General features: G+C 42.6%; 3 protein-coding genes across 3 annotated transcripts; all 3 read right to left on the reverse strand.

The window, feature by feature from the left end:
- Positions 1-5205: 5205 nt before the first annotated feature.
- On the reverse strand, positions 5206-30807 carry LOC115076062 (cell death-inducing p53-target protein 1-like). Its single transcript, XM_029577174.1, has 5 exons — positions 30721-30807; positions 23947-24050; positions 23383-23469; positions 14180-14330; positions 5206-5779 (listed from the first exon to the last, which is right to left on the reverse strand). The coding sequence occupies exons 2-5, from the start codon at positions 24032-24034 to the stop codon at positions 5671-5673; spliced, it is 435 nt and encodes a 144-aa protein (XP_029433034.1). The 5' UTR covers positions 24035-24050; positions 30721-30807; the 3' UTR covers positions 5206-5670.
- Positions 30808-39294: 8487 nt separating this feature from the next.
- Positions 39295-75019, reverse strand: LOC115075657 (lipopolysaccharide-induced tumor necrosis factor-alpha factor homolog). The gene is made up of 8 exons (XM_029576232.1): positions 74810-75019; positions 53459-53570; positions 52644-52709; positions 51630-51716; positions 49900-49986; positions 47679-47747; positions 45073-45238; positions 39295-40527 (listed from the first exon to the last, which is right to left on the reverse strand). Exons 2-8 carry the CDS (start codon positions 53553-53555, stop codon positions 40419-40421), a joined length of 681 nt encoding a protein of 226 aa, XP_029432092.1. The 5' UTR covers positions 53556-53570; positions 74810-75019; the 3' UTR covers positions 39295-40418.
- Positions 75020-93044: 18025 nt separating this feature from the next.
- On the reverse strand, positions 93045-103082 carry LOC115075658 (lipopolysaccharide-induced tumor necrosis factor-alpha factor homolog). Its single transcript, XM_029576234.1, has 3 exons — positions 103004-103082; positions 99844-100006; positions 93045-94839 (listed from the first exon to the last, which is right to left on the reverse strand). Exons 1-3 carry the CDS (start codon positions 103074-103076, stop codon positions 94731-94733), a joined length of 345 nt encoding a protein of 114 aa, XP_029432094.1. The 5' UTR covers positions 103077-103082; the 3' UTR covers positions 93045-94730.
- Positions 103083-133696: the final 30614 nt, after the last annotated feature.

A 133696-nucleotide genomic window follows, 5' to 3' on the forward strand; every position in this document is an offset into this window, starting at 1 on the left:
AATACATATTTTGTTTCTGTTCCTTTGCAGAAAAAAAAAATACATTAAAAATAAAAAATTGTTCATTCATCACCTGCTTCTGTGTCATCAGCTCTGAAACCGCCACCATAGTGATATCAAAATGATTTGGTCACTGCTGGCTGATGGCGTTTTTATATACGGTCGTAGAAATATACGTCATACAAAAAAAAATGGCACTGGCTGGTCCTAAGACCAGCGTCTTTTTGAAGTTATGGCGCTGGTTTTGGGAGTGAAGTGCACACCCCCGGGGCAGGTGGTGCGTGGGCATCCCTCCTGCCCTTCAGGACCCCATGGACAAGGTAAGTGAGGGCTGAGGCTATTCCTGGTCCCCAGCACCTTTTGCGGGGGGGTTGGACCAATGTGATCTTTCACTGTAAACTTTTAATGGCGTTTATCAGTTTCCCTCTGTTCACCTGAAATTGAAATGAAGTTTAATCTGAAGTATTAAGCCTACTCACCTCAGGTTTGTCAGAAAAGTGCAAATGATTTATTCCCCACTATGTGGAACTGGTTTTAGGATTAACTGTATTGAGCAAGGAAAATTTGCTCAATAGGGATTTGCTCAGTTAACTGTCGCAAATTTTTTAAGCATTTTATTTAAGCAACAATCCCTAATGATCAAGGTATTTATTTTATTTGCTTGATTTATATTATGCCTTTCAGACACTTGATTATATTCAGGTACTGTAAGTATTTCCCATTTACTGGAAGTAACTTTCCTGTCTAGAGGAACTGTGGATCTTTATTCCAGACACGGAATTTACTAATAGTTAATGCCTTTTCCTTTGAGGATTATTTCTTTTATAACATTTGTTTAGAGGGTTTTGTTAATATAGCAAATATTCCTATTTCTATTCCTCTTCATCCATTCACATCAGTCCAAACAATTGGTTTATGTTCACCGACCAGCAGGTTCATTTATTTTTGCGTGTATTCTACAAATCTGACTGTCTATGCAGATTTCAACTAACATGAATAAATATAAAATACACCAGATGTAAACATATAAAAAAACATGCTGCCACAGAGAGCAACCGGTCACTCCTTCCTTATGCATCTCTGCTTTGACACTGGCCTGCCAATATTCTCTGTCTCCAGCAGATGGTATGCAAACACCCTATGCTGTGGATTATGGTTTGGTAGACTGAATTGGAAAGCTGGTTGAAGGCTCCTGAAGTGAAAATGATAGCTAAGCAGCTGAGCAGGTCCTTCCGAGATTTCTGGCTGTGAAAAGAGGAGAGATTGAGAGGTAAAAGCCTAGCTCCCTCCATCGAGCAGGTTCAGTTCCAGGGAACTTCCAGAAGAGCAAGAGTGAATTTTTTCCTTCCCCTTATTCTCTCTCTCCTATCCCCTTAGAATTTTTGCACCCTCTTAATTCCTCCCCTCTGATTTGGGCTGCCATATCTTTAAGGGTGATGGAAAGCAAGTGGCTCTTAAGTGGGATTGAGCACTGGGAAGAGTAAGAAAAGTAATTAAGGATGTGAAGTGACTTATTGGAAAGGCTTTTGATTAGTCCCAAGCTTTTTTATATGCCCTTCTGAAATTAGATGAGAATATATCTACATCCACAGATAAAATATCTTGCTCTTCTTTGTGCTATGTTGAAACACCTTGGCAGGGAAACTTTTTGTAGGCCAGACTGGGTAAACAAGCGTGGGAGTAGCTTGCTTATTACGGCGGTTACTATCCCAAACCAAATAGCTAGATACTACACTTAGATGCAGCTCCAGCACTGCTATCTACATCGAGGGCGGGGGTGGAAGGGAAATAGAACCAAAAAGTTACTTAAACGGGACAAGAGCAACGGTTAAGTATGAAAAATAAGCGTGAAAGCTTACTGGGCAGACTGGATGGACCGTTGGTCTTCTGCCGTAGTTTCTATGTTAGACCACTGTTATAAATGAGTTTATCAGGATACTTCTAAATTAATTGATACTTAAAACTGATCATAAAACAGACTTCAAAAGGACATGGATTTCCTCACCCATTACTAGACATTATCCCAAGTCAAGCAGGATGCTAGTCCTCACATATGGGTGATGTCACTGGACGGAGCCCTATCATGGAAAGCTTTCTGTCAATGTTTCTAGAAACTTTTGACTGGCACACTGAGCCCACTGAGCATGCCCAGCATGCCATGATCCCTCGAGCCACAGGGATCTCCCTTCAGTCTTCATTTTTCCGCACTGCAGTTAGCATCGCGGTGAAGGAGCCCTGTGTGAATTCTTCACACACCTACTCAGAGAAAAAAAGTTAAATATCTCTTATTTCATCCCCTACATAGGGGTCTCCCTACTCCACTGGCCGGTGAGTACAATTTTTCCCGTTTCGATCCGGGTTAAAATAATTTTTTGTCAGAAGGCTGTTGACGGCTGTCCAGCCTTCACCATGACCACGGGCTTCAAAAAAATGCCCGACATGCCCTCGCACAATGTCGATAACCGACCCACATGTCGAGTGTGTTCTGTGCCTGGGAGAGTCGCATGATATTTATTCCTGCCCTCACCAATGCCGGTGCCTTCGCTGATGCCTGTTCCAATGCCGGCCCCGATACCAATACCTGCTCCGATGCCGGTACCGGACTTCTCAATATTCCAGTCACTGATGTCAAAGCTCGATGCCCTAATCAGAGCTCTGCCAGTGCAGCCTATTCCTTCGATTCCAGTCAGTGAAAATGATGCCTCAGGGGCTTCTCTACCTCCTGAACCTCAGCCAGGACCCTCCGGTCTTTCTCAACTGAGAATCCCAGTCTCTCCGTTGATACCATTCTTTTCTCCACAAAAGCCACAAATACCATTGATGCCTCCTCATGTTTCTCCTCCAAGATGCCCTCCATTGGACTCTTGGGAAGACAGGGAAACTGACACATCTTCAGAGGACATCCTATCTGAGCCGTCCCCAGATGAAGACAGAAAAAAGCTGAATCACAAAGTGGACAGGTTCTGCTCTCTGCACAAACAAACCAGTTAGCCAGGGACGCCTTTGCTCGCCCCTGGAACTCAGGTCTTCTATACGCGTATCCCCCAATACAGCTAATAACCAAAGTCTCTAGTGAAGCTACAACAAGACAAGGGGTCCATGATAATCATAGCCCCATATTGGCCTCAACAAATGTGGTTCCCCATGCTTCTCAATCAGGAACCCGATTCGCCTGGGTACAGCTCCCACTCTCATAACTCAGGATCAGGGCAGGTTGTGCCATCCCAACCTTCAATCCCTATCTCTCACAGCCTGGATGTTGAAAGCTTGATCCTACAACCACTCAGTCTTTCAACTAATGTCTCTCAAGTGCTTGTAGCTTCACGTAAGCCTTCCACATGAAAAAACTATAGTTCAAAGTGGAAAAGTTTCACCATGTGGTGTGCGCAGAAAAGTATTGACCCTTTTTCCTGCCCCATAAAATCTTTGTTGGACTATCTCTGGCACTTTTCAGACTCTGGTCTCCAGACCTCATCAGTAAGGGTACACCTAAGTGCTATCTCAGCTTACCATCATACAATAGGGGATGCACTGATATCAATGCAACCCCATTGTTAGTAGGTTTATGAGAGGTTTAATTATTCTAAAACCCTCTATACGGCCACCAGTCACAGAATGGGACCTTAATGTGGTACTAACAAGGCTCATGCGTTCTCCTTTTGAACCCATGAATTCCTTTGATATTAAATTTGTTACGTGGAAGTCTATATTCCTAATCGCCATTGCATCTGCTAGAAGGGTTAGTGAGTTACAAGCACTTGTCACATACTCACCCTATACAAAATTCCTACATGATCGAGTGGTACTCCGTACACACCCAAAATTCCTTCCCAAGGTAGTTACGGAATTCCATTTGAATCAATCCATAGTCTTGCCAACATTCTTCCCAAGACCTCACTCTCACCAAGGTGAGAGGGTTTTGCACACCTTGGGCTATAAACGTGCACTTGCATATTACCTAGATCGCACTGCAGTCCATAGGAAATCCACTCAACTCTTTGTTTCTTTTGATCCAAACAAACTGGGTAAAGCAGTGGGCAAGCAAACTCTCTCCAACTGGCTTGCAGATTGTATAGATTCTGCTATGAAAAAGAAGGCCTTCCTCTCCAAGGGCGAGTAAAGGCACACTCAGTAAGAGCAATGTCAACCTCAGTAGCACACTATCGTTCAGTGCCTATAGCTGATACATGTAAAGCTGCAACATGGAGTTCTCTTCACACCTTTGCAGCTCATTACTGTTTGGACAAAGAAGGACGACATGATTCAGCCTACGGACAATCTGTCTTAAAGATCTTATTTCCAGCATAATCCCAACTCTTTCTACATCCAACCTGCTGTGATTTTTAGGCTGCCTCAATTTTTCCAACAGTACTCCAGTTCTTGTGCCCGTTGCACAAGTTGTTGCTGTTGGACCACTACAAAGTGACTCAGCCTGTAGCTTGCTAATCACCCATATGTGAGGACTATCATCCTGCTTGTCCTGGGATAAAGCAAAATTGCTTACCTTGTAATAGGTGTTATCCCAGGACAGCAGGATGTAGTCTTCACGAAACCCACCTGCCACCCTGTGGAATTGGGTCCGATACGTTTTATTATTTTATTTTTGCTAATGCTTATTGCTATACACGAGACTGAAGGGAGATCCCTGTGGCTTGAGGGATCATGGCATGCTGGGCATGCTCAGTGGGCTCTGTGTACCAGTCAAAAGTTTCTAGAAACTGACAAAGTTTTCAGTGACAGGGCTCCATCCAGTGACATCACCCATATGTGAGGACTAAATCCTGCTGTCCTGGGATAACACCTATTACAAGGTAAGCAATGTTGCTTAATCCTATCATCAGTCATCTTACCATTTAGATACTCTTCCCTTCCCCCAACCCACACCCATTTACATCAGCATTGTAATGGAACCTGTAATATACTTGCATATTTTGGAAAACTCATGCTTTGTACTAACCTGTTCAGTTTGCTTTCATTAATGAAGAGAGTGTAGTTCTCAAAAGCCAGTTAGAAATGCATTGTTAGTCCAGTAAAAAGATATTTCCTAAAACTTTTTTGTTGACTTTTGTAACTACCGATTCAAGTGGACTAACAGCATCCACACTATTTTGTCTAAATTAGAACTACAGTACTATATTTTTATTGAATTTAATTCAGTACATTGTTTTACAATGAAAAAATACAGTATATCATTTTTTAGGTTGTAAGGCATAACATTTATTCATACCTACCAGTTTGTGACAAATCTTGACACCTAAAGACCAGAAGTGTACCACCAGTGAAGATCTTAATAAATTTCACTGTGATTTTTGTGGGTAAAGAACACTGGTGCTCTAAACCATTTTTTTTTCTATATCATAATTCATATACTTTCCTTTAAAATAATTATGCATGCAAATTGAATCCCATTAATTTCAGAGTTAGTTCTTTACCAGTTTAATTAAACCTCACTCATACTGAATTGTTGAATCTACATAAAATATTTCTTAAAAATTTGTTTCCCCTCTTCTCTTTGCTATGGAAGTAATGATCTAGCAAGGGTAATCTGAAATAATTCCATTACACCATTATCTAGGCATGAGGCTACATTTCATTTCATAAAAATGTATTTCTGCAAAGCTCTGCATCTACACCAACAAAGGTATTTTACAATTGTGACGATATATTTTTTTAAACTCGCTTATATTTGTAAATATGATGATTACAGTTTGGACAATAATGATCAACATCCTTGCAGGACTTGACAAAAAAGGGAATGAGGCAGCAGCCCAGCCAACATCTGAAACAGAATGAGAGAATCAAAAATAAAATATGAAGGTGAAATCAATTTATTTTAAACTTGAAAGGTGGTTGAATTATTTAAGCCTTTGATTTTTTTTTTTCAAAAGATTTTTCAGAATAGAATCTAGTTGTTGGTCAGTTCACTTTGAGTGGATCTGTGAGCTATTTTATATCTCCCCACACACAATTTGTCTTGCTTCTGATGCTTTAATAATAATTGGGGATGGACAAGTATATCCTCATCCTAAACCCTACCCAAAATCCTGGTATTTGTCAGGGGATGGGTTTTGCTGAATATGATTTAATATTGCAAAAAAAAAAAAAAAAGCAAATGTGATCTCTGTGAATATCTGTTTTGTGATTGTGGATCATAGCAACATCCTGATTGCGAACAAATGCTTGGAAATAGAGATTTAGGATTACATGTCAGAAATTCACTTTTAAGTCTAATTTTCCTTTACACCATATAATTTATATTTTTATGCTGTACAAAATGTCAATGTTTTTATTTTTAAAAATTCTTTAGATGGCTTAATCTCGGTTCAACTCCTTGGCTTCCTTTGGAGCAGTTATTTTTGCATAAGTGTCAGATTGTTTCACTTTTATGAACCAATTCGATACAAGTATGTAATGTAATTTGACACTACAAATTCATGATTCTAAATAATTGCTGGGGATCATTATAAAAAATGTATCGAACATGAAAACAAAATTTTTATTTGAAAGGGTGAGTTTTACTATCCCTTCTGCTTACTTCTCAAATATTATGCAGTAGAGTGGATATAGATTTTTATTTTAATATGCATATCTCTGGAGTGGATAGCCTAGCAGTAGAATTTGAGGACACTTTTGAAAGGAATTCCATTGTATCACTAAGTACCCAGCTAGATTGCCCTGTAGGAAAACTGTCCCACAGCAGATGAGTGTGCACAGGCTTCCACATTTCACAGTATGTGTCCCTATAGCTGAATTAAAGAGGCATCACATGGTGTGGTTCAATATTAGGATGTAGAGGCTTTCACACTTCACAGCATGTGTACCTATAGCTGAATTAAAGAGGCACCACATGGTATGATTCAATATTAGGATGTAGGTAGTGAAGGTTCATTCAAAGATGAGATTCCTAAACTTCAGGAAAACTAACTTTGTTATAATGTGGGAGTACCTCAAGGAGGAGTTGTATCTGGATGGGAAAATCTAGGAGAAGTGGAAGAGCAGAAGGCAAAACTGTAAGGAGATATTGTAAGGGCAGCTAACCTTTTTACTAGGAATGTAAATAAATGTAAGATGAAAATGAAATCACTAAAGTTTTCTAAATAACTGAAAGGTTAAGGAAAAAAAGATTTGCATTCATAAACTACAAGAGATCGCAGAAAGAGTAAGGCAGGTGACAATACCCGGAAAAACTAAGAAGCTGGGAAAGGAAACATGCAAATGAAAGAAAATAGTAAAAATGGTAAAATGGGGGAACAAGACTGTTTTTTGGTTTGTTTTTTTTAAGATAGGTTACTGATAAGTGACATTGCGAGATTCAAAAGTGTTGGGGAGACTGACAAAAAGAATTGGTTAACAAATTTGTTTGGTGTTCACAAAGGAAGGGCTAGGAGTAGGAGCACAGAAAACGAATACAAATATGGTTAGAAGTGCGGTAAACCTGAAATGATTTTCAGAAGATTGTGAGAAGTTAGCTGAACTAAAAGTAGGTAAAGCACTGGGGCTAGATGAGATACATTCAAGGGTATTAAGAAAACTTTGAAATTCTTGACAGCTTTACTGGCTAATTTTTTCACTGCTGCTTTAGAGTTGGGAGGAGTTTCAGGGGACTGGAGATGGGTGGATGTGCCTTGGGTGCGAGCATGATGTCCTGACTTGCACCAAATGTGCCTTAATGACACCAATAGGTCGCAAAGCCAGAATAGAGAAAATGGAACTTCTCTTTCATTCCCAAACTCCGACAATTGCATCGACGTCATCCGAACAGACGCTGTCCACTTCGTGCCAGCATCGGGCACCGGATGGTGTCCGGCGTCGATGACTTCCTGACCATCGAGGGGATTGTAGAGAGAAACATCAGCATTGACACCGAAAGCCTCGGACCATCGATGGAGGAAAATCATAGACTTCACCATCGTCCGAGCCGCTATCGAAGAAACCCCATCCAGAAAGGGCATCAACCCTTTTTGGGACCAGGTCACTGAGGCAACCCTCAACCTGACGGGTATCGGGAACCGCAACTCCACCTTTAACAGTGGTCCCTCCGGCTATGCCTCTGCCTTCTTCTTCCCTTCCGGAGCCGGGGCTGCTTGCTCCAGGTCTCCGTGAAGAGCTGGACCGGATGGTTCAGGAGGCCATTGATAAGGCGATGCACAGGTTCCAAGTTCCTCCGCCGACACCGGTGCAGATTGTGGAACCGACCACCGATCCCATTCCAGCAGCATTGGCACCACTGCTCTCGAAGATGGAAGCGCTTATAGCCGCTTTTCCACCGATAGATCCTGGGTCACCGGTGGCTCCGGTGCTTTCTCCACTAACTCTTTCATCGGGAGGAGAAACACCGTTCCATATTCCTCCATCGGGAGTCCTGCTGATGCCTCAGCCTTCGATGCCAATCCGGCCATCGGCACCACCGATCCATCCATCGATGCCCTCGATGCCTGCACCGGTGCCTCCAGTACTTCCCTCGATGCCTTCAGAGCCTAGACCAGGACCTTCAGGAATACCATGGTCTCGTCCTTCTCAGGTTCCTAGAGGGACAGGTGCTGATCCTTATGATACCTGGACTGATGATTCATCTCAAGACACCGATGATTTACCATCTCCTACGGAAAACAGGAAGCGTTCTCCTCCAGAGGACTTGTCCTTCATAAATTTTGTGAAGGAAATGTCTGAGTTGGTTCCCTTCCAATTACAGACTGAACAAGATGATAGGCACCAAATGATGGAGCTGTTACAATTCCTGGATGCTCCCAAGGAAATAACCTCCATCCCTATTCATCAGGTTCTTTTGGATCTTCTCAAAAAGAACTGGGAGCACCCTGGTTCGGTAGCTCCAGTCAACCAAAAGGCAGATACCACTTACTTGGTCCAGTCAGCCCCAGGGTTCCAGAAACCTCAGCTGGATTACCAATCCGTGGTAGTAGAGTCTGACCGAAAGAGGGCACGACGCTCAAAACCCCACTCTTCCTCCCCCCCCCCCCCCCCCCCCCCCAGGTAAGGAACAGAAATTCCTGGATGCCATTGGCCGGCGTGTCTTCCAGGGATCAATGCTCATCTCTCGGATCGCCTCTTACCAGCTGTATATGACCCAGTATAATAGGGTCTTATTCAAACAGATACAAGACTTTGCAGAGTCCCTGCCTCAGCAATTCCAGGAACAGCTTCAAACCCTGGTACAAAAGGGTTTTGAAGCAGGAAAGCATGAAATAAGATCCTCTTACAATATCTTCCACACCGCTTCCAGGGTATCTGCTGCTGCCATTTCTGCAAGAAGATGGGCTTGGCTTAAGTCTTCAGACTTGTGTCCTGAAGTACAAGACATTGTCTGATCTGCCTTGCATAACAGACAGTTTGGCGAACAGATCCAGCGGATGGTGGCTGAACTGAAAGAGCATCATGAGACCCTTCACCAACTCTCTCTGATGCCTTCTGAGTATTCCTCCAAACAGCCATTCAGGAAGGATACTAAAAAGTCATTCTTCCATCCAAAGAAGTCCTATCCACCACCACCTAGATATTGTTCCATGCGACCTTTCCGGAAGACCCAGCCACGTCAACCTTGGAAACAAAAGCCACAACCAGCTCCTCAGCCGGGCCCTGCTTCCGGCTTTTGACTCCTGAGCCAGCTTCCACTGCCTCAGAAACCAGTGGGGGGGTCAATTGTGCTATTTCAACAACAGATGGCACTCAAACACCTCAGACCAGTGGTCCTTGCCATAATCTCTCAGGGTTATCACTTGAACTTTCTCTCCATCCCACCGGATTCCCCACCTCGGCTGACGTGGGGAACATCTGACCACTCACCACTCCTAGAACAGGAGGTTTCCCTCCTCCTCCAGTCCAGAGCAATAGAACCAGTGCCCCACTCCCAACAAGGCCTAGGATTCTATTGCCGGTACTTTCTAATCCCCAAAAAGTCAGGCGGCATTCATCCAATTCTGGACCTACGTGCCCTCAACAAGTACCTCCAGCGAGAAAAGTTCAAGATGGTAACCTTGGGTTCCCTCCTTCTTCTTCTGCAAAAAGGAGACTGGCTCTGCTCTCTAGACCTCTAGGACGCGTACACACACATTGCGATAACTCCATGTCATCGCAGATTTCTGAGATTTCTGGTAGGCCTCAAGCACTATCAGTACAGAGTGCTACCGTTCAGCCTGGCATCTGCACCACAAGTCTTCACCAAGTGTCTCGTAATAGTAGCAGCCTTCCTCAGGACTCAAGGTGTTCACGTCTACCCCTATCTCGATGATTGGTTGATCAGGGCTCCCACTCAGCAGGCTGCTCTGTTGTCCCTACGTCTCACCTTACACACTCTGATTTCGCTAGGATTTCTCATCAACTACGTGAAATCCTGCTTAGTCCCATCTCAAACTTTGTCCTTCATAGGGGCAGACTTGGACACCTTTCAAGCAAAGGCATTTCTGCCTCAACAGTGAGCTCTCACTCTCATTTCTCTCACACACCAGCTTCAGTCTCAGCACTGCTCGACGGCACACCACTTTCTCATCTGCTGGGACACATGGCTTCCTCAGTACAGGTTATTCCAATGGCCCGCTTGGCCATGAGTCATGCAGTGGACTCTAAGATCACAGTGGACTCAATCCGTCCAACCAGTATCGACCATTGTCCACTTCACTGACCCACTGCGTCAGTCTCTAGCCTGGTGGAAAAATCAGATCAATCTCCTCCAAGGTCTACCCTTCCAGGCTCCAGACCCTCAAATAATTCTCACCACTGATGCTTCCAACCTCGGCTGGGGAACTCATGTCACCAATCTGCAGTCCCAAGGAGCTTGGTCTCCAGAGGAAGCCAAACACCAAATCAATTTCCTGGAGCTACGAGCAATCAGATATGCTCTCAGGGTATTTCAGGATCACCTTTCCAACCAGGTCATCCTGATTCAGACAGACAACCAGGTGGCCATGTGGTACATCAACAAACAGGGAGGGACGGGCTCCTACCTACTGTGTCAGGAGGTGGCACAGATATGGACAGCCCTCTCCCACTTGATGTACCTCAGGGCCACCTACTTGCCGGGAGTGGACAATGTGTTGGCAGACAAGCTGAGTCACACCTTTCAACCGCATGAATGGTCCCTCAACCCCACTGTTGCGGACTCGATATTCCGACGTTGGGGTTACCCTTGCATAGACCTCTTTGTGTCACCTCAAAACCGCAAAGTAGAGAACTTTTGCTCTCTCATTCGCAGCCAACACTCACACCCAAAAGAAGCATTATCCCTCTCATGGGCAACCGGTCTCTTTATATGCCTTCTCTCCACTTCCGCTTCTCTCAGACTCTTGTGAAGCTACGTCAGGAGAAGGGGAACCATGATCCTGATAGCACCTCACTGGCCACGCCAAGTGTGGTTTCCGATTCTTCAGGATCTCTCCATTCGCAGGCACATTCCCTTGGAAACAGACCTGCTTCTGATCACTCAGAACGACGGGTGCTTGCACCACCCCAATCTTCAGGCCTTATCCTGGACAGCCTGGATGTTGAAAGGTTGATTCTTCAGCCACTCAACTTTTCGGAGCCAGTTTCCCATGTCCTCATTGCTTCACGAAAGCCTTCCACGAGAAAATCTTACCTTTACAAATGGAACAGATTTAAATCATGGTGTTCTGTTCAATCACTTGATCCCTTTACCTGTTCCACCATGAAGTTTTTGGACTATCTCTGGAACTTGTCAGAATCAGGTCTTAAAACTTCTTCCATAAGAATGCTTGTCATTGCGGTAGCTGCCTTCCATAAAAGTGTTGAGGATGTTCCTATTTCAGTAGAACCCCTTGTAACACGATTTCTAAAGGGCTTGCTCCACCTCAAGCCTCCTCTGCGCCCTCCGGCCCCTTCTTGGGACCTCAATCTGGGTTTGTCGGCTCATGAAACCACCATTCAAGCCTCTCCAATCCTGTGATCTACGTTCTCACCTGGAAAGTGATTTTTCTTTTGGCGATCACATCCGCACGCAGACTTAGTGCCCTCTACCAAATTCCACCCCAGTTGTTTTGCCTGTTGCATGTCTTTGGGTACATTTGGTGCATACTCGGACATCCTCAGCTCTGTACTCACCCATACATGAGGACTACCATCCTGCTTGTCCTGTGAGAAAGCAAATGTTGCTTACCTGTAACAGGTATTCTCACAGGACAGCAGGATGTTAGTCCTCACAAAACCTGCCCACCACCCCCATGGTGTTGGGTTCGTTATGTTTTCTTATTTTATTTTTTGGCACTTACTATAGCTTTTAAACAAGACTGAAGGGGACCCCTGCTGGTTGCAGGTTAGTGCCATCCTGGGCATGCCCAGTAAGTGCCAGTCAAAGTTCTAGAAACTTTAACAAAAGTGTTCCGTGATTGGGCTCCATCCTGTGATGTCACCCATATGTGAGGACTAACATCTTGCTGACCTGTGAGAATACCTGTTACAGGTAAGCAACATTTGCTTTCTTTGAAAATCAGTCGCAAGGTCCGCAGATACAAGCTTTGTAGCAATATGAGCTATTGAAAATTTCACCTTTGTGACTAAACTACATGGATATTTAAAAAATGGGGGAGGAGGTAGTAAAATTGGGTAAAAAGCATAGGAAAATAAATTTCACATTTGCATCAAAGGAGGTCTCCTATTTGTTCAGTGTTTTTAAAGTACTAAATTACACCTCACTGTAAAAGGCTTTATAAAATGGTATAAAATATGGTTCTATCATTTGAATTTTTTATGGGCTGCTAGGAGCTTATAAAATCCATTGCTCATTTTTAGTCCTCCAGTGTTTTCTGTCAGTCATTGTTAATCTTCAGGCCTTCATAAATATTGATAAAAATTGTATGAATAAGAAGTGTGAACATTTAATGATGCTTATTTTCTTTCCTTTGGTATAGAAATATCTATATGATATGTTTTACATATTTCTATGTAATATATATTATTTAAAAATTACTTATAGTCCGCTTCCTCCAAAATTTGGGGTGGGTTACAGTTGAACACATATACAAGGCATTAAAACAATGAACAAATAACATTAAAATACAAGAAAACATTTAGAAGGTCATTACAATCTGCTGTTTGTTAGAACTTTTCATAATGCACTGGTCAAAGAGGTAGGAAGGAACTTGATAAGGCTGGCTGGTCCTGGAGTAGTTCCTTAAAGGCAATATTAGGTTAGAGATTACTTTTTCCCTATTGGCAGCTAGACAAAAAATGGAGTCCACTGATGACCATAGGCACTAACCAATGGCAGGCTACCTTTAAAAATGTTCAGTTACATCACAGTGCACTCAGAGCTCTCGGAGAAGTCAACTGAACTGAATTGGCCTATTTCCCTACAGAAAAGAAAAAGGGATTCTGTGTCAAAGATGTTATTGGTTCATGCAACGTGTGATCTGGGGATCTTTGTGACAGAAATTTGAATGAAATTGAATGAGGTGCAAAAGGGTTTTTTTTGGGTGTTTTTTTCTTTTATCGGGAGGGGCAGATATATGCTATTTATTGAGTATTTTAGCTTGCTAATTTGAAAATTAATGCTTTTACTGAATAACAAAAAAAAAAAGCTCACAGCATAAGATGCACAATAGAAGCATAATATAAATGAGCCTAAAGAAATAACCCTAAAAATAATCAGGTACAAAATCTTTAGGGGCACACAAATAGGAATTCTAGTTCTTTTCTCATAACATATGATCATCCAAAAGACTGATCAGGCCTTATTACTCGGCTATGAGGCCTAACAAATCATATCTCATGTTACAGTCACCCCTATGGGCATGTTTCCCAAAGGCTTTTCTCCCATGATTATGGAGAAAAGACCGTGATGCATCAGTCTATGTACTGATATCAATGCATTCTCATGTATTCTTTATAAATGTGAAATAATTAATGACAACATTTTGTGATCCAAACCAATATTTGTTTTACCAGTATAGTCTAGTAATTGTTTTTACTTGATGTTCAACTACTGTTTTTTGAGTTTATTGCTGTGATCCATGCAGTCAAATTGCAATAAGATATTGAACATTTTTTAAACTTTTCCGGTGATCTGGTTTATCAAGTGTAATTTAGATATGCAACTCTTAAGGGTGTTCTTCAGCTAATCAGAGAAAAGGCTTTTCTGTTTTACATTATATGTATCATGAAATTAGATTTTTGTTTTGTTTTTTAAATCTCGTGTAAAAACTTGAAGGCTTACCCAATCAGGCACAGGATCAAGAATATAATCCAGGTGAGCATGCCTGTAGCATGGTTGATCTTTGTTGTGACATTCTGTTGGCAGGCAGGACATACTGTTACTGCAGGTGTGTCAGTAAGGTTGGTTCCTACAATAACAGTTGTCATGTTTGCTGCATGTCCCCCAAGGAAGAGAAGAAAAATTGTTAAATATCTTGCTAGTTTTACTCAACACCTAAATAACTAACTGGTTTAAAAAAAATCAGAAATACTGTGCCTTTGGCTGTAATCTATACAACTGTTTTAATTTTGGGTAGGACTATTTTATTATGAGTCTGAGAATTTTATTATAGCACTGATATAAGCAAATAAGTGTTACATTTATGCAAAGTAACTAGTTTCGGGAGCAAACCTCTTTGCTGTTGCCTTTTCCTGAGGCTGCAGTAAGGGGAGAGAGAGGCTAGGACTTGCATGCTAATCACACATTCAAGCCATTGTTTTTCTTTCATTTTTTAAACTGAAAAGGATTTTAAAAAATTTTGTTTTTAAAAAGTATAACATGAACAAGTATTTGGAAAATTTCAGGCAAATACATTTAAAATGATCAGGTTCTCACACTCCAACATTATTGAGGGAAAGCATCATTGTCATCGGAATCCATCAGACATCTAGCAATATTTATCGAGACTGCAAGAAAACCTGAGCCATTCCCATTTTTGCTTGTGAAATGTTGACACAGGATGACTTGTTCAGCTCGCAGTCCATGATAAGCCAGGGCTTAAAGTCCTGTACACGAAAGATACTCCTAATCATGTTTTCTACCTATTATAAAAAAAAATATCTTATTTCAAGCTTGGAGTTTATAAATGGGATTCTTTGATTCACAAAATGAGTGGCTGGAATGTTGCGGCTTTATTATTTTTTGTTGTGGGTTTTTATGATTGGACTTCTTTGTGATCTTGTTCTATTTCAACACCGTCGTTCAACATTACAACGGTTTATAGTATTAACATTCATTTCCGTGATTAACGGACATATGTTTTGTGTTGAATTTGAAGAGTGATCATCATCACAGAGAATACATATTCTGGTTCATAATTATACATCTATCTAATTTAGTTCTAATTCATTCTAAGACTACATAACAGTAAAAATATTCTAATCATACTAGGAAAACCTTTACAATACAAATTGCATGGACTCTTATTAAGCGGATGCAGAAATTACATTTTCTTCTTACAGCTGTCAGTTTGTGTTATCATAAGCATTTATAATTACTAATTTGAGAAGGGGAAAGCAAAAACCAAGGAGCAGAAAGGCAGACCGCTGGTCTTTATAAATCTACATTGTTGAGCCATGCTAACCAATATGACATGCTCAACAGTATGCCTTTAAGGAAATAACATATTAGGCAGCAAAACTTTAGCATTCAGATCACAAGTAAAATAATACTGTCAAGCCATGGGTGGGTAGCACAGGTCGTGGAGTACCACAAACAAGTCTGGTGTTCAGGCTCTTTACAATGAGTATGCATGAGAGAGATTTGCACACAGTGGAGGCAATACATGCAATTATACTTCATGTATATTAATTGTTGATATCCTGAAAACTTGACTGGTTCCTAGCACTCCAGGCTATTCTAAGCTGTGGTAGATGTATGTGCAGATAAACTACACTACCACACACAGTTGTGTCCTCTATTCAAGTTCTGTCCTGAAAGAACATGGATGCATAGGTTAAGGACTGAGTATCTGTAAAATGCAGTAATGAAAAATAGAATGACTGACTAAGGCTGTACTGGAGGCTAGATGCAGTCATAAATGGGGATGTGAAAATTAGGTTGGATGTATGAAAGAGGCTGAAAATGGGATGATAGAGGGGCAGATAAGGTACACTGAGTTTAAGGAGTGGTATGATAACAGAATGACTGAAGGCAGCAGGAACAGTTTCAGTAGAAAGTAAAATTAGTTTTTATTTCTATCTTTTAGTGTTCTATTGTATTTTCTTTCTGTATTCAGTTCATTTTTTCTTTGTTTTATCTATTTAATATTTTTAATGTTCATTTATTGTATTAAATTATGTATGTTTTATTTGTAAACTGCTTAGAAATTCTGATAGGTGGTATAAAAATGTTTTAAATAAAAACATTTTTAATTTGAGGCATATCCAAAGCTGGGGTTGGGATAGGGAGTGATTAAGATATAATGGATTTAAATCTGAGTTGACTTGCCCAGATTCAGTAAGACCCAGGCCATTCTTGACTCAGCAGTGATCATCATTAGGGTAATGTAGACAGACTACTGTGTGGCATGTTCATTTTACGTTTAACTGATACAAAGGGTCATAGGTGACTTCTACACTAACAAAATAAACAAATACCAACAAAAACCCTAAAATGCTCTTCAACATAGTAAGAAGCCTAACCAAATCATCTTAAGATGATCAGCCACAATCAACACCAAAGATCACTAGTAACAACTTTGCAGACTTCTTTAATGAAAAAATCAAAATCCTCATAAAAAACAACCTAAAAAATGACTCACAAGACCAGAAAATACCGAACATTCAAACAAAAAGCTGGCCCAACTTTGAGACAGCATCTTCTTTGGAAGTCCAAATGATCATTAAAAAAAAAATGAACCCAGCCAAACACCCTACTGATGCCATACCCATTACAACGATAAAAAATCTCAAACCATCAATAACTAAGACAATAACTGAAATCGTAAACCTTTCCCTCACAGAAGGATACTACCCGGAATGCCTAAAATCGGCAATCATCAAACCCATTTTGATAAAGAATAATCTTGATCCAGAAAACCCACTGAACTACCGACCCATATCAAACCTCCCATTCATTGCCAAAATCATTGAGAAAGTCATCCACGCACAGCTTACTGACCACCTAGAAGAAAACATCCTGCTACCCGCTCAATTTGGCTTCAGAATGCAACTTAACACTGAGACACTACTACAATGAACGACTTCGTACTCAAAGGTTTTGAAAAAGGCCACAGCTACCTTCTAATCCTACTCAACCTATCAGCAGCCTTTGATAGTGTAAACCACTCTATCATGATTGACAGTCTATCTGAAATTGGAGCAAAGGAAACAACCCTACAATGGTTTCTCCTCTTATCTATCACAAAGATCCTACCAAGTGCTACTCAATGATACCCTCTCAAAGAAAATTAATCTAAACACTGGAGTTCCCCCAAGGATCCGCTCTATTAGCAACACTCTTCAACATCTATCTGCTTCCATTATACCACTTCCTATCAAATCTCAATCTGACCCACTTCATTTATGCTGATGATATTCAATTATTAATCCCAATAAAAAACAATCACTAGAAGAAACATACAAATTAACAACCACTTACCTAAGCAGTATAAAGGAAATACTAACCAACTTAAAACTCATCCTCAACTTCAACAAGACTGAAATGATCATATTAGACAGAAGGAACAACTCTCCTCAAATACCACCACTCAACCTAATGAACCAAAATAGTTATATCTCCGATCAATCATGCTCGCTACCTTGGAGTAATAATTGACAGAGAACTTTCTTTCAAAAACCATATCACAACAAAAATCAAAGACTGATATCATAAACTACTTGCACTCCGACATTTAAAACCTTTTCTTTCCACCAGCGACTTCAGATCAGTCTTTCAATTTCTCATTTTCTCCAACATAGATTACTGAGACATAGATAGACGTCTTATCTCTTTGAGAGGAGCCAGAGATAGACAGTCTCTGTCATTGCACTCCAAAATGGGATCTTCAGCTTTCTCTGTGCCGGGGAAAGACCGGGCCGAGTACAGCCGCAAGCATGCTTGTTGTCGATACTTGGGCCCGGGACCAGTGCAGCATCGGCAGGCGCTGTGCCACCACTGAAGTAACCCCATGGGAAAGAGGCATTGTCCTCTATTAGACCTGGGAGTCCCAGGTATTCCCCCACCAATGATGGTGCCAGGCACTTAGCCACCTCGGGGCTCTGAGGAAGCTCTGGTGATGCCGCCGCCTCCTTCTTCTGTCCCTAACTTCACCAGACTTTCTGGAGAAGTTGGACCTCAGGGTTCAGATAGCGGTGCTCCAAGCCCTGCAGGGTATCGAACCGGCACCGGTCCCCATGCCGGTGCTAGAGCCCATACTGTCTCTTTTGGTGACCCTGCTAGATCGTCTGGACATCCTTTTAGGCGTCCTTCTGATGCAACCGGTGCCTGGAGGACCATCGATTCCTCAGAGGCCTCCGATTGCCCCCCCCCCCCCCAAAGCGATACGCATTATTGGGTCCTCCAAGGAGGAAGACTTGCAACGGCAGTCAATGCCTTTGGGGCCACTGGGCCTACTGCCGGAGTTTCACGATCCCGTCCCTGGGCCGTCGAGGCTTTCAGTGCCCTCTGTGCCATTAATACCCTAGGTGGTGTCAGTGCCCGTGGTGCCCTCCAGAGATCTTCTTTCGGAGCCTTCTCTGCCAGATGAGAGGCATAGATCTCCCCTGAGTTTTGTCCGGCCCATGGCTGAAGCCATCCTGTTTCAGCTCCTCACGGAACAGGATGCCCGACATAAGATGCTGGAGGTTCTCCAGTTCGTAGATGCTCAAAAGGAAATAGTGGCTGTCTCAGTCCATGATATTTTTAAGGAACTTCTCCTTAGGATCTGGGAACACCCCAGGTCCATCCCTCCAGATAATCAGAAGGCAGATGCCATCTACCTAGTCCAACAGGCATTGGGGTTTGAGAGGCGCCATCTCCCACACCAATCTGTTGTGGTGGAGTCCACTCTTAAGAAAACCAAGTGTTCCCACACCCACGCTTCTCTCCCTCCAGGTTGAGATCACAGGGCGTTAGATGCCCTGGGTAGGAAGCTGTATCAGGGCACTATGCTCATCGCCCGTATCTCCTCCTATGACCCAGTACAACCGAAACCTGTGGAAGCAGATCCAAGAGCTGTCAGAGTGCCTGCCTCAATAGTAATAGGATGTGCCGTCAGCAGTAGTACAGCAGGGTCTGGAGGCAGGAAAACACGAGGTGAGGTCCACTTATGATGTTTTCAAAACGACAGCGAGAGTCGCTGCAGTGGGCATTGGCGCCCGCAAGATAACCTTGCTCCATGCCTCGGACCTTCAACTGGAGGTCCAAGAAAAGCTGGCAGATCTACCCTGTATAGGTGAGAATCTCTTTAGGGATAAGGTCAGGGATGCTGTGGCCCAGTTAAAGGACCACCATGAAGACCCTTCAATATCTGTCGGCTAGTGCTTCTGACCCGCCATCCTCGGTCAGGAAATCCTTGTGACAAAGCTCAAGGAAATCCTTATCACCAGGGGAAATGCTATCCTTCTGCCTTGTGGGCCCGCACCTCCCCCCCCCCCCCCCCCCCCCCGTGCTAGTTACAGGGGTCGTTCCCATCAGCAGCAGAGCCCTGCAATGGGGTTCACTGGGAGCAAGGGAGCATGAGTCACATAGCCGTACCCTCTGCATCGGCTATGTCATTTTGCATACTGCTGGCCCCACACTACATCAGACCAGTGGGTTCTCGCCATCATTTGCCGAGGGTACTGGCTGAACATCAGGGACATCCCTGCGGACTCTCCCGCACATCCATCGTGGGCTTTGTCTGCTCCTCAGGAAATACTTTTGACAGAGCTCTCCGTCCTAGTGGCCGGAGCAGTAGAATTCATTCCCCTCTGCCAGCAGGGCAGAGGGTTCTACTCATAGTATTTCCTGATACCAAAGAGAACTGGAGGCCTACACCCTATTTTCGACCTGAGCCTTGAACAGATTCCTTCAAAGAGAGAGGTTCAAGATGATCTCTTTGTGCACCCTGATCCCGCTCCTATGAAGAAGAGACTGGTTCTGCTCCCCCGACCTGAAAGATACCTATGCCCACATTGTGATCTTCCCGGGTCACAGGAAGTATCTTCACTTTGTGGTGGGAAAGGATCATTTCCAGTATTGAATGTTGCCATTCAGCCATGTGTCAGCCCCCGGGTCTTCACCAAGTGCCTGGCAGTGCTTGGGAGCACACCTCTGAAGGGAGGGGGAGGGGTGCACGTCTTCCCCTACTTGGACAACTGGCTGGTCAAAAGCAACAGCAGGGGGTACTTCACTCCTAACAGACCATCAAACCCCTGGATGACAAACCCCATCTCTGGGGCTTGTCATCAATTACCCCAAGTCCCACCTCAGCCCGTCGCCACACCTGGGCTTCATCGGTGCCTGACTGGACACTGTTCAGGCCAAGGCGTTTCTGCCCTGCAATCAAGCGCTTGCCCTGTCATCTCTTGGTCTGCAGTCGTCAACAGATATCTGCTCGTCTGCTGCTTTGTCTTTTTGGTCACATGGCTGTCTGTCCATGTCACCCCTTTGGCCTGCCTGTGCATGCCCAGGGCACAATGGAGCCTACTGTCACAGTGGCAGCAGGAATCCCAGGACCTCGGGGCACGTGTTTGTCACGCCACCTCTCCTGGTGGGAGGATCTATCCAACCTGGAGCCAGGGTGTCTCTTTTCAGGCTTCTCCACTTCAGGTGGTGCTTACCACCAATGCCTCCCCCTTGGGTTATTTATTTATTTATTTAGAAACTTTTATATACCGGTATTTGTGGGGACATCATACCGGTTCACATAATAACTGAAAGATTGGAAAATACATTTCAACAAGGAGAATGTAACTGGGCGGGGGTAGAACAGAAAGGCAGTGGGAAGGATAGGGAAAACAAGAAAGTCATAACCAAAACAATTTACAATGAAAAGTCTCCTTAATATAAGGAAAGGGTTGGGGGCACATGTGGACAAACTCCATATGCAAGGTAGCTGGACGACTCAGGAACCTGTCAGATCAACTTCCTGGAGCTTTGAGCGATTTGCTACGCCCTTTGGATGTTTCGAGACTGTTTGTCCCACAAGACAGTCCTGATCCGGACAACCAATTGGGTAGCTATGTGGTACATCGACAAACAGGGAGGCACTGGGTCGTTCCTCCTCTGTCCAGAGGCGGTACAGATTTGGTCCTGGGCTCTGTCATAGGTCATGCTCCTGAGAGTGATGTATCTAGCTGGAACAGAATGTGCTGGCGGGACCGTCTGAGCCGGGCATTCCGGCCACATGAGTAGTTGCTGGATCCAGCAGTGGCGGCCCGGATCTTGCGCAAGTGGGGAACTCCGGTGTGGCTTTCTTTGCCTCCTCCTACAACTGCCAAGTTGAGCAAATTCTGCTCCATGTTCAGGACAATTTATTTATTTATTTAACATTTTTCTATACCGATCTTCATGGTTAAAATACCATATCAGGACGGTTTACATCGAACAGGGGTAAAATAACTAGATAAAGGAAAAAAACAAAGTTACATTAAAACGAGGACTGTGAACTTGGAAGCTTAGGAAGCTAGAAGAAAAATATAAAGTTAAGTTAAAGGGAGAGAAACAAATTCCGGACTAGAGGTAGTCCAGACTAGAGATAGTCCACATGTTAGAGTCGGTATCCATGCTATCCAGGTATTCAGAGGAGGGGAGGATCCATTAATCATGAGTAGATAACGCCTAATGTGTATCCCAGGGTTCTGGGAAGGCTTGGCGGAACAGCCACGTTTTGAGTTTTTTCTTAAAAGTTAGCAGGCAAGGTTCCAGCCTAAGTTCTGCAGGGAGGTTGTTCCAGATGGCTGGGCCTGCTGTCGAAAATGCTCGGACCCTAGATGCGATGAGTCGCGTGGCTTTGGTTGGAGGGGCTTGTATATTGGCTTTGGATATTTCTCTCATTGGCCTGATAGAAGTATGGAGTTTTAACGGAATTTCAAGGTCGAGATAAAGGAGATTATAGATGAATTTGTGTATTAATGTTAAAGATTTGTGAAGGACTCTGTAGTTGACTGGTAACCAGTGTAGATTTCGGAGGATGGGTGTAATATGATCACTCCGGTTGGTGCTTGTCACGATTCTAGCTGCAGCATTCTGTATCATCTGGAGAGGCCTGATGGATGAGTTGGGTAATCATGTGAGGAGTGCGCTGCAGTAGTCTATTTTGGCAAAAATCAATGATTGAAGAACTGTCCTAAAGTCGTGGAAATATAAGAGAGGTTTGAGTCTTTTTAATACCTGTAGTCTGAAGAAGCAGTCTTTGGTTATAGTGTTAATCATACTCTTTAGGTTAAGTTGGTTATCAAGTATAACCCCAAGGTCTCTAACTTGAGTATGAGAGAGGGCGTGGTTATGTTGGGCCTGTGACTGGTAGTTGTCTTGGATGGCGGAAATGAGGAGGAGTTCGGTCTTTTTAGCATTGAGGACAAGACGGTCTTCTAGCCTCGGATGCCTTTGCCCAACATTGGGGCACGGGTCTCCTGTACACGTATCCTCCTCTTCCACTGGTCATGCATATTTATTTTCAAAAATACTTTAAAATGTTTTGTTTTATGAATATTGAAGCAACAGCATGTAATTCAGATAATCTAATCATGAGTGTTTGAATCTTTGTTTTTTAATGTGAAAACCCTTATGCAAAAAAGTCCACAGTCTGCATGGGACTGGGAGCAGAAGCACAGAATGCGAGGTCAGAGCCAGCCAACCACCTCCCAAAAGCTCACCTCTGTGTGGGAGGCTTCAACCTATATAGAGAAACTCATGCATCCAACTCTGCTGATTTTCTCACTACCATGTCATCAGTAAGGCTCGCACAGGTCATTAAATCCCTAACATATGAGACTGACCACATATTAGACCTTGTGTTCCTCATGGAAGTCACCGTGCAGGATTAAAAATGCATGTCACAATCATGCCTGATATGACAGATACTTTAAATCCTGTCCCCATATTAAATTCGCTTATCTTCCATTCCAGAATTAAATTCACTGTTCTTTCCTGCTGTTGCATTCCTACTAATAGTATAAATCATTTTCAAAGCCTGATTATATTCATGGTTCCCAAAAGAGACCTCGTGTGGTGGGTATACACAAGACCTGAGAGGGTTTCTGCTCATGTTCCTGATCCATGAAAAAAATGATGAAGAAATGTGTGCGGTGCGACAATCTCCCTAAAACAAAATACCATTATTTATATTTTTCTTTATGGAAATATTGATAGCTTATATTTACAATTAGTGCATTGATTAAATCAATTACGGAGTAATTTTTAGATCAGTAAGATTGTTCTGCTAATTGTAATGGTCTTGAATCAGTTTTGATTTTATTTTGATGGTAATCTCTAGGAATAAATACACTGTTGCTCACCGGCTGGTTGGATCTGTACTGCAGATACAGTAGTGGTTTGTTCTAGCTGATAAGGTGGTGGTGGTAGGTAAGCAGCTGACATCATTGCTGGAACAAGAAAATCTTAAATTAAATGAAAATGCTGTGCTGAGAAGAATGACTTTTGAGGTGGCAGCTAGACTGCCCTATGCAGCAAGGTCACCAAAGTGTACTGGAGCTGTCATGAGCGTTGGAAAGCCCATCTCATTAAATTCTGTTCCTCCCTGCCCGCTGTTAGTGGAAACAGAATAACATGGAACAGAGCGCACTAAAATGGGACTCAGAAAACTTGGACACAATCAGAATTATGTGGGTGGGGGGGAGGGGGAGGAATTAGTTTGGAAACATGGTTTTGAGGATCTAAAGTAATTTCTCCTTCTTGAATTCCTGTAGCTTTACTTTTCATGTATGCTTTGGACTCTTATCATCAGTATGGCCTAATTCATGAAGATCTTTTTTTCCCAAAGAGACAGAATTAAGGCAAAAGGGGGGGGGGGGGGAGAAAGCTTTAATGAACCCAGGACCCTAAATCAACATATACTGTACCTGCTGGCTGTGTTTTCTGCAGTAATGGTTGGACGTTTCCATCCGAGCTGGAAGGAGCTGGTCCAGATACCCTGGTTTCCTCGTTCATGATGTGAAATACTCACCTAGAAAAAAAAAAAAACGCTTTATTTTTTTAGTACATGCATTTATGGTCCCTTAACCAGCAATATCTTCTCATAAGCTCTGTATTGTCACAAGTATATTTCTGACTAGGATTCTAGGTATGCATCTAAGTTTTCAAACTTTCATGCCTTGGCAATTTTATTGCCTCAATATTCAAAATATTTTAACATATAGATTGTCCTAGTAGTTATATATAGGCAACACTGAACATATAGCCATTATTATGAAACTGTTACCGAGCTTATCAGGCACCTCCATTACTAATAATAGGAACAGATGCATGTACAATTTACTATATGTGCCTCTATGTAAACTGTTGTGATGGTAATCTACTGAACGACGGTATAGAAAAGATTTTAAATAAATAAATAGATTTTGGATAAATCCTTTTCTCCCTTATGGCAATGAACTTATTTATAGTTGAAAAGAGTAGGCTCTTCTCTCTTTATATTTTAGGCACACTTGGTGCTCTAATCTGACCCGTCTATAACTTCACTTCTAAACTATTAGATAACTAAAAGTTTTGTTTTCCATACTCCAGTACTGAGTGGGAAATGATGGATTGCAGTAGAGAGTTGCCTATAAATTAGCCTTTTATCTGTTCCTATGAAAGATGAGAGCTAAGAAGCAGGGTCTATTTGTGCATGTAACTTGCACTGTATTGGCAGGGTCTACAAGCATGTGAACTTGCATGGACTTTTTCACCCTTATGCTAAATTAGGAGCAGGTTTAGTGATTGGGCATAAAACTGTAGGCTCCTGCACGTTTCCCACAAAAACATTGTGTGCAAAACCTGCCCTGGCCATCACTCTGGTCAGCATTGCCCACACTTTGCTGTAAGTTATTGACACTTTTAAAGCACAAATGTCTCTGTTCAGGACTAGCATTGGCGTGCCCCATCAGAGCCAGCAGCTGCATGGATGATTGGATCAAGGAGAAAAAGGGAGGAACTATCTAAAGGGTCCGAGGATGCATGTGGTAGGAAGTTTCCTATGTAACTACTATTTAAAAAGTAAAAAAAAAAAGTCTGCAGACTTACAAACTACCTGTACTATTACTCAGGAGCATGTCTAGGGTTCCTGCCAAGGCATAACGCCTACTTCTCAGTCTAACACCAGGACTGCTTGCATACCTCTATTTGGTTTTGAGTTGGGAACGTGTGTCTCTTCTATGTAGCTTTCTTTCAAAAATCAGTACATTTTGCAGCTGTGGAAATTGTATTCCATTTTGGTTGTTTCTCATTGTCTGTTACGAGAATGGTGACCCTGTCAGACCTTCCCAAAATAATGAGCAATATTTCTGGGAATGGTGATTATTAGGGCTGTGTGCTTAAATTCTTTTGGTTTTCCTTTATTTCTTTTCATTTAGTTTATGGTTTGAAAGCAAATAAAACAAATGGGCGGATGGGGAGAATGAAAAAATGCAGGAAGTGGGGTCCTCTCAACAAAACAAAAGCACGTAACCCAAAATTTAAAAAAATTGAAGGCCGCCCACGGACCTCTGTCACGCTGTAGCCCCATCTTATCCCATCTGTAGAGTCCATAAGTCCAGATACGGTAGGGGCAAACCCTAGTTTCTCCTGTCCCAATGGAGCTGCATTTCCAAATGGAAGCAGTGGACTCTTGAATCCGGCATTATTTTGTACTATGGCAGTTCTAGGGATTGTTCCTGCCCCATCTGGACTTTCTGAGCCTCCATTAAGGATAAGATGAGTCCAGGGAGAGAGAGAGAAGGCCCAGAGGCCGGCTTCAGTTTTGTTTTTTAATTTTGGGGTGCAGGTGGCTGCTTTATTGAAAACAAAGTAAAGGTGAACACAATTTTGTGTGTTTATTTTTTCATTTTCCAAACAAAATTAGGTGCTACAACCCAAGAAAGAGATCTAGGTGTCATAGTGGATAACACATTGAAATAGTCGGTTCAGTGTGCTGCGGCAGTCAAAAAACAAACAGAATGTTGGGAATTATTAGGAAGGGAATGGTGAATAAAACGGAAAATGTTATAATGCTTCTGTATCGCTCCATGGTGAGACCGCACCTTGAATATGTGTACAATTCTGGTCGCCACATCTCAAAAAAGATATAATTGCGATGGAGAAGGTACAGAGAAGGGCGACCAAAATGATAAAGGGAATGGAACAGCTCCCCTATGAGGAAAGATTAAAGAAGTTAGGACTTTTCAGCTTGGAGAAGAGACGACTGAGGGGGGGATATGATAGAGATGTTTACAATTATGAGAGGTCTAGAACGGGTAGATGTGAATCGGTTATTTACTCTTTCGGATAATAGAAAGACTAGGGGGCACTCCATGAAGTTAGCATGGGGCACATTTACGGAGAAAGTTCTTTTTTACTCAACGCACAATTAAACTCTGGAATTTGTTGCCAGAGGATGTGGTTAGTGCAGTTAGTATAGCTGTGTTTAAAAAAGGATTGGATAAGTTCTTGGAGGAGAAGTCCATTACCTGCTATTAAGTTCACTTAGAGAATAGCCACTGCCATTAGCAATGGTTACATGGCATAGACTTAGTTTTTGGGTACTTGCCAGGTTCTTATGGCCTGGATTGGCCACTGTTGGAAACAGGATGCTGGGCTTGATGGACCCTTGGTCTGACCCAGTATGGCATTTTCTGATGTTCTTATGAGGCCAGCCCTCAGGCTTTAGGTACCAATAGATTATCCTCCTTAGATTGTGCATGTTAGCCTGTACCCAGCTGGTCACTTTCTCCCCTTCTGCTGCCATACTACTACTACTACTACTACCACCGCTTCTCCTCTCCTTGGGACTGATGTAATTGTCATTAACTGTGCACTGAATTTCAATACACAGTTTTAATGCATCAGCTAAAAATTAATTAACTCCTGATGCAGTAAGCTAATAGTATGGTAGTGCACTGGGCGTTTAAAAAAAAAAAAAGTGTGCTAACTCGAAAATGTACACAGAACACCTGCAAATGTGTTTTCTGCAAAGATAACTTTGTGTGCACAAATAGTTTCTTCTGTACAGTCAGTATGATTTAGTAGCAAAAAGCATGAATTTCTGTGCATAAAAGTTCTGCACCTGAAAGTTGTATGCTCAAAATACACATCCTGCCAAGAAAAGGACCTGACCCCAGGGTTTCCAGATTCATATCATAGACTAACACTAGTCCCTGAAACTTTACTCCACTTCTAACTAAGCATTACATTTCCAGCATTAAGAAACATGAGTTAAGTCTATACACCTTTTTGCATTTGAGTCGTAATAGCAAATTAATTCCTTGTTTAACATGGGATTTGCATGGAAGTGTGCTAAGCCATGCATATGTTTTTTTTTTTTTGTTTGCTTTTTTTTTTTAATGCACAAAACTCCTTGCTATATCAGGAGTTTAGTTCTATGTACAAAACTGTGTGCAGATTCCTGTGCTGATGCGTGTACAGCCTAGCATGACTTATTATATCAGGATCCATGTCAGAGAGTATGAGAGGTAGTGGGAGGGGAGTTGGGTGCTGTGAAGTTGAGAGATCATGAGCATGGGGCTTAGAAGGCAGTAAAAGGAGTAATAGAAGGCTGTGGTATGGCAAGAGGTAAAAATAAAGGTGCCAAGGGAGGGAATGAATGACCAGTAAGGAGTTGGGGTTGGTGATGAGATGAGGCAGAGGAAAGTAGATGAGGGTTGGAGAGGGTGTGAGTATACAGAGTGGAAAGGGGGGGGGGGGACTAGGGAGTGGTTGAACATGAGACTGGGGAAGCAGGAAAGACTGAGGGGGAATAGGAAGTTGTGAGAGTGGGAGGCTGCAAGCTGCTTGGGTGAAAACAAGGAGACTGAGGACTGGAGGATTAGAGAGGGAAGAAGAGAGGGGAAATTTAGCTATGATTGTGTAGAGGCAGAGAAATGGAGAAAAAAGATAAAGGAAGAATGTTGGAGACTGAAAGGAAAAAAAGGGAAGAAAACAGGAGGAGAGAGAAGAAATGGAAACTGGAAAAGGAAATCCTGAAAAATAATTTAGGAGAAGACCAAAAAAAAAGAAAAGAGATCAAAGGTAGAAAAGAAAACACATTTTATTTTCAGTTTTTAGAGCACTGTCCGCTTTGGGAATGTGCAATCCTTATATCTTTGTATGTTCCTTAGTGTAAGTGGAAATCTATTTCTGTTTCCCCTTGTTGCACTGCTCAGAGTCTGGTTTCTTGGGGTTTCCGTTTTAGTTTTTGTCTGCATGTTTTTGCTTTTAATTTGTGGTCTCTTATTCTGTATTTGGTAAGTGTTGGTCTACGTTCTACTTGTTTGACACTGGTGAGGGATTCCGCTAGTAGTGTCTGTGTAGCAATCTATAGCTTGTTCTGTTTTTCCAATAGAGGTGTATGGTGTTCTAGAGCGTGTAATAATAATTGTAATGCTGCCCTTTCATAGGTGGTAAGGTTGTTACTGTGTGAGCAACAATCTTTCCTATGAAAGGTTCTGAGTGTGTTTTTGGCAGGGGATCTCTGAGGGAGTGATGGGAATTGTAAAGCTAAATTAGTTGGGCAGAAGGGCCATATGTTCTTTTTCTTTTGTCACTTTTCTGTGTTTCTACGTGTTACCATGTATCCACTATATGCACATGTATTTTCTGAGTGTTTTAATGGATACATAATCTCTAGCTGTGAAGAAGGAAAAAGGCTACCTCAGCTATCATTAACAGAAGGATAACACAGCAGATCTGGCAGGCAGGTTCTAGAATTTAAACATCTAAATGTTGTACAACTGCAACCATAAGCATAGTTTTGCCCTAAAGGACTATCAGCAGATGTTTAATTGCTTTGATACATGTTCGTGTTTTTTTTTATCCTGTGTCAAGCTCAACTGTGGCTTTCTGCCTTGTTGCATGATGCCTGTTGTATATCCCTTTCTTGATAATTTAAGTCCTTTGTTTATAAAACATTTTTTTTCTTCAGGATGTGAAGATAAGTGAAGGCAATACGCTTTTATGTCAGTGAAGGACCAAGTGCCTATTGGAGGCCTCTGTATGCTCTCCATTCTGTTTATTGCAGAGTAGATAAAAATAATATATGGCATGCATATGGCTGCACATTTTGGGGGTCAATGTCCTACGCTGTGTCAAAACTCAGAAATTTGAAGGAGATAATGCGATGTTACCACATCCCAAATTGGGTACAGTATCCCTATGTACTCCAGTTCCAAAGTTGAGCCCTCTCTCCAAAAGGAGCGCTTCACCACCCTTCCCCCACCGTCTCCCCCCTTCCCCCAGCTGTGCCATCTCCAATCATAGGATGAAAGGTAAGAGCAGGAAGAAGCCTCCCTGAGCCCCACCAGTGCCAACATTCGAAATGACACCATCTGATCTTGAATGGTCTTGAACCCGCATGGAGGATTTGTGTTAACCTATTTTAAATATCATTGAGATACGTTGCATGAGTTTGTATGCAATGTAGCTCATTAATAAATGTTATCACATTAGCCCATGTTAAGTGTCAAAGCCCTTTAGTAGATTGACCTCTAGGTTTGTTAAATTAATTCAGGGGAATGTGGATCAGAGGCCGCATTGTAAAGTTGAACAAAGAGAGACATTGTTTTGCTGTCAGAAGTTTGTTTTTGTTTTGTTTTTTAAATACTAGTAATGGAGTATGCTTGCAAAGGAGACAGCACAATCAATCCCAATCAGCATTCAAAAAATAAACTGGAGGGTTTAGGTAAAAACAGTAAATACTGGTTGTTAAGGAAATGTATGTGCAGCATATTCAAATACAGATTAGACTGCTAAGGGTACCGGTGGTCCAAGTGCAAACTGCCCAGTGTTAAACTGGAATCGGGCAGGTTTCTGCTGGTTTGAGTTTAATAATAATTTCAGATTTTCAGCAGATACACTGGGGAAATCTGTTGGACTTTTTGTTACGGTTAATCTGATGGATCTCATCAAATTTCAGATTTTTATCAATTTGAATTGGATACAAACCCCCTCCATCTCTACTGACACAACTACATTGCTATCAATTTAAGAAGCTGTGTAACATGGTACAATGGGTATTCATTATAACTGATCTGTCTTATGGACATGTCATCTAGGTATGACCAACTCTGGCCTCGGGAACTAATATATACTTTCACTCTTGTGATACAAGGCTTCTCTTTGTTTTTGCCTTCCTCTGGGCTAAGAAAATTGGTAGACAGTCTTTCTAAAATTGTTCATGTTGCAGGCAAGGATTACTGGGCTTTATCCTGCAGACCTGTGGCTAGTAAGGGATACTGGGTCAGCCATGGGAAGAAGGAGGCAGCAGAGACTGCAGCAGGCATAAAAAGGGGGAATAAGAAAAAATAATTGAATAAAAATCCCAGCAGAATCTGAAACTATAACACTAAAACTACCTCTGCACGGTATCAGGGAAATTGCATTCATATAGCAGGATTTAGCTTTTTAAAGATATAAACCTATCTTTTAGTTTATATAAGAAGAAACATTATTCCAGAGTAAATATAGAAATATGCTATTAGTACATGTAACATGAGTAATTTCAATTGTTAGAAACAAAAGGACTTGGTGTGATGTAGAAAAAACATTTGCCTGGATTATTTGTTGAAGATAATTTGAAAATGCTATCTCGGGATGTTTTTCCTGATCTTGATTATTGAAGTAAATAGTAGAAATAGTTCACAATGTATGTTCATATGATTTCCTACCTGATAGAAAACAGTCCAGTCCTTTTAGAATAGTCTCCCAAGCCTCCTGTTTTTACGTCAAAGCTTCTGCGTTAAGACTGAGTAACTATCCCCAGCTTGTTATAAAAAGATAGAGCTAGGCAAACAGGACAAAGTTTACAGGTGTGTTACCTGATACCTTTATTGCTGTCAGTTCCCTCTGCATTAAATCCTGAGGCAGGCCTACAGTGCAGAGTTGCACAAATAAACATTACTGTATGGATAAATCCATTTCTATACTTTCTTTTACAGAAGTGGATGATTTTGCAGACCGGTCCATGAATAATAAGCAGGGCAATTTTGAGTAGCACGGACTTGATAGATAATAATATTCAAAAGGGAACTACCCCAGGTAGTTTTCCCTTTGAAAATTAACTATCTTAAGGTATTACGTGCATGGATGATGAGGCGTGTGTGTACTTTGCACCTGAGTGTCTAATCAGAAGCAAGCAGTTTGGCTATCGTGTAGTTCACTTGAAATAAAGGCTAAATAAAATATATATAGTTAATAACTTTTTAATGGTCTAAAGATACATTTCTTGACCAACTTGAGAGCAAATGCTCTTGTGCTTAATTTTGATGGGCTGCCCCAAAACTGGGGGGGGGGTTGGATTTTTTTTTTTGGAGGGAGGGGTTTATTTAGTTCATTAAATGATTTTTCAACTTGTTTACCAAACTGAAAAAAAAAAAATTAAAAAGGAACCTAAAAACAAAAACCAAACCACTTAAAAAAAAAAAAAAAAAAAAAAGCCTCCAGCTGCCTTGCCTGGCCTTCATAAGCCAAAAAAAAAAAAAGCCTGAAACTGGGAGAGGTGCCAAGACCTGGCTTTACATACAGCCGCCTGTGCAATAAAAGGGTGCAGATCACACTGGAAGAAGGAGCCAAAGTGCTGGGACTTCAGGCAGTCAGGGATGTTTTTCCAGTGCCAGGATGCAGGAGGAAGCTCCTGGACACTGCTCCTGCCCTCATCACTGGAGCCAGGAAGGGGGCAAGAAGTGGCTGAGATAGCAGCAACGTGGCCCCTCCACATGTCCATAGCATGGTTGGGCAGCCTAGGACAAGACATTGGTGCAGGGCTTGGTGTGGGCCTGGGCCTTCAGAGGCCCTTTAAAAACAAAAAAATGCAACAAATCAAAAATACCCCAAACTATTAGGTATTTTTGTCTGAGGCTATTTATGGTTTGCTCCATTCTAAATGAATTGAAAATGTCTGCATTTGCTAAAAATGAATGCACATCCCTAGTTCGTATCAATGTTCCCCCTCATTGATGTGGGAATGTTTGGGTATGCACTATTGTTGTGAACATAATTTCATCAGTGAGCAGGTTGGATCCTCCACACATCTAAATACAACATTAAAATATTCAATAACATTTTTCTTAAACCTTGAATTGACTTTTTTTTTTCCTCCTTGTACTATTGTTCTCATCTGTGCTCTGTTTTCTTGATCCATAGCCATCTCTTCTTCCTTCTCTCTTTCTGGCCTTGTCTTTAATTTCACTTTTCTTCATTTCTCTCTTGTCCCCATGTTTAATTTTTTTTCACCCATCTCATTTTTCCATTCCCCCTCCCATCTCTGCCCTAGTCTCCCTCTTCTTGCTCTTCCCAGCTGTGCCTCTATCTCTCCATCTGTTTTTCACCTTTCTATTTGACTTTCCCTCACCTCTCTGCTTGCTTATTGGGCTCAGTTCTTCTCTGTTTCATTCTAGTTTGATTCCTCCCATTTCTTTTTCCAACCTCTTCATCCTTTTTGTGTAACTCCCTCTCCGAGTTTAAGGCCAGATCGATATAAAGGGGGATTATATGAGAAAACGAATTAAACGAAATATTTGCTGCCTGTGTAACAGACACGACAGAGAGGAACAATAGGCCTTCTCAGAGCTGTCCCTCTATGCAGACTTGCAGGTTTTACCTTTCACATTGATTGTATCAGTCTTTTTTTTTTTTTACCAGGCACACTGGACATCAGTATATTTATTTAGGTTTTTCACTCTATTTCCAAACATAAAATACTAGTCTTGAAGGAAACTGAAAGTATGGAATAAACCCAACTGCAGTAACAGGAAGTGTTGGTTTTTTTTATATATAAAAAAAGATTTAAATAAATAGGTTACAATTGAAGGTACTAAAAGTAATTGTTAGGATTTGTGGCTCATGGGACGGCTCTGCAAACTGCTGGACTTACCCCCCCCCCCCCCCCCCCCCCAATATGCTGCTGCTGCCACCAGCTGGGCCTTGTGTTGTGGCAGGACAGTGCCAGTCTCCCCTCATGTGGCATGGGATGCTGCCATGACCATCACTCCTCGGTCTGCCTTAGGCATATGTGTGCCTGACTGCGCACTAGTTAAAGAGCCTGCGACACGAAAATATCCGCAGTGCTCACTGATGATGTCAGCTGTATCTAAGGGCTCCCTGGACTTCCCCGCTTTGCCTCAGCAAAGGGTCTCCTGCCTAGCACTGTGTTGCTATAGCGTTCCTGTGTTTCCAGCCTTGCCTTCCAGTGCAACCTTCTCTAGCTTCTCTTCCTTGTTGTTTCTTCCAGTGTCTTTTGTGTGTCTATGTCCATCCTTGGCTTATCACTCTGCATCTTGCCCTCTTGCTTGGACCTGACTACGATTCACTGCCACCTAAACCCTTGCCTGGTATTGTCTGCTGCCTGCCCTTGACCCTCTTTTAACCCTGCTGTCTAGTCTGAGTCTGGTTTGTCTCTGGCCTCTAAATACCACCTCTGCCCAGGGGTATGCCTAGGTCCTGCTGGCTGCCAGCATCCAAGAGCTCAACCTGCAGAGGAGGTGGCCGGTAAAGGTGAAGCTTCAGACTGTCCTGCTATAGGCCACATTTGCCTGTTGCCGCATAGGCCTCTGGAGTTTGTCTGTGAGGCTGTTTTGTCTACCCCATGACACTAAGGGGACACACACACACGCTCTCTCTCATGTGTGTGTCTGGGTGGGTGACATGCTGTGTTAGCCTCTGTCTATATCTGTGGCTGGAGCTAATGTTGGGCTTGTCATCTTCCTTACCATACCAGCGCGTGTACCCAATTAGCACAAACTCGCTTTGGACACAAGCAATCCTGTACTTCCACTTTTTACCATGGATTCTACAGCTAGGCTAATGTGTAGGCAGCGGGGAGAAAATGGCTTCACGTATTGTATCAAACATTCCTCCTTGGCCTGACACTGTTTATTCATTCAGTTGAAGGGGGGTGGTGGTGGTGGTGGTGGTATGTCAAAAAGTTCAGATATGCTGTGCCACTTTGCTGGATGAATAGATATCTGCCTGTAGCGTATACCCCCCCCCCCCCCACCCCCAGGCACCTGAGACTTTCCCACTTAGTAGCTGGAGTGGGTCTATTTGTTTTGCTATTTGGTGTGTGCCTGGTTGGAAGAGCTTCATCTGCTGGGGAGGCTGTGGTATTTGGGGGGATTTAGATGATATAAACTTATTTTGGGATTGCAAGGGTGAAGTAAAGATGGAGGGCAAAAGACACCCTCATGCCTGGGTACTTTCGGTTCACCTGATTAATGGGTTGGGGGGAAGGTGCTGGGCCAATGGGTTGATGATACCTAGGGGCAAGAGGGGCATGGCAGGAGGCCTGGCAGGACCCCTATTTTATGTAGTCTTTTTCTGGACAGCAGCTGTAGAAGATATCCTGGGAACTAGACATTGAGCCTGCCACCCATGACAGACTTACTCTGCCATATGCACACGCTGGTAGGGTAGGGCCTACAGAGGTTCCATCTTATGTAGCTGCATAGGTTTTGGGTGCATAGATTAGGTGACACTTTAATCCTGCTGATTATAGGGGACAGGTTCTGCCGCTAACTAGAGCTGCAATCACTTGTCCACTAGCCATGCTAATGATTAGGCACCTCTGACTACTTGCAGCCTTCTAGAACACCACGTCAGTTGCTGTGTGACCACTGCGGATGAGTCACGGGGGTGTGGAGGATACAGCTTCCCCACTGCCCAAGAGCAGACAGGGACGAGGCCTGCTGTTGCTTGGGACCAGGCAGCCTTGAACAGACTGGCTCTCAGCCCTGTACTGCCTTCACTTGTTAATCTGTACATAGCTCTTAGCTCAGGCTGATCTCACACAGAGATTGCGAGTTGTGCAACTTACATATGTGATGCGGTACATCAGAAATTTCTCTGTGTCTATTTTATTAGGGCGGATGCTAACGTGCAATATTTCTGCTTTATTTATAGCATTTTGATGACTGTAGACCTTAAATTGTAAGTCCTATGGGGATAGGAAAATACCCACAATACCTGAATGTAATCTGCTTTGAAGTGATTGAAAGGCAACATCTAAATAGAATAATAAGGTTTAGGGGAAGAGAGAGTGGGAACTTAATGAGGTTGCAGAGTTGTTGTTGGTGGAGTTGAGGAGGATGAGTTGGTGCAACTGCCTTTGCCATTACTTCTGGAGGGCTAGGAGGTACCATCGGTATGACAAGATGATCCCCACTCCTTAATCTCTGGACCAGGGGATGGAACAACTCCTCTGCTCTGCCCTGATCTTCAACCGTATGGCGAGAGGGGGGCCTGTTCCTGTCAATTCACCCTGGGTCCTGCATATTCTTAGGATCAGCCCTGAGGGCAACAGCGTTGCCCAATGTACCCACACTAGCTACTGCCCAAGATGGGAAGATGCTGGACTCACTCTCACAAAGCAGGACCACTGGAGCAGTTTAGGATGACAGGTGCAGCACCACTTGTCACATGATGTGGCTTCATATCCTTCCAGGCTCTCTGGCCCACAACAAAGTGTTCAGCATCAGGTCAAACATATGCTCCTGCCCTATTCCACTAGGGGCTAGAAGTGGATTATGGGCTTTGGACTGTTGTCCCATCAGTACCTCAGCTGTAGCACTAATTTGATGAGTTCAGCCATTGGCTTTAATGGGAAATAAATGAACAAATAAAGGGGTAGATTTTCAAACCGCGCGATTTGGCCTACTTTTGCTGGCGCATCAGGCGCAAGCAAAAGTACGCTGGATTTTAGTAGATACGCGCGGAGCCGCGCGTATCCGCTAAAATCCGGGATCGGCGCGCGCAAGGCTATGGATTCTGTATAGCCGGCGCGCGCCGAGCCGCGCAGCCTACCTCCATTCCCTCCGAGGCCGCTCCGAAATCGGAGCGGCCTCGGAGGGAACTTTCTTTTGCCTTCCCCTCCCTTCCCCTACCTAACCCACCCGCCCGGCTCTGTCTAAACCCCATCCTTACCTTTGTCGGGGGATTTACGCCTCCCTCTGGGAGGCGTAAATCCCCGCACGCCAGCGGGCCGCTAGCGCGCAGGGACGCAACCTGGGGGCAGGTACGGAGGGCGTGGCCACGCCCCCGGACCGCCCCGGGCCGTAACCACGCCCCCGTACCTGCCCCAAAACGCTGCCGACACGCCCCCGAAACACCGCGACGACCGGGCCCGCCCCCTTCGGAGAACCCCGGGACTTGCGCGAGTCCCGGGGCTCTGCGCGCGCCGGTAGGCCTATGTAAAATAGGCTCACCGGCGCGCAGGGCCCTGCTCGCCTAAATCCGCCCGGATTTGGGCGGATTTAGGCGAGCAGGGCTCTTAAAATCCGCCCCAAAATGAATAAACAAAAAACGTTTTAATCTGAAATGAACCAAACAACTGATTGTGACCCATGAAATGAATACATTAACCAAAACAACATTCTTGCCTCTGCACATCCCTTATACCCAGAATGCTGGCGTCAATTCTTGGCACTCCACTGATGGTCATACATTTTGTTCTGACTCAGTCTTTATCGCTAGCAAGAGCCTAAGTACATTAAGGTCTTTGATATGAGATTTTAGCAATAGCACTTTTTGTCCTCAGTGGGAGAAATTATTATTATTATTATTATTATTATTATTTTATTATACCGAGTTTCATGATGGAATCACATCAACCCGGTTTACAATTAACAATGTGAGTAAAGGCAGAGAGTAACATAGTAAAACATTTCCCAATTCAACGTCACATATAGAATGAAACTTAACAGATATAATAACAATATTTAGGATGTGAGAAAGTTACAAAAAACAGGGAAAAATAACTAGGATCTGAAAGGGGGAGGAAATTGAAATGAAACATATATGGCATAATGCTTTATCCTCAAAGTCTATTCATAACGTGTACAATTCATGCAAATTCAATACCTATTCAAAACCTATTCAGCTGTGAATACAAATATTCACTTCCTTTCTTGGACAGATATGATCCAACAGCCCTGCATAGCTCAGGAAAACAGCAGGCCCCAACTTAAAATGTGTCTTTTGGTTTACGGGAGACAGTTAAAAAGGGTATGTTTAAACTAGTAGTCCCATTTTTCCCCAAATGAAAACAAATTGCAAAGAGTTATCTGTTGTATAAAATGTGCATACCTATGTTGGAAGTGTAGCTGGTCCTAAAATTGACAAATATGAATCCATCTCAGGATTAGCCCTCCCTACCCCCACCTCCAATCTTTTTATGGGATCATACCACACCATCAGGTAAGCTGTTCTGGTGCTGGACTTACTTATGAATGGACAGACAGTCGGACCATTGAGAATGGATGCTCTTGCATTTATTTTATTTATTTAATTAGAAGGTTTTTATGTACCGCGCATACACACACAGTGGAACTAAGCGGTTTACAAAAGATGAAAATGTACATAATTGATAAAAAAAACAATAAGCAGACACTGAGGGGAATTACAAGTTGCAGTGAAAGGACTGAATTGTCGTTTAAGATCCTGGATCTGAGAGAGCTTTGACAAATGTGTCTTGAAAAAGATTTTACAGTATCAAAATCATTCTGCGGGAAATACTGGGAGTGCTGCAGGCCTGCTCCAGTGTGGTCTGCGTAGATGTGAATACACAGGGCCTGCCCAGTTGCAATGTTTCCGGGTCTGCCTGTCCGTGCCGTAGGGGTTGCTAATGGAGGGCTAGGGCAACTCCTCCTCCTGCACATCAAAAACATTATTTCTTTTCTAGTCTAACAGCTAGGGAATGATACCTCTTTTTAGAAAAAGTGCTATTCAGTAAACCCTAAATATTTCCTTCTGTTCGCCCTCTCCAGCAAAAAAAAAAAAAAAATTGGATTAAATTAAGCATGTCTGAGAGTGAGCCTACATGAAAGATGTTATGCTAGTGCGGTGGATATGGACTCCAAATAAGCACTGAAAACCTGAGGGGGGGGGAGGGAATAGGAGATAGGGGAAAGGCGCTTAGTTAAGAATAACTTTCAGTATGTTTCTGTATTTCTATGTTTCTAACCTTCGAGGATGGTGCTGTTTCAGAATATTGTCAATCACACTGCTTATTATTTTAAAACCGTGAAAATGTTTCTTAATGAGAAATCACAAATGCACACAATGCCTCATGGACAATACAGTAAATCACTTAATACATTTTATAAAATATTTAACAAGGTTCTGCTAGGTATAAGATGCACATCTGGCAAATATTGAGTCTCTAGATTGTCAGTGATGGGTAGGTTTCTACAGGAGTAAAATATAGTGGAATTTCATAATAAGTTTGTCAAATTGATTTTAAAGGCAATCACAAAGACACAAAATAGCAATGCCACAGACTAAAAAGTTCTATTTCTGTTTAGATCAACAATGTATTCAACACGATATCTGAAGAGTGGCATTGGTTTGATTGATTTATAAACGTTATCTTTGTAAACTGGAACGCCAAGATGGGCTTCATTGCCGGAGGTGCTCGTCTGAGAGTGCTGGCAGCGGAGGTTGGCTGGGTCCTTGATTTGCCATTATCCGGATGCAAATGGAAAACAGCAGGCAATGTCCCCAGTGCATACAATGCCCATGCGGAGAAGGAAAGGGCATGAGTACAGTGAAGAATTGCAGAAAATGAGAGAGGACATTGTTTGCAATGCCATAAGCCAGAGTTTAAGAATCAAGTAAAAAGTGCAAAACTCAGCTTCCTTTGTTCAGCTTTGAAATCATCTGTACCTTGTATCCAATGATTTAATTTCCTGCTACTTCTAGGAGGAAATAACTTCCACACCCAAAAAAAAAAAAGTAATGTATTGTGCCAGCCACGTCTTCTGCACAGTGTGCTGGAAGACTTTTGCCCCAGTCTCCGTTACATTTAGGGTTTTTTTGTCTTTTTCACACAAGATTTTGTTTGCACAATCTTTTCTATGGAATATGTTATTGTTGCTTTCATTTACAGAAGCTCCAATGAAAGCTGTAGGCTAAGGGAGGCCAACTCCAGTCAAGAGTCACAGCTGGGCCTGCTTTCAGGATATCTACACTAAATATGCATGAAATAGATTCTCATGCACTGCCGCCATAGGAGCAGATTTTAAAATCTGCGCACTCAGGGTATCGCATGTTATAAAATCCAGGGTTGGCGTGCGCAAGGGGGTGCAGACTTGTGCACCTTGCACGCGCCGAGCCCTAGGGGAGCCCCAATGTCTTTCCCCGTTCCCTCCAAGGCCGCTCTGAAATCGAAGCGGCCTCGAAGGGAACTTTTCTTCTGCTCCCCCCAACCTTCCCCTATCTAACCCATACCCCAGCACTACCTAAATCCCTCCCTACCTTGTTTTACTTATTTACGCCTGCCTCTGGCAGGTGTATTTTGCGCGCCAACCCCCGGCACAGCAGCTATGCCGGATGCCTCTGTCCCACCCCTGGACTGGTGCCATGCCCATGATCCCACCCCTTTTTCAAAGCCCCGGGACATACGCACTTCCCGGGGCTTGCGTGTACCGCCGAGCCTATGTAAAATAGGCTCGGCACATGCAGGAGCAGGTTTTTGGGGTTATGCATGTAACCCTTTGAAAATCTACCCCATAGTGTGCAAATATCTCTCATGCATATTCATTGGGGATAGCCTGAAAACCTGGCCTGTTTGTGGCTCTTGAGGACAAGAGCTGGCCATCCCTATTGTAGGCATTATCTTTTAATTCAACTAACAAGACATTTGTGACTAACTTTCAAGAGCTACACGTGAAATTGGGGTCAATGCATTTTGCTCTTGGTAGTGTTGACATTGCATTTTCATGTTACCGCACCTATTGAGTTATGCCGAAGTTTTACAGAAGATCTTAGGAAGCTCTTCAAGTGGATCAAATTAGAAATGAGGGGAAGGAAAAGCGGTTTGGAATAGGGATATGCACAAAAACATTTTCATTTCAGTGTTCTTTTTTTCTTTTCTTTTTCTTTTGGGTTTTGGTTCATTTGCAGTGCATTGAGACTGCTCAGCTTTGTGACTGGTGCTGTGTTTGATAGAGGCTGGTCCCAGTCTCAAAGCCAGCAAGTACCACTGTATGACCAGACCCAGCAGGGAAAGGAGTGACTGAGGCTTGCTCCTGACCCTTTCAATGTAGCAGACTCTAACTTAAAGGAGTAAGCAGGGTCTGGGTGGGGAGGCCACAGGGGAGTCAGGTGCATTGCTTAAATAGTTTTTGCTAGCAAATCGTGTACACTATTTACCAAACCGAAAAATCAAGACAACTTTTGGTTCATTCCACTCAAAATGATCCAAATATTGACTCATTCGTTGCATTTTACCCATTTGCATGAAACGAATGTACATCCTAACATACTAAACACCATATAGTTCATATTAGTCCAGCTTTCATTTCTGTCTTGCAGGTTGGCAATGCGCAGAGCATAGCAAGCAGGTTTTAACAGATGATGGTTCTGCAATCATTTTTTATAAATGTTTATGTTTGTGGATGAGAAAATTACAGTTTGGGCAGAAGTGATTCACATCGAGACAACTTTCAATACAGAAGGGAATAAGGCAACAACCCAGCCAGCACCTGAAAAAGAATGCAAAGTTTCAGAAACATTCTAGAAAGTATTTTAAAATTTGCCCCTGTTAGCCCAAAAATTTTATTAACTTGTTTTGCTTATTAACAGGAGCTTTAGTCCTACTTAAGCCCCACTCAATAGATTATCATGTCTCCAGTGGGGGTCAGGGGCCAGGCCAATACACTGCACCTTTGCTTTACCCCAAGCCAATTGTAGGTTCTTATTCTCCCATCTGATCATGACCCTGACCTAAAATTTGGGCTGATACTAAGTTCGCTGATTCTGTGAAAGATTCTTCCTGTTTAAACTGTTGCAATGTCTCTATAGGCTCCTACATTTAGAATATACATTTTTTTAAAAGTTTCTTTCTTTAAAATGTGTTGCAATCAGTTTCAGCACAACAAAATGCAAATGCAGTATACATTTTCCAGTAGCGTAACCATTAAACAATAAAATGGAAGGAAGACCTAATAAAACATGGCATGAGCACTGTTCCCTTTAAGCTGTGCGCACACAGGTTGCGAACCTTGCACATTCATAACATGGCATAATAGCATATATGTCTTTCTTTATAATTAATCTTAACTATACAAAAAAAATATGAAATCAAATTTATTTTGTTTTCTGTTTAAAGCAATATGCTGAAATAGCTTAATGCAGAATTATTTTCATTGAAACAATAACTTAAGTAACACTTCCAAAATATTTGCATTATAATTGCTCAGTGGAGACATTTGAACTTAGCTTATAAAAAGTTTGTGCACACAGCTTGTCAAAATTTCATTCACTAACTCAGAAATGACCTCAAAACTTTCCCAGTGTTGCAACTTGTCCAGTAGCCCATTTGTCATTATATCCATACACTTGTCTGTAATAATATTCCTCCCTTTCTCTACTCCCTTCACTTGCTCCCTATCCAGTGGTGAACTAAATACAAATCATCAATAACTGTTCCTAAATTTATTGTATTTTATCTCTCTGCCATGGATTAGCTCGATTTTGTGGATCTGTTCTCCGGCATGAACCTTGACATCCGCACCACCAGGGTCTTCGTGAGGTGCCCGCTCCACATTCCCTGCCTCTCTCAGAGGGCGGGCATTTTCAACCACCAGGCCAGTGTTGTCAAATTCTTACCATTTAGAAAGGGTTTTGAGCTTGCGGATCCTCCCTAGCTTATGGTCTTGGGCTCATCAAGGTTGAATTGTTTTCTAGTCTTTTCATCTGTTGGGTTGCTTGCTTGTTTTATATATGATACATTGTTATGTATGTGTTTTTGCATCTCTCCCCACCCCCCACCCCCTGTAGGGAGTTCTGCACCCTAAAGGGTAAATTTTCAAAGCGCTGTGCGTGCTAAACCGGAGGGATACGCACGTGGTCGGGCCATGCATGAGCCAAGCACATTTTTAAAACAGCCTGGCCACATGCATATCCTCCGATATGCGCAGAAGTGCCAACCTGTCTGAAAGGGGTGGGCCAAGGGGTGTGGTCTGGGCAGAGACAGCGGCCATTTGACCCTGTCCCAGGGAATCACACGCTGGTAGCTGGCCAACGCGCATAACTTACTTCTGCTCTGACGGAGCGGGTAAGTTTAAAAATAAAACAAAATAGGTGGGTAGGGACTAGGGGTGTGGAGACGTTCCCCTTAATTGGAGCGGACTGGGAGGGAAATGGGCAAAGGCCCAATCGTGTCACCGCGCGTACTTTAAAAAAAAATTCACTCACATCCCCGCGAGTTGTGACCTGGATGCACATGCCTATACAAAGTCAGGAACACGGGCCTTGTTTTATAACATGCGTGCAGCAAGGCTGCATTTTACCCCCATGCACTCGTTTCTTCATTCACATCCTCTAGCCTTAAAGGATCTACAGTGTTTATCCCATGCCCCTTTGAAATATTTTAGTGTTTTTGTCTTCACCACCAGGGCTTTTCAGGCATCCACCACCCTTTCTGTGAAGAAATATTTCCTGACATTCATTCTGAGTTGTCGTTCCAGGAGTTTCATTTTATGACCCCCTAGTTCTACTGATTTCTTTCCAATGGAAAAGGTTTGTTGTTGATTGTGCATCATTAAAACCTTTCAGGTATCTGACGGTTTGTATGCAAAGCCCTGAGTGCCCTGATGAAAGATTAGAAATTGGTTTTGTATAACATTGCTTTGCAGCTGATGTGAATAAAAGCTGCCGCATGGATGCAGGACGTGCAGGCTGTTTATCTTGTGCAGAAATGTGAGGGGAAGGAATCTTGAGTCGGGCATTGGTTTTGAAGCAATTTCCACATCACCTTCCCTCTCTGAACCAAGGGAACAAGTCCATGCTTGTATTTACAGTAGGACTGGTTTTGCTCTGTTGCACATCCGGCCATGTAGTCCTGCTTTTTTTTTTCTAGGAAAATAATTTAGAATGATAAAACTTTGGATGCAAGGAGTAAAACTAGGTCTACATCTGTCTTAGCCTATCTCAGATAACCTGAGGATAAAGGGTAAACGATTCAGATCAAAACAAGACTCCCATCTTTTACAGCACTGGTTCCAGTGGCTTTTTTAAATGCCTATTCATATTTTTGTGCTTCTAATCTGTTCTTTAACCATCAGTATATCAATCTCTAGAACTGATATTTTAAAAGGGGTCCATCTCTGGCCGCCGCAGCATGAATAACTGGGTACATTTTAGTGGGGGTGCAGGCTTGTTTTTTTGTGTGATAATCCCCTTCTACAGGTCCTTGGTGAGGCCTCACCTGGAGTACTGTGTTCAGTTCTGGAGACCATATCTCAAAAGGGACAGAGACAGGATGGAGGTGGTCCAGAGAAGGGTGACCAAAAAGGTGGAGGGTCTCCATCAAATGACTTATGAGGAGAGGTTAAAGATCCTAAATATGTATTTTCTGGAGGCGAGGAGGTGCAGGAGAGATAGGATACAAACCGTCAGATACCTGAAAGGTTTTAATGATGCACAATCAACGACAAACCTTTTCCATTGGAAAGAAATCAGTAGCACGATGTGCAAACGGTTGTCGGTATATAAAATCAAATAAATAAATAAATAAAATAAATAGCACTAGGGGGTCATAAAATGAAACTCCAGGAAAGACAACTCAGAATGAACGTCAGGAAATATTTCTTCACAGAAAGGGTGGTGGATGCCTGAAATGCCCTGGTGGTGAAGACAAAAACACAAAAAGGTTTCAAAGGGGCATGGGATAAACACTGTAGATCCCTTAAGGCTAGAGGATGTGAATGAAGAAAAGAGTGCATGGGGGTAAAATGCAGCCTTCCTGCATGCATGTTATAAAATAAGGCCCGTGTTCCTATCTAGCGGAGTGCACTGTTAACCCGCAATTGGACGCGTGTTTGACGCGCTAGCTTTACCCTTTATTCAGTAAGGGGTAATAGCGCTTCGAAAATGCGTGTCCAACCGCCCCGAACCTAATAGCACCCGCAACATGCAAATGCATGTTGATGGCCCTACTAGTTATTCCTGCGCGATACCAAAAGTAAAATGTGCAGCCAAGCCAGACGTTTTACTTTAAGAAATCAGTGCCTACCCAAAGGTAGGCATTAATTTCTGCCGGGGAAGTGCACAGAAAAGCAGTAAAAACTACTTTTCTGTGCACCCTCCGACTTAATATCATGGTGATATTAAGTCGGAGGCCCCAAAAATAAAAAAAAAAATAAAAATTTTAAATGGGCCCGCAGCTAGTGGGTTGAAAACCGGACGCTCAATTTTGCCGGCGTCCGGTTTCTGAACCCATGGCTGTCAGCGGGCTGGAGAACCGACGCCGGCAAAATTGAGCGTCGGCTGTCAAACCCGCTGACAGCCGCTGCTCCTGTCCAAAAAGAGGCGCTAGGGATGCGCTAGTGTCCCTAGCGCCTCTTTTTGCCGCAGACCCTAATTTAAATAAATTACTTTACTGTATCGCGCGCACAGGAGAGTGGCCACCTAGTTTGCCCAATGGAAACAGTGGCCCTGCTGATCTCCTCTTCCGCTCTTAGGCTAGGAGCTGTAGGACTGTGTCAGTCCTATTTTCGCGTGTGCTGGGAACGGGATAACCTTCCTGTGCAGCACCGCAAAAATGGATTACTGGGGCAAAAAAGTGCCACGCATCCTGTTAGCACAGCTGATACATCAGTCCCCCAACTGCTTCCCTTCCAGACTGTTATCCGAGGCAGAGAGTGCAGGGCAAAAAGAGAAACCGGTGTCACAGCTACTGCTCACTCTCTGCCACCTGCTCAGGCTGGGCTGCTTTTATCTCAGCCTCAATTCTTTCCTTCTCTCTTGTACCTGTTTACCTTTTGTTTCTGTTTTACTTGATCTCTCACATGAACTTTTTTTTCGCAAATATTTTTTGAAGTGCCTGAAAAAGCAGACTATAAATCAATAAAAAAAAATAAAATAAAATATATATATATATATAAAACCGCTCAGCCTTTGCTGTACAGAACCCCTCTGTGCATGTAAGTTTGTTCTGCGTAATTCTATCAACAGTGCAAGAGAATGCTCACATCCTACTCTGGAACAATTGTGCAATAATTAAAAAAATATATCTCAACACTCACCCAAACAAAATGAGGATAAGGCATATCAGCCAAGCCAGAAGACCTGCAGAGTGAGTAATCCTGGTTATGACTTGGCAATGGCAGCTCGGGCAGATTGTTGATGCAGGTGTGTTTAAACAGCCACTTCCCAGAACCACGGGTGTTGCAGGAACAGACGTCACAATCACTGCATTTACCAGGAAGAGAGAACAATGAGGTGAAGTCATAGATACGGTCCTTCTCTCTGGTCATATTCTCTCTCTCTAAGGTCCATCCAGTCTGCCCGACTTTATTCTTGGTGCAGACCCAGGTGATCTCTGGTTTTCTTCTCTCACTTCATATCTTTCCTGACACGTCACAGTGAAAGCAGCAGCATATGAACATTTAAATCATGGGCATTATAATAAAGAGTCTCTAGAATCCTCTGCATTGATGAAAAAGTGAATCACAAAGAATTATGGTGGCTTTGTGAAAGGCAGGCTGGGGATGATCCACTGTGACAGGCTGACTGGGTGAGCAAATAAAAGGACAAGTTCCATAAAGCAAACAGAGTTTGTGTCTCCTGGCACCTTTACGTAAAGAAAAATAACTCAACAGGCTAGGAAATCTCTGCCCTGGCTCAACAAGATTATAGCAAGAGCTATCAAAGTATTTATCTCTTACCTCGGGGAATTAAGAAAATAATAAGTGTCCTGCTAACTCAGACCCTCAAACCCAGCAGAATAATTTCCAACAGTGGCCAAGCCGCATCACTTAAGACTGTGCCCTGCAGCTCCTAATGGAAAGATTCATTCCAGGTTGCTCACTCCCAGAAGTAAGAGGTGGCATCTTCAGGTCTGTGTTGCTAATAATTGTTAATGGACCTGCACTCCAGAAACCTAGCTATACTACTAGCCTTGACTACGTCCACCAGCAACACATTCTCAGTTCAATTTTGTGTTGACTGAAAAAATTACTTTTTTAAATTTGTTTTTAAATCTAATGTGGGATCTAGCATTTGCACCGTGCGCTACGGCATTTTTCGCATGCGTTATGGCGTTAGTGCGTGCATTAGCGTCATAACGCATGTCGAAGAATGATGCGGTTAGGAAGTTATTTACCACACTGGCCCACCCTTGGGTCCTCCATGAACAAGGGCAGGAGCGATGCTCACTTATGCCCAGCTGGGTCCCAGTCCTTTTAAAAAGGTGCCATATGCCTGGAAGATGGCGCTGAAGTAACGTCACTTTGGTGCCTTCCTCTGGTGTGGCTGGTGCTATTATGATGTACAATCAGTGCAGACAGCGCCATTTTGAAAGGACCAAGCCCTGACGGGGCTCGTTTTTTGGGACAGGAGTGGGTGTCAGAAGGGCTATGGGAGGCTGAGCCGAGCAGGCCTGGGGCCCCAAGTTTACATTTCGCTGGGCAGGAGGAGCTTTCCAGGACTCCTGGAGGCCTATTGTTTTTTTAATGCTTGAATACAAAAATATCCGAAAATGTGGGGCTATTTACATATGAAGCTATTTTGATAAATAAGCTATCTTAGCATAGGTATTGCCGCAGAGTGCGATAACTTTCCAGTAAGTGCCACAATTGTTGTAATTCCGAGAGAGAGACTAGCTATAAGGCCCTTCTAGTAGTTAAGTATTTATACCTCTATATGAGGCCCACCTAGTAACTCAAGGTGAGGTTTAGGTATTAGTGTAGGGGTTAGGGGCCACTTTGACATTCAGAGTGAGACGTACGAACAGAACAGTAGTCCATCAAGCTAGGTTGAGAGAACATTGTACAAATCTCATCTTTGGCTGAGTTTCCTCACTCCAAAGTACATCAAATCTTCACAAGAGAGCACTGTTCTGTTCCTACGTCTCACTCAATGTCAAAGTGGCCCCTAACCCCTACGCTAATACCTAAACCTCACTTTGAGTAACTTTTCTTTTTTTCAAAACAGCAAAAAAAAAAAAAAAAAAAAAAGCATTTAGTAGACCGGGGGAAGAGTGATAATTTGTGTTTCCTTGATTTGGATAAGCCTCTTTAATACAATAGACAGTGCCCTACCTATTACACAGAAACCCAGAATATGAAAGCAGATAAGGAGTGGTCCATCTAGTCTGGCCAATTTCATTCCTGGTGCAATGCCACAGATACCAGCTATCTCTGTTTTTCTGCTCACTTCTTGCAACTTTCGTACATTGCCTTGAGGATTCAGTGTGAGGCAATTAATAAGGAATTTAATTAACCAGAGATCCCCTCTGCATTCCTGAACTCCATTACTGCTGTTGCTTTCACCATCTGCCCCGGGAGGCCATTCCACGCATCCAGCACCCTTTTCTGCGAGATGATAGTTTGATGTTGCTCCTGTCTACCCCCTTGGAGCTTCATGCTGTGACCTCTTGCTCAAGAGCACTTCTTTCCTCTGAAAAAGGTAGTTTCTTGCGCATTATGTATACCTTTGAGGAATTTAAATGTGTCTGTCTTAATCCACCCTCCTCTACTGTATTCATTTTTAAATTATTATTTATAACAGCTGATTGAACTCTTTATGAACCTGATTATTTCTTGTGCAGTAAGATTCTGGCCTTAAAGGCTGGTTTTCAATAAGGCTTTTCCCACTACCTTGAAAATCAGAACCCGAGTCTGATACTTACCTGATGTTGGTGTAATGTTTGGCCCATTTTGGCTGGTATAGGGAGGAGGAAGTGGATAAACTGCTCCTACTGAAGAAAGATAAAGGAAGGTGGTTTATTTCATGTTGTCCCTATTTCTTGTTTTTTTTGTTGAGTAAAGCAGTATGGCTGCCGTGATAATCCACTTGAATACATAAAGTTAAAGATTGCATTCATGAAGCACCTATATTGCACTCGCCCAATCCCGCTGTTGGACTGTATTTTTTGTACCGTGTCAGCCAGCAGTAGGGAAACAGCAATCTGACCATGCAAAAAACATAATATTGTCATAATATTGTCAGAAGTAAAATTCTTGAGGGTTTTACATGTTTTCTTTTTTCTCTTATTTTCAGTATATTGTACAATGGGTTTAAAAAAGAGACATGGAAAATTTGTAAATAAAACCAAAATAAGTAAAATTCTTTCCATGTGACTGATGACTTATGGTTTGTATATTTTCACATTTATAATCATTTTAAAGGTGTATGGTCAATTGCAAATGAAAATGGGTTTCCCGGCAGATATCATAGTGATTCTGTAGTCCATTTTATAGCCAGTAGTAGAATAGGGTTGTTTTTTTTTGCTTGGAAATAATTTTCTATTTTGATTTCTGCAAGCTGATGATGGCTGCTTTGTTTGTCTCATGCCAGTGAGCTATTACATGTGGCAGTGTCTGTCTCAATGCAGCGGGCTTTGGATTTTCCCCGGTTGTGAAGATGCTGGTGGGGGAAATTGATATAATATTTCCTATTTGAATGCTGACGTAGGGGGTCATTTTCAATAGCTTTCGCTTGTGATAGGGTGATCGGGGCGGAGTCGGGGCGGCACCGGGGCCGACGCTGCGGAGACATTGCTGGCGCGAAAGGTAAGGACCCTTATCGCCGCCAGTTTCGCGCCGAATAGCTACACCTTTTATGGTGTAGTTATTCGGTGCAAAAGCCGGCACCCAGCGCACCGCAGTGGTGCGATGGCTGCCGGCTTTCGCAGGCCCGCCCCCCAGTACCGCACAATTCACTATTCTCTGCGAGAATAGTGAATCCAGGCTTTAGTCCTGGACAACTTGATTGACATCTCTGATGAAGCCCTTATGGCTGAAACATATTTGTTTACCTTGAAGAGTAAATTCTTCATTTCTACCAACAGGCATCTGGAAGATTGATGAGGTATTATTATGAATGTTTATAATTCAGCTGAGTACTTTGTTTCCTTTTTAAATCTTTAGAAAAAAGTTGTTCCTACTCCTCGGTTTCTCAAAACAGGGCCACCGACCTGAGGCTAGCACTGTTTTATTGCACAGCAGAATCTGCAATACAGGAAAACGGTGCTGGCCGATACGAGGCTGGCGCCACTGTATAACATATGGCGGGGCAAAATGGTGCTGGTCTGTCCAAGGCCAGTGCCATTTTGAAAAGCAGCAGCCGTAAAAAGCAGGATTAACTGAGGATTGCTCCGGCCCCCTTCAAACCCAAAGCTGGAAGGAAGGGATTCACTGACAGAGATGCTGAGGGAGTCGAGAAGAGCTCGTTGGGGACAGCAGAGGCCTGTGGGACGGGGAGGGGGAATAAAGCCAGAGTTGCTGTCTCAGATTTATTTTTTTTTTTTACAGTGGCAGAGGAAAAAAAAAGGAAATGACATTTCATTAGCTTTTCTTTTAAAAACTATTCAGAATAGCAAATGTTGACATTTCCTTTTTTTTATTTCAAATGACAGCGCATCTTGTCTGCCATAATTTAAAATAGCCTACACATTTACTTATTGCAAACAAAACTTTTTTTTTTTTTTTTTTTTTTTTTTTTAATCTACGTAGAGTTGGGTTGATGACCTAATGGTTAATACTTAACCCTGCCTTTTGATCTAAGAGTGCTTTTATACTAGCACTTTCAGTAAGGATGGGCAAACCATCTTAGATGCTGGCTTGCAATGGACTTTAGCTGGGTTGCATCAAAAGCCACATTTCGGAGGCCAGTTTGGATTTGCCAAACTTGATTTGGAATTGGATTTTCTTGATTTGTGCTAGACACCTTTCATACAATAGACATTTCCTACTGATTAAACATATCTATAGTTTTTGATAAGAGCTGATTGACCACTTTTTGAATCTGAAGGTTCCTTCTGCACTGAAGAGTTTAGTCTGGGGGCCTTGTTTTCCATGAGGATTGGGCCACTAATTTGAAAATTGGGCTCAGAATGTTCTGACACTTACCTGCCGCCGGCTGCAGTTGTGGCCCCAATAAAACAGATGATCCATTTTGATTGGTATAGGGAGGAGGAGGTGGATAAATTGCTCCAGCTGCGAAGAAAGAGAAAGGAAGAAGGTTTATACAAGATCCTCTCAATTTCGTTTCTGATTATATTTATTAAGCAGCCATAGTGAGTTCAATTAATCCAGAGGTCCCTAAACTTTTCACAAGAAGGGCCACATAGAACATTTCAAATCATCGAGCGGGCTGAACAGGGAATGGGGAGTTTACCCCTCAGAGAGTTTGCTGAGTGGGCGGGAGGAGAAGATCCTGCCCAGCCTTCTCAGTGGTTTGAAATGCTGGGAAGGGAAGGAGATGGGGGGGGGGGGGGATAAGGCACACAGGGGCCGATGTAATATCATGCGCGTAAAAAAGGTGCGTCCAAAGCAGATGCACGTTTTTTGACCGTGCGTACAGCCACCTCTCCTGGGAGCTCAATGCAATACGCAAAGAGCTGTCGTAATAAAAGGTACATGCAATGGATAATTTGTGCATCCCTAGCGCTCTGCATTGTGTGCCCAGGAGAACTGGCTGTTCATCAACAACAGCCTGGACAGAGCTTCCTCCCCACTTCCTGTCAGGGCTGTTCCCGACTGGTCCTTTTCACTGACAGGTGTCAACGGAAGGACCATTCCCCTTTCAGGACTTCCTTCTGAAAGGGGGACTGGTCCTTTCCATGACACAATTCTTTTATGTCAAGACTTTTTTTTTTTTTTTTTTTTTGCATGGTGCTGCTTTCTGTGGTTCTGTCCAAGCGCTCATTAACCTGTGCCTCTGGCTGATGCTTTCCTCACAGCGAATCTTGAACGGCCTTTTTCCCGAGCTTGGCAGTCCTCCCAACTCTAGCTAAGACACGCCACTTTTGACATGGCGTAAACCAATCGTCCTGGACAGATGAGGAGTATGGGGGCTGATTCCCCTCTTCCTGAAGACCACCTCTAGTTCTTCAAAAAAAATCTCAGTGGTCCTCTTGGACTCCAAAAGAGGACAATCTCCCAAATCCTGAAGGACTGAGCACCCTAACCTTGGATCTCAGCCACCTGCCTAGGACAGGAGGCAGGACAGAAGAAATAGTCTCTCTAGGAAAGAGAGACCCCCAAGAAAAACTCTGAACCACGAAGGCTCAGCAGGGCCAGATTTAATAAGCCAGCACCCATAGGCAAGTTTGGGGAGTCCTTGGGGGGGGGGGGGCCAGCCTCAGAAATATTTCAAGGGTGTTCCCCCTCCCCTCCTTTGGGTCATCGGAGGTATGGAAGACCTGGACCTCCCCCACTCAGATCCTTAACTTGCCTTGCCAGCCCGCAGCAACAGCCACTTCAAAAAAAAAAAATTAAGTGTGGCGCCTTGGAGCCATTGCGTGCTAACAGGCCCCATCCCTTCCTTCTGCATGTGTTTCCTGTTACCATGGAAAGCCAGGCAGCTCTGGGCTTGTCAGACGATAAGAATCTAGCTTCGTTCAGAAGTCCATAAACTTCATGTTGACTTAGGGATTAGCCACTGCTTATTACTGGTGTCAGTAGCGTGGGATCTGTTTAACGTTTGGGATCCTGCCAGGTACTTGTGGCCTGGATTGGCCACTGTTTGAAACGGGATGCTGGGCTTGATGGACCCTCGGTCTGACCCAGCATGGGAACGTCTTCTGTTCTTCACCTGGTGTTCAGTAAGGTTAGGCCTTGAACGTTCTGACACTTGCCTGCTGCTGGCTGCAGTTGTGGCACTGGTTGAGCGTACTGTCCTTTTTGGTTGGTGTTAGGAGGAGGAGATGGATAAGCTGTTCCAGCTGCAGAAAAGAAGTAAGAGGTTTATTCAAATTCCTCTCAATTTCTTTTTTTTAATTGCATTTATCTAACTGCTGGACTGGTTGGCATATTCCCTACCTTGAGTGGAATATTTTCTTGTAATTGATTGCCTTTGTTCTGGTTTCTTTTTTTCATTTGGGTTACTTTAATGTTTAGTTTGGTTCATTTGCCAAGGCAAAATAATCATTAAAATTTTAAAAATCCTACAAAAATGAAAGAAAGAAATATGGTGTGTGTCCCCCTCCTCCTCCCCCATCATCCCTGTTGGGTGGGTCTCTGGGTCTCTTTAGGGAAAGGAGGGATCCCCAGTTGCTCCTGTCCCACCGGTTCCCAGTTAAAAAAAAAAAAATGGTGCCAGCTGGGGGTGAGACTGGCACCGAGTTGTTTTATGGTTTTAAAGTGAAGCACGTGGCCATTCAACAAAATGGCTCCGGTCTGAAACCCAGCTGGCGCCATTTTCTGACTGAGAGCCAGCAGGGCAGGAGCAGCTGAGGATTGCTCTTGCCTTTTCTTCAGAGGCCTCTGCAGAAGGGATAAGGGGGACCGTGGCAGGGCACTTTTTTTTCCTGTTGTTGCCGAATCGTGCAAGCTCTTTGATGAACCAAACATTTTCAGATTAGTGGATGTTTCAGTTCAATTGACACGAACCGAAAGCAAGAGTCCACTCGTTTGTCGCATTTTACCCATTCAGGTAAAACAAATGCACATTCTCTACTAGGTTCTGCAGTTTTGTTTTTTTTATTTTACTAACTGATAAGTGTACTTCAACAAAGAAAATATCACATTTATTCTTCACATTTCAGCCAAGGAGACAGAGAAGGAAAAAATGTCTCCCTTAAGATATTGCTGTGACCAGGCTGAATTTGTTTCTGGGAAAGATACATGCAAACAAAAATATTGTCACATACTTGAAGGCTCTGGTGCTATCATGAAAGGATGAGGTGGTGCAGTGGGATAATATGTTCCAGCTCCATCTGTGATTGGAAAAATATATACAAATTAGAAACTGGATCACAACGGGCCTACAGCCTGCAAGCTGGCATTCGTGGGGTTAATAGTTTCTCCTCTCAGGGGTCAGAGTGCAGACTGCCGGCATGCGCTTCCTCGGTACAGCGGCAAATAACTGCTGTACCAGCCGCCTCCAGCCCCGCCCCTCGGACCGCCTCTTTCTCTGGCCCCGCCCCTTCCCCGCCTCTTTCTCTGGGCCCGGCCAGGCGCGTAACTCCCGGGATTTACGCGCGCCGGGCAATTAAAATCTACCTGATAATATATACCTATGTTAGCAACATCGAAAACCACACAAAATGCTTTTCAGAGGAAAAATTTTAAGTGGCAACCCTGGGTGACTATTTACATAATGGTGGTTTGGTTAAAGTAAAATACTGGTCCATTTAATTTGTCCTCTTCAAACTACTCCAGAATTTGTGACAATCCAATGGAATAGAAGAACATTAAAAAAACAAAAAAAAAAACCCAACCTCTTTAGAACATCAATCAGTTGTGTTCTACAAGTGAAACATTCATGAAATAATGGTATAGAAAGATTTTAAAGAAACAAAAGCAATGTCCTTGCTCCTCGATTCTCTCATTCTTATCCAAAGCGCCTAAAATTCACCCAAACTGATTTGACACAGGATGTTGGGGGTTTATCTGTAGCTCCTCCTTGTATCTTTAGATCTGGGATTACCCAATGCCCACAATTAAACTGACATATGGTACCTACCTTGTGGTGGTGGGTGAACACTGATTATGGATGAAGGGTAAGGCGGAAACGATGATGCGTGTGTTTCAGTGGATTGAGTGGTGTTTCTATTCATCATGTCAAATATATTTACCTGCAAATGAAAGGAACTTTTTTTTAGCACAATTATTTTTTAGTGATTAAGCTGGTTACCAAGTCCGACCTCTCAATGCTCCCCAAGTTTTAATTAGTTCCAGCTTACTCAACAATGCAAGTGGCAGGAATCTGAAGCCGAACCTTATCTAGTACGCTGGGGCTTTTCATCTTGATACAGCTTGAGACAGGGAGTGAGTAGCATCCTCCTCAGTGAAAGGATCAGTAAGAACAGCAACTGAACAGCAAGACAACTAACACAGTAATTCAGCCCCTAGAATTGAACAGTGTCACAAGAGTCTGCATCTTTTATATAGTAGACTTTATTCAGTGGCCACGCCGTGGGACCTTCCTGCTGGTGGCAATGGCACCCCTCCCCTGTTGGCACCCGGGGTGGATCGCCCCCTCACTCCCCCCCTTAGTACGCCACTGACTTTAATGTATTACAGCAGAGAGCCATGCATTTGGAGCGCAGAAGTCCAAGGGATTTGGTGTTGGGTTGCAGCTAGGAATATGTATCCCTATCTACCCATTTTTTTGTTTTGTTTTGTGATTATTGATAGTTTTAATTGCTGGTGCCACAGAAGAATAAAATAAAGGTTAACAAAGTTGGAACAGTACTTTAGGGTGTGAGACTACCTTTGTTAATCCCAGGGCATGGTTTTGACAGTGGAGAGGAATTCTGAAGAAGATCTAAGAGAAGTATTGAAGTTCCATGGTAGGGAAAGCAGTTTAGATAGTCACGGAGGGAAGGTGGAGGAGGAAGATTTTGTGTGTGAGTGCGGGGGGGGGGGGGGGGGGGGGGGGTGAGTGTCCCTGTCCTGTAGAGAAATGCAACCAACTGCCTTCTGAGCCAAGTCCAATCCAACATCTTACCCAATCATTTTTTGGTGAATCTACCAGGACAGAAAACCTCAGCACCAGGATTCGTTTTGGTGTACGTGGCCCCTTACAGGGGTTACATTATATACTGGGAATGCCAAGACATTGTCCCATCTTTCTCAAACTTGTCTGGCAGTGATGGTGCATGCACAGCTTCAGTAGGGAGTAAACTTCATTATCTGAGCACATGAACAATAATAAGAGTTCTATTTACAGAGCAGATTAAAATCCTGCTTTGTTCCCCTAGAAGGCTGTGGGGGCTGTCTGATTCTCCATTTGGCTGAATTTCATTTTCAAAAAGTCTACCTTTTTTTCCCATCAGTCTTGAGGAGGAATCACAAAGGTAAGATGATCACAGTAATTAAGTAAAGGAAATTATGTGCTTATGAAAAAGTGTGTATTGTGTATATAAAATAAGTGTACTCGCTGCTGGGTTGTTTTTTTTTATGATGTGCAATCTGATCGGTTCCCAAGATAATAAAAGTTCTCTTCACATTGATTCTGGTGTGTGTCAATCCAGATATAATCCTTAGAGAGTAACTTTCAAAGAACTCTGCACGTCCCCATAGACGCACGTATATGGACATGTAAATATGTACTGTAGTATTTTTATATATATACGTTGTATCTGATCTGTTCAAATTATAAAAGACACGTACATCTGTCCTCCGACATATGCGTGTATGTGTCATGGCATGCAAATAGTTGCAAAGCAGTGAAAGTGCGTACTTTCTCTGTGAATTTTATGAACATGCCTGTGTATATTTTACACACCAAAAATAATATAACTCCTTCATGTAAAACCATGGTTTACAAGTGGAAGTCGGTAAACTTTAAAAAATACTCGCATACTTGAAATCCCCAGTTTGCTGATCCCGCCACAAATTCACCAATTCTCCTTCTCAACAATAGCAGAGAACAGATGAGCCCGAGATCAACTGCGCTAGATAATTAGCAGGCGTACAATTGCACAAATAACTTGCCTAATGTATTTGCTTAAATCTCTTATAAAACAGTAACTTGCATGCATACCCTGGAACGCTCCTAGACCACCCTTTTTTGTGCAGGTAGTGTGTACACAAAAGTGAAAATACGCGTGCACTCTGATTTTTATAAAACAGCACGTACACAAACACATGCTACTTGTGCACTAATTTTACACACCCAGCTCCTTTGAAAATGAACGTGTTAGTGTGCCTTCCTGAACCCTGAGTATAATTTTTGGAAAATCGTGTATCTCTGCAGAATGTCACAAAGCTGCTTCTAGAACATGAGAGGACTCCCTCAATTAAACATTGGTGCATTATTCCCAGGAAATTGTACAGTTCTAACAGAAGTTACCAAAACTTGTAAAAAAAAAATAAAAATCTAGTTTTCTCCATGGTCATTGCAGATATCAAAGAGCTGCCCAAAAGGAACGATTTAGAGGAATTTTAAATTGGGATAAGTTCCCGTCTGTAGGCAGGCGGCGTTGTATGCGTTCTGGAGAGTCAAGGGTATTAGGCGCCCTAGGCGAACCTTCTGCCTTGCGCCTGCCCCTCCCCCCGTCCAGGCCCCGGCTCCAGCCCCGCCCTCATTCCCTCAGACAGGCCCCCCTCTCTTATACACACTTAGGTTCCTTGTCTCAATCACACGCACAGCCTCACACAGGCTCCCTCCCTCTCTCTCACTAACACAATTGCTCTCTCTCGTACACACACACAATCCCCTCTCACTCACACCACACACACACACACACAGAGGCGCCGCTCGTGGCCCCGCCGAGACTCTGCTTCTCTCGGCCATGAGCAGGATGGGCGTTGCTCGCAGTCGGCTGAGTGTCTGCATTTCTCGGCCGCCAGCAGGATAGGCGCCACTCGTGGTCTGCCAAATCTCTACTCCTCTCGGCCTTAAGTGGGATGGGCTCTGCTTGCAGCCCCACATGACTGCTCTTTGCTGCCCCCCCCCCCCCCCAATGGCTGGCGCCATAGGCGACCGCTTAGTTCCCTTAATGGGACGCGCCGGCCCGGACCACAATTCAGCCGCACGAATTACCTTCCTCTGAATTCTGTTACAGCCATTTGACCCCCTCCAAGCTGATGCTGGGAGGAGCGCCTTGTAGACCTCATGTCTGTGAGGAAACTCGTGCTAAAGGGCTCAGATTGCAGGAAGCTCCCACATCATTTATGGTTGGAGAAATGCGTAGACAGAATCACTGAAAACCATTGCCAAAAACAGGCAAACCTATGAGCGTGGATTGAAAAATGGAGGTAAAATGAGGCATCTTAACTCTCGCAAATAATTTGCATGGGGGTAAGTAGTCCATGTCTCCTCATTTGTTTCTCTTTTGAGGTAAGATTTTTCACATCTTTGCCCCAAAACAAGGCCCCCCCCCCCCCCCAAATAGAGCTCATTTTTAGTTAAATGAAGACTGAACTGCGTACACTCCTATATAAAACATCTGTCTGCTGTATCGGCTGCGTCTCGCTGTTCTGTGGCACAAGGTGCTCTCTTTACAGATGTCGCAACCATGCTTACAGTAAGCAGGACATTGACTTAAAAGGCCCTGCATGTTGTTTAGAACTAGGTCATTCTTTCATACTTCTTTCGAAAATAATCATCATGGAATTACAGATAAAAAAAAACAACATACAAACCCTCACTGCTTTGTGCGATTCATTTTCTCCTGGTGTCCCTGGAGAACAGCCACTAAAGGTAGGCAACTTTGTTTAACCAGTTTTGTGGTAACGAAGGGGGAAAAGAGTTTGCCAACACCTCTCTAGCTTCTGTCTCCAATCCCATGATCTACTTTTGGCCTTGTTTTATTATATTAAGTGACTCTCCTGTTGCAGAGCTGTGAAAAGATCTCTTAGACTTAAATCCAGGCCTCAAAAAAAAAATGTAGGTCTTTTGAAGATAACGAATCTGCTTGTTTATGTAAAACATCCTTAGCAAATCTGGTCTCCTGGATATGAGTGGAATCCCATTAATTAATCATGCTGAAGGGAGAGGGCATTTACTGATAATTAATTGTCTGCCTGAAAGGCCAGGATGGTCTGAAATGAAGCATCAGGCCTTTATCCCAGGTTGGGGTTTGTTTACAGCAGATCGGTCCATAATTGCTATTATAAATCAAAATGTGATTATTTTAGGGGTTTATCAAATAAATCACAATGTTTATCATAGAAAAGCAGCTGGCATGCATGTTCTGAAGTTAGGTCCGTGAAATAAGGGAAGCGTCACGTAAGGTTACTGAATGGCCATGTTTTCAGGGCCGTCTGATCCTGGCCAGCCTGTGGTTCTGATTTCCCTAAGAGAAAAACGAGTACAACAGGATTTGTCAATAGGTAGCCTATGGCGGCAAAATATCCCTGCACCCTAACCCTGGGGTTAGGGTGCAGCATCTGATTGAAGATTTACCGCCTTCCAGCTGTGCTGACTCTCACTCAGCCAGAGCGCAGCCCTCTCCCTCCTGTCCTGATCCAGCCCCTCCCTTCACCAGGCAGCAGGCAGGGAGCAGAATGGGAGGGAATTGAGCAGGGAGCGGGGGGGGGGGGGGGATCATGTTGGTAAAATTAGGAGGGGCTGAATGGGGATCACTGGGGGTGAGAAGAGAGGCTGAGGGATGAGAGTGGATCAGATGGGGGAAGTGTGTGTGTGTGTGTGTGTGTGTGAGAGAGAAGAGATTAGTGAGTGCTGGTGTGTGTGCGCCAGATTGAGAGGTTAGAGAGGAGCTATAAGGGGGAGCAGAAGCAGAGCACAGTAAGGACACCTCCCTCCTCTACTTCCCCCCCCCCCCCCCGCTCACCACAATTCAGGTTCTCTCTCCCTTGAGCTCAGATTCTATCCCCCAGGTCCTAGAGCCTCCCTCTCTCCTGATCCTGGAAACCCCTGCCCCCTACACGTCCTACTCCCTTCCCCCTTTCTCAGTCCCAGAACCTGCCTCCCTCTCCCTCTTTTTCACCCATCCCAGACTCCTGATTCCCCCCCATTCCCCTCTCTTTCCTATCTCCCATACTCCCCATCCCCAGTCCTCGTTCCTTCTCATACTCCTTCCTATCCCCAGTCCTTTTCACCTTCTCCTCGCCCCATTCCTGGTCCTCTCCTTCTCTTCTGCCCATCCCTGACATCTCCTTAACTCTACCAACACTTAAGATCCCTTCTCCTCACCAAACAGACACAAGCAAAGCTGGAAAATGACTTCATTTTTTTATAATATGAAAGATGAAAATGTCTGCTTCAGAATTTTCCTTTTTGCCACAGAATCTGTGCCTGAGCTGCTGCAGCAAACCGCGGGACTCTGCCCTGCACCTCCTGCTCCCTGTCGTCTGACCTTACCCAGGGGGTAGGACAGGGGCACAATAGCAGTAACAGTGGCAAACTCTTAAATCCATCTCCGGGTAAACCCAAAACGGCACTAGCACTTGGCGAGCAGAAAGAGTTGCCAGCTGGGTAATTACATTTCTAAAGGGAATTGCACAATGCTGATCGCCACAAGTTCCAAACTGCACGTAAACCTTGTGGTTTTAGGTCACCCTTTCTGATTTTTAACCCTAAGGCTGCAGTTTATGCCCCCTGATTTTAAATGGGGCAAACAAAAGCGCAGGCTACGGTAAAACAAGGATGGTGAGCCCCCTGGTCCCCGAGTGCTGCCCACAGGTCTGGTTTTTCTGGACAGCCCATTTCTCGGGTCAAAAGGCGGGCAAAGCCTAGCTCGGGAATTGCCCCTCGTGGGAGTCGTCCTGGAAGCCAGGCACATCTGTGGCACTCGAGGACCAGAGTCCGTCCGTCCCTGCAACAAAATGGTTGAATGAAACGAAGGAAGGTGGATAAGAAAGCTTCAGTGATGCATTTGCCACACCCTGCTTTTCTCAATCCTGCAACCTGCAGGGAAAGGTAGAAGGGGGCAGAACCTCGGTCAGGCTGTGCCGCCTCTGCCTTTATGCCCCAGTAGGAAGATTTTTATTTAAGAGGTAAACCTGTTAGGCCACTTTTCATGGCAAATGCATTCTCTGGCAGCCTAAGGTGCTGCAATCATGGTGCTAATCCACTTGGCGATGTACACATAAAGGTCAGCATACAAGTTTCTGACTAGCTTTGAGGGACTATTCTCCCTTCCTCAAGTCAGTGTGTAGTTTTGTCTCACTTTATCCGAGCAGATCATCGATGCCCTGTGTTGCATAGCACTTACAGGTTCACCCATGTACCTCTTCCATCTTAACTGCGCCAGCATACTGGGGGGACTTATGTGATAACCTGCGACAGGTTTGGTCACGTAGACCACTTAAATGATCAAAGTCATCGTGAGGCGGGTTGGAGACTGGAAGCTTGTGCGCTGTGTACCACACCGATGCATGCAGAAGTGGCGTGCTGGCATTTTATTTTTTGGTGTGTGGCACCGTGCATCTTCCACCAGCTGCATACGGTAACTATGTGATAACTCCATTTCATTATCTAAAAAATGAGCATGCTAAAGCTGCAAAACGTCACGAGAAATCACACGCTACCTCCAGGAACGTATAAGCGTATTTTGTATTATTTTTTTATTTGTAACTTGATCTGAGTGATTTTTAGAAAGCTGAGTGAGAACAATAAAAGATCCAGGCATTTCAAGCCCAGTTTTTGTCTGTGGGGAGTTGGGAGAAGAGCATCTGGGCCCAGACCAGAGAGATTTAGTATGTGGAGAGCTCTTTATGAGTGTGGTGCCTACTTTAACTCTTTTTCTCTCTTCCATCCATTTGCCTATTCTGTCTGTACTTGAATGAGTATGTGTGTGTGTGTGTGTGTGTGTGTGTGTGTGCGCCCTCGCACAAATGCAAATATTTGCTTATTAGTTCCTATCAGCCCTGGTGTTTGTTTTATTGTGCTTTGTTGAGTCGCGGGTGGTGTGTTTGAGAAGTGTTTCTGTCCGCGCTGCGGAGATAACGGAGCATCACAGTAGTGAGACCGTGAGGGAGGAAGCAGAAGACGGTCATGGAGAAATCCTCAGAAGACTGAATTTCCTGATAGTGAATTTGGGGGCAAAATGTATCTTAAAGATCGCCCCTAGGCATGAGACCATGATGGGATGGTGGGTGTCTCATTCCCCTCTGAAGGTGCAGGAGCCAGATGGAGATGTAACCTGGGGCCTTAAAAGGAATACCTCCTGCATACAGCTGTCAAGGGAGCACTGCCTCCTCCCTCCTGGTAGCACTTTCCTGAGTGGTGGCATCCCATCACCCCCTGCTCCCTGAAAGGCCCAGGGTGCACCATCAGCGATTGACCTTTACAATCCTAATGCCACCAGCCCTGCATTTTTTTAAAGGAGTGGGTGACAGTTTGCCCCCACTCAGAAAAGAACCACCAGGGCAGGCAGGTGGATCTCCCATCAGCCTGGCAGCCCTAGAGACATGCCTACATGACTTAAAGGGACATGCTTTCCTGAGGGAAGACGACAATGCTATGACATCAGAACACTGGCCAAGGATCAAGGACATGCATTTCAGGTAAGAGAATGAAGTCATGCTGCTTAGGCCTTCTCAAGATCTATGATGCTATTATTTGAAAAGGCATCCACGAAGCAGTCCACTGTTTTTAAAGACAGTCTGTAGTAGAAGATCACAAGCATGGTCAGCAGATTGGAGAGCTCTCAAAGAGCAGTCAATCCTTGCAAGAAGAGGTGCCAGGACTAGAACAAGCTGCTGAAGGACCAGAATGCCTAGGTCAAAAAGCAAGAATGGAGGAGGATCTCTGTATCAGGTCCACCAGAGCTTAATGACTGATGAAGGCCATGGACACATGGCTGCCTGCAGCACTGGCAGTGGAGAAACCAGGTGAGAACAAACATATCCATGGGATGGGGTGGCTTCTGGATAACGCTACAGGGGTGGTAAGATGAGGCTCAAAGAATCACAGGAAGCTTTTCACACTTCATATCTACACATCTCTCAGCTCATGCAAACTGTGTGCAATGCTATATCAAAATCTCCCCAAACCATACCTAAACAGCTTGGGCTATAAAAAACAGCTTAAAATCCAGATTCCTAACAGAATCTATAAATGGAATAGGATTCCCTTGTACCGACAAGGACAATTTACTTAGCTATTTGTTTTCTTACCACAAGCTATGACTTTCAGGAAAGGCAGGTACTTGAGGAAGTCGAAAGAGATAATAACTGACATTCATTAATTCGTCCGGGAGCAACTGATTGAGGAGGAGGGGACTGAAGAGGAATGAAGGCAGCATTTTGTGAATAAAGAAGATCAAATATAAAAAAAACCCCCACAACTGATCGCACTTTATTTTTCAATAATCTTAATGCACAGATAAATATGGATCTCAACGTTCAAAATTGTCTGCGGTAGACCATTTGCATACATAAATAGTCCCGTGGATATTTATGCTAGTAATTTATAAACCATGTGGCGGGAGCTGCATAGTTCATAAAATGATGTGCATTTCTGTCCCAAAAGTATACACATATGTTTCAGTCCATGTGAATATTTGTAATGCAGGAACATAAGTACTTTCTCTAGATTTTACATGCATAATAATTGTAACAATGCTTGCCTATTAACCCAGAATTAAACATGGAGGCAGGAATTTTATAAAGTATGCATGTGTTTCACCTCTGAAAATACTTGTGCACAAACTGGGAGTCACCGGTTTCCCAATACCTCCTCCAGTTCTCCTAGAGACTCCAATACTTCACCCTGAAGCCTCACCAGTTCATTCACACCTCCCACCCAAAAGCTACAGACAAATGTGATTTCAATTGCACAAGTCCGTTTTCCAGTGTAAAGGAGAACAGGCAAGTTTAGTAATGTCTGCATGTCTGTCACTGCAAAACGGAAACTTGTGTGCACAGCCCCAGAATTCCCTCCAAACCGCCCTTTTTCCCCCCAGTTCACTTCTACGCATGACACCACAAGTATGTGCGTCCTCTTGAGGTTTACAAAATAGCATAATGGCATGTACATGTAGCACATACCTCCATATGAAACTTATTTATTTATTTATTCATTCATTTTTATATACTGTCATTCGGTTCAGCCATCATAACGGTTTACAAAGTCAAACAAAAACAGATAAATTATACATAGTTACAAAAAAGTAACAATGGGGGGGGAGGGGAATGGAAGGAAGGGGGAAGATGGTGGGGTGAAAAAGGGAGGAAAAGGGAAAAAAGGGAAGTAACAGTAATAGTATTAATTTATCATAAAGGAGGGATTCTATCATTACTTCTAATAAGTTCCGAATTGTAATGAATATGGTTGATGCTAGTTGTAGATACTTTTTCTTTCGTGCCTGGGTTTGGTTGGTTGAGTTGAATGTAGATGGATTGTTGATATAGATGATCATTAATGTAGACTGTATGAAAAAGGAAAGTTTTTAGATCTTTTTGAACTTTTTGATATTGGTTTGAGTTCTCAAAGTGGTAGAGAGTTCCATTTTTTTGGACAAACAATGGAGAAAGCTCTATTTCTAGTGGATGATAGTCGAGCATCTTTGATGGGAGGAATATTTAGACAAGAAGTGTTATTAGATCGAAGATTTTTTTTGGTAATTTGTGGAGTGACTTTTAAACCAATATGTTTATGGTGATCAGCATTCACTAATTTGTGAATGATGGTCAGGATCTTGTAATCAATTCGAGATTTAATTGGAAGCCAGTGAAGCGACACTAGTATTGGGGTGATGTGATCATATTTTTTTGTTCCAGCTAAAATTCTAGCTGCTGCATTCTGAAGAATCTGCAGAGGTTTGATGCTTATGAATGGAAGACCAATCAGAAGGGAATTACAATAGTCTATTGTTGAGAAAATTAAGAGTTGTAAGACAGTTCTGAAATCCAGTGAATTTAGGAAAGGTTTTAAACGTCTGAGAACTAGGAGCTTGTGATATCCTTCTTTGATCTTAGTAGTTATGTGCATATTGTAGGAAAGGTTTTTATCCATGATAACTCCAAGGTTTCTGGTGTGATTGACAGGGGATATAAAATTGATTTGATTGTTAGCAATGAATTGAGGTGGTGGAATTAAGTTGAATGTTTTGTTCATGATAATTATTTCTGTTTTATCAATATTGATTATTAGTTTTAAATTTGATAGGAGTTGTTTTATTGAGTCAAGTATCATGGAGGTATCTTTGTATTGAAAGAAACTTGTATTGAATTGAAGCTTGTATTGTATTGAAAGAAGCTTGTATTGTATTGAAGCTTGTATTGTATTGAAAGAAGCTTGTATTGAAAGAAACTTGGTAGCTTCTGTTGGTAAGAAATGATGTGAACCATTGTAGAGTTTTTTCAGCAAGACCAATTTCTGACAGTCGATCTAGAAGTATTTGATGATTTATTGTATTCAATGCTGCAGAGAGGTCAAGTAGTACAAGTAAGTATTGTTTTCCATTATTGAAGCCTCTTAGAATAGTATCATTTAAAGAAAGAAGGAGAGTCTCAGTATTGAGATTTTTTCTAAAACCATATTGGTTTGGAGATAAGATATTGTTTGATTCAAGGTATTCATCAAGTTGTGAATGAACAACTTTTTCAATTATTTTGGCTATGAAGGGTAGGTTTGAAATTGGGCGGTAATTTGATAGGTCATTTGGGTCAAGATTGTTCTTTTTTAGAATAGGTTTTATTATAGCTGATTTAAGACAATTTGGATAGGTACCTTCAGTAAGAGAGAGGTTGATAATCTTTGTAATTATTTTTGTAATAGTAGATTCAATATTCTTTAGGCTTGTAATATGGATGCTATCTAGAGGGTGGTTGGCTGGGTTCATTTTTTTGATAATTGATTGGATTTGGATAGTGGAAGAGGTATCAAAAAGAGACCATTTTGATGTTACTTTTGTTTTCAGAGAAATGGGTTGGGTGTTATCAATGAGGTTTGATTGTATTAAGTTTGATATTTTGTTATTGAAGAATTCAGCAAAATCATCACTATTGTGTGTAGTGCAAGTGGCTTTTAGAGTTGTTTTTGAGAGACTCTGCACTATTGAGAAGAGCATTATGGGGTTGTGATGAAATTTGATGATTTTTTTTTGAGAAATAATCTTTTTTTGCATTGTTGATGATATGTTTATATTGGGCTAGGCATGTTCGATATTTATTTAGATTGACTGAAGTTTTGTTTCATCTCCATTCTTTTTCTTTTTTTCGAAGTTGACGTTTAGATGTTCTGATGTTATTATTATACCATGGATTATTGTGTTTTGTTGATTTGATTGTTTTAGTTATTAAGGGATTGACGTTATCAGCTACTTTCTTAGTGATCATAAACCAAGATGATATAGCTTCATCAGAATTTGAAAGATTAATATTGGTTAGTTCCATTTGCAGGGTGTCTTGGAGGAGTTCAGTGTTGAAAGGTGGTCGATAAGTTATTTTGCTTTGTGGGTATCGAGGAGGAGTATGGATGGAATTAGAAGTTAAGGAAGCTTCAATTAGGTGATGATCGGACCAAGGTATTTCTGTGGTGTGGGTCTTGATATTAGACCAGTCATTAGAATTGACGAATATGAGGTCAATTGTATGACCTGCTTTGTGAGTTGGAGTAACAACGATTTGTTTTAGTTGTAGTGAAGCAAGAGCATCAATAATGATTTGACAAGTTTTTGAGTGATTGATTAAATCAAAATGAATGTTGAAATCACCCAGGATTATGATGGGTTTGTTAAGTGAAATATTGTTCATGAAATATTCAATTAGGGGAGAGCAGTTTTTTTCGAGTAGTCCAGGTGGGCAACAGACGAGGCATATTTGAAGTTTAGGAGAATCGAATAAAGTGATCTCAAAGGGTGCAGCAATGTTTGTTGGACGGAGCGTCATCTGTAGGTCTTTTTTAGAGATAAACATTAAGCCACCACCTTTTTTCTAGGGATTGAGAATATATTGTATCTATGTTTGTTTATTTGGTTGCTGAGTACTGTATCAGTGTTTTTAAGCCAGGTTTCTGTTATTGCAATGAAGTCTGGTTTAGAATCATAGAGCATATCATTAAATAAAGGAATTTTCTTGAGAATAGAACGTGTGTTGACTAGAATGAATGAAAGAATAAAATAATTTAAATATTGGATATGTTTGTTGTTTGAGTTATTTGATAGTTTTTGTTTTTTTGAATAATGAGGATTATAAGGTATCTGTTTCGTTTGGATTGGATGATTTGATGGAAATGTAGTTATTTTTTGGGGGGTTTGGATTTTGCTTGCTGTGTCCATAGTTCTTGAATAAAATTCTTTTTTATTTGAATAGTCTTTTTGTGAGAGTGATGACAATTTAGTTAGGGATGTAAAAGTGAGGCGTTGAATGGGTGTGGCGCCTGGAGTGAGCGATTATATCAAATACCTCACCCGGCTCCTCCTCCTCCTACCTCAGTGGCGCTTTGAACTTCCTGGTTCCGCTGGGGGTGGTGCTGTTTTGATGTTCTTCCGTCTCAATCAGCTGACCATTGATAACTGTGCGCTCCAGAATCAGGTCTGGCGTCCCGAGTGATTGTTATCAAGCAACCGGTCTCTGTGGCACAAGGAAGCAGCTTCACTGCTTTGAATGCGGTGCTTTTGATGATTTCTGAAGTATTTTAACGCTTCCTGTAATCAGAGGGGGGGGGGGGGGGCGCCTGGAGTAATCCTCAATCATTTTTATTTGGACTCGACTCCCACTAACTGTATTTCTCTTGATTCCAGTAGAAGGTTACTTGATTGTGGGTTGAGTGGAAAAAGTTCTATGATTTTGTTTTAAATCTGCTGGTTGTTCCCTTGTTTATTATTATTTTAAAGGGTTAATAACCGTCCTTGAGTTTATCCGTTCCACCCCACTCATGTTTTTATAACCTTCTATCATGTCCCCTCTCAGCCGTCTCTTTTCCAAGCTGAAGAGCCCTAAACCTGTGTAGCCGCTCTTCATAGGGGAGGCGTTTCATCCCCTTTATCATTTTTGCTTTCCTTCTCTGCATCTTTTCTAGTTTCACTCTATCTTTTTTTGAGATGGGACAACCAGAACTGCACACAATACTCAAGGTGCAGTTGCCCCATGGATTGATACAAAATTCCATTTTATTCCTAACATCCTATTTGCTATTTTTGACCACCGTCACCCATAAGGACTCCAAGGTGCCTTTCCTTGGAGTGATTCCTAATACGAACCCAGCATGGTGTGTATTTAGCTAGAGTTATTTTTCCCTCTGTGCATCACTTTGCACTTTTCCACATTAAATTTCAACTGCCAGTCTCCTAATCTCTCAAGGTCCTTCTGCAGTTCCTCACAATCTGTTGCCTCTTTAAAAATTTGAATAATTTTGGGTCATCTGCAAATTTTATCACCTTGCTCATTGTTCCCTTTTGCCGTATTATTTATGAATATGTAAAATAGCACAGGTGCCTGTGGTACTCCACTAAATGTCTTTTCTCCACTTGGAAAACTGACTTATCTTGTTTCCTGCTTTATAAACAATAACCAATCCACAACAGAACACTGCAAGCTATCCCATGATATTTTAAATTTCTGAGGAGGTTTTCATAGGTATTGAAAATACAAATGTATTATATCAACTAACTCATCTTTATCTACATGTTGATTTATACCATACAAAAAAGAAATCTAAGATTTGTAAGGCAAGACAGCTCTTTGCTAAAACCTTGTTGAGTCTTCCCATTAAATACAATAAGGTGTTGGATGTAAAGTCAAGGATCTTCCTCAAAACAGAAAAAATAAAAAATTAATTGATAGTATGAAGAAACAAAGAAAATGTTTTCCTGACATTGACTGTCTTTCACTAAGTCTGTGTTTATAGGGACATAAATCTAAAACACAAAAAGAAGAGAAAACTTGCAGTAAATAGATCCCAACAGGTGGAATGAGGAAAGGGGAAATTAACACAAAAGTTTACATACCTGAGAGGAAATGACCTCCCATTTTAAGCATCAAATTATACACATTTAGGAGTATTTTAAAGAAGGAGTTAACCTCAAACAAGACAAACATAATTGCTTTTAAAGACAAAGCAAGCCTTCAAATAAGGTGCCAAAAGAGCAACTGACTCAAGGCAGCCAATCGGAGTAGCAAACGGTTGAGCCAATCAGAAGCCAAGCATGCTAAGATGTAAATAGCTGCCGACTGGGGCACCATAGAGAGCAAAGCAGAAAACCAACAAACGGGGTTATTTTAGGGCCTTATCGCAGCGGTAAGATTTAAATTAGAGGGAGGGGAGGAGTCGGGGCGGAGTTAGGGAGGGAATTATGCTAAGTGGCGGCTGCACTGCTGCCGGCAATAATGTTTCGAACATTATCGCCAGCAGTAGCGCGGGGAATAGCACCACCTGTTACGGTGTTGCTATGCCCGCGTTAGCCTGCAGCTGGCCGCACTGCAGCAGGCGAAACCGCACCACCGTAGTGCGGCCGGCTGCAGGCTGTCGCCCGACCACCCCCCTATAGCGCAGGCTTCATCATTCCGCACAGAATGATGAATCCTGGCCATACTTTGAAAAACGAGTTGCAGATACATAGTAACTTGATATATTGCATGACAATTGAACAATAATGCAATAAAAGTTGACATAATCACTGAAGGGTGGACATTAAGTAAAACTACTACAGAAATTTATAACTTTAAAAAAGGACACTGTGGGTCTACAACCAGCTAGACCACGAAATGGTCATTTATGGCCTCAAGAAATTTAACCTCTCTGGCATGTGACCCAACTGAAATCTTCCATTATTTTTTTGTTTCTTCATGTTGGCCAGGTGGAAAGTAGTGTTCCCTTCTCTGTCCTTGTTGGTCTTGCTCCCCTGGACTCCCTTCCCATGGCCACATCCGTCTGTCTTTCTGCCTGTTTCTTTCCTCTCTTTTTCTGCAGCCAGAGCACAATGAAAAGGCTCCATGGGAGGAAAACTATCTTGCCTGTAACATGAACCCTCTAATTAGTGATGTGCATTTGTTTGAAAACAAAGAGGAAAATTCAGTGAAACACCCTTGTTTCAGTTTGAGCAGGCAGGCCTGGACCGATCTGGGCTTGGCCATGACATTGCGGGCCCCGATCCCTGCCCCACGCATCCCTAGGGGGGGGGTTCTGATTTCGCAGTGGAGCGTTCAAAGCATGCAAGATGTGTGCTGGGGGGGGGGGGGGGGTTTGCATTCGGATTGGGGACATAAGAGCATGGGTTCACTGGCCTGCGCTTTGTCACAGCTGCATTCTTATCTGGGCGGCGGCGTTACCCAAGCGGACTTCTGATTGGTTCCCTTGATGGATTGGGGGTGGGAGGCGGGGCTGATCAATCATCATTTAGTCAGAAGGTGTGGCTGGGATAGTCACATTGTGGAGAGTTCCTTGCTGGGATGAGGTGGGCACCTCACAGGGTAATAGTGGGATACTGCTGGATGACCCGCAGGCTTGGTAGCTTAGGGTGGGCATCTTGCTGGGGGCTTGGCGGATGCCCACGCGGCAGTGTGTTAAGTATCATAGTTACGCTCGGGTACATGTTTGTAAGTGTTAAATAAAGCTGTGGCCAATTTGATTCCAACCGTTGTTTGGCGTTTTAATTATTTGTATGACTTTAATGTGAAAGGGAGGGTGCGGGTGGATCAGTGGCACGAGATGCCCATATTGTGTGTGTCTTCAAATGAAACAAAAAATTTGCTACCAAAATTTAAATTGTTCCTGTTTTGTTTCAGCGCTATTTACGAACAGCGCACACTTTTTCTGCATAATGCACACTATTTCCAAAACGAGTAGGAATAGAAAGCTCCCCAATCAAGTGAAATGTGGTTTGCAACTTTGCATACCCCTATCCTCTTATAGCTAATGCAGTCTGCAGTTATTACCTGCTTCTATGTAACACCAAATGCTCTAACTTAAATATCGTGTTAATCAAGATGAGATCCATTTTCAGAAGCACTTAGGCCTAGAGTCATCAAAATGCTATAAATAAAGCAGAAATATGGCACGGTATCAGCTGCGATTAAAAAAAAAAAAAAGGACTGTGTTCAGGAAAATACCTGATTTACCGCGTCATATAGCAAAATAGTGCATCCTGCGCAAAATTAGTGCATCGTGCATCATTTTACACGTCGCGCATGAATTATTTTGTTTATATATCCCGGCTTCCAGCAGCTGCTTCTTTGAGGACGTATCACGCGTTGGAAAAAGGAGAGGAGGGTTGGCGAGTTGGATAGAGGGAGTAGCAGCTTTTTCAGATTCGAATACCTGAGTGCGTTATCTTGTCTTCTGCTGTCATCTGTTTCCCTTTGCCTTGCTCTTTTGTCTTTTTGGTTGGAGTGAAAGTTTTTGTTAGTTTGTTCAGTTTGTCTGTCTGTCTTTTTGTGTGGAGGAGTGAGGAAGAGTGGCAGTGAGGAGTGGTGGTGGTGAGGAACTGGAGGGGATGGAGCATGAGAGGCATGGGGAGAGAGCAGAGGAGGGGAAGGAGGGAGGAGAGGAGGAGGGAGAAGGTGGGCAGGGGTGATAGGAAGAATACAAGTAGAGGGACAGGAGGGGAAAGGATAGGAGGAAGTGGAAGGGAATAGGAAGGCGAGTGTGGTGGAAGGAGGATGGCAGGCTAAGGATAGAGAGGGCAGAGGGGAGGGGGAGTGAGAGTGAGGATAATATTACCTCTCCGGAAGTGGCAACCCAATCATCTGGCAGACAAGGCAGCAGGGCAGCCTCATCTACTTTTGTACCCATAAGAACATAAGAATTGCCATACTTGGTCAGACTGCGGGTCCATCAAGCTCACCATCCTGTTTCCAACAGTGGCCAATCCAGGATACAAGTGCATGACATGTACCCAAAAATTAAATAGATCCTATGCTACTAATGCCAGTAATAAACAGTGGCTATTCCTTGATTAATAGCAGAATATGAACCAACATTTTTTAAACCCAGCTACATTAACTGCCTTAACCACATCCTCTGGCAATGAATTCCAGAGCTTAATTTTGCATTGAGTGAAAAAGAATTTTCTCAGATTTGTTTTAAATGTGCTACTTGCTAACTTCATGGAGTGTCCACTACTTCTTGTATTATCTGAAAGAGTAAATGAATGGGTAAATGAAAATCAGTTAAGTCCTTTCATGATTTTATAGACCTCTATCATATCCCCCCCTCAGCCTTCTTTTCTCCAAGCTGAAAGGTCCTAACCTCTTTAGCCTTTCCTCATAGGGGAATGGTTCCAGCCCCTTTATCCTTTTGGTCACCCTTCTCTGTACCTTCTCCAGTGCAACTATATTCTTTTTGAGATGTGGTGACCAGAATTGTACACAGTATTCAAGGTGCGGTCTGACCATGGAGCGATAGAGGCATTATGACATTTTCCATTTTATTTACCATTCCATTCCTAATAATTCCCAACATTCTGTTTGCTTTTTTGACTGCTGCAGCACACTGAGCCGACGATTTCCATGTATTATCTACTATGACGCCTACATCTGTTTCCTGAGTGGTAACTCCTAATATGAAACTTATCATGAACTTTAACAAATTTTCCAAAATAAACTACCCCGGAAGGTAATTGTGGTTATCAACAAAAACTTGGAACAGTTGTGGGGTGGGGTGAGGAGGATCTTTTGAAATAGGGGAAAAATCATTGGATAACTACAAATGAAATTTCACCGAGCCAGAATCCCAGCACTGGTTCTAATTGATCTGGAATAAGATGAAGGCAGGAGGAATTACCAGGCTGAAAAAAATATGTGCTTTCTTATGGCATGTAATGTGAAAGTAAATGCAATTATCCAGTAGTAAAGTCTGCTCCCAAATGGACATCCACTTGCTACTGTTATTGTTGTTATTAGAATATGGAAGTTAGAAAAAAATAAAACAATACTTTGCATATTTGGTGGGGAGAGGACAGGAGTTAAGAGCACATTGACAGCAAGATGCAGTGGTCAAATAATATCATCAAAGGACCACCCAATGCAGTTTATATCAATACAAAAATACAATATACATAATCAAAAGCAAATCAATACATTCTAAACAGTTCATAATACTTAATACATAGTAAAATATAAAAGCACTGTATAATGGCTGCCGATTGGTAGGAAGAAATGTTCCATCTTCAATGTGTCTTTAAAAGATATCTGGAAAATGATGTCAATAGTAAATGAAAATGTCTCGCAAATGAATGTATCTTTGTCAGCTATTGTGAATGCAAATAGAGTGCAGATAGAAGAACAAGTAAAGAAAGTAACTAGCTTGGAGAGGGAAATGGGGAAAATAACATCTAAGGTAAAACTACTTCAGAATACAGAAACTATTCATATCAAGGATAGTTTCTCTATACATAAAGAATTAGAAAATTAAAAAAAAACATGAGATATAAGAATTTGCATTTAACTAATTTCCCACAAACTAGACTTTTATCACCTAAAGAAATGTTTGGAAAGTACCTTGGGGATATAATGCAATATAAGGGTAAAGAAATGCCAGTAATGTCCGCAGCAGGCCCTGCACAATGGAACTCTCTACCACCAGAACTCAGGTCAGAACAATGCCCAATCAACTTTAAAAAGAGACTAAAAACCTGGCTATTTGAGCAAGCTTTCAAATTATGACAACCTCAACAATCACCACACTAGCCAACAGGCCAAGAAATTACAGCATATTCCATTCATGCCTCTTGTACAATTTAGCAAACCCTTCTCTACAGCAGCTCACTTCAAAGTTTTCTTAATTCCAGTTTGTACATAGAACCTTCAGTAAGACTAAACATGGTTCCTCTTTCTTGTTTTCTTTTCATGACCCTTATGCGCCCTTTAATACAATATTTGTTTTTCCCCTTTCTATTGTAATCCAAGTTTTATGCCCTGTTCTATGTAATTGCATTCTTACATGCCTGTTCTCTGAGTTACAATGTAAACCGAGATGATATGTAAATTTTACATGAATCCCGGGATATAAAAATGTTAAATAATAAAATTAATAATCTCTAAGATTTTTCTATTTCCCTAAAAAAGCTAAGAAGAAGGAAGGTGATCAGGAGGAAAGGTTAGAGACTTCAAGTATTGGAGTCTCAACATTTCTTGAGGAATCCATAGATATTATCCATAAGAGATCTATATTCTATACTCTATAAATTTGTCTCATTATAATTAGAGTCTGACAAGGATACGTTGTTTAGAGATTTCTTTAAATATAAAGATCTAAGTTTTTGTGGTCAGAGAATACAAATGTTTCCGGATGTCTATTGAGCCGCACAGGTAAAAAGGAGACATTTCCTTTCCTTGAAGGTTAAGTTGCTGGAGCTAGGTGCTAGCTTTTTCCTAAAGTATCCTTGTTAATGTAATACAACTTATCACGGAAATAAAACATAGCTTCTCTGATCCTCTACATTTGGAGACCTTTTTACAGGATTGAAAAACAAATAAGCGTGGGAGTAGCTTGCTTGTTACGGCGGTTTCTACCCCGATCCAATCAAGCCTGATACTTCACTTTGAATACATATACAGAGCAGCTCATTGCTTCAACAGAAAGGGGGAATGAAGAAAAGAGGATTTGTATTCAGACAACAACCAACAAGTACTAAATTGCACAGGCTGGGCATACAAATAAGCGTGGGAGTAGCTTGCTTATTGCAGCGGTTACTACCCCTAACCAATTAGGCTTTGTACTTCACATTGATGCAGCTCCAGCACTGCTCTCTATATCAATTGGCAGGGGTGGAAGGAAATTAGAACCAATAAGTTACCAATAAGGGCCCTGACCTCAGCGGTCAGAGTAACAGAGTAACAGTATGAGAAAAATAAGTATGAAAGCTTGCTGGGCAGACTAGATGGGCCATTTGGTCTTCTTCTGCCGTCATTTCTATGTTTCTATATTTCTAAGAAATATAGATGGCGTTAGTAATGAGATTCAAATAGAAAAATAATCCTTTCCTTGAATCAGTATGTTTATTGGTGAATATATATAATATGTTGGTTGCTCCCCCTTAATTATGGGTTATGTAATGTAGATACAAGAAATTATGGTAAAGGAATATATGGAATGTTTTTGTATCTGTATTACTTCTTTATATTTCTGTTTAAAAATTGTAAATGAAAATTGAATAAAGATAAAATTGAAAAAAACCCAAAATGTTCCATTTTCTAATTATCAGCTGAATTACAGCAGCAAGCACCTTGTTTATTTCTACTCAAGTTTATCTCCAGGAAAAGAAATGGCTGACTTGTTGCACATATCCTATTACTACTAATGTAATCCACTTTGAAGTGCTGAAAAAGTGCCAAAAAGAGGAATATCAATAAATAAATATTACATAACATTTCTATAGGTCTACACGACATACGCACTCGCAGTGCTGTACAATCCCTGCCTAACAGAGTTTACAATCTAATAAGAAACCTACGGGTCCTACAGGGCTCTCCACTTAATCCTATATAGGTTTCATCTGAAAGATCATTCATTGCGCTGCCCTACAGAGAAATCCAGTTCAACCAATCACGATCGAGGACGATCTCGGGGAATTGGAGTTCCTGGGGATGTGCCATTTTATTCAATAAAGTAATGGTAGTGAAATATTCTGTCTCATTTTTGTGCTCTGATTCGTTATTTAGTAACTTTCAACTGGAATCAGAAAAGCACTCAAGCGATCACTGAATCTGTCAGTCCATCCCGAGGCACGATAATTCTCCTCAGAACAGGCCAATCAGGATCACATTTCTGGTGAAGGCCAAACCATGAACCTGGAATCTACCTCACTGAAAATGACCTTGACCTGCTGCGGTGGAGGGCATTTTCTGCAGGCTACAGTTTAAAAAAAAGTGCTAGAAAATTCAGAATTTTCACTTTCTTCCTTGTTTGTTTGGGTTTTTTTTTTTTTTTTTTACTATACTTCCCTGATTGCCATCTCCTTTCTTGGGCTTTCAAAGGCTCTAATGAATAGAACCAGGGTGCCCCAGCAATAGCAGAGCTCTTCAAAGATTTGACAACAAATTTGGGACATTTTCCATAGGATTTAGCAACTGTTTCTGTGGATCACCGGTGTCTTGATTGAAAACTTTGCTCAAAAACAAAGGCACCAACTACTTTGCTTAACTTTGTTCATAAATAAAACAAAACAAAACAAAAAACAATGGATGAGATTGATGGAATTCAATTCCAAGCTAAGATCCAGATGTACCAAAGAGGTTTTTTTTTTTCCAGTTTGTGCCTATGGGAAAAATGCTTAGTACATCTGGCCCTAAACTATCATATATGTTAAAGGTATACATTTTTAGAGTACATATTTACAAAATATCTTTAGAGAATGTCTGTAGACTTGATCAGCACCCTGGGCAGGTTGTCTTGCTGAACACAGTCTGACATTCACCTCCTTCCACATTTCATACTTGTAAATGGCCCTTTACTGAATATTCCTCATACTATTTGACCAGTAACACCACCAAGCCATTTTTAGTGCTTTCCTACCTGAAGTAGTCCACCGATATTTCTGAAACAGCTGGGGCCACCTTTCAAGCAACTTGTGAACTGAGTTGTTCAAAGAAACAGGAATGGCTTCTATAACTGAGATGCAGCCTATTCAAGTGACGGAAGTACAGGCTCCGGGCAGGGAATAGTTGTGGGAGATTTCTGAAATGTGGATTGATTCTTGAAACACTCAGATCGTGTGTGCGTCAGCAAGAATGAAGGAACCTGTTAGAGGAGGTGTGGTCTGCGGGTTTAAGACCGGGTGTCAATGGCAACCACTTCTTGTTTCTCGTGTTGCTCTTCGGCTGATTCTGAGTTCACCTGTTAACAGACAGTGTACACCCTGTTTTTTTTACTGGAATTCTCAAGCTAGATTGTGCCTTCCTATTGCTGCTGCTGAAGGAATAAATCAGGTGGCAGTGCATGTGACAGACATTACAAGAAGGGAAGTGGTCACTCACTTGCTTCTAATTGCACTGTGGCTGCTGACATATATTGATTTATTTTGGAGAGGTTGTTCCACAGAATATATAAATATATATACATATATACACACACACACACACACACACACACACACCTCCATTCTCTGTGAGCGCTGACTCAAGGGAGCTGAGTCCATACAAAATTCTTACACCAAATCTCAGTTTCTTCTCCTTGGTAATGGAGGAGTCCATTCTTCCTTTCTCAGCCAGTTGAAAAGGAAAGGGACCTCGCCTCAGACCGGTGGCAGCAGAGTCCTGGGTGCTCAGTAAATCAAAACCAGACAGAATATTACTCAGAAAACAAACAAGCAACCAAATATCAAACGGGAAGGATGGAAATGAACTTCCTCTGGCAACTGAAACAGTTACCAAAACAGGGACAAAAACTACAGGGATGAGACATTCTGTCTCCTTGCTTGGCTCAAGTCTCTTTGTAGAGAGAGAGAGACTTCGTAGGCCTAACCCAGGAAAATAATAAACTCAGTACAGCATAGGACATTTCATAAAGTCCCATAGGCTTCAAATTGTGCACACTCCACCTGTGGATAAAGAGGTTGCAGGGTTGATCCCATGATCAACCCTGCAACCCTGAAACAACTGAAACCCTGCAACCCTGCAACCCTGAAACAACACAGAAGTACCTTTATTTACAGATCCCATGATCTGTAAATAAAGGTACTTCTGTGTTGTTTCCTTAGAGGAAAAAAAATATCATTGAAATAATTTGGAATGTAGAAGTCCCATCATTTGTTGCTGCCTTTACTGGCAAATTGAAGTGTAGAATGTGAGAGAGCGAGTCGTCATTTAATATTTCTCTATAGGTTCTCACAAATCTAGCGCATTTAGACAGGGCTGAAATAATTACCTTTTGATTTCTGATAGCAAAAAAACTCCAGTCGCAATTAGATGGCACGCACTAACAACACTGTAGACTGCGGAAGATTGGGAATATAAGGAAGTCAGTTGTTGCTATTGATTTGATTTTAAGTTAACATAGCAGGTAAACCACCGTAGCCTGAGACTTCCTGATCAAGAGTGATAGTCCAGGTCCAGTCTGCGCTATCAAGTGACGCAAGCTATTCTTCGAAAACAAGCCCACCAAAGCTTATGTTCTTATGTTCACGTCGCTCCTGCGTCGGTGCTCTCTACCCGGCGTTCACAAGCTGCGCTCTCAAAATTTATTACCCAGAAACCAATCAAAGATAAGTGTGCACCAACGAACTGTGACACAATTTTGGTAAATTGCACTAGTGAGAAAAACACACATGGACAGAAAAATCATGGTTAATCCTTCAGTTAAACCAAGTTAAAGGATTCCAGAATTGCCTGAAGAGCCTGTAATAACAAGAACACAAAGAATCAGATTTTTTTTTAAATTAAAGTTAAGAATTCAACATTTGTTCTCATTAAAAAAAAAAATAACTGAGAAAGTACTTATCTGATAGTATGTTGGTGAGATGTAATCCTTGTACAGGAACTGATTTCTATTCAAATAGAAGAATTAGGGAGACAGTCAAATATACAAAATTGTTTTGTGCATCAGAAGTAAATCATTTCTCATTGAAAATATTGACACTATTGAAATGTTTACTCTGTTCAGTAATTACACTAGTTTCTCGAAGTGAAGAACCTGGAAAATTATCCATTTGTTAGCAAAATAAAATTCTTTAATTTGATTATAGAAGTGCCTCTGAGATCATTTTTTCTATTTTGATTTATTTTCTGGTGAAGATACTCTGATGTTAAACTATTTCCATCTAGAAACAAAAATAATGCCTTATATAATTTCCCTTGTTGCAACAATCTAATAAACAAAAAGATAAAGGGGATCTTCTGAAATATTTACTTTTTAGGGGGGAATAGAACATTTTTTAATTGGATTTTTTATTCAGATTTTTGAAATATTTTTTGGTGTTTGGGAAATTTTCAATATTCTATTCATTAACTGGTTTGAAATATTCTTTTTATGAATATTACTTTATTATTATGATTAATGTCTTATATTTCTTGATTTTATTTAATGTTTTATGAAGAATGGTAATATTTCTATTTTTCCATTGTTGCTCTGGCTTGTTGTGGGTTCCAGTTCAGTTCTTCTCAGCACGTTTCAGTTTATACTTTCTGATCTCTTTATTCTGTATTTGGTCAGGGTCTCTCTGTGTTCTGCATATGTGACCGAGGTGAGGTATTTTGCTAGCATGTCATTTCTGTGTTCTAGGGCCTGGTGTAATGTGTGCAGTATTGCCTTTTCATAGATAAGGTTGTTAGGATTGTTTTAGTATTAGGAGTGTGCATTCGTTTGCAACGTATTGGCAATCCGCAATGTATAAGCCATATTCGTTGTATCCATGGGGGTCACAAAACGTACGGTGAACACCCACGAATACAACGTATCACTAATGAATAAACCCCCATCCTCCAGACCCCCCCCCCCCCCAAGGCTTGCCAAAAGTCCCTGGTGGTCCAGCGGGGGTCCTGGAGCGATCTCCTGCACTCGGGCCGTCGGCTGCCGGTATTCAAAATGGCTTGGGGAGGACTCCTAACCTCCCCAAGACTTGCCAAAAGTCCCTGGTGGTCCAGCGGGGGTCCTGGAGCGATCTTCTGCATTCGGGCCATCGGCTGCTGGTATTCAAAATGGCGCCGACCAATGGCACCGGTAGCCCCTGTGACATAGTAAGGGAAAAGGCTATCGGCGCCATTTTGAATACCAGCAGCCGATGGCCCGAGTGCAGGAGATCGCTCCAGGACCCCCGCTGGACCACCAGGGACTTTTGGCAAGTCTGGGGGGGGGGGGGGTCAGGAGGGTGGGGGGTTGTAGTAAATTAAATTTAAAGGGTTGGGATGGGGGTTTTTTTTGGGAAACAAATACATAATGTAACCAATGAATGGATTGGGGTCTCCCAAGAACGGATGCAACGGATTTGGATCCTGACGAATACGAATAATGAAAAGGACGAATCCGTCCCTGCTGCACATCCCTATTTGGTATGGGAGATTTACTATATTGTATTGGTAATTATGTTTGTTCATGTCTTTCTGAGGGCCAAGCTCACATCCAATACGCATTACAAAAAGTCTAATTCCATAGGAGCTCCAAGTGTCTTTTTTGCAGAGTTTTCTGGTTGACATCACAGGAGTGCATGTAAATATAATATTCATGTTGTAAGTGATGTTTTTACCTCAGAAGACTGTACTCTTGAATGGGGTTCTTTTTCATGTAAAACTGGTTATAAATGTATAATTTGTGTGTGTCTGTAAAGGATGTGGGAGTGTGTGTTGGGGGAGGTGACATATGTGCAAGGCTGTAAGGTTTGCCTAGGGTACCTGATACCAGTGGCGTGGCCTGGGTGGGCAGGTGCCCACCCAACTTAGACCCAGGCCCACCCAACTGGCACCGGAACTGCAAGGCTGTCGTGGGATCCCATCCCCGCGACAGCGAACAAGAGAACCCACGCCTCGCGCGCCATCACGGCACACGTGGGGAAGCGCTGCTGCGGCCGTATGGCCAACCGGTCTTCCTGTTGAGGGGGGGAAGCGGAAGCGCCGCGGGCAGCTTCCGCTTCCTCCCCCCAATGCAGGAAGATCAGCTGCCTCTCCTGCTGCCACCCGTTCTGCTATCTTCGGACCAAACGGCCTGCCGAACTTCCTGTTTGGGGGAGCGGAAGTGCCACGCACAGCTTCCGCTTTCTCCCCCAGAGCAGGAAGATCAGCTGCCTCTCCTGCTGCCACCGGCCTCCTGCTATCTTCGGGCGTCGGGCCGTACTGCCCGCCGATCTTCCTGCTTGGGGGGGGGGGGGAGGGAGGAAGCGGACGTTGTGCGCTGCGCTTCCGCTCCCCCCCCCAACAGGAAGTTCGGACGCCCGAAGATAGCAGGAGGCCGGTGGCAGCAGGAGAGGCAGCTGATCTTCCTGCTCTGGGGGAGAAAGCGGAAGCTGTGCACGTGCTTGAATGTGTATGTGTGGATGAGAATGGGAGTGTGTGTGGGTGAAAACTGGAGCCTGGGTGTGTATGTGGGTGAGAATGGAAGCTTGAATATGTGGGTGAATGGGAGCTCGAATGTGTGTATGTGTGGTTGAGAATGGGAGCCTGGGTTTGTGGGTGGGTGAGAATGGGAGCTTGAATGTGTGGATAAGAATGGGTGCTTGAATGTGTGTATGTGTGGGTGAGAATAGTACCTTAAATGTGTATATGTATGGATGAGAATGGGAGCTTGAATATGTGTGGGTGAGACTGGGAGCATGGGTTTGTGGGTGAGAATGGGAGTCTGGGTTTATGTGTGTGGGTGAGAATGGGTGCCTGGATGTGCAGTCTGTGTGTGCATAAGAATATAAGCCTGGGGAGGGGTGAGAAAGTGAGAACTTGAATGTGAGCTTGGGGGGGGGGGAGAGCATATGAGAGTGGCAGCTTGAGTGTGTGAGAGGGAGTCTGTGAGAGAAAGCGTGTATGTGTGTGTGTGTGTGTAGTGTGTGGAAGGGAAGAAGACAGTAATAGAAGAAAGACACTGAAAAGGAATTAGGAAATGAGCTATAAGGGAAAAAAATGGGAAAAAGAGACCAGGACCAACTGATTAGAAAAATAGCAAAGATCAGACAACAAAGGTAAAAATATATATCTATATTTTGAGATGTTAGCAATTTAAATATAAGCAACACAACCGCTCTCTCAAAATTTATGGACAGGTAGGAGCCGTGTATAAAATCGTAATAATAAGAAGGCTAAAGTACCACAAATCACCGTGAATTATGTTTGTATCATTAAGTAAACCTCATACTTAGGCGTAGATGTGAATGCTATGCTGCATAATTTGGCATTATTTATCAGTAAAAAAACAACTAGTAGACCTGCATGCCTACAGCCCACCCATGTTAACCTTGTGCCCACCCAAAAAATCAATTCTGGCTACGCCACTGCCTGATACACTTCCTTATCCACGGGTTTCTGAGGTGGGTGCGGGTGTGTCAATTTTTAAAAATATAGATTGCAGGACGGAGCTAGGCTTTATTTGATGGGCCCGGGACAGGGCCGGGACAGGGCAGCAAACAAATCAGCACCAGCCCATGCCCAGGTAACTCTGGAAAAATGTGTCCAGTCTGGTGGTCATCAGCAGTGTTTAACATAGTCTTCTTGTGTAAGACCTCTGTTGTCTTCTTGATATCAAGCTGTTTCCCTTAATAGGACCTGCAACACAACATAGGAGAACTACACCCACATAACAGCAACATGATATTGGAAGTTTCAGCCAAGTGTTTGAACAGTAGGATCTTAATTCGCCAGGTATAACTTTCAGCTCCTGAGATAGTAGATTAATCAGCATGGCAAACAAGAGACCTCTTCAGAGATATAAATGGCCCTCTGAGACTGATGTTCCATCACCCCACCTCCAACTTCTGAGCGTACAGGGATCCTTTCCCATTCGGGAGCTGGGCAGGCTTACAATGACATAACAGTGGATCCTATCAAGGGTACGCCTAGTACTCTGACTAGCCCACATAATAGAATCCACCTCAGGAATGTAGTGGAAAAAAAGAGTCCCTTTCATCAGTTTGCTGCTGTTTGTCATGAGTTAAAGTAAGAGGGCAGGATTCGTGACAGTAAAAGGTATAATTAGGAACAGAGAGCATTTAGAAATATGGTAAGCTCTTGCATTTCTTTTATGTTTTTGGCTTTATTTTCACCCTCTCTCCCTTCCTGGTTTATGTTTCAACCCGTTTCAGATTGTGCAAATGTTTATCCTTACAGATGGGCAATTTTGTGCACTATGAAATAAGTAGAATAGGGTTTCCATCGGCTTCCATTTTTCCAGGCAGGTTAATCCAGTCTGCTGTACTTCACTTTGTGCACTTCTGGTTTCCCTACAAAAAACTCCCCCCCTAAAAAGGCAGAATTATAAGTCACTGTGCACAACAGGATAAAATCAGCACTGGTTCAAGCTGTCTTGAAAACAATGGATAATTATCTACTTTAGAGGATATCTTGGACATTTTCTTTTTTATAAATAGAACCCTCCTGCCTGGGTAGATAAAATGATAGACTAGGACTTCCAGTGTTAGTATTAGTTGTCCTTCCAAATTTACAGTGTCTGTTCTTAACATGGTCATAGAGAAGTTGCAGTGGAGCTTTTGGGGGCAGTATGAATTACCACAACGCCGTTTCACCTGTGCAGTTGGGATGGGGAGAAAACCTCCATGATCTCTAAATCCATTCATAGGGCTGAGCGGGTGCAATAAGAAGACGGACCCATAATATCCAAGCCCAAAATAACAGCAACTTTGTCAGAATTTCATTGCCTCCCATAACTGTGAATAGTACAATTTCTGCTGTCCAGAAGGGTCAACCTGTTCCTTATCCACTACCTTTTCTCTCTCGTGCCCGTATAGGGGAGCTGAATTGTTTATACACTCTCATATCAAAACTCTCATCCAATGAGCACCAAATCCATAAACATATTTCCCATAGCATTACTCACCCTCCCAGGGGTCTTGCACCTTTTTCATCTCCCAGTCCTCTTAGTGCAAGTTTCCCGACACACTGCACATCAAGGACATCTTGGGGCTTACCTTCACAGGAGCTCATGCCACTCGTGCTCTGTACCTCTCATGGCACTCCCCACACAGGCCCCAGGCCTCTTTTCCACCACTCCAGTAAGCTCCTCAGGGAGAAGAAGAGACCTCTCCTTTCTCTCTGTTCTGGCTCTCCGGACCTCCACACCTCAAAGGACACCCTGGCCAAATCTCACTTTTGTGACTCACACCCCCCCCCCCCCCCACCCTTTGCATGTCTCTTCCTTGCTGTAAATCTGAAACCCAAGAGCAAAAGAAGTCTCGAAAAGTAACTAATGAAAAATTCCACGCAATGGCCTAGCAAACAAGAAACAAAAAAACCGATTACTTATATGACCTTCACTGAACTGTATGAATTGATGTTATGATTGTGTCCTAGTTTGCATCTTAAAGTATAATCATTGGTCATAGAAGCATCAACACAGAAATGCAGAGCAAAAAATGTCTCACTATATATTTTTTTTTTTTCCAAAATTGTTTTAAAGGAAGCAAATAAAACAGTCTCATCCTTGGCACTTATATCTCAAAAAGATGACATTTAACACTTATCTGTGAAAAAATCAAATAGTAAAGATCGTAGAATGTGAACGGTCTGCAGGAAGGCAGTCTGGTGAAGGTTCCGCCGTTGCGGTGTTTTGAACATGAGCTCTCTGCTTCAGGGGCGACTGAAAATCACGACAAGCTGTCCTTCTGCATTCATTTCCCAGGTACAGAATTCTGATCAGATAACCTGTGAAAGGAAAAATAAAAGGTCCCCACTCTGATAGGAGGCTTATCAGATGAGGGTCATCGCTCTTCGGGAATTATATCAAAATCATCTTTGATGTGACGTAAGAGATCTTTGAGGGATCAAACCATTCGGACTGCTTTCCCGGTCCACTCCAATTTCACCCCCCTCCCCAGCTGTTCCCTTCAGGGCAAGAGGAGGGGCGCAGCAGGGGAACTGCAGGAGGGGAGGCACTAGATTAGAGAGGAGAATGCCTGGTCTGTCTGCTCCAGCCTCCGCCTCCACTCTCTTCCCTGCAGCCTGCTGGTGAGGGGAGGGGCTGGAGCAGCGAGATGGCTGAAACCCAAGGCAGGCACCCTGCAGTTTTCTTCCAGATGTGGGGGAACTTTGATTGCGGGGGCAGCAGACTAAGGATGTGGCTTTGCCCAAGACTGCAGGAGCCTGGAGGGCACTGAATACATTTACTTGCTGGCTGTGTGCATGGAGATGAATGCGGTTTCTCTTGGCTATGCTTTTCTCCCTCCTTTTTTTTTTTTTTTTGCTGGCCATCAAAACCACGTTTCCCCTCCCTGACTCTTGATTTCTGTCTCCCTTATCTCAGTACAAGTTAAAAGTAAATATTTCACCTGTCAGTAAAAAGTCAATCTAACAGGAAATACTCTCTAGAAAAATGACCTTAGGTTTGATTTATTCATCCCTCTGGTTTCTTTACAGAGTGAGGTTTGGTTTATTCAAGTGCTAGATTGCGTGCATTTGGAGCAGCTTGATGCCAAAGTTATGCAAAAACCTTTAAACAAAGATTAGCGGTATATTTGGGAAAAATGTAACCAAACTATACCTTCTTTTTAGAAGTAATTAGTAGCTGGTAAATGTTTGCCACTGGCCTACCTGTATATGTATGGTGTGTGTGGAGTGTGAATGGATGTCTAGTTTTCTCTGGCTACCAAACACACAGGGGTAGATTTTCAAATGTACGCGCAGGTGTACATATGCGCGTACTACCCGGCGCGCACACATGCACGCCTGTTTTTATAACATGCGCGCGCATGTTATAAAATCTGGGGTCAACGCGCGCAAGGGGGTGCACAATTGTGCACCTTGCACGCGCAGAGATGCGCTGCCTTCCCCCATGCCCTCCCAGGCCGCTCCAAAAATCGGAGCAGCCTCGGAGGGAACTTCCATACCCCTCCACCCCTCCTTCCCTTCCCCTATCTACCCCACCCTTTCCCCCCTTCTTTTTTTTTTTTTTTCACTGTTTGAAAACTTACTTCAGCAGGCCAACTGACGGCATGCGATACCCGCCACAGCTGCAAATGGCCGCTGTGCCGGGAGCCTCTCACCCCGCCCCTGCCCCGCCCCGCCCCCAGACCACCCCTTTAGTAAAGCCCCAGGACTTACACGCGTCACCAGGCCTTTTGAAAATCTGGTCCACAGTGTATTTGTTTAACCTAAAAAAGGACATAGTTTAATCTAATTTTCATTAAGAACATAAAAAATTGCCATGCTGGGTCAGACCAAGGGTCCATCAAGCCCAGCATCCTGTTTCCAACAGAGGCCAAACCAGGCCACAAGAACCTGGCAATTACCCAAACTCTAAAAAGATCCCATGCTACTGATGCAATTAATAGCAATGGCTATTCTCTAAGTAAACTTGATTAATAGCCGTTAATGGACTTCTCCACCAAGAACTTATCCAGACCTTTTTTGAACCCAGCTACACTAACTGCACTAACCACATCCTCTGGCAACAAATTCCAGAGCTTTATTGTGCGTTGAGTGAAAAAGAATTTTCTCCGATTAGTCTTAAATGTGCTACTTGCTAACTTCATGGAGTACCCCCTAGTCCTTCTATTATTCGAAAGTGTAAATAACCGAGTCACATCTACTCATTCAAGACCTCTCATGATCTTAAAGACCTCTATCATATCCCCCCTCAGCCATCTCTTCTCCAAGCTGAACAGCCCTAACCTCTTCAGCCTTTCCTCATAGGGAGCTGTGTGTTTGGTAGCCAGAGAAAACTAGACATCCTTTCACACTCCACACACACCATACATATACAGGTAGGCCAGTGGCAAACATTTATCAACTACTAATTACTTCTAAGAAGAAGGTATAATTTGGTTACATTTATCAAGGGGAGCTGTTCCATCTCCTTGGTTGCCCTTCTCTGTATCTTCTCCATCGCAACTATATCTTTTTTTGAGATGCGGCGACCAGAATTGTACACAGTATTCCAGGTGCGGTCTCACCATGGAGTGATACAGAGGCATTATGACATTTTCTGTTTTATTAACCATTCCTTTCCTAATAATTCCTAACATTCTGTTTGCTTTCTTGACTGCTGCAGCACACGGAGCTGACAATTTTAAAGAATTATCCACTATGATGCCTAGATCTTTTTCCTGGGTAGTAGCTCCTAATATGGAACCTGACATTGTGTAACTAAAGCAAGGGTTATTTTTCCCTGTATGCAACACCTTGCACTTGTCCACATTAAATTTCATCTGCCATTTGGATGCCCAATCTTCCAGTCTTGCAAGGTCCTCCTGTAATGTATCACAAAATTATTCAGAGTAGTTAAATCACAACGGATTGTATCATCCGCAAATTTGATAACCTCACTCGTTGTATTCCTTTCCAGATATATACGATGTTGTTCCTAACCTTTGGACTGTGCTGTTATATTATTAAAATATTTGGGGGAAAAATGCACTTGATTAAAAAAAATATATATCAGAACCCCTTTTCAATCCTAGGCAGGCCTGGATTTAGGCAAGAAAGGCCCAGGGCACTAGTTTTTGAAGGCCAAAGAGGAGTGCGGCTATGCAACAAGGAGGAGGCTGCTGTAGCAATCCACTTCCAAGGAGCACAGCTTTGCCACTCTGGGACTCTGGAGAGGAGTGGAGATAGAGGAGACTCCAGGGTCTCCCATCCCCCACTCTCCAGTCCTGCCTACGGCATCTAAAGCAGGCCCTGCACCTACTCAAACAGACAAAGTAGTCCACAGCCAAGAGCCAGCAACAGAAAAGAAAATTATGGGGCATGCTCAGTAGGTGTGGGGAGAGAGTGAAGACGGTGGGAGTTCCCGGTAGGATATAAAAACCCTGCGCTCTGACACTTCCAGTACTCTGGAGCCGGTTGCTAAGCTGAGGGGCAGTGTAAGATGATCATTTGGGTTTCAGGCGATTGCATGAGCAAACACTGTCTCTGCTAGAGTTTCAAGAATCATTTCCTCTGTGAATATGCATGCATAATGTATTATTTTTTTTATGTGCCTTGTTGTTAAATGGTCTGACATGTTTAAAGCGGAGCTGAACCCATAAACAGCGGCAGCAATCAAAATTTTGAAGATAAGTACCTGAAATAGGACATTTACAAGTGATTGGTGGGTCAGACCGTGCATTGGGAAAATAAAAGCACAACAAAAGCACAAACAAACAATTTAATTATGAAAAATTTGCAAAATTAAAATTTGAAAAAGTAAATAAAGAATAAAACACGGGAGCTATTGAAACAGGCCAGCCACAGAGTGGTTGGTCCATCAATAGCAACCGCACAAAACCACATATCAAGGGGTTTCCTTGCCATTTGGAGTTTGAAGACATGTTTAATGATGATGCACAGCTTCTGCTTCTTTTTGTCTCTGCTGTAAGCCATCCATGACAGAGGCCCCTGCACGGTTTCAGTTGGGTGCAGGCCCAGCATCGGGCATTTTTTGTCTTTTTATATGGATTGCATTATTCCTTAGTTGCTTTCATTCCTTCACGCTGCGTTGCAGGACTTGAATACTGAGCTATTCATCACCATGCTCTGGGTATTACTGGAGCTGTTTGCCAATGCTGTCTGCTTCCTGATGGGCGAGGTCCAAGGCAGAAACTTTAGTTTATTGGTGGGAATTAGTCATTAACTTCTTTTCATGGACATTTTCTGGACTTTGTCATACCATTTTTTTTTTTTATTTCTCACATATCTTCCTACTGAAATGCTCAAAAGTATGAAACAAATTACAACCATTTCCCTAAATAGCTTGATAATCTCCCTCACTTTAGATACTGCTGTCTTTCTGCTATCCTATGAGGGAAGTCCCAGGAAAACAGTTCACAACCATATGAAAACGCCACATAGTTCATTCAACCCAATTTATTGATTTGAATTTTAAATTCAATTCCTCCACTTTCCAAATCCACCCTCAAGTTGAGTTACATTTCTGATGCAGTAGATATTCCCCTGCTCCAGAAGGCTTACTATCTAAGAGCCTGCTGTGCGTATATAAAGTGAGTTACATTTTAGCTCATATTTTCTTTCCTCAAATGGTAAAACTTTAAAGCTTCCAATACACTGGGAATTAAAGTGCACTAACCCAAAAATGTGACATTTGACTGGGTGAATGTCACATCAGGACACGCTAAAGAGGTAAAGTTCCTAGATGAAATAAATGAACCACGAAGAGGGGAAAGTATTTTGGACCTAGTCCTTAGTGGAACACAGGATTTGGTGCAAGAGGCAATAGTGTTGGAGCCACTTGGCAAGAGCAATCACAATATGATCAAATTTGACTTAACAATTGGAGGGAGGACACTAAATAAATCTACTGCAATAGCATTTAACTTTCAGAAGGGTGACTATGATAAAATGAGGAAAATGGTTAGGAAAAAAAACCTGAAAGGAGCAACTGCAAAGATTAAGAGTTTAGATCAGACATGGACATTTAAAAATACCATCTTGGAAGCTCAGACCAGATGTATTCCATGCATTAGAAAAGGTGGAAGCAGGGCCGGCGGAACCACTAGGCCTGGGCCTAGGGTGCTGACCATTAGGGGCAATGAGCCATGTGCGGCCTTGAGTGGTGGCGCCAAAGAGGAGTGGAGATTAGGCAATCTCCACTCCGCTTTGCTGCTGCTACCCCATGTGGCCCGCACCCCCTAATAGGAGTGGTGGCATGATGGGTGGGGTGGCCACCTAATCCCCTCGCTCCAGCCCTGGATGGAAGGAAGGCTAAACGACTACCCCCATGGTAAAAAGGTGAGGTGAGAAAGGCTATAATAGCTAAAAGATCATCTTTCAAGAATTGGAAAAAGGGATCCAAACGAAGAAAACAGCATAAGCACTGGCAAGTTAGATGCAAATTTTAGTAAGGAAGGCAAAGAGAGAATTTGAAAAGAAGCTTGCCATGAAAGCAAAAACTCATAAGACATTTTACAGGTACATTTGAAGTAAAAAAGCCTGCAAGGGAGTCATTTGGACCATTAGATGAACAAGGGGTCAAAGGGGACTTGGGGATGACAAAATCATAGCAGAGAGACTAAATGAACTCTTTGTTTTGAAGATGCAAGAGAAATACCCATGCCAGAAATTATATTCAAAGGCGATGCTTCCGAGGAACTTAAACAAATCTCAGTCAACCTGGAAGATGTACTAGGGCAAATTGATAAACTAAAGAGTAGCAAATCACCTGGAGCAGATGGTATATATCTCAGAGTACTGAAAGAAATGAGAGTTTACAAATTTCCAATAGCAGGTCTACAATCATTAAAAACATCTATGGTAGCTGAAGACTGGAGGGTTGCCAGTAACACCAATTTTTAAAAGGGATCAAGGGGTGATCCAGGAAACTACAGACCAGTGAGTTTGACGTCTTTGCCAGGCAAAATGGTAGAAATCATCATAAAGAATGAAACTGCTGAACATATTCAGTTCTGGCTACGCCACTAATGTATGTTTGAGGGGGCCCAAGGTTAACATGGGTAGGCAAAAGGCATAAAGGTTTGAGCCCTACTAGTTGTACTCTTATCGATAAACCATAATCAAATAATGCTTAAAAGGTGAATTTTAAAAGTCCAACGTGCACATCAATTAGGGGATGCGTGAATATGTCGAGCTGATGAGCGCCGACTGGATTTCAAAAGCCTCCAGGTTACATGTGTACATGCCATTACATGCACAAATGAAAACTTTCCATGGGCATGGTCGGTGTAGGACATGGGCATTCCGGGATTTTAACATGAAATTTGTGTGTAAATACTGATGCTGTTAATCTGGTTTCTTAAATAAGCATTCTAGGCAATCTTCTTTAGCATGAAACAAAAAGTTTTTATTAGCAAGAGGAGTAAAGGAACAACTACAGAATCTTACTAAACACACACAAGATTCTGAAGGGAGTGGGATCAGATCTCTGCCAGCTGCCTGCAAAGTAGCAAACAAAAGATACCAGCCACTGATCATCTGCTTCAGTCACACCTTTATACCTTTTCCTATCCTGAACACACCAGCATTTCTTCTTGGACCATATAAGGTATTTCCTCTGCCTTTCTTTGTGTATTACTTTCCTGTGTACTGAGTACACATCCATCACAGTGCTTGATATCTGTGTGTTACTTGGCATATTCATATCTTAAGGAAGGAAGTCTCCTGATGTTCAGAATCTGAGGTTCAATACACAACCCATCAGCATTTCCTCATTAGGAACAGAGAACAATACGCAACTTATGATTATTCCTCAACGTGCACTGGGGGTCCCCCGCCCCATAATTTTACTTCTGTTCTGGAGGACATGTAAGTCATAAAATAAAAAATACCAGGCAGATCAGAGGGGTTTTAAGGGTCGAGGCTAATAGGGGAGAATGAAGGATCGCAAACTAGGGGTCTTGGAAGTCCAACCCCTAACTGGGTGAATTGGGAAACTAGCAATGGCCACACCCGTACCTTTTAAAATCCCACCACTTATGCGATAGAAGCATTTGCACGCATAGGCACACGCCCACTTAAAATTGAGCGCACATGTGCACGCGGTCAGGTTGTAAGATGTGTGCATAAATGCACATATGTTATAAAATAGCCGCATCCCTAGATGTGGGCCGACAAATGTGTGCAAAATGAGGAGACTGGGCATGCAAATGGAAAATTAAATTTAATATGGATAAGCATAATTAAGCTCTGAAATTCATTGTCAGATGATGTGGTGAAAGTTGTTAGTGTAGCTGGGTTTAAAAAAAAAGGTTTGGACAAGTTCCTGGAGGAAAAGTCCATTAACCATTATTAAGGTGGAGTTGCAGAAGTCTACTTCTTGACCCTGGAATAATCTATCCACTCCTTGGGATCCTGTTGGAAACAGGGTTGATGGACCTTTGGTCTCACCAAATATGGCGTCTTATCTTTTTGTGCACATTAGATCATATGTTGACATGCATAAACGTTTTCTGCTCAGAAAACATGTTTTATGCACACAGACTGGGGCAGATTTTCTAACCTGTGCGCATGGGGTACATTTGTGCTACCCGGTGCGCACAAATGTACACCCGATTTTATAACATGCGTGCACATGTTATAAAATCCAGGGTTGGCGCGCGCAAGGTGCACCGCCAAGCCCTAGGGGAGCCCCGATGGCTTTCCCCGTTCCCTACCCTCCCCCGACATTTCCCTATCTAATCCCCCCCTACCTTGTTTTCAATAGTTACGCCTGCTGCCGGCACGCCATCCCCCGGCACAGCCGCTGTGCCGGAGGCCTCGGCCCTGACCCTGGACCGCCCCCAGACCGGCACCCCACCCACGACCCCGCCCCTTTTCAAAATGCCCCGTGACATACGCACATCCCAGGGCTTGCGCGCATCACCGAGCCTATGTAAAATAGGCTTGGCGCGCGCAGGAGCAGGTTTTCGGGGTTACACGCGTAACCCTTTGAAAATCTACCCCATTGTATTTTCTGTGTAAACATTCCAAATATAGAATTCCCAAAATCCATACAGACTAACTCTGGAAACTTTACTCCACTTCTGAGCAGGAGTTATATTTTAAGTGTTAAAAGACACTGAGTACAGCTTACACACCATTCGCCATTGACGTAGTAGAGGGTAATGGCTTAATATGGGATTTGTATGAAAGATTGCTAAAGTGTGTACATGTTTGTGTACAAAGCTCCTTAAACTGGGAGTAAAGTTGGCACAACAGACTGCTAACATGACTTTTCAAATCTCTGCGAGGACTAGGGGTTGGGGGGGGGGGGGGGAAAGACAGGGGAGATGGAGAGAGAACCGCTCAGGGTGCTGAGAAAGGTTTGAGGGGGAGGGGCCATGTCTAGTCCTTTCAGTGATTTGACGTACTCAGTAAGTGAGAGAGAGGAAAGGATTCCCAGGGCTGCAGCCAAAAGAAGATCAATAATATTTCTCGATTTCTCCAAAGCTGGCAAACATCTTCCTGCCTCCACCCACCCCTTCCCGAATATTTGACTGCCTAGGAACTAGGGGGCAGGGAGAATGTCAATTTTGTATGATGTGGTGCCCTCTCTACCTGCTTCTCCCTTCCTCCCTTCCCTCTGTTGCAGCATGCCAGATTACTGATATCAACGAAACAGCCTCCTCTGAAGACCCTTGGGAAAGGTACTCATACTTGGTAACTGGGTAATGCGGATTTCTGCATTCTCCAACTCCAAAACCAGAATCCTTAGGAGGATAGTGTCAACGCCCCCTCCCCAGCTCCAAAGCCATGGCAGCACAGTTGGTAGCACCATCCTTACCTGACTTTCCTTGGCAGAACATGTGGTTCCGTACCACCAGTGCTTCCCGCCTTAGAGTCTCTATCGCCTTCTACAGAATCTGAAAACTCCTGGTTGTGCTGCAGCCTCTCTCCCTGTCATTGTGCCGAGTGGCTCCACCTTCATAAGCAGCACCAACGCCAGCAGTACACAATGCAAGCAAGCAAACAATCAGGGGGTGGCCTTGCACATCCAACTTCAAGTATTTGAGCGGGTGGAGTTGTGGAATGCACACACCACAGACTGGATCAAACTCCATCTGCCATTATTGCCAGGGGCTGGATGAAATTAATGCAAGGGCCACATCTGGCCTTCATGCCATAACTTGGGAACCCCTGCCCTTAGAGCTTTGGCCAGGGTTTCCCCTACTCAAACCTGTTCTGGACCACCTCCATCTCAGATCTTCCACTGATGATGGCACCTTTGCCCACTTCTCTTCCTTTGGCTTGAGAGCCTTTGGTTATTCCCCCATGACAGGAGACACCTTCCAGCCTCAGGAAAGCCCCTACAGATCCCTCTTCCTAGGAAGGGACAACACAGGCCACCCACTCCAGTTGTGGTTCCCTGCAATCTCCTCTCACCAGCCTATAAAAACTTTCCATAAAAGATCTCTCTTCTATCACCTCTTAAAGAAAAGGTTTCCCCATTATAAAGGAGGGCTTCTGAAAATGTAGAGGTATAATTTTCAGGCAATTAGGTGTATTTGGCAGGTACTAAAAACATGTTTTGTGTTTTCACAGTGCAAATTAACAATTTTTATGATTGCGTAGTAGGATTCAATTTAAGGCACAAATCAATTAATCTTAAACTTTATACCTGCCATGTGTATGTGATTAGGGCAAGGGTGGCAGTGTGTGTATGTGGGGCCAGGTTGTTGTGGCTGTTGGCTAAATGGGTCCCTCCCTAATGCATTTTGCCTAGTGCACTCCCCTCCTCCTCTTCCCAGGCTTGCTCCTCCTTCAGGTGGGAGGGCTGTGCTCTCTGCGGACTCTCTCCTGCTTACTGGGCTTGAAATCCCTGCTGGCCTGCTCAGTTGACATCTGACTAGTGCATGCTGCCTCTTCTTGATGCATAGCAGCTGGATGATAGCCATTGGATCATCCCCAGTAGGCCTATTTTTCATGTTAAAAAAAAAAAAAAAACAAAAACACCTTAATTTCCACATTGAGAGTGTTTATGGATTGGGGTTTTTCAGTTTTAACTAAAAATAGGAATCACTAATAATCCAATGAGCACCCTATCAATATTTTACTTAGTTCACAAGTATAGTGTAATTTTAGCACACCTACCATCTAGAGGCAGTTCAGTGCAGTTACCCAATAGGAATCCATCTCACAAAGGCCCTAGAACTTCAGCAGTACTCTAAAACATCACCTATTCCATATTATGAACTTTTTGGCACATGGACAAGCTCTGCTGTTACAGTAAGCACGCCTTCTTCATGCCATCAAAATTAACCTCTACTTGGGTTTTGAGGCTATGTAATCTCCCCAACTTAGAATACTTTCCAAAGCACTCCAATGATAAGGCCCCATTTGAGAGGACTGTCATATCAATATGACACATTCCACCATCTCCCAAATGACTTGTTCTAGTGTTTACCTTCCATCACACACAAGTGCTGTAGTAGTAGAAAGCCTTTGCACTATTTTCTTCCCAACATCTAATCTGAATCTTACCTACAACAATGTATCCCCCATCAATTTGCATATCGTGATATCATCTGGGAAGGCCAACTACTACAGCTTGAGAAACAAGCCAGATCAAATGAGCTTTTTTAAACATACACCGTGCATTTTGGCCTTCATACTGCATGTCCTTTCCCTCTCTTTATTTTCAAAATGGTTCCCTTTGAAAATCACATACAATACATTTGCTCCTAGGCCAAAAGGGATTAAGAACTCAGTCACTCGAATAAAAGTCTTCACACCAAAAATTATTCCAAAAAAGAAAAGCAAGTTTACTGAGGAAGATACAAGGAACAAAGTGGTGATATAGAAAATATAAAGCACACACAAGTTTCAATACACAGAGATAGAAAAAGAGAGTTCCTCAAGGTACTTTGAAAAAAATAGCAGGAAGTGTCACGAGACCCTGTAGGTATCTCTCTCTCTCTTCAGTATATTGGCAAAGCATCATATAGGAATCCTTTTCTGTGTTTCTTCTCAGATCTTCCAGGGAAATACATTACTGGTGCAGCAATCCCCTGGATTCCCTCAAGCTGTGAGTTCTCTTTGAACTTCCACACCAACATTGGTTTAATGGTTTTATAACAACCAGGATAACCTCATCCTGCTCTTATCTGGAGAAGGTTAAAAAAAACCAACAACCTTCCCCTTCTCTCTCCAGCTCAGGAAAGAGCCAACAGATATGGTCTCTCCTCTCAACTAGTCTTGGATGCCTCCCTTGTGGTTTCTGACCACAGTTGACAGAGTTGGTGTTCCTCTGTAGGGGATGGGTCATTAAATCATTCCACTGCACCCCTTGCCAAAAACTTTGGTAAGAGCTGGCTAGGCCTTGCATATAGTTTTCCAGCGATGTTAGAAATACCCAGCTGTGCATTGGTATCAGATTGATGCATACTGAGTATTCAAAAGAACATTTTTTTTTTAAAGCAAGGTTTCATAGGTGGCAACATAAAAATAGGGTTGGCTAACTTATCTGGAGAGGTTAACCAAATTCCTGGTTTTGCCCCATTGCATGGATGATGTAGTCCTACTTCTCTTAGAGATCATCAGACCTAGGTGAGGTGGCAACATTATATTAATAATAAACTGTGCACATACATGCAAAGTGCAAATCCTTTGGCAAAAAAAAACAAAACAAACAAAAACGTTCAGACTTTCAAAAAGGACTGCTAAATTTTCCACCATAACAAATATTCAGCTAAAAAGTATATTATATTAATTATGTGGCTCTAGAATTAATATGCACAAGTTGAATTCAGAATCTATATAGTAAGGGGCAGGTGCCAGAACTAAAAAAAAAAAAGTAAATTAAGGAAAAAAAAAAGTAATTGAAATAGGGTAAGAATAAGGTTATGTGCATTCTAATTTTCCAAATGCTTTCATGGAAAAAGTTTTTTCAGCTGATTATAACCATTTTCAAAATAAACATATATGATAAAAAGTTGTCAGAGTACCCACCTCACAGTATTGTTGTGGTTTTGAAAATTTAATAAAAACATTTCAACATAAAAAAAAAGTATGTCTGGTGAGGCCCTCCATCTCAGATCACGGCTCTTCAACATTATCAAAACAAACTTAGGAAAAAACTTTGTGATGCAGAGACACTATCCAAACTAGTAGTATGAAATTTGCTTATGCTAAGAGGTGAATTCACTAAAGTGTGGTAAATTGCATTGAATTTAATGCAGAAAATGCACATTATATACCGCACATCCCATTTTATTCAATGGAGGCTATGCACTAAATTTCTGAACATGGAAAATGCTAACACAGCTTTATTGCAGTCTCTAAAAGACATTTCCAACCAGCAAAGTGCATTCACGGAACCATTAAGCTGAAAGCGGTTCCTCTCTCTCTGTAGAACTAAGAATGAAATATTTTATTAGCTGTAAAAAAAATATCATCTTTCTACAATGTATGTAAAAGGATTCATGTTACAGTCGTTTATATTTGTAAATATGATGGTTACAGTTAGGGCAAAAGTGATCAGTATCCTTGCAGGAGTCAATGCAGAAAGGAATGAGGCAGCATCCCAGAATGCACCTGAAAACAGAGAACATGAAATAATCAGATCTGTGTGCAATTTGGAAGGCTTATTCCAGCATGTAAGGGCTCAGCTTACGCATCTGATCGAGTCTTCCCAAAGTATTAAGCTCATGAATCAGTACCTAGCATGGATGCCTAAGGCTGACAATCTGTAGCCTTGCCAGAGAAGACATATCAACCCTCACAGGAACAATTAGATCTATTTATCCACGTTCTTTGCAATTGCTGGGGATAAGAGACAACTCTGGATTACAGAAAGGAAATTTAGTGCATCATTTTTCTTCTAATAAAATCTAAACGCCCTAAGATTTCCCTAACACCTTGTCTGGTTTTGTTAGGGCACTGGTGTGGGATGAAAAATGTGAACTTGGGAGGTAAAGCTAGGACCTTGATTAATCATTGCATTCACACAGCTTCTCATATATTAGGGGACTCCTAGCATTTTTTAAAGTGGCAGTGCTTGCCAGCACTGAAAAGATTATGTACAAATATGATATGGGGGAACGTACTTGGCAGTATTTACATACTTGATCTGTGCTGTTATAAGGGGAAATTATGATGGGTATGGATATTGTTGCATGAGGGGCTGGGAAAGCATTTGACCATGTACATACTTTGGTGATTTCACATTATTATATTGTGTCTGAGTTGTGATCTGTACACCATTTGTTAAATAAAGTGTGCTTGGAAAAAAAAATCCTGTTTGATCTGGGAGTTTTAGGCAATAGAGTCTTCAACCAGTCTATTAAAGATTTTGATAAAAGCCATCCGCAGATAGTTTTATTATATAAGAGCTGAATAAAGATTCAGATCACCCCAATTGGGTGAGATTAACACAACATCCTTCTAATAGGGGGATATTAAAGTTCTCTCGTATACGTGAATGGGACTGGGATTCTTGAAAGTCATGCGATGTCTGGTAAAGTGTGCCCAGAAAGCAGGAACAAAACATAAGGCTGAACTTTGACGCACACTTTTAACTTCTAGCATGGATGTTCCCAAAACTTGCTAGTGCATGCAAAGTTTCTCTCATGCATATTCGTTTATGGATATCCTGAAAACCTGATTGGCTGGGGGTCCTTCAGGACAAGTTTGGGAACCACTGTTCTAGCACACACATTAAATCAACATATTCTGGCATGTTAGCAACTCTGAAGAGTTTTACAGATCTGGTAAATGCAAAATGTCATCTTCCTTCCAGTAATGATAGCTTTATAGGAAAACCTTTTCAAACCACCCTAACAGTAAGATCTGACTTTTTTTTTTTTAATGCACAATGAGAATCCTTAAGGATTATTAGGGACGAGGCAGTAATTCATGAGGAATAGATCCATCATGCTCAGAGATAGTTTTAACTTGGAAAGCAGTCTGCTTCTATAGGTACACAAAGATATGTAACAAGATGGATTTCTCTCAGCTTCTACCCTCTTAAATTCCTTATTGCAGGCCACTGGTTATTTTTATAAAACTGAATATTTGTATGCAATTTTATTTATTTATTTATTTTTTACTGCTACTGCTAGATCATGGTTCTATTTTTAGTGGTACAAAAGAGATTTAAAAAATAGGCAGGAAGGGGGAATGTAAACATCCCATGGCATTTAAAGCAAATTTTTTTTCATTTCCTTCCGTTCTGCCTTTCCATTCAGATCATATAAAACAAACGCGATCAGCTGCTGTCACTTTTCAATCAATGTAATTAAGCACCAAAAAGAGACTACTACACCCACGATGGTACAGGGCTGATGACATGGGATATTGTAAGCAGACCGTAAACTCGCATGGATTTCACATCATGGTGATATAGCAGATGACCGAAAAAGGACCAGGTGGCACATGCAGTCTGCCCAGCGGTCTCCCTCCCTGGTATACGAAAGTGTGGAAAGATTTGGGTGGGGTAGGGATGAGGCTTCCTCTTCACAGCAAACACTAAAAACATTTTGAAGTTTGAGCAACAGTCCTACTGCAACCAAATGTGCATCCATTAGAAACATTAAAGCAGCAGCAGCAGCATGAGAATTAAGTTGGTAGTTTAAATGATTCCTTTCATCCAGAGAGTTTAAAAATGTACAATGTTGATCTTCTGGGATTTGCGGAGTACTGCCAGGTGACCTGGCCTGGCCTGTATCTGACACAGGATGCTGGGATGGATGGACTGACCCAGCATGATATTTATGTTCTTAAGATGCTTATATTGAATATTTTGGGGAGTTTACCCTAGCATTGTAAATCTAAATACAGTATATTGGGTGCTGCTGTGCCAAACCCAATCCACAAGGCAAGCATCACGCTAACGCACACAATGAGTAGACTAAGGGATAGATATTTAAATGGAAAGAAAGAATGTGTGTATATATATATATATATATATATAAAAGAAAAATAAGATACATACATTGAGGGTAATTTTGTAACTGTTCACATTGGTGTAAAGTCTGCAAGTTCTTTTTACTCACAAAATTTTGAAAATTGGTGTAAAAGTACTTTCCCTTTGAACATTATCCCACCAGAGCTATTCCTGCACAATTACACCTGTTAATTTGCGTGCAATTTTTTCTTTAAAAGAAAAAAAAAAACCCCCACATATGCACATACTTTTGAAAAAGCGAAATATGCAGTTTATATATTTTAAATATACCTTTTCAAAACCCACCCCAACTTCACCCACAAAAACTGCAAGGAAGAGTCCATGCAGACGGATCTTGTGTGCACACTTACCCACACATTGGACTGGCAGTTTCCACAGAAATGGCTTTGAAAAAATAATTTACCTTATCTATTACCAGAAACCATAATATAGATTAAGAAAAGCAAAAGACCTACAAGAATGCCCAACAGAAATACTATAGGTCTCCCTTGAAAGGCAGTTTAGAAATTCAAGAATTAAATATATCTGTTGCAAGAAACAGAAAAGTTAAAGATTACAGGGATAAATCTAGATAGTCCTGCTACTTTAAATTCCCAAGCCTGAGACAATCCTAACATTGCTCATCGTAACACATCAGTAACAGGAAAGAATGTTTACTTATAATAAGAACATAAGACGTGACATGCCAGGTCAGGCCGAAAGGGCCATCGAGCCCATGATCCTGTCTCCAACAGTGAACACTTGGGGTTAAAAAGACCCAGCAGATCTCAATAGTCAATCTATTTCATTCCCAGGGATAAGTGCTGGCTTTCCCAAGTCTACCTGGCTAATAACTTGTCCAACCCTGCTATGTTAATTGCCTTAACTGCATCCTCAGGCAACAGATTCCATAGCTTGATTGTACTTAGAATGAAAATATACTTCCTACGATTTCTTTTAAATCTGCCAGTTGCTAGTTTTATAGTGTCCCCTAGTCAGTGTTTAAGAGGGTGAATAACCTTTCCCTATTTACCTGTTCCACCTCACTCATGATTTTATAAAAATTAATTAAAAATCTTTTCTATACTGTTGCTAAATTATTAATCTCAATTATATCCTCTGTCATCACTTCTCCAAGCTAGAGAGCCTAATCTTTTTAGCTTTTCTGCATAAGGGAAGTTTTCCATTCCCTTTATCATTTTTGTCACCCTTCTCTGTACCCACTAGATCTTTTTAGAGATGGGATGACCAGAGCTGTACACAGAATTCAAGGTTTGGTCACACCATGCAGCTATACAAGGCATTATGATATTCTCAGGTTTGGGTTTGGTTTTTTTTTTTGCTCTATTCTTCTCCCAATAAACTCCTAACAGTTTATTTGCTTTTTTGGCCACTGCTGCACATAAGAGGCAGAGATTATATTATTGTCCATGGGGATTCTGAAGTTTTTGTCTAGGTTGTGATGCCCAACATAAAACCCAGCATCGTGTACCTGTAGTTGGAATTATTTTTTTTTATACCTGCATTATTTTTTTCACTTGTCCACAAGGCCCACCATTATCCAGTTACCAATCCACAAAAGGATACTGCCTCCGATCCCATTGCCTTCCCAGTTTCTTAAGCCTTTCATGAGGGATTTTGTCAAATGCCTTCTGAAAATCCAAAATACACCACATCAACTGGCTCACCTTTACCTGCAGGTTTATTTACGCCTTCAAAAAAAGGTCAAGAAGATTGGTAAGGCAAGACTTGCCTTTGCAAAATTCACATGGACTTTCTCCCATTAGACCATGCCAATTTATGTGGTTAGTAGTCTTATTTAAGGATAGCTTCTTCCATATTGCCCAGTGGCAACATCAGATTCAGTGGTCTTTAGTTTCCAAAGTCAACCCTGGAGCCCTGTTTAGAAATTGCTATCATATTGACTACCCTCCAACCTTCAAGTACCGTGGCTGTTTTAAAATGATAGATTGCAGATCACCACACCAGATCTGCAATTTCATGTGCAAGTTCACCCCAGAATTCTGGGGTGAATACCATCTGGTTCCAATGGATGTGTTATTCTTTTCTCTGTCAATCTGCTTTATTACATCTAGTGAGCCATGTACTCAAGCCCTAGGCATACAGGTGGCTTTCATGAGACAGAAAACCTATAAATTGGCCCAAATAGGTGGATTTAGTAGCCTCGTGTATTTTATGGACCGACATCTAGAAACAGTTCTGCTGTGGAATAAAAAGTTGCAATACAAACAGGCTGACTATACAAAATGTAAATAAATAGCAACACAATTTCTGCTTCTGCAATTTTTTTCGTCATATAAAATTGGCAATCTTTTTGTTCCAGAAATTTCCTAAGTCAAGAATTGGGCTTTTTTTTTTTACTGTATTATGCTGGTTGTTACAACCTTCCTCGTTTTGGACAGAATGGGAAAAAAAAGCCTTAGGGAATCACGCTCTCTAAATAGTAAAATTTCTGGTCTAAATTCTAGAGCAAAGATTTTCACGAGTATTCATAATCTTCAATAAGATTTACACAAGCATTCACAAAACATTGAAGTTGACTGGGGACATCTGCTCACAAAAGAATCTCTACATTTAATAATTTTTTGTGTTTTAGAAAAAAAAAAAAAAAAAAAAAAAAAAGGTGTGCTCACCCAAAAATAGCTAGTCCTCCACATATAAGCCACGTCAATAGCCCGTTAGAGCGTTGAACCCTTGTAGTGATAGATTGATGGCAGGCAGGACAAACAGTTACCGCGGGTGAATCTGAAAAACTGGTTCCTATAATTGTATGTACAGGTACAGCTGTCACCATCACTGCAGATTCAGAGAGAAGAAACGTTTTACAATGCAACTATTGTTCCACTGGCATTTTTTTTTTTTAAATGTAAGAACAGCGAGCAGCAGTTAAAATATATATATTAAAGTAGATTTTTCAAAAGGCACAGTTTTAACTGTTAAAATATACATTTTAAAAATATATTCAGGAATTAAGGGAATAGAATCTGTAAGGATGACCAATAGAGAGAGCAACAAAGCTAAGAATCAGAAAAGTTGATAAGCAATAGTACTTAAGAACATTTTTTTTTAAGTAGGTCCCATATTAGTATGCAGTGCCAGCACAGACTTTAAGAGACCTTTGCCTTAGCCCCTGCATAGGGTCAGAGGAAACCCTGTTGGGAGACCCTTAGTGAGAAAAAAAAATCCACAGAATAGATTTAGGTATTCACTGCAAACAAGTAGAGTGATCCACCTCCTCCATCTCTGTCCCCTCCAGAGGACCTCCTCTCTTATCCTCTGCCTCTGAGCTCCTCACATCCCACCTCTCACCCCATCCAGCCTTTTCATATCATCCCAGCTGATCCTCTCTCACCTCCCAGCCATTTTTATAACCCCCAACTGATCCTGCCATCCTTTCCCTCATTTCTATAGCCGCCAAATTGATCCTCTCTCTTCCCCTCCCTCTCACCCTCCACCCACCTTCCAGCCTCACCTCAGCCCTTCTAACCCTTCTCTCATCTCTCTTCCAATTGATCCCTCCCACCCCCAGATCCTCTTACCCTCCACTGCCAGTCTCTCCATCTGATCCAAACCTCAAACCCTCCTACATCTGATCCCTCCCTTGAAATAGACCCCACTCCTAAACACCCCCCTCCTCCCCGGCTGCGGTTAGCATCAACATTTTCCTTTGTACCCGGGGCCAAAAAGTGGATGACAACTGGTAAGAAGAGAGGGCAGGCTGCAAACAGCTGTGTAGGTTTAACAGTAAGTGAGGAGTAAGGAGCGAGGAGCAGTGGCAATCTCCTTGTACACACTCAGCCCACCCTTCCCATCATGGATGGTTCCAAGCCAGACTGTGAGCTGCAAGTGGCAGCAGCATTGAGCCCGTGAGCCAGTGCAAGATCACAGACCCTGCAGTGGTCCTGATCTCTCTCCTCGTGCAGGGCTTCCTGTTACCACAGGGCCTGTGAGTGTGCTGGCTCAAAAGCCCCATCCATGCAGACTTATATTTATAAACATTTATGATTTGCTTTCCAGTTTTTACAATAAAATTCTTCCAAAGCAATGTACATAAACAAAAATGTAAAATAAAATCATATAATACATAAAATGCTGGTGTCTGAAAAGTTCTGCCCTGCGAGGCATTTGTGACCCTGATCCCCAGTTTGGGAAGCCCTGATATGTAGGCATCTTTATCGTTTATCTTGCTTCACTGCGGGAACGCATTCTCAAACGCCTGCAAAACGGACCTCTCTTCCCATATACTAACCAGGTGCCACATCCCCACCTCGATTTCTCTGTAGATTCTGCCTACCTTATGTCCCCTTTTCTGCATCAGGTATAGATACTAGAATAAGGCCCCATGCTCCCTATTTAATAACATTTACGAATCATTTTCTATAACATCGCCTAAAGTGATGTACTCCTCGACTTTCCTTCCCTATAATGTCCAAAACAATCCACCCCCTTCTTTCATTGAAGGCCTCACGCTGCCTCCTTCAAACTGTCAGGCTTGCTTCTTGATTACTATAATAGCATATCCTGGTTGGGTTCCCCATGTCCTCACTATAAAGGTACATTTTCAAAAAAAACTTAATACATGTAAAAGTTATCAGATATGCACGTAAGTTGACTCTGCTTGCATATTCCGTATTTTATAAGAGTCCAAAATACGCACCTCTTCAATTTCACATGCACACATGTGTGTGTAAAAAAAGGGGCAATCCTAGATGGGGAGAACAGTTACATTCATAAATTTCTGTTTTAAGAGACACGTGTGTGAAAATACACAAACAAGTTGGCAAATGTAACATCTGCTAATTATCTAGCCTGAGTGATATTAAAATGTGTTTATTGTGTAGCACTGACTGGGTGGGAGGTCTGGGTGCACTGGGGGAGTTCAGAAGGAAGAACAAGGAGGATCTCACCGATAAGGTGATAGCCGCACGCTGTTTTCCTTTTTAGCACAACTTTGTGCAGTGGGATTCTGTCACTGCTTAACCTAAGCAGTGACAGGCAAGCAGCTTAAGCAAATTGGTCCTTATGTCTCACTGAAGCTGTCTGTCCCGTCCCCCCCTTCACAAAGGATCTGGTTATCATATAGTAGGTGTCACTAATGAATCTTTCCACTCCCCCCTCAGGAAATAAACTTCTCTCCTGGTCTTTAATTTATCCTGTTCTCATTATTGGAGAGACAGATGTGTGGCAGAGAGATACACAGCTGTATGACCTTAAGAACTCCCTTCACCATCTTGTTTCTCAAGTTCAAGCAGTACATGAATTAACGACAGAAATTTTTTTTTTTTTAAATCACATGCGATTCAGCTACAGATATTAATCTCACAAGATTAAGCAACTCTAGCTTGGTTTTTACCTGGAATATGCCTAAATTCCCACTACTAAAACCCTTTGTATATACTTACAATGCTCCTATATTCTCTGGGCTGGAGGTTTTCCGAGCAGGCTCTGGTAGGACTGGGACCTACAAACCCTCCTGCTCTCTCAACCGCCACTTGCTGTTACCCCAGTCCTCCCCGTCAGCTCAGCAGGAAGCCCTGGGATTACCATGGATACAGTACAGGGTCACTTCCCAGCTGCTCCTGGGTTCAAGCATGGGCCATAACGGCTGCCACTCTGCAGCAACACTCCTGCTTATCCAGGAGTTTAGGTAAATATTATGTATATTAAAATATATATAAATGTACCCTTCATTATTTTAACCCCTGGTTACATGCAATTGAGACTTTAGATCAATCTTGGAAATAAAAACTGCTTGGCATGCTCTACAGTACTTTCACAAGTAAGCCAACATACCTGTTTCACCGGGTTGTGAATATACGGTAGCCATTCTTGTAGTATCCAAGTTTGGGTTTTTCTCGTTACTCATCTAGAACTGAATGGTTACACAGGGTTTATTTCTCATAAAAACACACAACTGATGGAGAATTCGAAATGGATTATATTTTCTCTTCTCAATTATTAAAAAGTATTTAAATTCTATTCTTTACCATTAGTTTGTTTGTTTTTTTTATTTTAAACAAAAATTAAAGACTTTTTTTCCTATGGATATATCTTCTTTCCATATTTTGGTATCATGTTCCTAGGGGATGCATAGTGCTTGTGTATGGAATAATTTTCCCTTAATCGTATTATAGTAACCACAATTTATTGTTTTGCTACAAAAATAATGTTATGAGTCAGTAAAAACAGAGTTACAGATTGAGAAGCAAGCAAAAAAGACATTCTAGCTCCCTGACTTCCAAAAGGAGAAAAAAGTGTCACATTCCAAAAAGCCAACCCATCAAATATTCCTTATAAAATGAATGATGTCTTACTAGTGGCCATATCATTAGTAGCACAGGCTTCAACCATCAATAGTGCAGTTAACCTGAAAACTTGACCAGAGAGTCCGAATAGGTTGGGTTAGCTATCAAGAATGTGCATGAAAAGTTGTATTTTACTGGCTCTCTTTGCATGCAAATATCTCAACCTTGAGAATTCTGTTATCAGTCACAAGTAGGCTAGAATGCTTATAAGAAAATCATGTCTAAAAAGGGAAAGTGTGTGTGGGGAGTGTTGGTTAAGTGTAAAAATCAACCAGACCCTAAATTTTTAGTCAAACACGTCACTATCACACCTGAACAAGGATAAAAGGAATACACCAGTCAGTCAATGTTTCAAGAATTTGTAGCTAACTTCTCCCCAGAGGCAATGGGATGCTAAAGCACATCCTTATGTCTCCAGGATGCTTCTTAAAAGGGACAGCAGTGGCCATAAAAGCACCCCCTCTCAATGTATCAAAGCCCCACTACCACGTCTAGAGGCAGTCAAAAAAATATAAAAATGGTTAAAAAGAAAAATAAAATAAAAGTTCCAAGTTAAGCAGAGACACCCAACCTCCCCTTTTCACAAAGTATCTTCCCTGAGCTCAGTAAGGCCTCTCTTGTAGGGTAGATAAACATTATAAATCACCTTTAGCCCTAACTGATAATCTGATGATACAAATTCATTAGTTTTATAGAAGCATAAGTATACAAGATTTAATATGGTAAAGTTATTTTCGGTTTTGTTTTTGCTTTAAATTTCTAAGGTTTTCACAGAGCACAGCACTATTTTGAAAAATAAGCAGAACTCATGTGTTATCTCCAAGTCAACTTGCACTTGTCAGTTATGCAATGCCAAACTAATTAATCCTGCTCAAAAGTAATTAAGCCAAACTTCTCTCACCCTTAGCCATTGCAAGGTCACATTCCAGCAGAAATCCAGGCCCTTACTCAGCAAGCCATGGTGCAAATCCAGCAAGACCCCGGCAGGTGAATGACAGGAAAATAAAACCCAGAGGTCTCATAATTGTCTCTGAAGTATACTGGCAGGAACAGGATAAAGAAGTTCCTAACTTGCTAAAGTTCTTTCAAGGAATAAGTTGGCAAGTAATCCACTTCCAAGTTATGGAGCAAGCTATGCTGAGCATGAAACCTAGTCTTAAATTTGCAAGTTCACAGTCAAAGTTCTGGGGAAGAAATCCAGTAAGGAAAATGTCCTCAGTCTGTATAGCTCTGAGTTCCTTTTTCTATTCAGAACCTCATTGTATTATTCAGTTCTATAGGATCCATCATTGATCTTGATTGGATGTCACCACCATCTATAGACACAGGATTGGTAGAATGCAAATGACATCTCCAGATGCATATGAAGTTCCTCAGTGGACATTTGCTGAATTCCCATTCCATAGCTAGATATAAAGTTTTCATCAAGGACATATTAACAGTTTTTGTCCAAGGTTTTTCTAGCCCATTGTGAGGAGCAGACAGTTGTCTGATATGGAAGAAAAATGTCAGCTTCTTCTCTTCTGTGCAATTCAGTTTCATATGAAGTTGCCAGGATCATCAGGGTGGTTAGAGACTCCATTTTATTTTTGCTTAGGCCTGCATTATGGCTTATTGTGCAGGCCTCAGGTTTAATTATGGACATTCTTGTTTAGGGTCAGTGGCTTTTACCCTACAATCCCTGCCCCCCCCCCCAAGCCATATCACGTAGTATATATGGTCCCTGGTAGTCTAATAAGGCTTGGAGTACCCCCTAAGCTCTGTGCTAGCTGGTGCCATTTTTCAAAATGACAGTGGCTGGCCCACAGACTAGGGGATGCTCTGGACTCCACTAGATTACCAGGAAGCAACTATACTATGAGATAAGGCAGAGGGGATGAGCTGGAGTGTGAAGGGATCCATAAGCTTGTGCTGGCAGGGGGAGGGGGGCCTTAATGAGGTCAGGGAGGATAGGTTTTGAAAAAGGGGAGTCAAGGCATCACCAAGTTCGAAAAAAAACAAAAAAAACCCAAACTATTAGCAGTAAAATTCTATTTTAGTCTGCTTCTACAGGTGGTGGGGGTGGTATTCTTGCCAGACTTTGGGGGGGGGGGGGTGGGGGCTTTGACACATTGGGAGAGGGATGTTTTAGGGTCACTGCAGACCTTTTAAAGAGGGTGGCAGTGGCAGCCCTGGGCCAAGTGAGTCACCATTGTGTGATTTCCCCCCCCCCCCCCCATGGATTTTTTTTCATAAGACAAAATGTACCATGGAGACATGAAAAGATACAGTCCTTGATATTTTTCCCCTCCTACAGTAAAATACTGTACCTGAGGCAACAGCAGGTGAAGCAGCTTGCCCAAGGTCACAAGAAGCATCCGTGGGATTTACATTGGTTTCTCTGAGTGACGGGGCTTTGCCAGTCACTAACAATTGCTCACATCAACCAGAGCCTTCAAACGGTATACAATTATATTTTAACATGGAAATACAATAAATTGATAAAAAAAAAAGAACAGCTAAAAATACTAAAAGATGAAGCACACGGAATATAAATCAGCTGTTAAAAAGACATCATAATACTATAACATTTTAAACGAAGAAGTTGCATTAAGATTCCTAAGATAAATGCTAAAATAAGTAAATAAACCTTCCAATAATTGTTAACATTAAAAGAATGAACAAACCCATGTGTTTCTAGTGCTTTAAAATTTTTCTTGTCTGCCTGCATTCTCAATGGGGTAGGTAATGAGTTCCATACTTTTGTTCCTGTTATTGAAATTATACGTTCTTTTACTTGGGCTGAGTTTAGCAGATTTAATGGTCAGTACTGCTAGCAATCCTTTATTAGCCGATCTTAAGTCTCTTTGAGGAACGTGCAAATGCATAGTTGTGTCCAGCTATTCAGTACCTTCTCCATAAATGATATTATGGATTAGACATGCAGTTTTGTATTGAATACGATGAGATATCGGAAACCAATGCAGTGAGATCAAAGTAGGTGTTATGTGATCACATTTCCGTTGACCAGTTATAACCCTTGTATATTTTCCAGCAATGGGTAGTTGAGTGGTTTTTGTTGTTTGGGATTCCTCTCCTTGCCATAATCCCACCTTTTTGTGGGAGGCTTGTGTGGGATATAAAAAAATCCCTATGAACATGCTCAGTTTCAGTGGGAAGGCGACTATAAAAAGGAGAGAAGCCAGAGATCACCTTGGAGCTCACATAAGTGGGTTGGAGAGATATGGAATAGGAGATTGACTGTTAGATGTTTTCCTCATCCCTGGGGTCTGGACCAGAAGTTGGAGAGTTTGGATTTTGGGAGTAGAGTTGATTTTGGAGATTTTTGAGAAGATCAATTCAGTCTGGAGGGAAGGGTGTGCTCTGGATCCTGAAGGACTATTTCAAAGATCTTTTTGCCTGAACAACCAAAGAAAGCAAGCATGAGAAGAATTTTGGATGCTTGGCGAGAGATATCAAGAGACCCAGGTGGTTTGAGAGTTGAACTACAGTCTAAGAGTTTTTGTACTAGTTGGATTTTTCTAATATTTTGAGCTTGGGAATCCTTTTCCATCTTGGACCAGTTATGCTGGAACTACACTCCAGTTATCCTACCCTACAAGTGGAAGATATTTTTGACATGGATGGTGGTGCAAGAGAAGGGAGATTGGTAAGAAGACCTAGAATGCATAAGGAAGCTTTGGTTTTCATCCCTATCTTTTTTATGCTGTTCTTGATTTTTTCCATTTTGGCTTGGAGTTAAACTATTTTGAACCCCACCAGGACTCAGTTTGGTTATTTGTTTCCCCCAATATCTCTGGTTGAATGGATGGACATTGGGGTGATTTCCTCCTATTCAGTGTCTTGCTGCTCTGCAAGCCATTGAATTTAATAGTTGACTGATCACGCCAGAGGCCCAGGAACTTAAGCTTCCCTCCTCAATATGGACTTGAACCCAGAACCGTAACATCCCCGATTGGTACTTACAGCCCAAACAGAGAACCGGCTACACCTGGTTGTCAGCCTGCCGCTTTAACCATCATCGATGTTTATTTCAGTTCTTTCCAGCCAAAGAGTTCAAAGCAGGTTACAGGATTCTAGGAATCACATTCAAAGTCTTTCATGTGCCACCTGACAAAATCATTGCAGAACAGCAACAGCAGCCATAATCATTCCATTAAGATAAGAAACATTTAGATGGGGTTTATCTGCCATCATATTCTATGTTTCTATGTAGAAAAAGAGTGTAACTGATGCAAAGAACTGAAATATTTTTTTACTATCCATATAACAAAGACTTCTGAGTAACCAGGAGATAAATACAGGAATGATCTGATAAACACAAACCATGTATGCAGCTGACATGCCCCTAATTATATTTGTTAATCATGGAAATCAATGAACTGGAAAAATAAAAAGGATGATACGGTTAGTCGTCAAGGAGACAGAGGTCAGAACCTACTCTCCAGGTCTGGAAAAAATTGCCAAATTCCTTTCTGGAAGAGGAAATCTTAGTTCTGCTTCACATAATTAATTGACAGAAACCCCCCCCCCCCCAAACCAGTCCACGATTATTTATCCTTGGTTCATTATTAACACGAATACTTCATGAGCCAAAACCTTCACATTCTCCTAGCTCCCCATGTCAGAAATATATTTTCAGAATTATTCCTGTAATTTTTTTTAAATGACCCTGTGGTGCAACACATGAAGTTGGTGGTTACCTTCCGCAGTCTGCATGTGCTGTAGGACACTAAGTCCGCTTTGAAGTGGTGAACCAGTCACAAAAGGGCAGAATATAAAACCCAGAACCAAGAATGTGTCTTTCCCAAAACGACTGTATGCAGCACACAAAAGTTAAGGGAGGGGGGGCGACCCCCACCACAAGCCATCTCCCTCACCATTGCCTTCCTCGGCCTCAGCCAGCCACGTAGCACGTCAACTCATTTCCGTAACTAATAATGCACAACAAGTTGCCCAAGTTTCAAGCTTTCTTCAACCAGCAGCTCATCCCGACCCACCCAAGGTCTCTTATCAGCTTCCTGGATTCTTTGGCTCAGAGGGGTCCCACTCTCCTTTTAGCTCCTTACCACAGGTAAAACTATAAAATAATTCTGGCTTCCTGCTAGGAGGCGAGGTTTCGCAAACAATTCTACTTCAGGGAAAAGGTTTGAACACCAAAGCCCAAATCAATCTGAAGTGGACACAGGGCTGGATTTAAGTTGCCTGCACTGACAGCGGGGGCTCCGCTGCCCCACCCCACTCCGATACTCCCACCTACGCTCAAAATACTCTCCTTTTGCAGCATCCCCCTGCCTTTAAACCTGTGCATTGGAGAGTCTGCACACAACAGCAGCAGCAGCAAATGGAGCTCGGAATATCCCACATGGGGCATCCTGAGCCCTCATGCAATGACCAAGCCTGCAGTGGCCTGCCCCCCCACCCTTCCTTCCCGTTACCATAGAAACCCAGGCAAGGGGAGGAGTGCTGCAGGGCCAGTCAGCATGCAAGGGATGCAGTAGGCCCCATGTTGAATTTCCTAGCTCCACTTGCTGCTGCCTCTATTGTATGATGGCGGCAGGCCCAGATTTAGGCATATAATGGTGGCAACCATGCTCTGGTGCCTATTAAGATTTTTTTTTTGGTCGCTGGAGACAATGGACTACATTGACTATGCCTAAATCCAGGCCTAAGTAGGTAGATCCAAGCAGTTTTGGCAAAGCTCAGTTCTGGAATCCTGTCGCTGTCCCCTCCTCTCACCTTCTGAAAGAAAAAGCTCTCAGAGCCACACACCAGGGTATGGACCCATGACTCACTTTTTCCTGCTTTCTCAGGGTTTGCTCGATTTTATAGCTCAAGTAACCCCCGCTGGCTGGGATACACAGTGTGGCACAAACACTTCCTTACAAGGCCCCACCTGAAGGGTCTAGAAGTAAAGTTTTTCCCCTCCTCAGGAAAACAAACCCACCTTCCAGGTGCTCCCTTATTTAGGACACATAGTGGGGGGATCGGGATTACATATACCTCGAATGAATTAAAGTTTTAATTAAGAGTGGTTTCCCCACCATATACCTGACCCAACAAGTTAGACAGCGGCACAAGAATCAAACCTCTTCCAGTGGAAAGGAAGCTGCAGAACTCTGAGTCTTGATAGAAGGCGCCAAGGTAGTAGACTCAGGAACAATGTCACAGAGGGGATGGTGGAATGCCCTCCCGGAAGGAGTGCAAGAGACAAGAACCGTATTGAAATTCAAAAGGAAGTGGGATAAAACAGAGCTTCCCTAATAGGCTAGAGAATGGAAAGAAAGAACCAGGGTAACCTATAGTAACCTTTGGTGAAACATTTCTGTCTGGAGGTAGCCTGCAATTAAAGCGAGCTAGTGGTGCATTCAAGGGATCCAGCTGGGCATGTGTTATATTTAAAATGTTGGTTGCACTATCTGGCTGTGTACATTACTTCAATGAAGTCCGATCAGATTCACTCATGATGGTCATAGGACAGGGGCAGTCCATATCTTGTGCTTCTACGGCCAGGGTAGAGCCTCTGTGCACCGCCTTTCAGGCACTTCAAAGCAGATTCTACTCAGGTACTGTAGGTATATCCCTGACCCCAGAGGGCTCACAATTTGCACTCAAGGCAAAGGAGAGTGAGAACGACTTACCCAAGTCACAATGAGTGACATACTTGAACCCCTGACTTCCAGCCAACTGCTCTAAGAGGCAGGTCTGGTCATCACCTGCTTTTACAGCTGGGATTAGCCTAATCACCATTAGGGTAACCTGTGTAAGACCACAGTTACAACCCTAAACACCTTGCTGGGCAGATTTGATGGACCATTATGGTCTTTATCTGCTGATATTTACTATGTTGCTATTGGGGCTGGTTTTTGGGATGGGTGAGCTGAGCGGTCACCTGGGGTGCCATGGGGCACCCTGAGCACTGTGGCAATGGAAGAAGCCTAGCCTAGCTGCGGCAGGTACCATCCCCCCCCCCCCCCCGCCCCGCTGCTGGAAGGAAATGGCGAGGCTGCAGCGGATCCCAGGGTGCCATTTGCACTAAATCCGGCCCTGGTTACTGTAAACATGCACGAGATATGTCTGCATGTACAAGTTTATCCCATGCTTCTTCATGGTGGCTATCCTGACTGATTGTGGAGTTCCCAAGTACAGGTTTGGGAGATCTGGGTTACAAACTGCAAGATTTGAAACAAAATAAGAATTCTGAAAGTTAAGATAAATGGAAAATTACTATTTGACGTTCAACAAGAAAAGCCATTTAATTCTTATAAAAAACACTGCATACCATCTTGAAAGATGATAAAAAGAGCAAAAGGAGACTAAGATTTGCATCTGGGGCAAGGCTGCAATGATTTAAACAGGAATGTGAACCATGAGAACCTTAGGGAAAAGACAAGACAAAGCACGGTTATGTGCTGAACTAGAAGTGATAACAGGGCCTCACCCAATTTATATAATCCTGTTTATAGAACAAACCAAACCAGTTAAGCCATTGATCGGTGCAGCTTATCAGGAGATCCTGCTAGGACACCTGCCAGAGTCTTTTCAGCGCGCTACAATATACATTCTATAGCTTTGGCGCGGGTGCCATCAAGCTTGAAATAACAGACCTGTCAAAATAGTTCAGTGTATGATGCTACAGCGATTTGTTTTAAGAGGTTTGTATTGCTGTGTCCAGACAGACTTAACTTATTTTGATAAGTCAAGGGTTTTGCTATGGGCAAAAAAAAAAAGTAATGGACAAGGCAAAAAACACAATAGAAAGAAGACACGTACACAAATTCTGCAAAACCAAAGACTGTAACTTTCAAATGGGCACGCCAACACACATAAGCACGTGTGTGTTGGTGTGTGCCCAGAGATGTGGCCATTTTATAATATATGCATGTTATAAAATAGTCTAAACGTGCAAAAGTGTGAACCTAATTTTAAGCTTGTTGAGTGAGAACTTCTAAAAGAGAAGGCAAAGAAAAAGCAAAGAGTATGAATGGTGTCCAGCCGAAGACCAGTTTCACATTTACATTTATTAAAATTTATAAACCACTTAACACTTAAAGTGCTAGGCAGTGAACAAAATGACATACACAAGTTAAATCAAAAAACAAGAACAAAATATACAGTTAAAATCAAGAAAATTGAAATGTTGCAGAAGTAAAAAGAACAAAAAAATATCAAAACACTTAATAAACACAAAAGTAAAATGATAAAAACAAACTTAACCATAGGCTAAATTAAATAAAAAGATCATGATGTATTTTCTGAATTGAGTGAGCGAATCATAAAGTCTAATTTCTATTGGAAACGAATTCCATAGGGTTGGTGCTGTGACACAGAAAGCGCACTCACATGTAATGTGAAGTTTTGCAAATTTTGGTGATGGAACTTCCAGTAAGCCTCTTTGCGAAGAACGAAGTAGTCTAGTTGGTTGGTAGAATTTAAGGATAGCATTTGCCCAGTGACATTTTTGATCATTAAGAAGTTTGTGCATGAGCATTCCGATTTTGTTTTTGATGCGTTCATTGATCGATAGACAGTGTAACTATTAAAGTGGGAGTGATGTGTTCACATCGTTTGGTACCAGAAATGAGACATGCGGCAGAATTAAGCAAGAGTTGCAATGATTTGATATGAGTTTGTGAAATGCCAGCATATAAGCTATTGCAATAGTCAAGAATTGGAAAAATGGATGCTTTAAGCACGGTACGGAAGTCTGATGGATGTAGTAGGGGTTTTTTTGGTTGTTTTTTTCTTAAGGAGTGGACAAATAACTGCTTGTTTCAGAGATGTCAGGACAGAAACTTCATTAAGGGAGAGTTAATCAATTATAAATGAAAGGAGCGAGAATATTGCGACAAGCTTTGAAAGATAGGACAGCGAGCATATGTAAAGCGGGAACCTGTGTATCGTGTGCGGCAAAACAGCTGCAGTGTTAGCGCGGCTGCTAACTACAACTCAAACTTGGCGTTATGGACTGCGGAAAAGGATTATCGCAGAGAGAGAGAGAGAGAGAGAGAGAGAGAGAGAGAGAGAGAGAGAGAGAGAGAGAGAGAGAGAGAGAGAGAGAGAGAGAGAGAGAGAGAGAGAGAGAGAGAGAGAGAGAGAGAGACTTACTATAGTGCCTATGCCCTACATAGGTATTTGAATCCCTATGGGAGGGCTACCTACTAACTCGGGGTGGGGATTAGGTATGAGCGTCGGGGGTTGGGGGTCACTTTCGCATTCCACATGAGACCTACGGACAGAACAGTGGTCTCTAGTGCAGATTTGCTGGCCGGAGTGAGGACGCTCACTCCAAGAGGAGATTTGGCCAACATTCTCTCCACCTAGCATGTTGTTGCCCAGGTAGAGTTTCCATCAAGCTCTCTCTCTCTCTCTCTCTCTCTCTTTCTCTTTCTCTCTCTCTCTAGCCTGAAACAGGCTGTCTGGGACTATCGTGGCCTGCGATGATTTCGTGCACCGCGATAAAAGACTGAAAGAATCATCGTGCACGGCGCTAACGTTTTCGTGAATGGCGAAAACATCGCCGCACGCGATGTTTCCCCACTGCACGAAAGAAGCCTCATTTGCATTGGTAACGCCCCCTAATGCGTTACCAATGCGATATTGGAAAATAAGGCCCATAGTTTCTCTATTTTGAGGTTAAAGGCAATTGAAAAAGAATTTGCAGTTAGGGTAGCAGAAGTGCATGTTTGTGAAGGAGACGGATCTGTGAGTCTGGACTATAGCAAAAAGAATTTTTGGGTTGTATCCAATATTCCGAATTTTTTGAGAAAAATTATCTTTCATAGCAGTATTTACAGCAGATTGAAAAGTGACTATAAGTGAGTGAAATGATTAGGGATATTCAGATGTGGGTGTTTTTTTCCCCCCATCTTCATTCCGCCTGAGTAGCTAGCGTGTGTGAACAAAGGTTTGAAATTTTAGCCAAAGTAAAAATATAGATTTCAGGTGATTAAAAGGTTTGAGTGGAGCTACTTCAGTAAGACTGGAATCAAGAATGGTGTCCCATTCCTGTACTGCATCTTGGATATTATGGAGGGACGTGGGATCCAAGAGCAGAGAGATTGTAGCAATAAGTTTATCCATATTGATGGCACTACATTGGAGCTGTGGCAAAGAAGATTATGTGAAATTTGGTTTTGGGACAACACCGGGGAGATGAAACTTAATGAGAAAATGATCTGACCAGGGACCAGTGTGATATTGATAGTTTGAGAAGAGTATGAGTAAAAAGATTTGTTGACAAAAACAAGATCTAGGGTATGTCCCAGCTTGTGAGTTGGAACTTTGATCATCTGGGACCATCTCAGAGAGAAGAGGATTTGGAGGAAGAGAGTGCATGGAGATGAGAGGCTGTGTTGAGGTATAGATAGATAGATGTCACCCAAACTTATCATTTTATTGAGATCGAATTTGGAAAGAATGGAGAAAGATCAACAGATATTTTCGGGGGAGAATAGACTAAGCAGATGTTGACATCATTTAATGAGACAATGATCATTTCAAGGAGAGAATTACCATTTAAGTGTTGAACTTTAACATACCATTTGGATTTATGGAGAATTAAAAGTCCCCCGTCGCATTTTTTGGAGTGTGGCTAGGAGATAGCAGAATTGGGAGGACATAGTAATTTTAGAACGGTATGATCAGAATCTATTAACCATGATTCTGTGAAACAGTAAAAGTCTAACTGTACAGTGTATATAAAATCCCAGATTAAATAAGATTTACTTTTGACAGATTGAGCATTAAGAAGAGAAAAAGAAATTGGAGCAGGAGAAAAATGAATAGGAACGTTTGTTAAAGGAATTTGAGCGATGCAGCGTGGTCGAGAAAACTTACTGTAAATGTGAGTTTGCCATATCGCCCTTGACCCATAATTTGAGAGATGGAAAAGACCTCCTGGGGGAACAAATCAAGACTTATTGCATGCTCGGCGGCACTTGGCGCGCACAAAGGAGAGCACAAAGGAGCTCTTTTGTCGCACTCCTTCGTGCACACGATGGCGCGCGCGGTGCCTCAGGCATCCCAGGCCGGCTTTTGAGGCCCCCGATCTGGTGACTACATCAGGGATGGAGCTTGTCACCATCACCAGTTCACCCAGTGTTCTCATAGGTCCTCCCACATCCCCTGGTTATACAATCTGCACTCCCCTCAAACCCGTTAGAGATGCCTGTAATTCAGCTTACACTTCTTCCATAGCAGAAGTAAAGTTACACAGCGCTGGACCTGGGTATGTGCCCAGGTACTCTCATGCATATTTCTTGGCCCCGCCCTGGATCACCCACGCCTACCCCTTTTTCTTCTGATGCGAGATGCGAGCACATCGGCACTGGTGCGCGCATCTGCCAGCTTTATAAAATAGGGTGGACATGTGCTAGTGCCAGATGCGTGTGCCCAACTCCTGATTTTGGTGCTCATCCAGCTTTTAAAATTCACCTCTTAATGAATGGACACTAGTCTGACATACAACAACAACTGTAGTGAATCTGGTACTCAGAACCCATCTCACTAGTCTATCTTTCAGGATATCACCAATGAATGAGAGATACATGTATGCACTGCCTGTATGAAAATTTCTCTTATGCATACCCATAGTGAATACCCTGAGCACCTGACTAGCCAGGTAATTCCCAATAACCAAGTTGAGAGCTGCTTTTATTAGAAGGCTCTCTTTTCTTTCCACAAGTGTTAAGTACAATCAAAAAGTACCTTTCCTTGAAAGTTTTTAAATCAGGGGTTGGCAATTCCAATCCTTCAAAGCCACCAACCAGCTGGGGTTTCAGGATATCCCTAATGAATATGCATGAGACATATTGGCATACAACGAGCATGCAAATATGTCTCATACATATTCATTTGGGATATCATGGTAACCTGACTGGTTGGAAGCCTTCCAGGGCCAGAATTGCTCACCTCGGTTTTAAATCTAGTGCCCAAATACCTGTCCTGGAAATCTGGAGCCAGTTAGCAATCCGAGTTTTGATCTGAAAAACCCCCCACCCCTGTCCAAGTCCTCATGCCCCCACTGAAATTTGATGTGGATAGGACTCCAAAAAAAAAAAAAAAAAAAAAGAATTGGGGGAAGAGACACAGAGCGTTCTCATGTGACTGAATCATTGTAGCAGCTTGTGACCGATACTGGTTATGCTGCTTTACATAAATACAACACCCATTATTAAATTGTGTAGGCCGCACACAGAAGCTGATACTTCTTCCAGTTTCTGAAATCTTACAAATCATGGAATCAATTACATTAGATTAGAACAGAGATAGGGGCACCAGCACCTTAAATCCAACCCCAATACTTTATAAAAATTCCTCAAACTACTGTAGAAGTTAGAAAAAAATATGGAGAACCTCCCCCACACAAAATTGGGATGAGTATGACCTCATTCATCCTGCTTTCCCCCGTGACCAATTCTAAAGTTATTACTTCCCTCCAGTGCCAAAGTTACACCCTAATATATATATATATATATATAAATAAATGTGAGCAGCTTTGTGGCAGAAGTTCTTGCCTGTGTCATTCAGAGCTGGGTGCCATCTGGTCCGCCACCCCTCTCCTGGCTCAGTGGGGAAGGGAGCTGGCAGGCAGCTCCAAAGAAAGCTCCAGACAATGGGCCAAAGCCAAAAAAAATAAAATAAATCTCTTCATCAAAAACGCTGCAAAAATGCAGCAAATAGGAAGGCTTTGTGAACAGTGACGAGAACTGCAGCTTAAGTGGTTTGTATAATCAGAAATACAGGCTGTGTTTTGCCTACATAGGAGAGCGAACTTAAACAAATAAACCTGGGGGAGGGTTGTCATAAATCCTTGTCCAATAAATAACTGATCAATCTAATGGAAGACCTATCAGGTGAATTAAGTTACAAGAGACAATCGATCCATTGCAAGAATGGATGTTTGATCAATGCACAAAACCAAAAGCCACACGCCTCACTATAAGCGAGCCCCCTTCAACAGACAGCTTGTTGCACGAATCGCTAGGTATTTCTCATAATAGCAACATACGGCAGCCAGGACATAAGGAGGTAATTTATGTCTGTATTCAACTGACATCCTTAGCCCGGGAGCCTTCCAAAACACAGTCAGAAAAATACAAAGTTGGCAGCGTTGAAAAATAAAGGTGTTAATATTTGCCTGTTGGACGCAAATCGGTATCCGTGTCACTTAGATAGAGACTGGCCAAACAACTTAATCGTAGAGCTTGCTAGTATTTTCTTAAAATGTATTTCTTTAGTTACAACAGTAAAACATGCAATTTGCCTATTTAAAAAAAAGGGGAAAAAAACGTTTAAACTAAAGCTCATTTATCTTACAACTGCATATTTTTTTATAAACTTTTTTCGCACGGCACCATAAAATGAGATTATTACATTTAATAATGTTTCTCATCTTAGCATATGAACATGCAAAGTCAGCGTTTTGATAGAGTTTTCAATAAAATTTCAGACTGGATTTTTTTTTTTTTATTTACTTGCCCTTAAAGCTCTGACAGAATATGTAAGAGATCAAACACATGCCTACCTGCAGCACTGAGATCCAGGATTGAAAAACCAGGATTGGCCGTCTTCTGGGGTGGTTATATATGGTAGAGGAAAGGCAGTGTCAGCTGCGATGCAGAGACGAGGGAGGATCTGAATGCTGGATTCAGAGAAGCAAAAAAAAAAAAAAAAAACCAAACAAACAAAAACACACCACAGTAAAACGAGACAGAGAGAGGGCAGGGCTAAAGAAAAAAAATAATTTTGCAATCAACTTGCAAAATAGAAATGCCACTAACCTGACCACTGCTTCTGTGTTTTAAAGATAAAACAGTGTGCCGATTGCCAGTCACCTGCACCTGGGCATTTAAAGGTTGCTTTACGGCACAGGTTTCCTAGAAAAGTCCAATTGAACCGTCCCCCGAGAGGACAACAGTGAAAACAGATGTAAAACAGTTTTTAGTTTAATGCAGCCAAACTGGAGAAGACAATTTACTAAATGGCTTCTTAGTCTTACTTGTAGGAAAGAGCTGTGCTTTTTACCCCTGGAATGTTACAGGACGTATTAGTGGTGGATATATGCAAAGCTAGTGTGAATGTACATCACTAATGGGATAATTAAAGGGTACTGCATTCCTGGAGACATAGATTTGCATTTCTTAGGAAAAATCAGACCTAGAAGGCTATAGATGTACTTTGGATCAGCATGCCAGGAAGAAACAGAGTCATCTGGAAACTATCTACAAGATGCAATTCTTTCAAACTTTGTTTATTAAGATTTTGAACAATCAAACATTGTACAGTTGACATATAATTAATCCCATGTATAAAAATACAGAATGGTAGCCAGGAGACCCAGTTAATGAAAGATCCATAACATTGTACAGTTGACATATAATTAATCCCATGTATAAAATATAGAATGGTAGCCAGGAGACCCAGTTAATGAAAGATCCATAGTAAGCATAGTGCATGGTTACAGGAGGCAGGTGTCACGGCATTCTGGTCTGCATAGGGCGGGGGATGCAACCCCGGTGCTGGAGTGTCCCAAGCAGGTCTGGTGCTCAGAACATCCACAATGAATATGCATGAGATGTATTGCATATAACTGGGGCAGGGCATGCAAATATACGTCATGCATATTCATTGTGGATGTCCTGAAAACCAGACCTGTTTGGGGCACTCCAGGACTGAAGTTGCCTACCTCTGGCATAGCGTAGAAAGGGAGACCTACAAGGTGTGATTCTGCATGAAATGTGACTAGAGTGGGCTCCCTAAAGGTCCAGCAACTCAGGGACCCCCATCAGTTTGCTCATGGTGAAGTGCCCATCTGCAAAGGGAATTAAATGTGTGATTGAGAAGCACCTAGCTTTGCAAGATGAACTGGTAGAGAGGAAGTGGGAGAGCTGGCTGAGGATTCTAATTGAGAAGAATGGAGGTGCATATCCATCATCAACCCCCAACTAAAGTGTCTGACTGGAAAAAGAAAAAGGACAACACACTGCAGGTGTAGGGGCACTGGAAATGGTGATACAATGAAATAAAAGGCAGCCTCTTCCAGGGCCTTTTTGTCGGTGCCCGGCTGTGTGCCGGGAGAAGAAAAACTGATACTTCACGCATATCCAGCACAGCTCTCTGCTTCAACAGCGGGGGAGAAGAAAAAAGGATTTGCACTCACAAAGCGGGGAGTAGCTGGCTTGTTACGGCGGTTACTACCCCAAACCAAATAAGCCTGATACTTCACTTTCAATGCATATCCTGCTTCAACGGCAGGGGAGAAGAAAAACTGATACTTCACGCATATCCAGCATAGCTCTCTGCTTCAACGGCAGGGGAGAAGAAAAACTGATACTACACGCATATCCAGCATAGCTCCCTGCTTCAACGGCAGGGGAGAAGAAAAACAACCAATAAGGGCTGAATAACACAGTCTGGGTAAAACAAATAAGCATGGGTGTAGCTTGCTTATTGCGGCGGTTACTTCCCCTACTACCCATAACTAATCAAGCTTGATATTTCACTTGGTTGCAGCTCCATCACTGCTCTCTACATTAATGGTGGGGGTGGAAGGGAAATAGAACCAAAGAGCTAAGAGAAACAGATAAGTATGAGAAAAAAAAATGTGAAGCTTGCTGGGCAGACTGGATGGGCCGTTTGGTCTTCTTCTGCCGTCATTTCTATGTTTCTATGTGTCAGGTGAGCCCTGGACCCGGCACTGGAGGTTTTTAGGTGTAGAAGTTGGTGGTAGTTGTTCAGTTGTGATTGCTAATTGGTGCCTTTATGCTGCTTGTTTTTTTTGCCTCCTTTTGCCTTTTGTTTGCATTCTTGAGTGAATCTTTAGAGTGCATCTGATTGTTGGTTCTGTGTTTGCCTGTCTTTGGTATTGTCCACGTTTGTGTTTAGGTTCCTGAAAGAGCAGAGTGGGTGCTCATGGCTGTGGAGGGAATGGAGTATGACACAGTGTGAGAGTGAGGCAGTGGATGAGCTTGCCTGGCAGGTGAATGGTGATAGAGAAGATAAGATTGTGGTGCAGGGGCTCAGTGAAGTGTAACCAGGAAGGGGAGATACTTTGGGGCTGTGCTTTACGCCTTCTGCTCCCGGTTGGCCTGATCTTACCTGGGGGAAGGGGAGGGCAGAGGGCGAGAGCACGAACAGTACCTTAGGGGTGGCAAAGCCTAAATCCGTCATTCCTGAAAAACCATGAGGGCACAGGAGTTTTGTTAAACATCCCACTGGGGAGTGCCAATCACCTTCACCACTCCCGCTCTTCCTCTCTCTGACCTACCCATCTGGTCTGTTGAAACTCTGAAGTCTACTAGTGACGGACAGTTGTGGGACTCCCTTACATAAGAATCCTTTGCATTTGTCCCTTGTCCTCTTAAACTCCGTTACCGTTTTAGGCAGCTGCCACCCACGGGTTGGATGAATTTAATATGAAAGCTAGTCACAAATGTACTGAGTTAGTCCAATAAAAAGAACATAAGAAGTACCATGCCGGGTCAGATCAAAGACCCATTAAGCTTAGCATCCCGATATGTAGATCCAATTTCTTACTGCTCTTCTCCCAGCAAAGAGTAATGGGTTTCACCTAGTTAATAATTGTTCATGGACTTTTCCTTCAAGAACTTGTCCCTTTATAAACTCAGTGTGCTAGTTTGTTGGTTGACCCTTATTTCTATATTTACTAAGAGGCTTAGCCAAGTGCATGCATTAGAATTTCTCAGCCATCATGTTTGTTCTTACAAGTCATGTGGAAAATAAATGAAAACAAACTGTAAGATGTATAAACAACATTTCAGGAAATTACAAATTAAATTAAGCTTTCCACATTCCTTCCTGATCATTTGGTGTGGCGCACAAAGAAATAATTAAAAACAAAAAACAAAACCAAAAAAAAACCCCACAAAAAAACAACTAAACTCAAGCTGGAGCATGCCAAACAATGAGGACATAGATTGGCTGCCAGAAAGTACCAAGTTACACAACCCTTGTGTTGCAATTTGAGAAACAACATAATTGCTGTTTTAAATTTTCTACATGTTCGTTATAGTGTATACATCATTATACAAGGCAGATAAAGATAAATTGATATGGGGACATAATTAACTATTCACACCTCATTCATGTTGGAGACTGTGGTTCAACTTTTGTGTTCAAAGTTAAGTAGTCCAGCAGAAAGAATGCACACACCACTTAATAAGTTCCAAAAACAGTTTAGTATTTATTTGAGAAACAAAATGTCTATGCAAAACAAGAAAGCCTACTCTATTTAGAAGCTGCAGCACAGATGCAGGCAGATTGGAAGAGGAAACCTGGAAACAGCAAACAAGCAGGCCGATACAGTAAAAGTTGTGCGCACAGGCCACTAGCGCGTCTCTAGCGCCTCTTTTTTGACAGGAGCGGCGGCTGTCAGCAAGTTTGACAGCAGACGCTCAATTTTGCCGGCGTCGGTTCTCAAACCCGCTGACAGCCACGGGTTCGAAAACCGGACGCCAGCAAAATTGAGCATCAGGTTTTCAACCCGCGAGCCGTGAGCTGACTTTAATTTATTTTTTTTTTTATTATTATTTTTTATTTTTGGGATCTCCAACTTAATATCGCCATGATATTAAGTCAGAGGGTGCACAGAAAAGCAGTTTTTACTGCTTTTCTGTGCACTTTCCGGGTGCCAGCAGAAATGAACGCCAGCCTTTGGTTAGGCACTAATTTCTGAAAGTAAAATGTGCGGCTTGGCTGCACATTTTACTTACTGAATCGGGCGGGAATAACTAATAGGGCCATCAACATGCATTTGCATGTTGCGGGCGCTATTAGTTTCGGGGGGGGGGGTTTGGACACGCGTTTTCGACGCGCTATTACCCCTTACTGAATACGAGGTAAAGCTAGCGTGTCAAAAATGCGCAGCCAAACGCGGGTTAACAGTGCGCTCCACCGGAGCGCACTGTACTATATCGGCCTGAAGGAGAGAGAGAGAAACAAGGTGGGTCTCATGACATCAGCTCAACTCCCTTATAAATCACAAGCAGTAAATGCTAAGCAGAGAAAGAAGGAAACCCATAGTAACATTATCATATTTTCTATAACTGTGCATTAGCTCAATACAGACAAACATATATAAGACCCTTCCCTCCTGTTTATACTTTTAGGACTTGATGTTCCCAAGAAAACAAGGGCTTACAAGAGAAAAGAACTTTAGCTAAAGATTTAGTGCTCGTTGGGTATGGTCACTAAAAACGTCTGCACACTTTTCCTTTGTGATTCTCTGTAAGATCCTTTTTCTACAGTCAGGGTCTGACCCTCAGGGCTGTAGAACAACTAGAATGGGTTGATCGCAGCCCGCTCGCGCAGAGGATTTCCTCCCATCATTTTCTTGGTATGAAGGTAGCTAGTCTTCTTGCTCTTAGCCATAAAGCAGGGCTTCCCAAACCTGTCCTGGGGACCTCACAGCCAGTCAGTCGGGTTTTCAGGATATCCACAAAGACTATGCATGAGATACATTTGCATGCCATGGAGACTCAGTATATGCAAATGTATCTCATGCATATTCATGGTGGACATCGTGAAAACCCGACTGGCTGTGAGGTCCCCAGGACAGGTTTGGGAAGCCCTGGCATAAAGCAATTCTACAACAAAGGAGCCATCTTTGCCCCCCAGCTCAACAAAGCTGAACCAGAAATGGAAATCCCAGCTGAGAGGGTCTGAAATTGGGTTGTGGCCAGCTGGATCATATCAGGCCCACATCAGACAGAGATGGTTTGCAGCTCATATAATCTGAGAAGCTTTGTCTCTCCCCTAAGGAGCTCTGGTTCCTCCTTCTGAAAGGGAAGCCTCATCTGCTTTGTACTTCAGTCTGGCCAAAGTACCCTTTCCTGATTTGATTATTCATCTGCACTTAGTATAATTCATCTACAAATGGCTTTCTGTAAATATTTTATTGCAGTAAAAACGACCCGTTTTATTGATGCTTGGAGACTTAGAGCTTTGTAGTTCAGCTCTGTATCCTATGAATAAAATAACCCCTAAATGTCTCATCCTGGATGAATCTCGGTGATTTTTGATAAGCCAAGACTGGAAAAATATTAGAAATTCCTAAGCACCAGCAGGAATTTTTAGGAGCCAGTGAGAAACAAACTGAAGCACCTTTTTCCAGAGGAGGAGATAGGAAATCGTTCTGTGATTCAGCAGACAGAATGAATAAACTTCCCTTTACAAGGTTTTGAAGGTGCAGCAGAATTTGTTTGAAGGGCTGTATGTCTGCTCCATTCATTTTCAGTGCCAGAATCACGTGAGCTCAGGATGTGCATTGCCTACACTCGAGTCAGCATTAACTTTACATTCAGGTCTGTGACCACCTATTGAAGCACACTCTATCCTTCGGTTCGAGTGCCTCTGGGAATGGTGTGCCCCACACGAAGGGGCTGTTGCAAAACAGTGCACTCAGCCGAGCGCACTGTTTAACCCATGGTTGGACACACGTTTTGGACACGCGTCCACAGCCCCTTATGCTATAAGGGGATTAGCAAATCCAAAACACGTGTCCAAACCACCCCCCCCCCCCAATGAAACTAATAGTGCTCATCACGTGCAAATACATGTTGATGAGGCTATTAGCTATTCTTTCCAGATCCAAAAAAAATAAATAAAAATGTGTGCCCGACCCACACATTTTTATACTCAGAAATTAACGCCTGCCCAGAGCAGGCGTTAATTTCTGAGCAACCCAAAAAAAGTGTACAGAAAAGCAGAAAATACTGCATTTCTGAACATCCTCTGACTTAATATCATGGCGATATTAAGTCGGAGGAACCAAAAGGTTTAAAAATAAAAATTAAATTTTAAAAAAGTGTGCCAGAGGTCAGGTTAGGAAAAGGGATGTTCCATTAACGAGCAACCATTTTTTTAACATGTGGCTGTGTGCAGGTGAGGAAAATCGGACGCTCATAAAATTGAGTGTCCGTTTTCCTAACCCGCTGACAGGCACCTGACAACCACCTCTCCTGGGTTTCCACTGCCAAGGAGGCGCTAGGGGTGCACATTTGTCCCTAACACCTCCTTGGCAGCGCAACACCCCCCCCCCCCTCATTTAAATATTCAATCTCGGGCCCAGGAGAGATGCTGGGCATGCATTAGAAAAGCGGGCGCGCAACACTGAGCGCCCGTTTTCTGCGCCAATTTATTGCATCGGCCCTGATAGTAGGAGAAATACTGATATCAATGGAAGCAAGACGTCCCTGATCTTTACTGATATCCAGCTGGTCTCTCACACTTCAGAATAGGCTGGAGCTCTCCAGGGGAGACGGAACATTGACCCTTATTTTTTTAAGAGCTGAAAAGGCACTGGAACACATTGACAATAGAACGCAGCCCATAGGGCCAGCCTGGTGACCCCATGGTAGTGCTGGGCTGCCTTGTGGACAACTTGGGCTCGATTCCCGAGTCTGGTCTCCTGCTTCCTGGGCTGGCTGGGACTGGAGTTGATGTGAGGGCAGAATTCACAGCTCCTGGGAGAGAAGGGATTCCAAGTCATTGTGCAATGGTGACCCCTTAGTGCCCTGATTTACAGCCCATGACTACATGGCCCATGGTCCGAGACTAGCACTGCAATGACTAGGCTGAGCAAGTTGGGGAAGGCATATAAAATAGTTAAAAAAAAAAAAAAAAATCGCCACGTAGGTGTGAATGAAAGCTCATGACCTTATTCCAGTTGAGCTGAAAGCCCAAAGGAGCAGAAGGAAACTACCAAAAAAACAGAGTGGTCTATACCAGCAGACCCACGAATGGGTTTCCTACATCATCTCTCGGACACTCAGGTTAGGAATAAGCACAGCATCGGATGGATTGCAATTGCTTTTCCTAATCACAAAAAGAATGTTACAGTGCTAAGGTTTTGGAAAACCAATCCAGAGCCAAACATTGAGAATTGGTATAAGCAAAAGGCTTGGGTGGCCTCTTCTAAAAAACAAGTTTACACACTGAGATTCAAACTGGACCCCCTTTAATAAATGCTTCTAAATAAATAAATAATATATCCTAATCTTTTCTAAGCCATTTAAAATAATATTGCACAATTTCCAGAAGTATCTTGTGAATTGTTTATGTACGTTTACCTTCACAAATCATCATCTTCAGCTTTTTATGCCTGACATGTTTGGGCATCTTTCACCTCTTATTTTTCTACACTGTTCTTTTCTTTTCTTTCTCGGTGATTTACTATCGATATAGTGTTACCCCATAATTAAGTAGTGAGTGGGTTGCACAATACAGAGAGAGAGGGGTGGAGTTGGAGAGTGAAGTGGAGCTGAAAAGTACAGAGAAAGAGAGGGGTGGAGCTCGAGTCCCATAGAGAGCAAGAGTGGGATGGAGCTGAAGAATGGAGTGGAACTGCAGAGTACAGGGAGGGAGAGGGGTGGAGCTTGAGTCCCAGAGAGAGAGAGAGGGGCGGAGCTGAAGAATGGAGTGGAACTGCAGAGTACAGGGAGGGAGAGGGGTGGAGCTTGAGTCCCATAGAGAGAGAGAGAGAGGGGCGGAGCTGAAGAATGGAGTGGAACTGCAGAGTACAGGGAGGGAGAGGGGTGGAGCTCATTTTGCATATTGGTGATGCAGATGTGAGGCAACTTTCCTTTGTATTATAGTTAGATGGACCAGTTTGCCATACATTCTGGCAGCCCCAGGGCTGCTGGTGATTTTGTTGAGAGAAGAGGGAGCCAGTTTTAATGTTTTGGCTATTTTGCCTCTACCACCTGAGGCTCGACTTTCCTATTCTCCCTCACCCTGTATTGCAGGGACCCCTTCCGAATTCTGTGACTGAGACACGCTAGGGGTCATTAGGTGAAACTCCAAGGAGGAAGGCTCAGGAACAATGTCAGGAAATATTTTTTTATGGAAAGGGTGCTGAAGGCAAGAATGATAATAGATTTCAGGGCCTGTAGTTTCTCCTGCCAACTTCCAGGAGGCTGCAACAGGATATCCAACATCCTACTGGTGGCTAGAGAGATGGACACCTCAAACCCCATACCAGCTAAAGGAATGGGCACCTGATCACCTTATCCCCCCAGCAATACTGTAGGAATACGTTCTAAACGTAAATCCAACAGTGCAAATGCAGAACATGTTCACATTCCCCTGTGCACCATCATAAAATCTCCCCTAAACTTCACCTGGCCCAATACCTAGAGTTCATCTCGAGCCTACTCAGTGGCAGCTGACTCCACATTCTCTGAAACTCCATTCACTAATATCACCCAAGAAAAATTACTCCTTCATCTCTATCCCATTTTTTCAAACAAACAATACATTCCTAGCATCCATTTTTTCTCAGTCCCCAGTCCTGTTCACAGTTTAAAAATAAAAAAAAAATTCTTAGTATTCCAGTGGTTCCTCCAAAAAATGGATATAATGCCCAATTATTTATTTAGATTTACCTCATGCCTTTTCATTGGTAGCTCAAGGTGAAATATATTTGGATACAGTAGGTATTTCCCTGTCCCCAGAGAGCTTACTTCAGGGATGACCCATGCTTATCCTCAAGAGCTACAAACAGGCCTGGTTTTCAGGATACCCATAATGAGTATGCATGAGATAGATCTGAATGCACTGCCTTCATTGTATTCAAATCTATCTCATGCATTTTCATTCTGCATTTTCTGAAAACCAGGCCTGTTTTTTTGCTCTTGAATACTGGAGTTGGCCACCCTTGGCTTATTATCTAAAGAAGTCATTTGCTAAGGTTGTCTTCTACTTTGGGTCTATGGGGAAAATGCTTAGTAAATAGGGGCCTTAGTTTGTAGCAGAGGCAATGAAAGGTGAAATGACTTTGCCCAAGGTCAGTAACAGCAGCAGGATATGAACCCTGGCTTCCCTGGTTCTCAGCCTGTGGCTTTAACCACTAGGCTACTCAATTACCTTGCAGGGGTATTCCTGGGTCCTGGACCAACCTCGCAGACGATGCCCTCAGATGGGCTCCTTTGCGCCTTGGGTGGGATTTCCCTCCATTTACCTTAGGAAAACTCAAAAAAACCCCAGATGGGACTGTAAACAGGGCTGGCAGAATTTACAAGAATGTACAGGTTTTATTAGATTACACAACTATACAAGATATCAAGCAGTATATTTGGCTACTTGGGAAGGGAGGGTAGTAGTCTCCACATGGTATCACCATCCAGAAAGGAAAGAACCACTTGCAATCCCTTTGATCCATTTCAGTTACCCTCTATCCTCTTTATCGTCTCGCTACACCCCAAGTCTCACACATGTGTAGGAAGGCAACAGAGGCAGTAAGCACTGCCAGTCATAAGGGAAGGGGAAATCCGTTACGTCCTCTGCTCCTCCTCCATTTGCCTGCAGGATCCACGTCCAGGAGGGCACAGACCCAGCAACTGACCAGGAGGTCTGTGCCCTCCTGGGGGATGAAATGCCTCCTGGTTGCTTGCTTGGTGCCCTCTTGGGGACCAAACGCCGCAATGGAGGGTAAAGTGACTTGCCCAAGGTCGCAAGGAGTGACAGCAGGACTTGAACCCTGGTATCCTGGGTCATAGTCCACTGCTCTAACCACTAGGCTATTCCTCCTCCCCAATAGGGCAATATTAACCAATAGGTTAATAGCGCAATGTGTGTTAGTATGCAAAGTTAGCCAGCAAAATTAATATTTGAGCACATATCCGGCTAAACTGTAGCCAGCTAATAAATTAAGGGGCTAGAAATTAGCTGGATAAGTTAGGGATGCTCTGGGGGCATAACTGGGAGGAGGTGAGTAGGCTGGGCCAAAGAGCTATCCTGAAGTTAGCGGGATAAAGTTTGCTGGCTAGCTTTAAGATAGCCGCCCATATTCAATATTGTGGCTGCGCTATTGACTCTGCCTCCAAAGTTAGCCAGATAAGTTTGCTATCCAGACTGTGTCTGAATATGGACCTCTATATCTTTTGTGACTGACCCCGTGAACATTAAAGTGTTCCGCGAGTTTAGAATGACTTTTATTTTATGGTTTTGCATGTATAGGCTCATGGCCATGGGAGAAACCATTCATACCCGTTTCTAGACTGCACTGTAACTTAGGGTCCTGTCCAATGCGTTTCAACAGTGCTCTGTGGTACCTCTGCAAATGCCACCCTGTGTTTTAAAACCGTTCTCACAAAAGTAACTTTCGAAAGTCGGCCGGCCTAAGAAAACCCACGAGCGCCACCTAGTGCCAATATAGAAAAATAGAATTTTTTGCAGGTTTGCCTGTGCGTATAGGACAGAGTAGGAAATTTCTGCGCCTCCATTTGGCTATCAAGCAGAAAGCTGAAAACCTTGCTTTACTATCTGTGACCCTTGCTAGGGGCATATAAAATAAAGATTCCTGACATTGGGGGTTTTTTCTGTCCTGGCACCAGCTCTGTGGGTTCATAAAAAATAAAAAAGTGTTCGGATAGGATGTTGGATTTAGAACCACAGGAGGTGAGCCTCTTCGAACAGAGAGGAGGCTCTAGAACGAGGGGTCATGGGATGAGGGTGAAAGGGGGGTAGACTCGGCAGTAATCTAAGAAAATACAGGGATGATAGTAGATGCACGGAATAGCCTCCCAGTGAAGGTGGTGGAGACATGGACAAGCATATGTAACCCTCTCTTGGTTTGGATGTCCCTTATACAGGGGCTACAGCAAAATCCCAGGGCCACGGTTTCACTCCTGCATCTCTTGCACAGTTCAATGACACCAGACTTCAGCCCTGGGTGTTGATGTTCACCGGTGAGGAGGAGTTCTAAGCCTCTGGGGCCTTAGGTGGTATGGCGGTCTCTCTTACACGGTCACAACCACGTTCTAGTTAGTACTCACTGATAGCCGTCTTCAGCAGCCAGGAACCATAGGGAGAAAAATCACCCACAGCAGGCTTGGATGGTGTCCAACAGAAATCGGGTTTACTTTAACTTAAATAAAAGAATCCATGCTAAATGGCAAACACCATCATTAACAACAACAGAATTACAATCCCCAGTGCTGAGGTTTCTTCATCAATTGTCCTTCTCCTTTCTACTCTCCTGAAGCAGTGTCCAATAATCCTTTCCCATAGAGGGTAGGGAAATCTCTTCCTCAATTAGCATAGGCTGAGAGATAAGAAGAAATCTGGATGTTTCAACTTTCTCACTAAAATCCCAGTTGTTGATGATAATTGTAATATTTGTTTTGATTAACCGATTTTCAGAATGACTTCAAAACGATGTACAATACCAATAAAATAAATGACTTACATCAAATTAAAAACAAGTTAAAAATTTACAAATAGAGTTCAATAAAAGTAACAGAAATCAAACTGCATTTAAAAACATCACACAATAAAAATAAAAGACAATTAAAATATAAACCTCCAATATGTTGCAGGCAAACAGAATATTGAACATAAACCCCTAAAAATATTTTAAAAATTAAAGAATCATTCAAAGATTTGGTTAAAAAGCCAGGATTTGACCAACTTCTGAAATTTCAGATAGTTACCCTCAAGGCAAATATCCAGAAGCAATGATTCCAAGCCAATGATGTCTGATATTGAAATGTTGACTGTCTCGTTCCTTCCAAGTAAACGTCTTTTGGGGAGGATCTTAAAGTACATGTAGGTTGATAAGGGATCAGCAAATTAAAAAGATAGTCCTGTAATCACTTTATGCGCTAGACACAGAATTTTAAATACAATTCTATAATGCAGAGGACAGCAATGGAGATCTTTGAGGGCAGGCAATATATGATCAAATTTGGTAATCCCCTTGATCAATCTAGCTGCGATGTTCTGGAGAAGCTGCATTCTTTTCAAATTAGTTTCAGTAATTCCCAAGTAAAGAGAATTGCAGTATTCAGTCTTAGACTGACCTAAAGCACAGGACAACAGCATCAAGTCAGGTAAAGATAGGTCAGGTTTTAGTTGACAAATCATTCGTAAACTCAAAAAACAAACAGATTTAGATAAACAAGAAACCTGCTTCGACATAGATAATCTCTGATCAAGATACATCCCTAAGATTTGTATTCCTTCAACCAGGAGTATAGGAATATTCTTCATACAAGGCCCTAATTTAACATTTGATTTGTACCTTCCAAACTACAAGGCCTCTGATTTTTGTGTATTCACAACCCGTCTGCAATTGTGTTTAGACAATCATTTAACTTTTCCATCTCTGAACAAGAGTCTGAATTAGAAGAAGCTAAAACTTGAACATCATCCGCATAAACAAAAGCAACTGAAACCCTGATCGTGACAAATCTTCCTCCGCACTCCCCTTATACCCCGGCTTCTCTTCCTTCCCCTTGCCATTCAGCGATGACGAGATTCTGGAAGTGAAGCTTTGGAGCACCGGTAGAGCGTTGGGACCCAACTACATTGATGTACGCAGAAAAACTTTTTATGCCTCCGAGGAAGAACCAAAATGCACTGGGCGTTGTTTTTCCGCTCTGACACCTGGTGGCTCCCCGAATGACTTTCTCCAAAGGAAAACAGAATATGTCTGGTGGCATTTTTTAAGATAAGTGATTTTCTCACATGAAGTGATTGTTTCCCACATAGTTTTTAGTAGCAAAGTATGAAAAAAATATCTATATATACAATAGTACTTCTTCTGTTGAGACCTATGATTAATACAAACAGGAGATTAAGTCAAACACACGGTGCGATCGCTGCCAGTAGCGCGCCCAATAGCACCACCTTTCACGGTGTGCTATTGGGTGCGATAGCTGGCAGCGAAATGTGTTCTTACTTTTTCGCCGCCAGTGAAGTTTCCACCACGTCCACCCTGACGACGCCCTGACTCCTCCTCTTCCAGGACAGACTCCTCCCCAATCTAGCTGTCGCATGCGAAAAGTCCCTTTTCACATGAGATACGCTAAGAAAATGACCCCCTTTATGTTCCAATAAGTATTTATGGAATGTTATTTAGCGAATATTTGTAACTCCTATATATGATGGTCTCTTGCATCTAAGCTCTTTACCTTTTGGTTTTTTGTTATTATCAAAATGGCCTTGGATGCAAGATTGTGCTGTTCAGCTGTAGGAGCTTACACTTCAGTTTTCCTTGCCAGGCCGTTCCACAATAGCCTGGTATGCGAGACAGGTGCTGTGCATCCCAGCTTGGATGCAATCTCTCAGGCAAGGCCATTTGGGCAAGGCATGCCACGTGAAATCAAAGGGTAAGCTCTCTGGGGAGGTCACCTACAACCAAACTGTGTGCACCCTTTTGTGCCCAAGTCAAGATGCACAGCATCTGTCCTTTAAATAAAAAAAAAAAAATCAAACAACAAAACAACTTTTTAATATAATACATTTCAATGGCTATTCTCACCAAACCAAAATGCAGCACAGGAAAGCACCCATAAAAGTAAAGTGGAAACCTTTTGTGCCCCATGCTGAACGAGTTGCCAGTTCTCCCTCATTCCATGTTTGCAATAAAAAATGGCAATTTTTTTGCTCTGCCTTTTGAAACTTTTTCCTATCCCAGTGACTTCGTCAAGAGATTAAAGAGTGAGCTGCTAAGCAGAGCATTTGAAAGTTAAGTCTGTTCAAATGCTATTCAGTTTATGAGACCCTGCTTTTTTTTTTTTTTTTATCTTGCTACAACACAAAAGCATTAGCTATGTATGGAACTGAAATGTCTTGAAATTAGCAGTGGAAATTGCTCCCCAGAGAAAAGATAAATTGTGCCTGAAAGTATCAAGAAGGATCTAATATGCAAGCAGACATTCAGTTTTTCTGATTAGACTTACAATTTTCTGCCATGACCATAAACTGCTGAACAGTTTTTATACACCGCTTATAATAAACAAATTATACTAAGCGGTTTATTATAGTAAATATGAACAATAAAATATACATGAAACAAAACTAATCAATCAATGCAACGCAAACAAGATATAATTCAATAAAATAAATAAAACATTTAAAACATCTCAGAAATACATATTAAAAGGAAAGTATAGATAAATCATCAGGAACAAGCTATTTGAAATAGGTGACCTTTAAGCTTTTTCTGAAAAAATCGTATAGTCCTGAAGTTCAAGAGGCAAACTGTTTTGGATAAATGGCTCTGCTTTTGAAAAGATTAGATTCCCTGTTGACGAAAAAAAATAAAAGGCTGAAGGATGACAGAAAGACAGCAGAAATTAATGTAATATGTTTGATCTATGTGTCTCTTCCAGCTGGCATTTCATTGACCTTCTCCAGAAGGACCAGTCAATGGCCACTGTTGGAAACAGAAGTAGGGAGATCAGAATGCCTGGGAGTGGAAAACCGTCAGAACCATTGACACATTGTGGTATTTATTAGGGATGTGAATCGTTTTTTGATGATTTAAAACAATCGTCAGATATATTTTAAATCGTCAAAAATCATTAGAGCCGCGATACAATAACAATTCCCCTGATTTATCGTCAAAAAATCATAAATCGGGGGAGGGCAGGAAAACCGGCACACCAAAACAACCCTAAAACCCACCCCGACCCTTTAAAACAAATCCCCCACCCTCCGGAACCCCCCCAAAATATTTTAAATTACCTGGGGTCCAGTGGGGGGGGGGGGGGGGGGGGCCCGGCGCGATCTCCCGCGATCGAGCCATGGCTGCGTTAATAGAAATGGCGCCGGTGGCCCTTTGCCCTTACCATATGACAGGGCAAAGGTAGCGCCGGCGCCATTTTGGTTCCTGTCACCCGACGTCACGAGTGCAGGAGATCGCTCCCGGACCCCTGCTGGACCCCCAGGGACTTTTGGCCAGCTTGGGGGGGGCCTCCTGACCCCCACAAGACTTGCCAAAAGTCCAGCGGGGGTCCGGGAGCGACCTCCTGCACTCGCGCCATATTGCCAATATTCAAAATGGCGCCGGCGCTACCTTTGCCCTCACTATGTCATTCGGGACCCCCCCACTGGACCCCAGGTAATTTAAAACATTTTGGGGGGAGTTCGGGAGGGTGGGGGATTTGTTTTAAAGGGTCGGGGTGGGTTTTAGGGTTGTTTTGGTGTGCCGGTTTTCCCGCCCTCCCCCGATTTACGATTTTTTACGATTTAAAAAAAAAAACAAAAAAACATGACGATCAGATTTCCCTCCCCACCCCCAGCCAAAATCAATCGTTAAGACGATCGATCACACGATTCACATCCCTAGTATTTATTATTTTCAGGGATTTAAAAAAAATTATATTTTCCTAGCGTGTAGACAGGTGGACTCAGGACCAATGGGGTATGCTCCCCTGTCAGCAGATGCAGTCAGATTTCAAAGCTGGCATCACCCTAGATATACCCCTGCAGTGAACTTAGCCCTCCAGTATTCTCCATCTCCAGCAGATGGTGGACATACCTCTCCCTATGGGGATTGTTGTACTTTTGGAAGGAGAAATTCTACCTTTAAATTGGATAAAATAATTGAGCCCCCCTCTCTTTTGGTGATACCTAAAGGTCCCTCCCCCAGTTGGGAATTCCTGAGGTAATTTCCGAGATCCCTCAGAGGCATACCTGCTTACGCCAGTTCCTGGTGTGGAAACATATATAGAAACATAGAAATGATGGCAGAAAAGGACCAAACGGTCCATCCAGTCTGCCCAGCAAGCTTGTGGTAGCATCAAAAGTATCAGGCTTATTGGTTAAGTTAGAAACTGCTGCATCAGCAAGTTATCCCAATTCTTAGTTGTTATCCCAGACCTTAAAATTTAGTGTCCTTGTTGGATGCTGTCTGAGTCTGATTCCCTTCCCCCCCACCCCCACCCCCGTTAAAGCAAAGAGTAATATTGGAGCAGAGAGCAATATTGAAGTTGTATCAACAGTATGAAGGCTTATTGGTTAAGGGTGCAAGTTACCCCATGCACTTTCTTCTTCATGTCCACCCTTTTAGTCCTTAGGGATCTGATGCTGGTTCTGAGTTTTCCACCCTGGAGTTTCATTTCATGATCCCTAGTTCTACTAATTTTTTTTCCAACAGAGAAGGTTTGTTGATTGTGCATCATTAAAACCTTTCAAGTATCTGAAGGTCTGTATCATCTCTCCCCCTGCACCTCCTCTCCTCAAGGGTATACATATTTAGGTCCTTCAATGTCTCCTCATAAGTCATTTGATGGAGACCCCCCACCATTTTGGTCACCCTTCCCTGGACAGCCTTCATCCTGTCTCTGTCCCTTTTGAGATACGGTCTCCATAACTGAACACAGTACTCTAAGTGAGGCCTCAGCAAAGACCTGTACAAGGGCATCATCAC

The sequence above is a fragment of the Rhinatrema bivittatum genome, chromosome 14 (assembly GCF_901001135.1).
Source record: "Rhinatrema bivittatum chromosome 14, aRhiBiv1.1, whole genome shotgun sequence".
NCBI lineage: Eukaryota > Metazoa > Chordata > Amphibia > Gymnophiona > Rhinatrematidae > Rhinatrema > Rhinatrema bivittatum.

What these genes read in the sequence shown, in the direction of transcription:
- LOC115076062 (XM_029577174.1), bottom strand. Translation starts at nt 24,034, where the DNA reads ATGAACGAGGAAACCAGGGTATCTGGACCAGCTCCTTCCAGCTCGGAT. An exon ending in GCAGAAAACACAGCCAGCAG is followed by an intron (nt 23,470 to 23,946) that starts GTACAGTATATG and finishes TTCTTGTTCCAG; the next exon opens with CAATGATGTCAGCTGCTTAC. An exon ending in AGTACAGATCCAACCAGCCG is followed by an intron (nt 14,331 to 23,382) that starts GTGAGCAACAGT and finishes GGGGACATGCAG; the next exon opens with CAAACATGACAACTGTTATT.
- LOC115075657 (XM_029576232.1), bottom strand. Translation starts at nt 53,555, where the DNA reads ATGATGAATAGAAACACCACTCAATCCACTGAAACACACGCATCATCG. An exon ending in ACAACTGCAGCCAGCAGCAG is followed by an intron (nt 49,987 to 51,629) that starts GCAAGTGTCAGA and finishes CTTTCTTCGCAG; the next exon opens with CTGGAGCAATTTATCCACCT. An exon ending in ACAACTGCAGCCGGCGGCAG is followed by an intron (nt 47,748 to 49,899) that starts GTAAGTGTCAGA and finishes ATCTTTCTTCAG; the next exon opens with TAGGAGCAGTTTATCCACTT.
- LOC115075658 (XM_029576234.1), bottom strand. Translation starts at nt 103,076, where the DNA reads ATGAGTAACGAGAAAAACCCAAACTTGGATACTACAAGAATGGCTACC. An exon ending in TTCACAACCCGGTGAAACAG is followed by an intron (nt 100,007 to 103,003) that starts GTATGTTGGCTT and finishes CTGAATCTGCAG; the next exon opens with TGATGGTGACAGCTGTACCT. An exon ending in GGAGGACTAGCTATTTTTGG is followed by an intron (nt 94,840 to 99,843) that starts GTGAGCACACCT and finishes CTCTGTTTTCAG; the next exon opens with GTGCATTCTGGGATGCTGCC.